General features: G+C 41.2%; 7 protein-coding genes across 14 annotated transcripts; 2 read left to right on the top strand and 5 right to left on the bottom strand.

Annotated features, from left to right (window-relative positions):
- Positions 1 to 21,568: 21,568 nt before the first annotated feature.
- On the bottom strand, positions 21,569 to 36,494 carry LOC111220788. The gene is given in 34 exon segments (XM_022744009.1): positions 21,569 to 21,974; positions 22,960 to 23,022; positions 23,208 to 23,309; positions 23,826 to 23,969; positions 24,057 to 24,261; positions 24,963 to 25,097; positions 25,201 to 25,326; positions 25,452 to 25,528; positions 25,619 to 25,661; positions 25,779 to 25,807; positions 26,128 to 26,218; positions 26,305 to 26,372; positions 26,906 to 27,005; positions 27,100 to 27,254; positions 27,400 to 27,532; positions 28,373 to 28,566; positions 29,823 to 29,945; positions 30,288 to 30,350; positions 30,691 to 30,792; positions 31,391 to 31,534; positions 31,844 to 32,237; positions 32,379 to 32,498; positions 32,648 to 32,685; positions 33,193 to 33,265; positions 33,356 to 33,420; positions 33,880 to 33,970; positions 34,077 to 34,141; positions 34,369 to 34,501; positions 34,597 to 34,746; positions 34,824 to 34,897; positions 35,035 to 35,158; positions 35,243 to 35,394; positions 35,503 to 35,641; positions 36,237 to 36,494. Coding segments are annotated over 34 exon segments (3,960 nt in total). The 5' UTR covers positions 36,344 to 36,494; the 3' UTR covers positions 21,569 to 21,836.
- A 1,582-nt stretch (positions 36,495 to 38,076) lies between these two features.
- Positions 38,077 to 57,487, bottom strand: LOC111220787. The gene is made up of 36 exons (XM_022744008.1): positions 57,078 to 57,487; positions 56,061 to 56,187; positions 55,789 to 55,943; positions 55,581 to 55,704; positions 55,357 to 55,430; positions 55,120 to 55,269; positions 54,892 to 55,024; positions 54,014 to 54,081; positions 53,838 to 53,928; positions 53,381 to 53,424; positions 53,260 to 53,302; positions 53,089 to 53,165; positions 52,849 to 52,968; positions 52,590 to 52,718; positions 52,295 to 52,511; positions 51,976 to 52,119; positions 50,073 to 50,174; positions 49,759 to 49,821; positions 49,251 to 49,382; positions 47,069 to 47,301; positions 45,834 to 45,972; positions 45,564 to 45,718; positions 45,259 to 45,477; positions 45,008 to 45,140; positions 44,643 to 44,710; positions 44,473 to 44,563; positions 44,066 to 44,130; positions 43,880 to 43,970; positions 43,426 to 43,484; positions 43,160 to 43,279; positions 42,928 to 43,056; positions 42,619 to 42,823; positions 41,147 to 41,290; positions 39,859 to 39,960; positions 39,469 to 39,531; positions 38,077 to 39,173 (listed from the first exon to the last, which is right to left on the bottom strand). Exons 1-36 carry the CDS (start codon positions 57,182 to 57,184, stop codon positions 39,069 to 39,071), a joined length of 4,221 nt encoding a protein of 1,406 aa, XP_022599729.1. The 5' UTR covers positions 57,185 to 57,487; the 3' UTR covers positions 38,077 to 39,068.
- A 643-nt stretch (positions 57,488 to 58,130) lies between these two features.
- On the bottom strand, positions 58,131 to 60,345 carry gpatch11 (G-patch domain containing 11). Of its 3 annotated transcripts, none has more exons than XM_022743872.1 (8): positions 60,206 to 60,345; positions 59,803 to 60,029; positions 59,675 to 59,716; positions 59,456 to 59,576; positions 59,277 to 59,367; positions 58,995 to 59,120; positions 58,624 to 58,705; positions 58,131 to 58,500 (listed from the first exon to the last, which is right to left on the bottom strand). In XM_022743872.1, the coding sequence occupies exons 1-8, from the start codon at positions 60,253 to 60,255 to the stop codon at positions 58,445 to 58,447; spliced, it is 795 nt and encodes a 264-aa protein (XP_022599593.1). In that variant the 5' UTR covers positions 60,256 to 60,345; the 3' UTR covers positions 58,131 to 58,444. The 3 variants fall into 3 exon arrangements, with proteins under 3 accessions (XP_022599593.1, XP_022599595.1, XP_022599596.1); XM_022743874.1 differs by having other exon boundaries at positions 58,131 to 58,497; XM_022743875.1 differs by having other exon boundaries at positions 59,803 to 60,024; positions 60,206 to 60,292.
- A 227-nt stretch (positions 60,346 to 60,572) lies between these two features.
- Positions 60,573 to 79,911, top strand: heatr5b (HEAT repeat containing 5B). 3 transcript variants are annotated; one of them, XM_022743709.1, is made up of 36 exons: positions 60,573 to 60,609; positions 61,128 to 61,292; positions 61,380 to 61,591; positions 62,148 to 62,256; positions 62,389 to 62,538; positions 63,254 to 63,425; positions 63,506 to 63,663; positions 63,754 to 64,003; positions 66,370 to 66,519; positions 66,800 to 67,050; positions 67,176 to 67,287; positions 67,388 to 67,540; positions 67,629 to 67,728; positions 67,917 to 68,026; positions 68,128 to 68,291; positions 68,499 to 68,674; positions 68,869 to 68,974; positions 69,084 to 69,274; positions 69,558 to 69,717; positions 69,983 to 70,172; positions 70,388 to 70,557; positions 70,649 to 70,796; positions 70,897 to 71,076; positions 71,221 to 71,475; positions 72,267 to 72,448; positions 72,557 to 72,625; positions 73,657 to 73,836; positions 73,930 to 74,170; positions 74,522 to 74,758; positions 74,943 to 75,070; positions 75,798 to 75,942; positions 76,165 to 76,437; positions 76,799 to 77,023; positions 77,151 to 77,302; positions 77,439 to 77,652; positions 78,630 to 79,911. In XM_022743709.1, exons 2-36 carry the CDS (start codon positions 61,167 to 61,169, stop codon positions 78,935 to 78,937), a joined length of 6,147 nt encoding a protein of 2,048 aa, XP_022599430.1. In that variant the 5' UTR covers positions 60,573 to 60,609; positions 61,128 to 61,166; the 3' UTR covers positions 78,938 to 79,911. The 3 variants fall into 3 exon arrangements, with proteins under 3 accessions (XP_022599430.1, XP_022599429.1, XP_022599428.1); XM_022743708.1 differs by having other exon boundaries at positions 66,364 to 66,519; XM_022743707.1 differs by having other exon boundaries at positions 63,754 to 64,048; positions 66,364 to 66,519.
- Positions 79,912 to 80,152: 241 nt separating this feature from the next.
- Positions 80,153 to 106,926, top strand: strn (striatin). 2 transcript variants are annotated; one of them, XM_022743817.1, is made up of 17 exons: positions 80,153 to 80,485; positions 92,343 to 92,446; positions 95,087 to 95,160; positions 97,366 to 97,444; positions 98,267 to 98,431; positions 99,002 to 99,137; positions 99,227 to 99,389; positions 100,279 to 100,389; positions 101,728 to 101,865; positions 101,973 to 102,109; positions 102,821 to 102,996; positions 103,604 to 103,651; positions 103,750 to 103,871; positions 103,962 to 104,129; positions 104,223 to 104,363; positions 104,962 to 105,150; positions 105,337 to 106,926. In XM_022743817.1, exons 1-17 carry the CDS (start codon positions 80,273 to 80,275, stop codon positions 105,504 to 105,506), a joined length of 2,334 nt encoding a protein of 777 aa, XP_022599538.1. In that variant the 5' UTR covers positions 80,153 to 80,272; the 3' UTR covers positions 105,507 to 106,926. The 2 variants fall into 2 exon arrangements, with proteins under 2 accessions (XP_022599538.1, XP_022599539.1); XM_022743818.1 differs by lacking the exon at positions 100,279 to 100,389.
- Positions 106,927 to 108,170: 1,244 nt separating this feature from the next.
- vit (vitrin) lies at positions 108,171 to 127,277 on the bottom strand. Of its 3 annotated transcripts, XM_022743760.1 has the most exons (23): positions 127,216 to 127,277; positions 122,730 to 122,812; positions 122,415 to 122,480; positions 121,583 to 121,739; positions 121,365 to 121,498; positions 121,202 to 121,279; positions 120,471 to 120,674; positions 119,755 to 119,793; positions 119,293 to 119,331; positions 119,145 to 119,195; positions 118,439 to 118,501; positions 117,852 to 117,914; positions 115,650 to 115,724; positions 115,254 to 115,319; positions 114,756 to 114,818; positions 113,139 to 113,201; positions 112,810 to 112,857; positions 112,171 to 112,236; positions 111,408 to 111,555; positions 111,220 to 111,323; positions 110,124 to 110,350; positions 109,530 to 110,043; positions 108,171 to 109,229 (listed from the first exon to the last, which is right to left on the bottom strand). In XM_022743760.1, the coding sequence occupies exons 2-23, from the start codon at positions 122,761 to 122,763 to the stop codon at positions 109,051 to 109,053; spliced, it is 2,481 nt and encodes an 826-aa protein (XP_022599481.1). In that variant the 5' UTR covers positions 122,764 to 122,812; positions 127,216 to 127,277; the 3' UTR covers positions 108,171 to 109,050. The 3 variants fall into 3 exon arrangements, with proteins under 3 accessions (XP_022599481.1, XP_022599482.1, XP_022599484.1); XM_022743761.1 differs by lacking the exons at positions 119,145 to 119,195; positions 119,293 to 119,331; XM_022743763.1 differs by lacking the exons at positions 117,852 to 117,914; positions 118,439 to 118,501; positions 119,145 to 119,195; positions 119,293 to 119,331; positions 119,755 to 119,793.
- A 1,641-nt stretch (positions 127,278 to 128,918) lies between these two features.
- Positions 128,919 to 134,701, bottom strand: LOC111220717 (opsin-5-like). Its single transcript, XM_022743917.1, has 6 exons — positions 134,514 to 134,701; positions 133,143 to 133,348; positions 131,007 to 131,106; positions 129,902 to 130,006; positions 129,592 to 129,815; positions 128,919 to 129,471 (listed from the first exon to the last, which is right to left on the bottom strand). The coding sequence occupies exons 1-6, from the start codon at positions 134,650 to 134,652 to the stop codon at positions 129,001 to 129,003; spliced, it is 1,245 nt and encodes a 414-aa protein (XP_022599638.1). The 5' UTR covers positions 134,653 to 134,701; the 3' UTR covers positions 128,919 to 129,000.
- Positions 134,702 to 141,993: the final 7,292 nt, after the last annotated feature.

Here is a 141,993-nt window from a genome sequence, read left to right as displayed (position 1 = left end):
GCTGGTGAAACTCAGGTCATCACAGGTGAGACATACATTGTCTGCCAGCAGCACTGTTTACTCTTCAAACACTGCGGTAAACAGGTGTGTCTGTGTGTAACTTCAGTTTTTGGGTCATTGTAGTTTGAAATGAAAGTTAATGTGGTTTGGGTGCAAGTTTGATTTCTGACAAATGGTATCACATCAAACAGTCCCACAAACCTCGTGGTCATCGCCTGGTCTATAGGAGAGGCATTTTAACATATGACACTCGAACCTGACAGCAGTGAAAGGTTGACGTGTGTGTGGGTTTGTGCGTGTGCACGTGTGCACATTTGCACTGCAACTAATCCGGCTCGCCTTACCTCGCTCCACCAGTAATCGTGGGAAAGAATGCAGCTCCTCTACTGTACTTGTTTTCCTTTGTGTCGGAGGTGTGGCCGGGTCATTATGTGGAGCGCTGCCACTGCTTCTCATGACAGTCGTGCCTCCCAGGTGTCACCTCTCCAGATTATCGTGTTGATACTGTAATGGGGAAAGACTCCATAACAACTCGGAGCTGGAGCTGACCTCATTTGCCTCAGGAGGTTCACAGCATACAGCTGTGGTTTCTCTTTACATTCATCATTGTGCTCTGAAACGATAATTAGCATGAAAGATGATTCAGATGGAGCTGGTCCAGCTTCCCTGTCAGTAACAGAAATTACTAGCATCTTATTGCTAGAACCTTTTTTGTTTGTTTAATGATGTAGATCATTAAACTGGAGCCAACCTGAACATACTGAGTGCATGAAATTGCTGATATTGATCCTGTTCATCAACAGCCCTTTTTTACACTGATTTCCTGCTGCTTTCATAAACATGACACAAAGTAAACCCATTTGAGGAGCGTGACACTACAATTCAAACACGTTTTTTAGTTTGTACAAGTGCTTTCGCAACTTGCTCTTCAGTTCTCTTCTGTACACATCAGCAAAAGGCCCCAGAAGGATAGATGCTGACCACTTGGCTGAAGTTTGGTAGGGCTCTGCCACATTTGGGCCCATTTAAAGCAATGTTTCCCAGTCCTCAGCAGCTGCTTTCCATCTAGTGGCATTTTCCTTGTCTCCCCCCCCCCCCACCCCAACGCCATCCACCCTCCACCACCACTATCCCCTCTTTCTTCACGTCAAACTTGGCAGGCAAGTTTACACTCTGATTTTCAAAGCCGCCCTGTTCTCTGTCAAATGTTGCGTGGCAACATCAAACGCTCTGCCGGACAGAGCCTTCCTGGGATTCCAGCGTGGTGGGCGGATAATTGGAGGCAGGCCTCAGCGGATCTGGCAGATGTGTGATGAGTTTTACTGGAGCGTTGTTTTTTTTTTTTTTTTTTTTTTTTTTTTGGTGTGTATGTGCGTGGGGTGTGTGTGTGTGTGTGTGTGGGGGGGGTGAGAGACGGGTTTTAGAGGGAAAACATAAGGGCTTTCTTTGTTGTTGTTCCCTGCTCCCCCCCCCACCCCCTTATGTTGGCCACAGGGCCATCTTATTGGCCCAGTGGCCAAGTGAGGGCTGAGTGTGGCAGTAAACATTGCATACAGACACGATATCTGAACCCAGCATGTGGAATTTGATGTCTTAGGTCTGACTCACAAAGCCTTTAAGCCTCCAAACATTTCCACATGTCCTGTGCTTTTTCTCTCTTTCACTTTTTTTGGAAGCTGCTTTTTTTCTGTTAGTTTTGCAAGAAACACCCAGATAATTACTGGGCACTCTTGTCTGGGGGTTGACCACAAGTTTGGATGAAGGTCACTGCAGTTGCCGTCAAACATATAGTGATTACAAAGACGCTCAGGAATTTCCCCCCTTTTCCCTCCACCCGCTCTCCTCACTGTAAAAGCAGGAATGCTGGACTTGGATTCTTAGCTTTCCCGTCCATCCATCATTGAGCAAGTATAACAGGGACCCAGACCAGCTCCTCCCAAGCCAAGGGTGGGCTTCCACTGAAAGTGCAAGAGGCCAGGGCTCAGTGGAGGGCTGCGGAGAGGGAAGAGAGGATGGGGGGGTTGCTGGGCTCGGGAAATTGTTAGACAGAGAGGGAAATGGACAAAGGGAAAAAAAGACATGCAGACAGAGTTCCAAGAAAAAAAAGAATGAAACGCAGCCCTCCCATGTTTTTGTTCAGTCCCTCGGGCTCATGCAGACAGTATTAAGTTTAATTTTTTTTCTTTTAACACAGGAAGGCGGTGCAGATGTTCCTAAGAGCAGGCCTGCGGTTTCCCTGTTTTCCTTTTTCTAGTCTGTTCCTGGCTCTCCAGTGTTGCCAAGGCGCTCCCTTACTCGGTGCTGGCGTTTTTGTTTTTCCTGAGAGTGGGGCTCCAACAGGAGGGTCATCTCCAGGCCAGCTCCAAATGAGAAATAGTTGGCCAGCTGCCCTGGCGGCCGCTCAAATCCGCCCTTTTGAAAAGATTACTGTGCTGCTGCTGCCGCCGCCTCCTGTGGGGCATGCCAGATCTGCTGAGGGGAGAGGAATGTGCAGGAGGGCTGGAGGAGGGAGGGAGCGGAGAGGAGAGGAGGGTACCGGGGGGCCACATTTCATTCGACCTCTTTCAGAAAGTTTTTCTCATTACTTTTCTTCTCCCTCTCCTCCTCAAATGTTTCAATTTCTGCTGTGCAGAACAGGCCGTGGACTGTTCCCAAATAAAACCTGACAGGGTTTTTCCACCCAGCCAAGAGCTGTGTGACACAGTCCAGTTCTGCTGCCCCCCTCCCCTGGTTGTCTTTTGGCTGCTTGTTTTTGTTTCTTAGGGACTAGTGATGAATGATCGATTGATAGCGTTAAGGCCCACTGTGGGACTGCCGCAGGCTATCTCTGCTAAGCTGCTTTGCCTGATAGGCTGCTGACTGTGGAGACTCCAAAGCCAGAGCAATAAAAGTTGATTTGTGGGGGCATTGTGAGAAGCCCCAGACACTTAAGAGAGGTGTGCATGTCTCCTCTGGCCTGTCACAATCAATACTACCCCACCACCGCTGGGCCTCTCTGTCTCCACCGTGTTTACTCTTAAATAATGCATCACACTCGCGCACAAATACCTTCCATTCACACTAGGGATGGAGGCCATTAGCCGTGGCCATGTGGAACAATGAAATACAGCCTCCGCGTCCTCTTTCTTTTTATACCACCAGCAGATAGAGCATTGAGTGCTTCTGCAAGGCATCATTTCAGTGCTGCCTGACCTAATTGAACAACCTCAACATCCAATCTTTTCAGGCTCAGATTACACACCCGCCTAGTTTCAGCTCGGATTAACCTCTGAAAAGAACTCTATAACAATTAGTGGAACAATGGAGATGAAAGGCCTAGCCTGAGCTAGGTTGTCTGAACCTGACATATTTTGCCCCTCTTAACAGTACGCCCTGAGAGGACACATGCTTCCATGTTGTATTTAGGAAAACAGTTATAACAGTATATAAAATGGTATGTTAACAAGCTGTCGAGCAAAAGGAAACACTTCTCTCCCATTATATATTACTGTTTATAATATTCTTAGCGATCATGTTTCTGGAGACTTTGATAAATGCTGAGTAATTACATCAGTGCTGCGCTATAAGAATGTTGGAGCCTCCCCAGGGATCATTAACTGCTGACGGATTTGGAGTGATGAGGCCTTGGTGGGTGGTCCTTATCTGAGAGTCAGGAAACTGGGCCAGACCCATAAACACCCCACTCACCACAGAGGAAGCACCCGTGTATGGAGACCACACCCTAAGTTGCTGTAAACCTTGGCTGTGCCCAAAATATAAGAAAAAAGGGCTTGAAGCTTCGTCCAAATCTCCGACTCTCACGGCGCTCCTGGGAGCAGCCGAGGCAGAGAAAACAACAACCCAGCTTGGTTTAATTTGCGAGACTGGTCTGTTCCAGTAAACATCAGCGCGCATGCAGGCAGAGTCAGAGCACTGCTATCAGTGTGTCTGCTCCACGCTGACACTATAAGAAGAGCAGTGTGTGTGTGTTCCTGAGTCACATCATCTGCTTAGCAACACGTACGCTGGGGAGAGCAGGACAGAGCGATGTGATTGGGGGAGACCAGGACCCTCAGGACACCGAGCGCTAATTGCAAAGCTGTTTTTCTCCTCCATTTTTAACAGATGCAATACGCCAGCCACAGAAAAGGGGTTGCATAACAGGATTTTACAGTAGATACCCCTCCTCCTCTGTGGCTCTCCCTCCATTTCCATCCTTTTCGCCTCCCCCCACCCACCCACTTCCTAGCAACTCCATCTCTTCCTCTCCATCCTCTCATAACAGCTAGAGCTGAGCCAGATGGTTCTGATGCCATTTTAAAGATTACAGACAAAAGAGGGAAATGTTCTGGTATTTTGTTTACACTGCAGCTGGTGTAGGAAATGCTTTCTTTTTGTGTGTGTGTATTTGTGACACAAATGAAAAATCCTTTGTTAATTGGTTTGGAGGCAGTGTTGTTGACCTGACTGGGGTCTTTGGCAGTCGTGACAAAGAGCTCAGTGTGGCCAGCCTTTGTGCTGCAGAGCTGGAAGAGCCGTTTCCATATTGGGACAATATGCGCCGCGACCTCTGACCCTGCTCAGAGGCGGCGGCTAGAGAGCACTTGGAGATTTGCTATCCAGAAAACACAAAGCATACCAGACTCACACACATCCACAAATAAGAGAAACAGAAAACATGTTGGCACAGGCAGACAAACGCACACATGCACACCAACTGTTACTTTTCGTTCGTCAACCCTCCGGGCCAAAAATGACACATGCAAGCGTTTTGCTGTCTGACGGGGGCAGGGCAGACTTGGCTGGGGGAGCTGAGAATATTTGCAACACATACACACACAGACTGGTGATCTCACTCTGTAAGGGAAGGCGAACATGAAATATTTGTTGCCACGGGGCCAAGAGAGAGAGAGAGCGTGTTTATGTGTGTGTGTGTGTGTGTGTGTGTGTGTGTGTGTTGGGGGGGGGCATCAGCATGAGGGGGTGGGATTTGTTGTGCTTTGTGGGAGATGGGAGTGGGAATTAGACATAGCTGTTGTATGACTTTTTGTTCAGTACAGTTTCCACATCGGTCCCAGAGAAAACAAAGAAGAATTACGCAATGCTGTTACTCAACCCTAATTTCATGTGAGCACCAGGAAAAGGACTGTACTGTGTTCCAGGGCGTGCGTACATGAACAATGAATATACGAGCTATAAAGGACGTCTGCTTTAGCACAAAACATTTCCCTCGCTCGATCTGATTGGTGTGCGCCTCTACTGTGCTACACTTTCACTTTGTGCACGCATGCATGTTCATGTGTGAGAGTAAGTGCATGTCCCCATATCAGAGGAACACTCTCTTATGCACTCTGCATGTTTGAATGACTACATCTGCCATCCACAATAACCCTTGCAGTGATGTCCAGTGCGCTGAGTTTGTTCTGATGTTTGTGTGCTTGCTGAGCGAGGGTGAGGGGAGGATAGTCCAGAAATAGAAACGTTTCATGAAAACATCAGAATGGAGAATCACTTTACTGTAAAGGCCAGTTTCATAAACGCCCCGGAGGAACTGAGGCTTGTCTGTTCCATTTGAGCTCCCTTTTTGCCCTAATTCATTTCTGCAACTCGAATGTATTTAACCCAATGTCAGTTTTGACTACCCTCGCTCTCTTATCCCAGCCTTTTCTCCTGTCAGGTCATGTTTGTTACAAAAGAATTGAGTGCTCTTTTTTTTTTTTTTTTTTTTGCCTGGGAAGTGCTGTTAACATCAGAGCTATGATGATGACTGAGTTACAGTAAGTGAGGCAGTAATCTTCTTGCCGCTGAGTGCCAGTCAGGAGAAGAGAGCACGGCCGTGAGTAAACAAGGTGTGGCTCTGTTGAGATGATTTTCCGAGGAAATTCATTTCCTCGTCCAATCAGTCTCTGACTCACTCTGTTTTTGAGGACTCTCCTAGGATTTGTGTGCAACACTGACAGCAGCCCGGTCTCAGAGCCTTTTCTGGCAGGATGCTTTGAAATAGACTTGTCAGGGCTCAGGGCACAACAGACAATGTTTATGTAAGTGGTCAAAAATAGGCAGCACATTTTGTCATGTCTAACGTTAGTCATGAGTTCACCAACGCTCTCAGCACAGCATCGAGCGACGTTTCAATGTGGCTGCTACTTTTTGTTTTCTGAATGACAAGACTAAGAGTTTACAGCCATGCTAGCAGCCCTGTGAGGCTGTGCTTAGGCATTCTGAGGCTATGAGCTAAATGCTAATATCAGCTTACTAACTTGCTCACAATGACAACGCTAACATGCTGATATTTAGCATGTTCACGGTCATATCAGCATTTGATAATTAGCACTAAACACAAAGTACACCAAAATATAGAGCACATCAGGATTCATCCTCAGGGGGCCACAGACATCTGTAATCTAGTGTGTGTCTGCACCAGATTTCATGGCAATGCATCAAACAGTTGCAGAGATATTTCATACAAGACCACAAAAGTCAGTGGTGCTGGATGAAAAGTCAGTGGTTCAATAGAGACAGTAGGATTCATCCTCTGGGGACCATGAATGTTTGTACCATATTTTACGGCAATCCATTCAATAGTTGTTGAGATATTTCAAATCGGTGGACCAGCAAACCAAGACAGCCCTCACAAGAGCCACATTTAGCCACGCTAGCATAGCTACAAATGCACAGCATCCACCATATCCACCATTCCCACCATTCCCTATATAATGTCCCATTTCACTTATTAAGCATTATGGCGCATACTGTGGTGAGTCAAGTGCAAAACTAGCACATATTTCATAACATGAATGAACAGCAGCTTCTGACAAACGAAGCATTTCACATGCAGCTTTATTATTGCAGAGCCAGCCAGTAAATTCCACAGGGATGTCTCTGCTGACCTAACATAATGCCCCTTTCATCATATACATATATTGAATATGTAAACTGTCCCACGCCTACAATGCTCTGCATCTTGAATAATGTGAAAGCCATACACTGAGAGCAGTTAATCATTGGGATGTCCTCACTGGCATACAGACAGTCAGGCACAACGACACAGATACAAGCCCTAACATATAAATGCACTGTCTGTGAGGTTTGGCATTGGCTGTGTACCTTATTGAGCCCATGTGTATTTGTTCCAAACTAGACACTAAACACTAGAGCTAAGCTAATCCTCATAGAGGACTCTGTGCTTTGTTAAATGGTGAATCCAAAACTGTCTCCACTCACCCTTTACCCACACAACCTGCTAACCCAGCTCGGCTCCAGCCTGAACACTGGATCAATGTATATACAGATCAATAGGCTTATTAGAGCTGCAGTTGAGTGGTGAACAAAGCCGATTAGCCAAGTCTCCACAGCTTGTCCCCCCAGGTTGGAGAGAAACAGAGAAAAGGTCACCAGTCACAAGGTCGTTGCGCCCTGAGGCTGCTGGTTGTACATACTAAGGCGACCCTCACTCACTCAGCACATATGATTAATAGAATTAGACTCTGGGAAACATTGATCAGCACTCTCTGTGCTCGCTCTGATCCATCTAAAACTCCCATTGATTTTTAATCATATTTAGCTCCCATTTGGAACAATGCTTGTACTGCTGCCAGCACTAATGTTTGAAGGAACCACTTGAACCCCAGATTTGCAGTTATATAAAAAGTAGTTAGAAAATAAGCCTACGTCTAGCTTTGTTCCTAGAGTTTCCCGTCAGTGTTTTAAAGGTCAATGAGTGCAATAAGCCTTCATTTGTGACTATTCCTGTAGACGCCTGAGGCTGAGCAGTGAGGTGCGAGTGGATGGCGTGTCTATGAAGAAAGTAATGTTCTCCAGTCAAAGGATATGACATGAATGGAGTTGCAGCTTGGCTCATTTTTGTTACCTTTTTTTACCAAAGAACATGTGTGAAAACCTGACTGCCAAAAAGACACTCAGGACTTTGTGAGTTCTGTCTCTATAGGTGGTGTAAGACTGCATACATGGAGGGAATGAAAGAGGTGTATTCATGCCTTCAGGGTAATTTCATGATGATGGGAACCAGGGGCCTTATAAATCTTTTCAATCAGCAAATGGGCTTTCAGTGACTAACATAATCATTCTTTGGGATGTACACTGGATTACTTAACAGCTTATTTGTTTAAATTCAAGTGTACTTATTGATTAGATTGAATCAGGTATAAAATAAATGTTAAATAAATAGTTTGTAAGGTGGTTAACGTTTGAAAATAGACAAAATAAACACTGTGGCTTTCATGTGAAAACAAAGATGACTGTGTTTAATTGGAAAAGTAACTTTCCCAAGACCTTCACATGTGTAACTACTGCCCTAAGACTGAAAATGAATGGGCTGCTCTCTCTTCTTTTCCACAGAGATATAGGACTTGTGTTTTGATCCCCCCGCCTTGTGAATGGAAGGCTCTCTGCAGTATACTCCGTATCCTGAAACCCAGTACTAATGGGGGGAGTAGAACTGTCTTGCTCGGCTCTGACCCCACGCACAAAGGCCAGCTTTGACTGGGAGGCTTGTAATGAGTTGGAGGTGGGAGTGGAGCAGAGGCCAGGGGAATATCTGATGACTAAGAGGCTGTGAACGCCACTGTACATGACTGTGTGATTAATGAATGCAGCATCATCACAGATTGGCTTTCACCCAACGCTCTGAGATCATCACCTCCACTCAAGTCTCTGTGTTACAGTGTGGAATAGACCAGATTTCTCTAAATAAGGAAATGTATACTTAAACATGTGGATTATTTCCTTCCAGTTAAGCAAACTTGCATGTTATCTGGGTAGTTTTTAAATCAGTGAGGGGTGCTGTAGTCTGCGGATATTGATCTGGAGCCTTATGTCTTGTGTGCTGGCTCAGGGTTTATTTGCAGCTGCTGTTACTGGAAATGGATCCCTGGAGCGATCTGGATTCAGCTGATCCAATTAAACACTGTGAATAATTGATCTGACAGTGAAACTGAGCCCTGTCACATGGGAGCTGTGACATCATCATTTAAGGGTTGAAGCCCTTACTCCTGTGCAGCTGGACTGCCCCGGGTCGTTTGTTCCACAATCAGTCCACTGTATCAGATTACTGCCTGTGAAGGACACAAAGCAGACCATGAGGACAGAAGGGGAGGTTACACTGGCATTATCACGCTCAGCAAGACTGTACAAAGACAACAGACTCACTGATAGCCGGGGCCCGGAAACTCACAAGATTGTCACATGTTGTCATCTGCAAATCTGAACCCACTAAACTGAGAGGAATTAAGTTTTGATTTCATCTGGTTATAATGCTGAAGTTGAAGTTATTTTGTATTTTTAAAAGATCTTTCTTTGTTTCTTTTTACACAGTCCTTATTTATCTCTCATTTAGGGTCTGTACAAGCTGGGCTGCATTGCGTGCTACAAAAGCCATTCCCAAACAAGACCTCCATGTGAACCAGATGGACTCTGCGTGGGTCGATTATCTTCCTGGCCATGAAATAAGGTGCAAATAGGAGCCATCTTTGACCCTGGCCTTGGAGGAAGCTTAGATTGTAATATCTAATGAAACCCCTCCAGAGAGCTCTGCTCCTGCCTCTCGCCACCTTTTCATCTAGATCTGCACCACAAATGAGAAAAGGAGGCTGTTGAACATCCAACATCTTGTCTGAATTAGACTCGAACCCTTGGGCAGGAACGGGGGGAGGCCCACTCTCCATGTCTCCCCTTAGTTTCTCACGGAGGGAGGAAAGGGTGTGGGGTCCCGTTTATAGCTGACTCTCATTCTGCAAACATTTTGCTGGGTTGGCACTTCTGATTTGGTCATAATGAACTCATAGGCCTGATGAAATCACCCGGAGTGTTTTCTCCACACATGGCCACACAGTCATTGTGCATCACTGTGTAATGTCCAGGTTTGTTAAGCGGCACTATTGTTGTAGGAAGTCTAGAGACTCATCAACTGAGTCTGATTAAGACAAAAGCATGACTAGTTTGTCCACAGCAGGTGTTTGGTTGATGGTTCCACTATTATTCATTCAACTTATTCCTCTGGCCAAAAAGGACAATATTTTACTACTAAAATCATACAAATGCTAGTGGCCCAACATGTTTGCATAAATATTAGTTTTGGGAAATATGCTTGTTCACTTCTGAGAGGAGTTAGATGAAAATATTGTTACATCTCTCTTGTCTTTGGCTGAAGTATGTAGCTAAAGTTAGCTAGCCTGATAATCAGACTGGAATGCCATTTCATTTCAGTTCTCTCATTCAGCATGGTATTGCATTCATGTTGGTCTTTTTCTTGTTTGGGATGAGGCGCTGGGATTTAGTTTTTTACTCTAACCAATCAATATCCATCTCACAGACCACAAACCAGTTATCTTCTTGATACCTAATCATAACCTCACACTAATCTAAACTCAGGAGCTGACCATCAGAGCCAGACACTTAAAATATTTGGGCTTAAACCAAACTTTAGGGGCCGAAAATGAAACCATTACGCCGAAAATAAAACCGTCACATTTTGTGTCAAGCCTGAAAGCTCCGCCGGTTGTTGGGCGACCTAACGGGTGGCAATATTTCTCCAGTAGCTAGAAGAGCTCCATTGGTTTTGCCAGTCCAGTCAGAGAGACTGAGGGGAAATGAAACCAAGTTGAAGTTATATAATAAAATTAATGAAAGATGGGTTTTGGGAAAACATCCAGGGCTGGAGCCCTATAGTTCGCCCCTTTGCTCTGCCTATGCTTCTAACACTGATTATATGCAAATTCACAGCAATAACTACTTAAGCTTAAGATACTAAATAAAAGCTAGCCAGCAGCAGTAGTTTGCTGTTAAAATCGTCCTGGGTTGTCTCCTCTCCAGTAAAACTGCCAATCTACCTCAAGAAAAGATAAACTCTATTCAAGTATGCTTAATTTTTCCTCTGTGGAGAAGATTGGAGATTGGCAAAAACAAATATGGACGTGCCCACACATTTCCCCATGAATTGAGTCATTGGAACTTCATGCGGGCAATGAGGGGACCCTGTCAGTTAATTAGAAGAGGGTGGTGACGGCTCCATCCATCACCTTACGTTTTCTTTCACCCCGAGACCAAGTCCAGTTGGAACATTTCCCTCATCTGTCAAACCGGAGAACATTTCCAACTGCAAAGACCACCGTTGAGTGGAGACCTGGAATGAAATCTTTTGAGCAACACACTGACATGAGCTCGACCTCCCAGGAAAGGTCATGCGGAGTTTCCATGGCAACAGGGAACACCACCGGTATGTTAAAAAGCTAGTCAGGAGGGGTGTAAGGGGCGTCTAAACTGAATCCATGGCTGCGGAATTTCAGTGGGTGGGTGCGGACGCAAGTTGAATATTAAAATATTCTCTCTAAATGAAGTCGGAGTAGCTGTGCCTCTATTCATTACACCACTCTGATGTTCCATAACCATTAACATCTGTTAAAGCTCAGTACGCACCACGACACATCCAGCTCTCTGGACAAGGAGTGTATTTTTAGACATGTACTCATTAGTGCTGAGAGATCATTTGTAATGAAGGACGGGAGGGGAGAAGGAGGCCAATAACACAGTGAAAGATGGTATCCATATTCAAATACCTGAGGAGCGAGTGGGTTTAACTGGTGGTGAAAAGAGCGGAGGTGAGATGTGAGGGGCAGGCCAATCAAAGATTTTGAGGAGAGCGATGCAATAAAATAGTCAGGGCAAGGTCAAGAAAATTATACAGCACATTACACATTATCTAAATGCTTCTAGCTCTGCTTCTAAAACATAGACAACATATGTAACCTCTAACTAATTACATATGCTAATAAAACTGCTATGTGCCCTGGACCGGGATCAGACCTATTGTTCTCGAAGGGATCAACATTCCTCCAGTAATTCAGCCATAATTCAAATGAGCTCGTCAGTTCTATTAGCAGAGCGGCTATCATTCAGAATCACGCATGGTATCGATTAATGGACTCTCCTTACTGAGAACCATTCAGTTATTCCTCTTTGAAATGATATATATCCTGCAGTCAACATGTACCGTGTTTCCTGTTTTGGTCATACAATGGAGGTATTGAATTGTGCAACTGTTATCTGTTTTTCTATAATGGGATTCTGATTTAATTCACTGCAGCAGCGAAAGTGCCATGCAATCCGTCTCCTTCTCCAGGTAGAGGTTAGATTGGATAAGAATATAGTGCCATTGTCTTACAAAGTGAGGACATAAACACAGATAGGGGTGGTAGACAGCCCTTCCACTTCCCTCCTCCTTTGGCTCTTAAAGTGGGGTGTAGCCTGATACAACAGTGCCCCCTAGAGGACACACTATAGATAGTCAATGTGTCTGTGTACTTGAAGCAAACCATGGGCAAATCCAGGTGTTTTTACAAACTGAAGATTATTTAGTAGACAATGTTTATGTAATGTCATTAGCATGGTGCACTTAATTCAACATTTGTCTAATTACCAGATGCTGTGCTGAATGCTAAAAGTGTCAAAGTGAAATATAACCGAGCCAATAAAAAAAAGCACAAAAGTGCAGGAAAAGCCATGCAGTCCAAATATGCTTCTGCGTGCCCCAGCCTTGTCCCACCAGGCTGGAGCTGTCAACGGCAAAACAGAAAAACACAATGGATTGATGGAGGAACTCATTTGCCAGAGCGGCCTTTGCTGCCACACAATTAGCAGCAGAACAGTGGGCACACCAAATATCCAAGTGCCACTCCACAGGGACGCCAACTTGGTCTATGGCTCGAAATGGGGGTGGCCAATTTGGCCGGTGACTTCACTGGAGTGTGAGCCCAGTCATTGTCCTCACAGGCAGCCAGCAGATGGGGGAGAAACATAGCCAGGTGCTAAGAAGGACAGTCGCTGATGGAGTAATAATAACATAATATCAGTATTAATATTTATTCATGATTGGAAATGATAACATCTGATGAAATCCAGCTCGATCACCAGTGTGCAGTCTTCACTCTGCCAGCTCATGTTTTGATGCAGACTGTGTTTTGCCTTGGAAATATACATTAATATACAATATATATGTGTAAATGTGTATATGTGTACATTGTATATTGCTCATCATCATTAGTATTTAACAACAAAAGTGAATGGTAGCAAAAAAGTGGACAGAATCTAGTTAGTCTGTTAAACTATTTTTTTTCTATATGTATATACAGTATATAAATACATACATATATATAAGATATATATATATAAGGTGTATATATATACACACATATATATATATATATATATATATATATATATATATATATATATATATATATAATGTATGTGTGTGTGTGCGTGTGTGTGTGTGTGTGTATATGTATGTATGTGTATATATATGTATATAAAGTATATAAATACATACATATATTTATAAGGTATATATATATATGGTGTATATATATTTCTTTTGGGGTTTTTTGGGGGTTTTTGTCTTCTTTTTTTTATGTACTGTATGTGTATTAGCCTTCAATGAGTAGTTTGTCATTTTGGGAAGTGTACTTATTTGTTTTCCTGCTGAGGTTGATTTTGTTACCTTTGGACAGAGCCAAGCGAGCTGTTTCATTCTTTCCAGTCTTAATGCTAAGCTAACTGGCTGCTGGCTCTAGTTATACAGATAGAGAGTGGTGTCCATCTTCATATCTACTTCTGAACTATTAAGCAGATATGCGTGCTTCCCAAAATGTTGAACTATAGATTTGAAAATCAACTATTGGTTGGGAAAGAGATGTCTTATGGTGAACTCATGTGTTAAAAGAAGGTACAGATGCATTGGTCCTTGAAATACTATAAAGAAATGGATGTGATGTCAGGAATCAATAAGCCACCATCGATTACTGCATCTCCCAGCCATGAGATAATGTACAGCACGGGGAAAGCTCTTAGGGACGACATTATCTGTAATGTTCTCCGCAGAATGACATGCTTGTAATGCCAAAGCAGAGCATGTGCTCATAGGGAAAAAGAGTTGATAGTGCCTACGGACCGCACTCAAAAAAACCCCAGAAAAAATGCAGATGACAGAATGGCAAGTGTGATTCAGACCTCAGGGTGTTGATTTCTGGGAAAGCGGCTCAGGAGGCTGGAAGTACGAAGACAGATGGCCACATGATGCACCGATTCCCCTATGAAGCTTCACACACAACATGAAATCCATTTATGAGATGGCTCTGTGAGCGTAATGCCACTAATTTGGGTCTGATGAAGAACACAGGAGCCGAGTGCCAGCAACTGGGACTTTAAACCATCCCTAAAAGGATTTTTGAGAGCCCAGATGTGCTGTGCATTGAATTTGATTCAACTGTGTTTATCCCTGCAGGGGCTTTTAAAAGGACATCTCATCAGGTTATATACAGTATACAGACAGTTTTTAGACAACAGAAATGTGAGTGATTGCACTATGTTAGTGCACCAGTAGCATGAAGCTTTGAAAATGGCCAAATATTCATTACATCAACCAAAAAGTACAGTATTGAGGTCCTTTGCTTGAGCATTTCCATTTCTGCTACTTTATACTAAATTATTGTACTTTATAAATAAAATATAATCAACAAATAAGTTGATATATTAACATAGGTTGAGACTTTATTAATCTTCGATTAGAAATTCACAAGCTACCCCACAGTATATAAAATAATAACATTAGGCTCCCCTTTACCCACTGCGACATTAAAGTGATGTACACATTTATGCATCCATAATTGTAGTTTCATAATATAGTAAAGCCTACGTTATTCTGAAATGGCCCATTCTGCACAACATCATAAGAAAACTTGCAATCAGGCACAACTGCCCTCTTGCTAACTGCTGACACACTGAGCTTTATCTTACAAAGGATTCACTGACTTTGACTGGTATTGATTTTGTGGCGGTACCAGACAGAACAGGCTTCTTTCCAATAAGGATCAATACAGGTGTCTAGAGGAGGCATTTTCTATTAATGGAGCCGTGATGAAGCCCAACTCCCCAACCTCTCTCCTTGTAATGAATTCATTATATTGTGTTTTTACTCATACTCAAATATCCAGACTCAAATATCTCAGCAAAGTTCTGTTAAATAAATGGCTAATGTTAGCATGCTAACAAGCTAAACTAAGATTGGTTTACTTAAACATTTCAGCTACTTAGCATCATCATGTTAGCATTGTCACTGTGAGCATGTTAGCATACTAATGCTACCATTTAGCTTAGAAGTGCTGCCAAACAGCTGCTAGCATGTCTGTAAACGCTTAGTCTTCTTTCAAAAAACAATTAGCTCCAATTTTTGAGAAACATCCACAAAGTAGAAGGATTAACTTTATTTGTAAAGGATGAAAAAGATGTTCATGGTAAAAAGAGGACAAAATGGTGAACTATGTGACTGATGGACATTGATGATGAAATGCTTACATGTTTAAACAGTCACATGTTTTCATGATACCCCACCAGGAAAGAGAAAATCCAGATTTAAAAAAAAAAAAAGACCATTTAAAATTCATCTTTGAAACATGTAGCCTGAAGTGACCTTTCACTTAAATGCGACCAAACTCACTCAGGCAGAAAAGAGGTTTAACAGCTCTCAAACACAAGACAGGCGGGCTGATTGCAGAGAAGGAGGCAGAGTGTGTCTGCTTTTAGAGGCTGTGTTGGCTCGAGTGAAGCCAAACTGGACACAAATCATCTGGAGCACCATCCAGAGGGGTGGGCGTGAGGGTGGGTGGGAAAGCAGAGCAGATAAAACGAATCCTAAAAAGCTCCTGGCAGCTGAATAAAACAGCCCCAAAGGCTGTCTGTCATGGCATGGTGTTCAAGCGTTGGCCTCCTCTTTCTGTTTCTGGCTTTGTTCATGTCCTGGTTTCACAGCACTTTCATCTCCCACCCTATCCTCTCCCATAGGTGCCTGTGTAATTACTACTGACACAAAGAGGAAGAGGCAAACATGAAACCGCAAACATTACAAAAGTAATTAATTCCTGTCAATTCATTCTATCTTTCAGTTCATTTGCTGGTTTGATGCGTTTGCCTTTTTCTGTCTTATTTCTCTGCAGCCTTGCTAAAAAAAAAAAACAGAGTGCTTTGGGCTCAGTTAATCACCACTGCCATCATACTGCATGAATTTACTGTCACTTATCATTTAAATTATGCAATGAAGTCACCTTGCTTGATCCTGCTGAATATTCTAATTTCTAGATTATAAACGCTCCACCATAGAACCTCTAATAGCACACAGAGCATGAATCGTCTCTCGTAGCTTCCGTCTGCAGGAGCAGGTGTAGAAGTAGATGCCTCCTCCTGAATCATTTAAAAGCAATAAAAATTGTTACTTCACAGTCTTTCAGAGAACCGCCTGTTGCTTAGTATTTACTGTAATTATGATAACAGCAATGATGAGGGTGTTCAGATGTCTCTGTCCTTGATTTGATGATTTGGGGGTTGCAGTGAGTACATATTGTAACCCTCAGCTCTAAATCCTGTCACAGATTACGACAAACTCTGACACCAAGTGTGCAGTTTATATTTCTCCACAGAGCACCATGGGACCTGTTTAAGTGAATCCTTTTTTCTCTCTTACGTCTTTGTATTGCCTCCTGAGAGATCCGCACTAACATCATGATTGCATCACATCACATCTTTCCTGTGGGCATGAAATCGGCACAACAGCTGGGCTGTCAGAAGGTGTCATTTTTGCAAAAGAAAATAGGGGAATAACTGGCTGCAGAGCATTTCAGAGGATCCTCCTGAAACACTGCCGGCTCCCCTGCTGCTCTGCAATGAACTGCTGAACTCCGGATGGGGCTGACTCTTTGACTTATTAAAGATTTAGCAGGTGGGTCTGCTGTCGTGCCCTTGACCTTCAAAGCTGCAGGGTGCGGCCGTGACTATACGAAGACAGTGAGCGTTTGGGGATTTGAAGGGACAGAAAGCTGACAAACAACTTTGCTGGCTTTGCCAGTCGACAGCGTTGGCAGACTGTCAACAGAGAGAATGCAATATCATTTGTAGTAAATTACCAGCCCACACAAAGTGACACAAGGCAGCGTAAGTCAAGTTGTTCTGACAGCTACTTCAGCTGCCACACAGAGCACACATCTGCCAAGAAAAGTGCTCACACCCTCACACACATACGTCTCGCTTACCCACATGTGCCAATATATGAAAGAAAACACACACACATCAACACAGAAATGTCAAATTTTCCCTCTTTTCTGTTGATGTAAGAAAACAACAATGCATTTGCATTGGACAAAATTTACACTTCATTTGAAAACAGAGTATTTCTTCATGGAATAATGGTTGGGAAATTTAATTTAAATTAATCATGTGGTTGCTACATTTGATCATATTTTAGCATGAGCTTATGTTTGTAAAATGTTTCTTGAATCAAGTTAGAAACTGTAGTTTTGGTGTGCAAATGTTTCATTTTATTTCTTTAAACAAATTATATTTTCTTGAATCAAATGGAGCATCCTCCCTACTTTAATGAAATATACAATACAAGATAGATTTAAGACGTATGAGATTAAACATAGTGCCTTATCATAGAGGGAAATGTGTTTACATCAACTACATCAGTCAGACTGACAAGACAAACCAGGAGTGTCAGGAGAAAAGTCTACCCGGCAGTGATAAACAACAGCAGCTAACCAAAGATCTTGTGATGTGAAAATATTATCTCTTCCATCTGACAAGCCTATTCTCAAGAGACAGTGTTTTTTTGTTTTTTTTTTAAGGGAGTAAATATAAGTGAGAAAGAATATTGTAATATATGAACAAATATTTGGCTGACGTGGAGTAAAGTTAGCCAAGTCTGTTGTCTCTGATGTACAGTGCTATTAATGTAGAGCAGCTGGGAGCGAAATGAGTTTTATGTAACTAGAGTACAGGAGCCTGGGGGAGGATGCACAGTGTTGTGGAGAGGACCTGATCTCCTCTGCTGACTGGAGCTGAATCAGGTGGATCTGAGGAAACACAGCTCAGATACACAGGCTGAATTAAATTACAATGCCTTGACAGGGAAAGTGACAGCAGGTCTTTTTTTTTCTTCCTCATAAGAAATTTGTTGCTGTTCATTTATATACAAAAAGTAACTTTCACAAGGCCACTCCATTTTAAACACTTAAACATTTTTTCAAAACATCTTGTTCGTCACCACTAACATGTTGCTTCACAACTTTTAATTGGGGTGACCTTGTCATCAGAATGCAAGAAAAATATCTGGGCTAACTGTAGATTCGACATCTGCACCACAACACACCACCAACCTCGGAAAATTGTGACAAGACACCAGATATAAAGTGTTTAATGGATTTGAATTTTTGTCATGTTTCATAAGGCTGCCTGGAAAGAAGAAAAGAAAATATCTGAAACTCTGAAATGGTGAGTCGTCATGTGTTTAAAAATAGTTTAAAACATGTAGAATCACTGGTATAGTGGTCCTTTAAACAACACTGTCAGTGTTCCTCAGGCGGAGTGGACTGTGGCAGGATGTGGTTCTGGAGAAGTGGAAAGTCCAGAGTAAAAGCCAAGTGAGGCCTGCAGCGAGGCGCAGCATGTGGTCATGCTCCAGTAAACCGGAGTTCACTGGAGGTTAAGTGGGCTATAGCTTAACAACAGAAACTTCTGAGATCTATGCACAGCCAGGGAAAATACTCTCTGACAACTGACGTGTATTGCTGTCATTTCGATTTTGATGTCTGCTGGTGGGCCATGGATTCAAGATTCAGGACCTTTTTTGTTACATGCAACATGCAACATAGTACAGGTGCAGTGAAATGTTTTGTCCCTGATAGCCTGGGCTAACTCTAAAAAGCTATAAGAAATAACAAACTATACAACCAGAAATGTGGAAGCAATAATAGAAGTAATATACTGTAACATGTATCTAACTGTCAGACAGAGTGATATCCCTGCGTGAACTGTAATAGATGGAGAGAGGAACATGTACCCTTTTCTGTTTAACAGTCTGATTGTGTGCGGACAGAAGCTCTTACAGAGTCTTTGATGCTGCAGAGTCGCCTGTCTGACTTCAGCAGCTAGAACAGTTTATTACTGGGGCGACCGGAGTCCCTGGGGACCCTGAGAGCCCTGACCAGACACTGCCTGGTGTAGATGTCTTGAAGGGCAGGGAGTATAGTTTTGTCTCTGCAGCAAGGCTGATTCCTAAAGCACACGGAGCAGAACAAACTCTGTCGCCGCTTCTGCAACGAGGCTACACACAGAGTAATCGTTTGCTCCGACCCCTGGGACGTCGGGGAGACACTCCACCGCTGTGCTCCTGACTGGCGAGTCCATTTTACCCTCGGCTACACGGTCCAGGCCACCGACTAAAGCATCGCTTCAGTGCCCACACTGCTCTCAGAGGAAGTGACCTCAATACATCCAATAACCCTGCTCGCACAAGCACGACAGCTGTGGTAGATTGGAAACACTCCCGGTTTCTTATCTTAGATGCTGCTAAAATGAGAGAGTACATTGTTTTGGTGGTGTAAATGTCAAGGGAAGAATGATTCAGAGTTTCTTCATGCAGTTTATATCTAGATGACATCTTCAAATAAAAAGCTGGCAAATGTTTGTAATTATTGAGGAAGTGAAATAATATTTAACCAAATTAAACTGAATTTTGACTATCACATAAATATAACCAAACTTGGCACACTTTGTCTCTGAAGAACTCTGAAAGAGCAGCAGGCTAAACCCACAAAATGTGTTCTCTATAGGGAGGATAAGGTTATCGTGGTAGTACAAGTGGTTTATTTCTGCAGCTTTTTCTCTCCTTACAGCTTCTGCCACCATCACATTTTTACAGGGTGTCTAAGAGGCAGGGCCATGACTGATGAGACAAAAATCAACCAGTTTAATCAGTCTACACGAAGACTGTCAGTCCACCTACAGCCTCTATTCATGGAAACTAGGCAAATGTTATGGCTCTTTGCAGTGATAGTTGAGTTAGCATACTGAGCCACAGGAGCTGATTTGTGCTGATTATCGGGGCCTATGTGACTGCGTGCGCCACTGCCAGGTGATTGTGTGGGATCCTGCATTTGGCACTTGTTACTGTTGTTTTCCACAGAGATGCTAATCATCCAGCATGCGCCGGAGGCATGATTAAATGTCACACGGCTCCCTCAGTTTTGGCCCTCTCACTGTGAATAAACCTCTCACCCACAGGCTGAGTCTGGAGGGCTGGAGTCTGCAGCCACGCTCTGAGCAGCCTGAGCCACGCAGAGCCACAGCTCCCCCTACAGGTCACTGTAGGGAAGACAACAACAGTCAGGTCAGTGGGCAAACTCCGATGTCTCTCAGCATTTCAAACTGAGCGATTTATACATGGATGATACATTTGTTCTTTTAGTTTTTTATTTAATGAGTGTTGAACAATTTGTTTGGGAAATGGCAGATGAATTGTTGTTTCACTTGTACCTAAACGCAACTGTTTTTACTACTAAATTACTACCGGTATTTTGTGTATTTCTCGTTTCTCTTACGATGTTACCATTATCAAATAAGTCATCAGACAGCAGTTTTGGGAAGCTGAATTGTGCCATAAACTGTACATAAAAAAATGAAAAGGCAAGACTGCCCTCATGTGGTGAATCCAACTGTAAATCATGGGGCCATCTTGATCATGGGAAAACTGCGGCCTCAAAAGAGCCAAATTCTGCCTTTCTTTGTACTTAAAGTGAAAATATGTACATTTGCATCAGTGTATCTGTGCAACAGTTGGCGAGTAGGCAGGCAGATTTCAAGCCGTGTGCAATATTTTTGAGAGATGCTCACAGGAAAGCACAGTGTATGAATTCTGGGAGTGTCAGAAAATGGACAGATTTGGAGACGAAGGCTGAATTGATATTATGATGAAGTGCCCAAGGTGTGCATTGTGCTGCATCTAAGTAACTTGACACAAGAAGCTATACAACATAGGCACTTATATCATTTTGACATCACATTTTAATCACAGTAACCAAGAAGGAGTCTCAAACAGAGGCTGGAAAATCCATTTCAAAACAAACAACACATAATGTAATAATAAGAAATCAGAAATTGCACATGTGGGCTGACAATACATGAGTTATATTACATAACTCATGTATTGCAAATGGCAAAGCAAAGCAAATGGCAGTGCACGTGTGTATGACAGATAAACATTTCATTTACTGATGGTAAGCCTTTAACAAATATAAACACTGTACAGACAGGGATGTATTCATTTTAAGGATATGCTCAACATGACTACAATAACCAAAATTAATTTAATTCCCAACCTCATCAAATCACACATTTCTCATATTTAATTATCCAGTAACAAGTTCTTAAAAAAACAAGAGCCAAGCAATCTCTATATACACAGACAGTAAAGTCAACAACATTCATTCTTCAAGCTCCCTTTCCCATCTTATTGGCAGGCATGATAATTAACATATTCCAGTCACAGCACGTAACCCTGCTCAACTCCCAGCTCATAATCAGCTATACTGTGAGTTTTCAGGGCTACTTTGTGCATGCACTTTGACTGGCAACACCCCCAGATCTTTGTAGTGTAATCCAAAAATCACAAATACATGTGGTTTTAAAAAATTACATGCAAGAACTGTAGCATTTCTTTTTTTTTTTTTAAAAAAACAAATGCTTCAATTCTTCAAAAGAGCCTCCAGAGCCCAACCAGCAGACTCATCATCAAGTATTAAAAGAAAACTAAGCCAGCATGAAACATTTAATTTTCTTCTGAAATTCATGACACAAGTTGTATCTTTATTTATCCTCAGTCCCAACAGCATTGCACAATACTCAGCGAACTGTGGAGATGCCTTTCAGACATTAAAACTGACCACCTACCAAGTACATGTATGGGACATGATGTAAAATAAATTGCCATGATTTTTTTTTTTTCATTCCTCTGTTGATCAGACAGTTCTGCTGCCGTGACGTGCTAAGGCTCGAGTGTTGAGTCTTTGAGTGCAGTGTTCCAGGTCTGTCTTGAGCCGATTTGCTTCAGGTCGGTCTTCTGGCTTCACACTCAGCATTAACCTTATGATGATGTACTGCAATAATAATAATAATAATAATAATAATAATAATAAATCATTATCATCATCAACATAGTAAAAATAAAGAACAGCTACAGAAAAAAACATCCAGATAGATAGATAGATAGATAGATAGATAGATAGATAGATAGATAGATAGATAGATAGATAGATAGATAGATAGATAGATAGATAGATAGATACTTTATTTTGACATTTTTAATAATTAAATTTTAACGGCTGATTGCGATATTCCTCAAATACTGTCATACAATACATATTTTTTTCATTATTAAAAGCAACATTCCTGTTTTTGGCTCAACAGATGGAGAACTGTGATAGCAGTTCAAACACCAGTATGTCCCACCTGCCCAGTTGTGAACATCGGCAGTAAACCAACACGCCCTTTACAAGCAGGTGAAGTAACCAGGTTACAGTCAGCTCTCTCCAGTAAGCTGATTTCTCAAACGTCATGTAAAAGACAAACCTGGTTTCTTTAAGTGGCGAAGGGGATTAGAGAAACAGTTTCCCCACTTTTAATATTTGTTGAACCCAGGAAGATTTGAGCTGCGAGTGCTACAGCTCATACATTAATCAATTATTTCATTTTCTGAACATGAGGTGTTGATGTGATGCGCAGTAAAATTGTAATGTATTTTGATTGGCTGTCAGCGTTTCCATACCATTTTCATCAAATCCCAAAAATATTGTTAGCCACTGTTGTTGTCGTTACAGTGTGGACTCCGCCATGAGTGTCCTTGAGTGATGATTTTTAAACGATATATTTATGGTTATTGTTCTTGGTGTGGACGGCCCTTTGCTCTACCTCTAACCATAACCACTACTTGCCTAAACCTAAGCTTAACCTAACCTTAAAACATGTCTTCATCTTAAAGACAATACACACATGATTAAGACGGAGCTGACACGCTCAGTAAACACACTCTCATTAGCATACTGATGGTTCTACTGCAAGTACATTGACAAAATGTTGACATACCTCTTCAGGAAAGCTGCTTGAAAACTCTTGGGGAAGTTTCTGTCTTCTGGCGTCACCCCAAATCTGGAATTCATGCAGCAACAAAAAGGGCTTGACACATCTGATACGTTGCTCAATTATTTCTTTAAATCATTTACAAAGATATCTGATGAAAATGCCTGGTACCATATAAATGAACTTAAACAATTAACAACATAGCCAGGTATTAATGACTCACTAAGCAAAATTTTGTATTGTAAACAACTCACCAGCTCTCTTTCATGACCAGTGTAGATTTTCCAAAGAAGTTCAAAGTATATCAGCCCCAAAGCAAAAATGTCAACCTTTCGGTCATAAGTCGTCTCACTCTTCTGTCGTAAAACCAGAACACAGCACATTAACAAAAGGCACGAGGCAGCTTAATGTTTCTCCTTATTCACCATATGTTAAAAATAAGCACTTATAGGTCCCTGTGTGCAAATAATCCAATACGATTAACTAGATCAATACGAGTAGTTGCTGTGTTTTTTTCCTTTAAATTGTAAAGCACTTTGAGCTGCATTGTTTGTATGAAAGGTGCTATATAAATTCATTCATTCAATACCTAATGAAGCCATTGCTGTATTTGTTTTTGTTTGTTGAAACGTCATTATATCACATTAAATCCAACCTAAAGACGGGCAAAAGTGATTAGAACCTTACTAAAAATTTATTTTTTTCCTTCAGTGAAGTTGCTATGAAAATGATAACACACTCCAAGGTGCGACATTTACTGCTGCCTGCTTTCACAAGGGGTTAAAATCTCCACAGGATACCTTTAATGTCCCCCTTTGACAACCAGTACTTAATAATACTGAGGAAACTAACGTCCATACAGATTATCTCACCTGCTCAGGAGCCATGTAAGACGGGGTTCCTTTGTACACTGTTCTCTCCATCACGTTGTCAGCATCGTCATCATTCTCTACAGTCACCAGACCAAAGTCTCCAATCTTCACTTTTCCATCTCGTCCAAACATGATGTTGGCAGGCTAACCAGAGGAAAGACATAGAAGAGACAATCATGTAGCTTCATGAGTGATGGGATGTAATAAATGATTTTATCCACTTCCTCTCACCTTCAGGTCTCTGTGGATGAACAACTTGGAGTGAATGTACTCGACTCCACGGACTATTTGCAGGGCAATGGTCAGGCTTTCCTGTCTTCTCTTTGAGTTTCGCTGAGACAGAGTGTTCCTCTCATTTATCCAGTCCTTAAGTGTTGTGGTCTCACACAACTCCATCTGAATATAGAGGAACTTTGTAGATGAATTACTGGAAGACCTAGAAAATTAAGAAAAGACATAAGTGCATTAACATACCTCATATAGTAAGTAAGAATTTTAAAGAGCAACTTAACACCTGTTGCAAATTTCATCTTGGTTTAACTTTTCACCTTGCTGTGGTGATGTACAGGTGTACCCCACGAGCCCGTGATACACTTATCAGTGATGCTGGGTGTAACTCTCTACCATAGGTTCCTATGGGCTGTTCTATAAATGCAGATCTGTGTGCACGTCCCATCAAATGGATCCGTGTAAATGAAGCGTTTCAGCGATGAAGAGAACTTGCTGTGCTTCTCCTGGACAGGTAACAGGCGCATACCACTTAGGCTCAGTCCTTACCTCAGTGGCCATGGGTTGGAAACGGCCCGTGGCCCTTTGCTGCATATCATCCCCTCTCTCTCTCCCTGACCATCCAGTCCCTCTCTGACTGCCCCCATCCAATTAAAAAGCAAAAACTGCCCAAAAAGTAAGTATGAAGATTGGAAGATGGGATCTTTTTTACAATTGTTGCATGCTGGATCTATGTCTGGGAATCTCTCCGACAACATATAGAGGAGGTGTGGACTTGTTTTAATATAGTATCCCAAATTTTGTCCGTTATGTTCTCACCCAGGTCCTGCTCCCATCTATGTCTAATGGTGGTGAGGGAAGAATTTCTTAAGGCTTTAAGTTACTCTTTAATAAGTAGATGAGACTTACTGTGATGTGCTGCAACTGTCATCTGAATTGTCCAATTGGTACCCCGAATCCTCCACCCAACACGAGTAGAATCGGACGATGTTGTGGTGATGGAGGTCAGACAGTGCCCTCACCTCTCGTAGAGCTTTCTTGTTCCTGAGGAGTGAAGAAAACAGCTGTTAAAACCTCTTAACTTATCTTGCACTGCATCGGAAATAGGTACATCACACGATAAACAAACGTTGTATACTTGACTTACTCTTTACAGGGGACGATCTTTACAGCATAAAACTTCCCCAACAGTTTCTGTTTTGCCTTGAAGACACAACCAAAGGCTCCTCTGCCGATCCGCTCTATGGAGTCAAATTCTGATGTAAATGTTTTACTGTTGAAGGAAAAGATGAGAAGATAAATATATGTCTTTCTGATTGTAGATCAATTTTTGGGATAGACTCAAAGTAAACATATTAACATGCTAATTTTAAAATCCAGTGTTTAAACTTTCCATACCTGGAGGTTTCTGATGGCGTTGATGTCCCCTCACTCAGACCAGTTCCTGTGTTCATTTCTTCAGGAATCATCACATCCTTCATCAACAAAACATGATTTAGAGCTTATACTGGAGAAAAAAAATACTATACTATTGAATTGATTCCAATCCCCAGTAGTCACTATACCTCTTTGCTGTTCTGACTGGCGTTTTGAAAATCTGCTGCATATCTAAGAAGATATAAAAAATTATTAGCAGCAATAATGTCATTTTGTGATCTTTGTGCCGCAATATTTGGTGAAATATTATGTACTGTAACTTTAAGGTGAGTCTGATGATGGACTTACTCTCTTTTGGGCTTCACATCAGGATGTTCCTTTGTAATTGGAAGAAACATGGTGCCAGTAAAAATTAAACAACATTTTAGAGACATACCAAGATAAATCAAAATGTCTTTATCATAAAAATGATCAAAAGTTTTGTTTGCTCTAAATAATCATTCCCATAATAATCCTCAACCACATGATATCACGTCCTCTTATACAGAGGAGAATAGTCTGAAGCATCAAATCATCATAATTACACATCAAGGGCTTACACAAAACCCAGTGTTTAGCCCTTTTAGGGGAATGTAATCGTAGTGTTTTAACCTCCAGTATCATGTAGAGTGAAGATTAGAAAGTGAAGTGAACAGACCTGAACCATGGAATGGTTTGATGAATCGCTGAAAGCAACAGAGTCACTTGTAGTTGTTGCCACACTTTTTGATTTTGCGTCACAGAACTCCCTTTTGACGATACAAAGAGACATTAGTAAAATATGTGACATATGTTTGTCAAACCTGTTTGACTCTAATATTATTCAGTGTCTTACAGTTTAGTTTGTGGTGTGGAGCGCTTGGTTGGGGCACCGTCATCACATACAGAGCGACAGAAGGACACCTGAAACACATGGAGTCTTAAACTTCTGCATTGTTTTATTTTTCATAGCAGTTTTCAGAATAATATCTTGGTTTGCATATGTTACAAAAAGGAATTTCAAAATAAAAAGCTGAAGTTGTTAGGGTGTAGTTCTCTACAGCAACAAATTTGGTGACCTTCTCAAATCTTCAGGAAAAAAAAATGCAATGCGGATGTTGACAGATTACTAATGTGACCATAAAGCTTATGTGAATATATTAAAAGTACAGGAAACACTCCAAGTCTAACTGTTCCTGTAGAACAGACTAGGCCAGCTGAGCTACATTTTGTTTGGCTTCGTACCCTCAGATTATTTTTTTTCCTTTTTATTCTTGATTACTAATTAGTAGACTAAACTGTGGCCTGTATATTTTTGGTTCACGTCTTTACTTTGTTACAGACACCTTCATCATTTAGAACATCATAATCCACACAAGCACCGCAATGTTTACAATTTCTGCAATTTTCTAGTGCTTCATATATGCCAGGAGAGACTGGTGTGTATTACAACTCACCTCTGTACCATATACATCATATACAAGGGGTGCTGCCTCCTCCTTGGCTTCCTTCTTGGTTTTCCCAGAGGCAGCCGGGTACTCATCACCAGCCACAAAGCTACAGCATTTAAAATTAGACAATCTTTTTTCAATACATTTTTGAGCGCAGACAAAACAAGTACAAAGTAATTAGGATGCATGGTGACACTTACGGAGTAGCATTATTTGGTCCTGGTCTTGATTTCGCAGACTTTATAGGCACCCTGCTCCTCTGACCATATTCATTGAGACAGTAAGGTTTAGCGATACTTTTCTGATAAACTTGTTCCGTAGGATTTTTTGCCACATTTTCTGATGCATTTTCACACTGAAAGAAAAAATAAAGTTTGCTCTATTTATCAACTACTGCAATCTTTCAGGATAAACAAACCAATTAATCAAACATGCTTCCGTTTATGGTTTTCCACATGTGACCATACAATTCAAAAAGAAGAATAGAAGAATATTCATACCATCGGCCTCTGATTTTCTTTCTCACTCAAACCTCTCAGTGCACTTTTAGCTGCATTCTGCTTGGCTTTCTTTTTGTTCTCCCCCACACCATTAGGAAAGTCTTGGCCATTGACCACGGCCCTCAGGACGAACCTGGTGAAGAGTTGTTAAAATCTGTAGTTACTGATGATGATGGTGACATGTACATACACACACACACACACACACACACCACACCTGTGTGCTACAGCTCTCTTCAGTGTTATTGCTTTTCTATTTGTGGATTTTGTTTATTTTCCCGCATATTTACTTATCTCACTTTACATTTTATTGTTTGGATGTACTTTTATCTCTTTGTGTAACTGTAACATTACACAAAACTCTGTGCAGTTAATTATCACTGAAAAAACAGATGAAACTCCTACTACACCTTACAATCAAAACATGACTTATACTTTCTGATGACCAAACCAATATCTATTTTAAAACTGAAAATAAAATTGTCAGCCTGTCAGACATTTCACAAACTTTTCAGTGGAGTTAATTGTATGGAGTAAATCTTATATCGTCGTGACAGTCTGGTGCACCCGGGCTCTCCCTGAGCCTGAAGCTCTTCACCGGATGAGGTGCATGCTGCACGCAAACTCGCATAGACAGCCACCTACAACGACCATGCAGGTATGTAGGAACCGTACTGTGCGGTAGGAACCGATAAGCAGAACCGAATTTCTTTTTCTTTTTTTTTTAGTCGGTTCCCGGTTCTTAGCATTTTGATACCGGTTTTAATTTGAAAACGGGTTTCCGTTCACAAAGTTACTGAAGTGTTTTTAAACAGTATGTTTCTGGGGTTGCAGGAAAGACAGGCTTAAAATATAACGAAGTAGTAGTTGGTTTAGCAGGTGCATGTCTGGTAAACATCCGCTGCGCCAGTAAGTGGACATACTTCTGCATGAGGGACCTACCGAGTGGGAACTTAAAATGGCCTCAACTCACCTTTTAGTGCATTCTGGTCCCTCAGAGGCAGCGGCCTCAAACTTCAGCTCTGAGCCTGTTCGTCGTGCATGCTCCTTTAGTTTAGCTACATAGTTTTTTCTTCCCATCCCGAATCGTAAAACACCCTGAGTGCACAAACTGGTGAACGAGGCACAAGCACTAGTTGTGGCACTGCTGCACTTCCCTCTGTCACAGATTTAAAGTTCGCTCTTCTTTCTCTTTCGCCTCCCCCTCCTCCTTTCGCTCATCATCTTCCTCTTCTTTAATTAGTGGTTAGCATTATCGCCCCCAACTGGTATGGAGTGTATGTGTGTATCGGACTGTTAAATCACATTAAAAAATAAAAACTCATATCTTTTCAATCAAATTAGTTACCATCGTCCTTTTCTTTCTTCATCCCATTCCTTTTGCCACCTTTCCTTCAATCTTTGCTTCATAATGCCCTTGATGTGTGTCAGACAGAAATCATTATGATTACGTTTTATGGCCTCGTTTGCAACCTTATCTGACATTTGATTTCCTTTGATGCGAATATGTACCGGTAACCACAAAAATATTACTGTAAACCCTCATTTGAATTCTGTATAATGTTTGCGGTATTGCCAGCTTTTATCCAGTGTACATTAAACTTCCTTATTCATACTTTTTCCTACTTTGATATGTAATTATGGAACAATAACTGCTACTCCTACTTTATTTATTAAACTCTGTGGTGCATCTGTATTGATCTGGATGTAACTATGGTAACTATTCATATAAGCCTGTATTGTATGTGAATATAAATAAACTCCTTACCTTTGTTCTTCCTTTCTAACGTAAAATCTACTGTGGTGTCTGGAAGTATCCAAGGTGGTATTGCTGGCCTGACCTTTAAAGTCACATATAATGACACTTAATGTTTTACTGATGAAGCTGTATGCTGCCTGTACAGAGCCAATGTGTCTACGTACAAACTAAAAACTGTAAATAAAATACCATTTTGCCCAGGATAATCATTATTTTATTTTCCAGCTTCACATAGTCAATACAAAGCAAAGGCTTTATTGTGACATCACTTAAAATACATTTACACAACAACAAATAAAAACATTTAATAAAAAGTCAACTGTTGACACTGAAATTACCCCCCACATGATTATTTAGAGCAAGGATGTTAATTAATGTAAAAGTCCCTTTTTAAAATCATGATACAATTGATTTTTATGTTTCATTGATGTTCCAGTCTACATATTGAAGTGTCCCCAAACTGCCAACCATTGCCATAGGTATGTGAGTATGTGTGAGTAACTGAACGTGAGGCCTTGTGAGGCGCTTTGTTCAGATCTCAGGTTAAAGTGCTATAAAGCATACATACATCATATCATTTCATGAAATCACAGACATCAGAAGCGACAGATTTTCATCATCTTCTATGATTTCTTACTTGATTTATCTTTTGTGATTATCAGACAGTGACATTTTGCTGATGCATAGTTTTTTGTGCATTGAGCCATTGATCCAGCTCTGCCTTCAGTTTTCTTGCTTCAGGTCGGCTTTCTGGCCTCAGACTAAGCATTGATTTAATCATTCGTTTCTGCAAAAAACAGCAACAACAAAATCATCTCCTGAGAGCTCTAAACCAAGAAAGATAAAATCAGTCATACTGCAACATTTCTGAAAATCACACACAGAATTCCCCACACATGAACATCTTTTTAAACTGAGATTGAAATCATCAACATCAACATCAGTGTGCAGCTTGATATTTGACATTATCCACATACACAGCAACAGTTCTGTTCTGACTCCTCATACTTTGAGGCTTTAGAGATGGGTGACTGTTGTAACAGTGCAAACGCCTGTACGCCGCCCTGTGGGTAATACTGTTTCATGTGGCATGGAAGACAGTTAGGATAAAAAGTATATGGTCACCTACCTCTTGGGAAAAAGTTATACCAAACTGTTTTGGGAACTTCTGACTCCTGGCATCCCTAAAAACCTGGTGTTTATGCAGTGATAAAAGGATGAAAGAACATGTTAGTTAGCTTGAGATACAGTAATGATACAAATCATGCTGTATTGAACATTGCAAATAAATACAAGAAAGATCAAATAAGACTTTAGATACACGCCAAAGTACCATCATATCTGATATGTACACAGATTTTTGTAAGTACTATATTGAAAAGAAATCAGCCTGTGGTGTAAAGTTAGCTGCTTTTGTATATAACAGACATAGGCCCGTGTAACATGGTAACTTTGTCGAGGAAAGTCATTTGTCACACTTATACATACATACTTATACACACAATGTTACGTTCAGATCCTGAACGACTCACCACTACTCTTTCATGGCCAGAGGAGAGTTTCCAAAGAAGTTCAAAGTAAATCAGCCCCAAAGCAAATATGTCCACTTTTCGGTTGTAGGTCGTCTCACTCTCCTGTGATAAAATAAAAATGCAGTATTGACAAGTGTCACTACAGCAGCCTAATATGTCCCCTTAATGATCTCACATTAACAGATTAAACTCAATAGTTACTCTTATAAGGTAAATAAAGCTAACTCAGTGTCTCTGTTTGCATTTACAGTAAAATTTTAAAATAAAGGCCTAAAGGCTGTAAACACTGCAACTAACACTGATATATAAAGTCAGTAAAGATAGGAATCACCTACAGTTATTTTATAAAAATACCAGCATATTTTACTAAAATGTGCTGTTGTAATACGATGTAATATCTCTCAGTGCCTACAGTGAAGACAGGTGATGGGGAGACACACGGCGAGTGTTGAATTTGTTGTACAACAGGATAAGAACAGGAGAAGTTATGACTGGAAAAGCAGTGAGAGAGAGGATTGGATGCTCTGGGTGGGAAACTGGGAGAACTGAAAAGTATGGTGGGCATAGATGGTAGTAGTAGGTTTGTAGACTACTAGTAGCAGATAACTTATCCGAGCCTGTAAAAGTAAGTGCAAGCACAAGCATTTAAAAACAATAATACAAAAGGATCAAATGCCAATGTCAACGTCGACCATCTCACTTGTTCAGGAGCCATGTAAGATAAGGTTCCTGTTTTGTATGTCCTCTCCATCAGGTTTTCATCATCGTCATCAGCCTCAGCAGTGACTAGACCAAAGTCCCCAATCTTCACTTCTCCATCCCGTCCAAACATGATGTTAGCAGGCTAACCAGAGAAAGCAAAAGGAACAATTAAAACTAATTGACACCAAGCTCCTTGAATGACGTAGAATAAGAAATGATCTGGTCAGCTTAGTAACTGTTGGAAAATCAAAAATTCACCACTCATAAACCTAACATGACGAGAATTTTGTCACAAAAATGGGACAAATTCATAAGTTCATTTAAATGACTTCAGGTGGGGTTTCTTTCCATCCTGACTGAATTTATCAACAGAAAATGTTGGTGCTGAGAATCAACATTCATTAATAAATGGCAGCACACAGCAACACATCTTAAGTCGACTTTGTCTCACCTTCAGATCCCTGTGGATGAGATTTTTGGAGTGGATGTACTCGACTCCACTGACTATTTGTAGAGCAATGGTTAGACTTTCTTCTCCTCTCTTGGAGTGTTCCAGCGTCATCTCATTCCTCTCATGTATCCAGCCTTTAAGTGTTTTGTTGTCACATAATTCCATCATAATGTATAGGAACTCTGGCGATGAATTACTGACAGACCTAAAAAAGAAAAAATTGGTGAGATATCACACTTTTATTTTTAATAAATAAGAATAGTAAGAGACTTACTGAGAACTGTCTGTTGAACTGTGGTCTTTGTACTCTGTATCCTGTGTCCAACAATGGTAGTATCGAACAATGTTCTGGTGTTCAAACTCTGATAATGCCTTCACCTCTCGCAGAGCTTTTCTGATCAAAGAATTACATGAAAATTAGTTAATAAAACTATCAAACTATCCTGCAATGCATCTACTGAAATGTTACTGTACTTGTACAAATAAATGCTGAAATGTACACTGAAAAGTTGCACTGCATCTTGCACAGACTTACTCGTTACTACGGACAACCTTGACGGCGTAATACTTGTCCGACAGTTTTTGTCTTACTTTGTAAACAGAACCAAAGCCTCCTTTGCCAAGACGCTCTATGCTATCAAAGTCTGATGCAAATCTGTAGAAGTTAACAAAATAGTTTAGACATGAAGGTAAAAAGAAGCAAGGAAAACACTAATGTCTTGTACAGAACCTGCAAAAGTGTACATATGTATGTACACTTTTGCAGGTTGTTATAAATAAGCTAGCATTGTAGTTTTTTCATACCTTGACTGGATTGATGTATTACCCATACTCTCAGCAGCCTTAGAGAATAAAATAAAAACATGACATGGATTTACTATGTTGAAAAAAACTCCATCTGAATTACTAAGAATAACTGGCCTGCAGTCTTGTGCCCTGCTCTGACTGTAAAGTTGGATGTAGACATTTCATCCACGTCAAGTTGCTACAGCGACTGTCTTTTAGAGCAACTCTCTCCATATTACAAGTAGTTGTTAGTATTGCATTTACAAGAACTTAAAGAAAGGTCCGCACTCTGTAACTACTTTATGCAGTTTTAATGAGATATCCACCAGTGATGTTTCAAGCTCCATACTCTTCTTCTTTCATTAGTCCAGCACCTGTTAATGTTTAACAGGATATTGGCATCTGCTACATTTTTGGATTTAAAGGAACTTGAGATCTTTCATTTCCTTGACTAGACAAACTAATACTCTTATAACACAACTATTTATATGCATAATATACTGTGCAAGGTGAACTTTTCTTTTAACTGTCAGTTTGTTATGATTTTTAGAGAAATAACAGACCTGATCCTCAGTTGAGTTTGATAAATCTGTGATTGCAGAGTCATTTCTACTCGTTGCCATGCTTGGTGACTCCCTTGAAGAAAACAATGAGAGACACAGTTTGCTTTGCTTTACTATAAACTCTAAAATCTGCTTAAATACTAGTGTCATTGAGGAGACTTACATTGAAGATGGTGTTGATGAACTGGTTGGTGCATCACTTCCAGACCCAGTTGACCATAAGGGCCCCTACAACGCACAAAATGTGTTTGGTTGTTACAATGTACATGCTCCAAAGATAATGGTGTACAGTACACTTTTTAATGTCAGACATAATTAATTAGTTAATACTATATTTCACCTTAATAGAAACATTTTAATTTTTCATCATGGTAAATGACAGATACAGTATGCAAAAGCAGCTGGTGATAGAATCTGCTGCACCACTATTAGTATGAGCCAGTATTATTAACTACACTCTTTCTCTCTCACAGCAAAAAAAGAACAAATGACCACTGACTGGTTTAAATGTTTTTTATGATAAGGGCTTTTAAAATATAAGCATGCATGCTGTGGTGACTGTGCTGAGACACCTGACTCAACAACTGCTGCAGAAAGCCAGTCTGAGCAACACAGACCCAAACCATACTTTCTCGCTTTATATATAGTGCTCGTTATGAGTGTAGGCTTAATCATGGGAGAACAAACCTGAGCCCTGGAAGGGTTCGATGATTCTCTGAATACTATTGATTCACTTGTACTGATTGGCTCGCTTAGTGATGATGATTCAGTGGAGCCCCTGGCAGAATACAATGGCAGACATAGAGACAGACTTCTCAGTATTTAGTACATTGATAGTACAGGTATACAGTTCTGCTCTCCTACCAATGTCACTGAGTGCTTACTGTGTAGTTGATGGGGCAGAGGCAGATGGTGCACCATCTTCGGACACTGTGGACCTGAAGGACACCTAAAATGCACAGGAAAGGTGTTTAACGTAATGTTAAAAATAATAATTTAATGTGAATTTCACTTCAGTGAAACCATTTCATTCAAAATGAAGCTGGTTTTGAGGTGGGCTGCTGCCATTGCTAATATGAGCCATTATCACTAAGTACAGTTTTCTGAAGAAAAATCTTCTATTATTCTGCCAAATTATATTTTGATGACACAGAGGGAGTAGAAAATATCAAATACCTGACTGTCCCAGTCAGACTGTTCTTGAAGAGCAGACCAGGCCAGCTCAGCTGCATTTTGTCTGGCTTCCTTGATACTCTTACCCTCAGCCAAAGGGTATTCCTTGTTGTCGATCACTAACTTGTAGAAAAATCTGTGCAGGCAGAGAGGAAATGTTTACATCATTTTGTTAAGATTTCTCGCTCACATCTATCAAGGGGTTTTCATACAGTGTACAGTCATACTCACTGGGGGTTATGTGGTGGACCACATCTTCTCTCTAAGATGTAATCATGGGAACGTTTTGTTTTCTGACAGTAGTGGTTCACAATTCCAATGAAATTTGTCTTTGTAAAGCTGTTGTCTCTGGAGGTCACACTCAGGTCTCTTGTCATGGTACTGTAATAAACGAGTAACATTTCACATTGATGGAGATATCAAAATGAAACCATGCATTGCCATTGTGATACACTCACCAGATATCAGAAACATCCTGAGTTAATGCCTCATGTTGCTGACCAGATGTACTGTTGTAATTCTCATCTGCAGTCTGGGGAAAAAAATGTGCAATTTTGAGATGGTTCACACAGTAGACTGTGGCCTGCTGAGTATGTCACACACTACAACACAATATGTTTTTACTGTAGGTCTATGATTCAGTTCTGGTGTGTATCAATATTAACTCACCTCTGTAGTTGTACTGCCATGTATCACATCATATACAAGCTTTGCTGCTTCCTCCTTGGCTTCCCTCTTTGTATTTCCAGAGACAGCTGGGTACTCCTTATCACCAACCACAAAGCTGCAACATCTAATATGACAAAAAACTTTTATTTAATGCATCTTTAAATGGTAACAAAATGCCTAAGAATTTGGATGTAGTTTGCATGCTTACTGAACAGTATTATTTGGTCCCGGTCTGGTTGACTCCACAGCCCTTATAGTCTTCCTGTTCTTCTGACCATATTCATTGAGCCAACATATATAGTTGATGTTACTGATACTCGTCTGAAGAACTGTTGAAGTGGAAGCTTCTGTTCCATTTGTCTGTCAACATAATAGCAAATATACATCAAGGAGACATATGCCACAAATTGGTCTTTTCCTTTTTAATATGTACAATTCAACATGCTCTAAGAGGAACAATAATCTTACTAAGTCAGCTGAGTCCTGGTGTTTGTTCTCCAACAAGCAGTTCAGGGCATTTTTAGCAGCATTTTGCTTTGCTTCTTTCTTGCTCTTCCCCACACCCTCTGGGTAGACTTTACCGTTTAAGACTGCCCTCTGGCTGAATCTGTGGAGCAATCGTCACATCAGCTGAGGAGTGGTTTAAATCACATAAATCAGCACATTGCCGGTTTCAGCCTGTAGGAGGTAACATTCGAACTCATCATCTTGGTATGTTGTGACAACTGTGGGATGTTCAAACAGCCTTGTTCAGTTATATCTATAGATTAACTATAACACTGCTTTTATTCAAACTTATGCTCAAGTCTTTCCATTTTGTGCAATTTTATACCTCTCCTCTGTCACCTGACAATTTACTATGCACATTACAAATAAACATTTTACAGAGCACATATTATCCCAGCCATGTTATCTGCTGCTATAAGAGACACATTAACGTACATGGAAAAAATCTCTTATTGCTGTGAGTACAAAGTTGTGAGAATCCTACATTACTTCATACATTTGTTGTATATTTAGTTTCAATTTATTTTATTTGTTTTCTAATGTACCAGGCCTCCTCCTGAAATGTAATGAAGATTAGCTGCTTTGCTGTGGGTATCATGCCACCCAGAGAGACTCACCATATTGGTGGAGCATGACTACGGCAGAATAATGTTCATAGATATGATAACACTGATACAGGCATGTATTCAACTTACGTTTTAACATGGTCAGGACCAAAAGAGCCAAGGTCGTCATAGTGCAGTTCATAGCCTCTTTTCTGTGCATGCTCGTTTAGTTCAGCTACGTAGTTTCCAGTTGCCATTATAAATGACGCAGCAGATTTTACGCTCAAATTACATTAAAAAAAAAAATAGACGAACAAAGTACAAAGCTCACTGTGCTCCCGTCCGACTCCTCGGTCTGCGCACATATACGGCTGCTCATTCGGTTCAGCTGTCTTCAGATACCTTTAAGTTTCGATTTCTTCATAATTTACGTAGATGCCTCAACTGTATCACAACTATCGAAACCGAAACTGGGAAAAATGGAGGAAATGTATCGGTATTTGTTATCAATAATGTCCCTACAATGATTTTATTATATGTTGAACAAAATTAAATGTCCAGTGGTGTGTACAGAATGTGTCATGGTCGGGGCAACGTTTTGAAGAGGGTTACCTCTTCAGGTTAGGTGAAGAAACACTTATATTTCATATTTTGACAGGTGTCATGTACGGAGTTATGTTAACCTACTTATAAATATATTTTATTATAACATTGCATTCTGCAGTTAGCTATATGTACTAGTGTGGTAATGGCAGTGTTTATTTTATTATGGTGGTTAACATTAGCCAATTTATTTGCCACTGTAGATTGAAATTGACAGTTATAATGTTGTGATGAGATGGGGGTTTAAAGTCTAATGGTTATTAAAGGTAATCCTGACTCTCTATGGTAGTAGTGGAGGCCAAATTCTCTGACCGACTATATGAACTAAAACCAGGGTTAAAAAGATATTGAGCTTGTAAAGTGATGCTCACAAATAATACCAAAGTTGTAAATCAGCCTTTGTAAACCTGTTAATTAAATATGCATGAGAAATGTAAGTTTGTTCATGTGTAGAAAAGTTTTTGTAAAAAAAAGAAAAGAAAAAAAGACTTAATATGTGAACAACTGCTGCTGATGCTGTGATTGTGACTGGTTGTAATTGTGATTAGACTATGGGCATGGCTGCAAATATGGGCACTGCTGTTGCTGAGAATGGGTGTGGTTGTTTTGATTAGCAAGGCTGTGACAGGTTTTTCATGTAATGAACCTACATGCCAGTATCCATTGATATAGTTGAGTAGGCTGAACATTATGGTAATGCTATTGCTGAACTCTTGTGAATTTTATCACATGTATCATATGTGATAGAAATACCAGGTTCAGATCCTGGGTGTACTGGATTTTACAATGCTGACTTGGCCAATGTTACTAAATGTAGTAAGAGTAACCAGCCAGTCACAGCCACAACTACCCTAGCAATTGCGATTAGCCACAACAATAGCTACAGCCACAGTTAGCCACAGCCACGACATTAACTACAACCATAACCACAGTAATAGCCGTGTGCCCACTTTTTCTGTGGTTGCAATCAGTGGCTGCAGTCATAGCACAGCTTTCCTCCCAGACTGGCACTTGGGCTAGCCACAAGAGAATGTTGACCAACCATGGGGCATGGCACTTAAACTGGACAAACAAAAGCACAGAAGTGTCCCATTAAGACACACACCTATTCTGGGTAAATAGATATGATGTCACCCTCTGCTCTTCTCTCATGGAGTAATTTCTGTTGACATTTCCTCTGCATTTGTAGCTGTTGCCAGAGGAGTACAAGTCGAGTTGCAAAGTCCTATGTGCAAGTCCTCATTTTTGTGACTGGAATCCAATTCAAGTCCAGGTCACAAGTCTACAGATTTGGAGCTCTGGTAATATACAGAGCTCAGCACATCTACTAACAGCTCACCCAAGGCCTGAGTTTTGTATACACATGTAAATCACATATACATAATAATGATAGGGTAATATGATTTATTTTTTTGAAAGACAACATTCATATTGTATTGGATGGTACATAAATGCTGCAGTGTCATCTCTGAACATTTTGGCGTACCGTGGAATTGTACACCTGCAGCAGAAACTCTCAAGCAGCTGTATGCCACCTGTAGAATGGGCTGCCAGGCTGTCTACATACAAAGTAATAACTGTAAATAAATTACCATTTTGCCCGGGGATAACTATTATTTCATTGTCCAACTTAACATATTCAATACAAAGCAAAGGCTGTAATGTGACATCAGTTTAAATACATTCAAACATTAATTTGACATTCTGATTACTTGTTTTTATAACCATGGATATTTGTATGTAGTTTTGATATCTATATTCTGTTTTGTGTTTGTTCCTGTGAAGTGTGTTATTTTGCCTATGCGTATGTGGGTCTGCGTATGTCTACGTGGTTATGAATTGGATGTGAGACGATTTGTAGTGGTGATGTTCTGTGTTATATCGGTTCCTTAACCTGCCCAGGGACTGCAGATGGATATAAGATAGTAGCTAAATCTGGTAAAAGCATCTTTCCTCTTTTTTGAGATTATTGTTTTTTGTACATCGCCCATGATATAAATAAATTTAATAAAAAAAATTGAAATCATCTTAGTGTTTGATTTCATGCTTCATTCCATGATTATAAAACCCATTACATTGGCATTTCTTTTGACATGGTCCATTATTCACAGGTTTAATGATACGACCCTCTGTCTGGAGTTTGAAGTGTCCTTTAGAAAAACACAGGATGCCAAGCTGCCATCCATGGCCATCGGTCAGGGTACAGCTTTATGTTAAGTGTAGTACATTAAAGATTTTATAAGGAAATGATATTAAAAACAGTTTATCACATAATTCCATGAAAATACAGACATCAGAAGAGACAGATTTCCAGAATTTCCTATGACGTATCACAAGCCTTGGTGATAATCAGACAATTACTTTTTCCTGACACATATGTTAAGCACTGAGCGTCTGAGCCCACTTTTCCAGGTCGGCCTTTAGTGCACCTGCTTCAGGTCGCTCCTCTGGCTTCACACACAACATTGACATGATTATTTGGTTCTGAAAAAAAAACATAAGAAGAACAGCTAATGAGAGCTCTTTACTATTAATAATAAATGCAACACACTGCAACATTTTTGAAGCTTTTGAAATTGAGACTGCTGTTTTCTCAAACCATTGTCATCTGTTCTACTTGACATTTGACCAACAATTGTAAAAGTGCAAACCCGTGCCTCAAACTCTCCACAGCCTTTTTTTAAATAAAGACTGGCACTGGGACTCAGTGGTAAATACTGCCTCATATGGCAAATAAATCAGTTATTATAATACAAATATCAGAAGAACATAATGGTACCTCTTGAGGAAACTTCAATGAAAATTCTTCAGGAAGCATCTGACTTCTGGCATTACTCAAAATCTAGTATGATAGAATGATAAAATGAAGAGATAAAGTATTAGTTGGCTTGAAAAAACAAACAAACAAACAAATAAAAACTAATAATTGCAACTATGGCTGTTGCAATTGAATACAAGAAATATTAAGAAAGACAGAAAAACAGTAAGTGCAATCTATCTTGCTTTTGATACTTACTAAAAAGACATTAAACACTAATAAATAGCAGGTTTCTTATTTGTATGCAACTGACAGAAGCCTACAGTATAATGCTAACATTGTAATGGCAGGTTGCAAGTGAACCTTTTATACAGTTTACAGCATATTGTTACATTCTGTAAAAACGCTCACCACTCCTCTTTCATGGCCAGTAGAGAGGTTCCAAAGTAGTTCAAAGTATATCAATCCCAAAGCAAATATGTCCACTTTCCGGTCATACATTGTATTGCTCCTCTGTCATAAAACAAGAGCACAGTATAAAAATAGGCACTTCAGAAACCTTACATATACCCTCAATCAGCATGATTGTTTAAATGAACTAGTTATACTGAGATTTCACAGTTAAACTAAAATGATGTCCTATTGGCCTAAAAGCTGTAAAGACAAGCACCATTTGGGATGGGGGGTTTATGCAACTTTCCAAGATTGTAGTATTATCATACCACTCCCCAGCTGATACACCACAACTTATTTTTCACACTGTATGGAAGCTCTTTCTTCCAGGGGTTGTATTCACAAAACATCCTAAGGCTAAAAGTAGCTCCTACCTGGGTGAGGTAGCAGAAACTCCCAAAACTGAGGGGCATGTCAGGCTGAAGGGACCACATATGCTGAATCACTAAGACCTGCTCACCATCAGTCAGCTGATGCAGGTGTGTCTTGTTGCACCAGTGTTTTGGAATAAAACAACGATGGATAGCTTTTAAAAGCATATTTGAAGATCAAGGTAATTAAGATCCAATCGGCTCACCAACAAATCAAAACAATCCATCAACACCTGAGACGATGGTTTGCTCAACTCTACACTGCTTCAATACTTGCTTGTTGCCCTGTGTATTAATAAATGGTAACTACACCGGTCACCTGTCAACCAATCACTGTAGACATAGTGATTAAGTTAATTCATTAAACATGATGTCATTTATAGCAACAGGGTCAGCCCCACACTTTCTCATAGGACTTCTCTCAGTCCTAAAGCAAAAGTGACACTGTAATTTAGTCTTAATATTTCTAAAGTTTAAACTCTTAAGAACTTATAACACCATTTAGGAGGACTCCTAGAGGTAAGATCAGGTCTTTTGTGAATACGGCCCCTTGCATTTAAGTGCCTACTTAAATTTAGAGGAAGCAGATGAGACAAAGTGTAATCAGCCAGATAGAAAAGTGGAACTATTGCAATCTGGCACCGTTTGAGATTGTGATGATGGAGAAAACATTTTTAAACATAGAGGAATGTGTTTTTTAACAGGAAAACAGGAGATTTTGTGACTTGAAAGAATGTCGGGAGAGGTTCGTGAACCTTGATATAATTAGGGAAAACCAGGACCACTGTTGGGCATAAGGTAGCACTGAGCCTATTAAAAGAAAAAAAAAATAATATAGAAGAATCAAAAGTGAATGCCAACAAAGACAATCTCACTTGTTCAGGAGCCATGTAAGATATGGTTCCTGTTTCATCTGTTCTCTCAGTCTGGTTTTCATCGTCGTCATCAGCCTCAGCAGTGACCAGACCAAAGTCTCCAATCTTCACTTTTCCATCTTGTCCAAACATGATGTTAGCAGGCTAACCATTGAAAAACAAAAGAAGCAATTTCAACATTAAGCATCTACCTCCACAGATGATAGTGCCATAGTCACAAATAATCTGATAAACTCACAACCTGAATTATAATTAAAATATATTTTAAAAATTAACCATTTGTGTGAAATTTTGTATAATTGCTGTGTGAAGTTGTGGCTAAAAATAGTTTTGTGCGGTCACACTGACCTTTGACCACCAAAATCTAATCCGTTCATCCTTGAGTCCCAGTGGACATTTGTGCCAAATGTGAAGGGATTCCCTAAAAGAGCTCCCGGGATATTGTGTTAACAAGGACAAACCGTGTTTTGTGAGGTCACAGTGACATTGACCTTTGACCACCAAAATCTGATCAGTTCATCCTTGACTCCAAGTGAACGTTTGTGCCCAATTTGAAGAAATTCCCTCAAGGCGTTATTGAGATATTGCATTCACAAGAATGGGATGTACGTACGTACAGATAACCCTTCATCAGCGCGGAGGAATTAAAACCCTAACTCCTAATCCTGAAACTTAGTTTTTCATTCCAGTTATTCCAGTTGAGGTTAGTTCAGTCAACTGAGTATGTTCACTCTGAGTTAAGGGTGTGCACGGTGAATGAAGAGAAGCCATCATCCCTAGAGCTCCAATGACTCACCATGGCAACATGTAAATAAAGGGCAGAGCCTCCATTTTAATCTAGTGGATCTAGAAATATTAATGCTGCAGTGAAAGCGCCTGAGGTGGAGTGGTGAAAATAAAGTAACACTATTCAGTTTAATCAATTATAGTCCAATCAGCCATCGTTTACCACACTTTAATTTATTTATTGGATGGCAAAGTGGTAGAATCTTACTGTGTATTATATTAAAAAAAAAAAAAAAAGTTTAGGGTTAGGGTTTTTCGCATGTGGCCACAATTGAAAGATGAAATACAAAAATATAAATCAGATAAGTAACTTGTTTTATCTCTATCTTTAAACTAAGTGTAAACCCTCAGATGTCTATTTTACATATAAATCCAAGCTCAATAGTATGTGACCCACCCCACAATGAGGACTACTACTATAGTAATGTGTAATGAATGTGTCATTGTAGGGTTAAAGAGTGGGAGTTAAATTCGTCTCTGTTTTAGGAACTTAAATCTCAGTTTCCCTCAGCTCAAGGTTAACAAACTCAGTTTTAACTAAACCTGTGTTCTGGTAGACATGAACAAAAGTTTGAGCAGAAGTTACTACACGGTAAGATAAATATCTAAATTGTCAGTATATACCAGTGTGAACTAGCCCAATGCACTGGATCAACTTTGTCATGGCCTGTACTCTTGGGTCTCACCTTCAGGTCTCTGTGGATGAGCTTCTTGGAGTGAATGCATTTGACTCCACTGACAATTTGCTGGACAATGGGTAGACTTTCTTCTCTTCTCTTTGACTCTTGTACAGTTTCCTCATTCTTCTCATTTATCCAGTCTTTGAGTGTGTTGGTCTCACACAACTCCATCTTAATATAGAGGAACTTGTGTGATGAATTACTGCTAGACCTAGAAAAGTAAGATTAGAAATCTCGTAAAATCACATTAAATTCATACAATATTTAGTAAATAAATGCAGTAGAGCAAAGATTTAAACAAGCAGACAGACTTACTGAGTAGTGCTGCAACTGCCAACTGTACTGTCCCAATGATATTCTGAGTCCTCCAACCAACAATTGTAGTATCTAACAATATTACAGTGAAGGATGTCTTCTAATGCAGTCACCTCTCGTAGAGCTTTTCTGATCAAAATAAGTACAAAAAAATGGCTCAGTTATTGATGCATTACTTGCACAAAATTTGCTGGAGTGCACACTGAAAACTTACTGAGCATACATGACTTACTCTTTACTGCGGACAACCTTTACAGCATAACACCTATCCATCAGTTTTTCTCTTGCTTTGTAAACATGACCAAAGCCTCCTTTAGCAAGACACTCTATAGAGTCGAAGTCTGAAGACAACCTGTGAAGATTAACACATCTGTTTGGATAAAAATGTAAAACAAAAATGTCCTCCTGGTTGTACCTGAATTATTGTGAGAAACTACAATATGCAAAATTTTGACCATATAGATATAAGTATAAAAACATGTTAAAATTGTTCAATACCTTGACAGGGTTGTCGTCTCATTTGGTTTGTTTTCAATATTTTTGTTATCGACAGCATCCTGAAAAAATGAAATAAAAAGATGACTTCGTGCTCCACCTCACCCCCACACTTGTGTCCGCTGGAAACACTTCAGTTCTGTTGTAGGACTGAATTTACAGTGCGTTTGTGTATTTGCATATGTTGTTATTTTTTGAAGCACATATGTTGTCAAATTGATGAAGATGTTTTCTGAATTTGCAGCATGTTGAGCCCTAAGGGCCACCGTACATCTCAATGAAATAGCCAAATTGTAGATTTGCCTTTACAGCAATTTGCAATTTTATATATTTCTTGACTGCATGAACTTAAATTCTATGAGTCTCTCTACACACATAAAAAGCAGAATATACTGAAGAAGGTTGTTTATGTTTGAATTTTGTCAGAGTTGCTAGGATAATAAGCAAAATTACAGACCTGTTCTTTGGAAGGATTTGAAGAATCTGTAAAGATTACTGATTCACTTGTACCCGTTGGCATGCTTTGTGATGATGTTTCAAGAGACTCCCTTAGAGAATACAATGAGGGACATGAGTACAGCTTTCTTTGTAATGACCTCAACCACCTGCTTTAATAGGCTACTAGTATCAATAAGTGACTTACAGTGAAGATGGTGCCGACAACCTGGTTGGTGGACTGTCAACGGACACAGCTGACCTGAGGGGCACCTAAAATACAAAACAATGAAATAAAGTAAAATTCAACTTTTAGAATGTAGCATGTTCCAACGCATATTATTCACTCTGTAGCAGCCCTGCTTGACAATAACGTCACTTCAGAAAAACAAGTTTAATTTTTTTTCATGTCAAACCACAGATATGCAAAAGGAGCTGGTCTTAGGATCTGCTGCCACCACTATGGATACAGTTTTCTCTTATTAATATGGTGGCACAAGAACATAAAAGAAAAAAGCACTGCAAAAGTAGATACACCCTGATCCCTGATCATTCACTGCAAAAAGCCAGTGCCATGTTTTATTCTGAAAACAAAGAACATAAAAATGAAGAGACCTTAGCTTCAGGGGGGTTCGATGAATCTGTGACTATTGCTGATTCACTTGTACTCCTTGCCATGATTTGGGATGATGCGTTAGTGGACTCCCTTGGAATTACAAAGAAAGATGTTAGATCAGAACAGTATTAAACTACCATCTGCTCTGTGTGTGTCAGTGTGTGCTTACAGTGTCATTGTTGGTGATGGCATCATTGTTGCTGCACTATCTTCTGACACTGTTGACCTGAAGGACACCTAAAATGAACAAAATAAGTGCTACTATTAATGAGTTGAGATAATTTCAATCCTATGAAAAGAGAAAAGAGAAAGGAGCTGCTTGAAGGCCTTTCAAAATAAGATTAGGTACAGTAGTGAATATGTTTCAAACAAACATAGTTAACAGTCTACATTCTGCTTCAGTGACATATAAAGACTGTATTTAATGTTTAAAAACGAATACAACATTAATATTATGCATGTTGACAATGAACTTAAGTGATATATTAAAAACCATATTTTAACATTTAAAAAAGAACAGAAACTATGACGTACCTTGCCATCCCAGTCTGACTGTTCCTGAAGAGCAAACCAGGCCAGCTGAGCTGCAGTTTGTCTGGCCTCCGTGATAGTCTTTCCTTTACCCACAGGGTAATCCTTGCCATTGATCACTAATTTGTAAAAAAATCTGTGTAGGCAGGAAGGAAAATTAAGGATCTGAATAATGTACACTCTTATATCACTCAAAAGTCAGTGAAGTGTGCCTGTAGCTTATAATCAGGGTGCAGAAGTTCAATTATACTTACTCAGGGAGTTCTGGACCGCTTCTTTTCTCTTCAATAAAATTGTAGATTCGGCGTGTTTTCTGACAGTATTCGATGACTAATGAAATGAAATTTGTCCCTCTGTTTTTAGGCTTCACTCCTAAGCTCAGACACACAAGCTTGGCTGCTTTCTTCTTAGACTCCTTCTTGGTTTTCGCAGATGCAGGTGGGTACTCCTTATCACCAACCTTGAACCTACATCTAATATCATAAAAAACTTGATTAATCTTAAAATGGAAACAAAAATAGATGAAATAAATTATTTACAATGCAATGTAGAGACTTACAGAAAACAGATACTTGATTGCACTGCTATTGACTCCGTAGACTCTATAGTGACCTTGTTCTTAACCCCATAGTCATAGAGCAGGCCTATGTAGTCGGTATCAGAGATACTTGTCTGATAAAGTAATGAAGTAGTATTTTCAGCAGCATTTTCTGTCTGTCAAGAAAACAACAAAACCATCAATGAGATTTGCACTATAAACTGGCCTTTCACTCTTGATAACAGACAATCCAATATGTTGTAGTTCAGCAAAGAGAGATGATAATCTTACAGATTCAGCCGGGTCCTGTTGTTGTGTCTTCAACAAATATCTCAAGGTAATTTCAGCTGCATTCTTTTTGGCTTCCTTCTTACTCTTCCCTTCGCCATTCCCATAGACTTTACCATTCAGGACTGCTGTTATGATAAATCTGAAGAGGAATTGTCAAAAGGTTTGGTTATACATGGATATTGACTTGCAGTGATGTTGGCGGTGGTGCTACACTATATTACTTTATATTTCTCCTCTGCTATACACTGTATGGAAGCCTATAAGGGACTATATTCAAATGATAATATAAACTTGAAAATGAAAATGTAATTCCAAAATAGCATTATAATTTTCCACGCATGTATGTGGTATTTCAGTAAAAATGAAAATGCAAATTAGATTATTGCATTTTTATTTTGAATATAGTCCCTTATAGGCTTCCACACTACACAGAACAAACAAACAATGGAGATTTAAAAAACAAGGAGTCATGGAATCTTCTTGTTGAACTAAATGTAATGTAAATTTTTGACTCATCTAGCAGCTGAACATATTTGAGATGTTCTTTCAGCAATGGAAACCAAATATTGTTCACTAAGTTCGTCCCAACACTGTTGTAAAAATTCCCACAGATTATTGTGTAGCACTTGCAGGTTGCTTTGCATTCACCTTCTGTCCAGGTCATCCCGAACCAGCTCCATGGGGTTCAAGCCTGGAGACTGTGCTGTTCTTCCATCAACTTGAAGCAACTGTCTAGTTTTGGTCTTGTAATATTTTGGGTCATTATCATCATTGCATTTACTGTTACTCCTGCTATACTTTATGAACACACATGGTCACGAATGTGGCCTTATGGCACTTATGGCCTATGCTTAAACGTTCTTACTTTCGCTGGTTAGTATTATTTTGTGCAATTGTGAAAACCTGAAAATCTAGTGGATGGGTATGTGCGTGAGCTTGGCTATTAAATATATCATACAGTAACCTCTTTTTATCTATTGTGGTATAAAGTAATTCGATTTTAAAGCTATATCAACTTAACAGTGCAGCTGCATGGTTTTTGTTTATTTCCTCCTCATAGCCTACGTTTACTGTGCCTGTTATATTCAATCATCACCACCCGCAGTATCACCAAGCCAAGTTCAGAGACCTCTGACCCACTCACTTCTTAGCAGGTGAAGCACGATTATGGCAGGATAAGCGTCGTTTATGTGTAAAGCTTAGTGAAGGTAGTACCAAAACTGTATCCGACTTACGTTTTATCATGGTCAGGGCCATGAGAGCGAACCTCGTCAAATCTCAGCAACGAGCGTGTTCTCCGCGCATGATCGTGAAGTTCAGAAACGAAATCTCTCGTTTCCATCATAAATGGCGAAATGACGAAGTTCACAACTACATAAAAAATTACATATCTGAGTGAAAAGCTTACATTACTCCTCCCTTCCTGGTTTCTATCTAAACCTTGCGTCGAAGCCCGCGTCACTGCGCAATTTTTTCCGATTCAGCTGCCTCTACCAATCTTAAGTTTCGATTTCTCTGAATGACGGTCATGACCACACCTTCATTATTCATAAACCACGGACACGGAAACTGCACTGTCAAACTCAAACGTCTAACAAGTGGAAATGAAAAAAAAAAAAAAAAAAAGTGGAAATGACATTTGGTTAAATTAGTTATGAAAAAGGTGTTAAGCATTATGAAGGTATCAAAACAACATTGATTTTGGAGCAATTAATATGCTCCCCCTTCTGACAGCCTGAAAAACATATTATTTTGTTAGTCGTCCATTTCTGCTATGGCATGTACAGAATTTCTTTGGGGCAAGGAAAAACATTTTAAAAAGGTGGCATCTCAAATGTTAGGGAGGGTTCACTTTCACACCAAGGTGCTGTCCTTTGGGCCAAAGTTGCACTGGCATTTGACTTCAGGCAGCAAAAATTAACCACAGGGATGTCCCATTCATGCTTTTGTTAAGAAATGTGGATAACAAGATGGCACATCATTGATTCATTAAACGCTGCCTACCATGTGAATATACCTGGGTTTCCTGCTCTGGGGCCCATCGAAGACTCAAGTCCTTGTTTGGCTGAGCTGACTTCCTGCTGACACCCCACAAGATTTGACTCAAGCCAAGTGGCCCCATCAGAGTCTCAAACCTAATTGTTATGGAAGTAGACCAATTTTTTCTTTCTGTTTAGTAAAGTACATGCACAGCACAGGACACAGACTACCTGAATTCCAGCAATGTCTCCCACAGTGTCTTCTTACTCCAAGTGTCACTGGTCTGTTGTCAACTATTTACTGAAAGCTCACAGCTTTGTCCTGGTGTTTAATTCACATATAAATACGGACAAATGTGCAGCACACCAACTTCCTTGCTTTCAGGTTTCACTTCCATCGCAGGCATTGGCCCCTAACACTAATAACCATGGTTTTGGACTTACTCGATTATACCAATAAATAGTGTTAAACAGTAAAATAACAAAGGTCGTCAGTTTTCAGTTACTGTATGCCGAGCCTATTGAACTCGGTGTATTTACTGTTTCAATCATAACAATTGGAGAAGAAAAAGGGAAAACTTCAGTGTCATTTAATATTTAATGAGAAACCAGCCTGATCAAATACAAAGTAGCCCAACTGGGTGGACACCCGACACAACGCACCCTGTACACATGAATGGCACAAAAATAATTTACTCAAGTGGCTGGTCAAGAATTTTGATTGGACATAATGGCTCACATTGTGACAAAGGCCCTGTTCACACATGGCAGTAACAGGTGTCTTAGGTGATCCGATCACAAGTGGACAGCTTGTGTGTGAGTGTGAATGAACCCGACACATTGAGATCCGAGTGCAAATGGCTACATTCTTTTAGTAGTGTGTACTTGAATGTGTCTTGGGCCACATTGAAGGACCACCTGCTCAAATGACATCTCATTTGTCTTGCTATAGTTTCATAATGAAACAAAAATATTTTTACATTTCTGTGTTTCCCATACATTGATTTCTATGTGGCGCCCATTTGTTTTTTACTATTTCAAATGGCTAAAACCTCATTTCATTGTAGAGCTGTGCAGAGCACATTGATTTGCTCAGACCCTCCTTGCCCTGCTCTTGCTCACAAACACACTGACAACTGACCAATCAGTCATAGTACTAACCCAAGACATGGGATTTTATTAAAACTGAATGTGGAGCAAATTTAAGTTGTTTCATTCACTGATTATAAAATGAACTACTTTATGTGCCTTTCCCCATCAAGTGTTCCATAATCATGATTAATAATGTCCCATTAAATCATGAAAACACAATTCTTAAAAGAGACGGATACAAATTAATGTATGAATTATTATGTATTATGGAACATAACACTAAATAAATAGTCAAGCTTGAGACAACTGATGTGTTTGTTTCTAACCCTCCCTGTAACAATCAGACAGTCTTACTGTCTCGTTGCATATTTTTTAACTCGTGGAGTACATGAGCGTACTCTTCCAGGTCTGACTTTAGTTTACTTGCTTCAGGTCGTTCTTCTGGCTTCACATGCAGCATTGACTTTATAATTTGGTTCTGCAATGAAACAAAAACAAAATCTACATAAGAGATCTTCATAATATCAATACATGCTTTTGTTGTTTAGTAAAGATCCAATCTACAGTATTTCCTGCATTTGGACAACTAAGCAATGCATATCTTTTAAACTGAGATTACCCCTTTCCCCCAAAACTATCAACAGTCCTGCTTGATATTTTACATGATTGACATACAACATTAAACAGTCCTGTTTTTCCCCTTTGAGGTTCTACAGATGGGTGACTGACAATAATAGTGTAAATCCCTGCTCCTCAATCTCAGTTCTGTCCGGTTAGGTTCAATTACAAGTGACCTCCACCCTACGGGAAATACTGTTTCATGTTTCAAGTAAATTAAAAAAATATTGATGTACCTCTTTGGGAAAATTGTGTGAAAACCCTTGAGGAAGTTTCTGGCTTCTGGCATCGTCCCAAATCTGGTAATTATGAAATGATAAAAAATGAGGAAGAACATGTAATAGGCCTTACAAAAACTGATAAGATGTCCAGTAGTTTTCTTTTGAAATTTACAATTTAATAAATAATATTAACCAACAAGATAAACACTCCCCTGGTATCTGATAAAATGCCTGGTGTTGTACCAACGTTTGACACAACAACAATTATTAACATAGCAATTTATTGACATTTACAGCAGAACTTTGGATTGTGTCTGGGAAAAACTCACCACTTTCCTCTCATGGCCAGTAAAGAGGTTCCAGAGAAGTTCAAAATATATCAGCCCCAAAGCAAATATGTCCACTTTTCGGTCATAGGTGGTCTTGCTCTTCTGTCATAAAACAAGAACACAATATCTGTGCAGTGAAACCTGCATCCTTTACATTCTCTTCTTCCATTAACTATGGCAATCAAAGAGAATTCATGGAGCCATGGTTAAGTTTGTAAGTACACTTTGTTTCAATCTTCATGACTGCCAGAAATTGTATAAATTTGTTTTACAGAATGGGTAGATTTTCATCCAAGTTACGATACACAACAAACACAATCTGTTTAAACTAATAACGCACAAATCTTTGTACTGTTCTTGTCCATATTGAAATTGTAATTCAAACATTCACAGTGGAGGTTGGAAAAAGTATGTGAAACCGTCGGCGAATGGCATTAACAAAAGCTAATTGGAGTCAGGAGTTATCAAACTTGGAGTCTAACCAAACAAACGAGATTGGAGGTGTGGGTTAGAGCTACTTTAATTTGTAAAAAAACACTTAAGCATTTTGAGTTGGCTATTTACAAGAAACATCGGTTGAAATGAAATATGCCTCGCAAATGAGAGATCTCAGAAGACTTATGATTAAGAACTGTTGATTTGCATAAAGTTGAGAGGGTAACAAAGTCATCTCAAAGAGCTTAGATATTCATCAGTCCACAGTTAAACACAAACTGTATATAAATGGAGATGATGTAGTTCTCTGGACACTCCGCCTAGAAGTGGGCAAGTAGTAATCTGGGAAAACTGGGAAAAAGAGTAGACTTTGAGGGACAGAAGTTCATCATGTGTCTCTCTTTTGTTTTTTTTTGTTTTTTTGTTTTTTGTTTTTTTTACACAGGAAAACACCTTGTGTTACCTTAGGGCATCTAATACCTGAAGGAGAGCTAATTGAAGGCATCCCCAAAAGGTGCAAAAGCTGCCTCAGAACTGTTATTTCTATTCTGATGAAACCAACCAAGTGGTCTTCTTTGAAAGTGGCTTTGAGCTGCAGTCAGTACAAGCATTATCAGACAGTCCCTGGCACAGGTGTTCAATTCCAGGGCAAGTGGGACATTCATCGCAAATACCATCTAGTCGATTGTGACTTTTTTCATCAAGGTTGCGTACCTGTGGCCCTTTTCAGATCGGGTATTAATATGTTAATATGTTCATACCTGCCTTTAAAATGCGTCTCCACATGCGTCTCGATTGACCACTTGTGATCGGATTTCACTTCCCTGCTTTATATGCAAATAAAAACTTATGTGTTGCTGTTTTTAGCTAATTGACAGACGGGTCTATTATTAATGTGCTTGCATGTATGTGTATGTGAGTGAGAAAGAGTGAGAGAAAGCGCTTGTGAGTGAGAGAGACAGAGAGCGGGGCATGTAGGGGTTGAGCGAATGAATGCGCTGTACACAGGTCTAATAATGAAATAAAGTTTTAGCAATTTGAAACACAAAAATATTTTCTGTTCATTATGAAACTTTGACGGGACTAAACTGTGGCAGAGGACGTCAGTACAGTAGGTGGTCCTTCAATGTGGCCAGGACACATTTGCGTTCACACTGCTAAAAGTTTGTGGACATGTGGCCCGGACCATCTCTGAATGTGTTCTGAGTGATGGGATCTCAAATGCGTCCTCAATGCAGCTTGGGCGCGTTCACACCTGTACTTAGAGCTGTCCACTTGCAATTGAATCACCCGAGACAAATTTTAATGCCAGGTCTGAACAGGGCCTCTGACAGTCAGGAAGACTGAAACAAAAACCAGCTTAATAAAGCAGTGCTGTACATCACCATGAGTGCTCAGGAAGGGGTACCTTACCAACCAATATTTGATAGGACAGAAGAAACTAAAATTTACACCGGTTTAGACTCACCTGCTCAGGAGCCATGTAAGACGGGGTTCCTTTGTACACTGTTCTCTCCATCACGTTCTCAGCATCGTCATCATTCTCTGCAGTGACCAGACCAAAGTCTCCAATCTTCACTTCTCCACCTCGCCCAAACATGATGTTGGCAGGCTAACCAGAGGAAAGACATATTTATTCATTTATTCATTTGGATCCCCATTAGCCACTACCAAGGTAGCAACTACTACTACTCTTCCTGGGGTCCACTCAAATAAACATTACACCATAACGCTAAACAATAATGTAATTAAAGTAATAAATTATGATTTTATCCACTTCCTCTCACCTTCAGGTCTCTATGGATTAACATCCGGGAGTGAATGTAGTCGACTCCACAGACTATTTGCTGAGCAATGGTCAGACTGTCTTCTCTTCTTTTGGAGTCTCGCCGAGATTTTTTCACATTCTGAATGTTCCTCTCATCTATCCACACTCTGAGTGTTCTGAGGTCACACAACTCCATCTGAATATAGAGGAACTTTGCAGATGAATTACTGGTTGACCTAGAAAAGAAAATAAGAATGATGTACCTCCAGTAAAGTAAACAGAAAAACAGAGCACAGTAGAGAAAAGAGACTTACTGTGAAGTACTGCTACTGTCAGCTGTATCGTCCCATTGGTACTCTGACTCTTCCATCCAACATGTGAAGTATCGAACAATATTGCAGTGATGGAGGTCAGATAATGCTCCCACCTCTCGTAGAGCTTTTCTGATCCAATGAAAAACAAGAACTTGGCTCACTTAATAATACTTTATACTTATATTGCACCGCATTTGAAATTATTTTTTCATAAAAACACTATGGAATGCTCATCAAAAAAGATAAATACTGGACTTACTCTTTGCAGCGGACAATCTTTACAGCATAAAACTTCCCCAGCAGTTTTTGTTTTGCCTTGAAAACACGACCAAAGGCTCCTTTGCCGAGGCGCTCTATGGAGTCAAATTCTGATGTAAATCTGAGATAAAGATAAAGTGTTGTTGGGGCAAGAAGTTGAAAATATAATAATGCCTTTCTGACTGTATATAGACAACACACAAACTAAAAGCAACAAAAGCATTGAAAACATTTTCCATACCTTGAGATTACTGACTGGGTGGTTGTTTTCTCACTCAGACTATTTCCTGCATTCTGGCCACTGAAATTGACTATTTCCTTAATGAATAAAATAAAGTCATGAGATAGAGATTAAAAGGACAAACAAAAACCAACAAAATGAACTGGCATCATTAGGATCTTCTTACTTTACCTCTTTGCTGTGTTTGCGGGCATTTAGGAAATTTGCTGCGAGTCTAACAAGACAACAACGATTATAATGAGCAATAACATCAGGTAAAATGTATACTGCAGCTTTACGGTGGATGGCTTACCTTATTTTGGGCTTCACATCAGGACTTTGATCCTTCCTTTGATCCTGATAGAGTCAGTTATACAGTATTTAAGCATACGTGCTTTCAGAATCCATTATATGAGGCACACAGTCCTCCTCAATGATTTAAAAAGCTCAGAGTGCAATGCAAAAAAAGTGATTTGTTTTAGAGGTGCGCAGAGAACTAGAGTAACTTGGCTGACATTACTGATACACTCTAGGTCTTTTTGTCTCTCATCCAATACATGTATAATCCTCAAGTTACTGAGGGTTACTTTTTTCTGGTAATCTATTAATCAATTTATGGCATTGGAATAAACAAGGCCAGATAAGTAAAACTGATTTGACTTTAAGAGTGAATTAAAGCAACTTGATATACAATGACTTCTGCACTAACCTGAGCATTACACACTGACCAACCAGGAGGGGATTAGAGGATTACAAAAGGAATAACAGACCTTATCCTTGAGAAGATTCAATGGACTGGTGAAAACAGCTGAGTCACTTGTAGTTGGCGGTATGCCTTTTGATTGTGCATCACGAGACTCCCTTGGAGAATACAGTAAGACACATTAGTAGAATATTCTCTACATTAAACGTTACCATGTGTTGTACTCTTCAGGCAGTGCCTTACGGTGTGCTTGGTAGTGTGGGCGGCCTGGCTGGTCCACCGTCATCAGACACAGCTGACCAGAAAGTTATCTGAAAGCAGAAAGGAAGTGTTCAGCTGTTACACAGTGCCATGTTTTATAGTAATTGATGCTCCCGGGAATGAGGTGCAACAGTGGTGTAGCATTAATGGGATATTATGAACAATCTTTATTTTTTTATGAAGTCAAACCACAGATATCTTAAAGAACCTCACTGCATGACTGAATCTAGGAACCGCCTCTTTAAAAGTTTTTTTTTATTTTTATGTGTTGGTCATTATTTCTTTCATCACACGGTAACATTGAATTCTTTTATACAAAGCAGTAGTTCCAATACTAAAAATAAATCCACAGCACCCATTCATAAAGAATTTTTTCATGGCCAGCTCATCTCAGCTTCTGTTGGGGACGCTTCTTAAAAATTCACAATAAAAGAATGGAAGTATACAAATCCTGCTGCACCCTTGGCTCATCCTTACGGTACCTCAGAGAGATTATGATAAACACCTGCATTGTGAAACTATGGTACATGTAGTTTGCAAATGACAGTTACAACAGACAGCATAGGTAAGTGATTTAAATGGTCACACAGCTTTAAACGTTTCACCAGACCACAACAATCATGCTGACGTATGTGACACATATTGTAAAAATTTTTGAATTTGGTGGAAGGGTTAGATAATAGAAAACAGAAAAACACTGGACTTGCATGTTTTATATGTTGCTATGGTTTTGTGGAGCAGAAAACCGATGGTAAAAGTAGGTAAAAGCCTCTGGAGAAACATGACACAAAGAAACATACTAGGTGGCATATTAAAAACCATAATTCATCATACCAAAAACAACAAAAAATATCAAATACCTTGCTGTCCCAGTCGGACTGTTCTTGAAGAGCAGACCAGGCCAGCTGAGCTGCATTTTGTCTGGCTTCCTTGATACTCTTACCCTCAGCCAAAGGGTATTCCTTGTCGTTGATCACTAATTTGTAGAAAAATCTGTGCAGGCAGAGAGGAAATGTTTACACCATTTTGTTAAGATTTCTCTCTCACATCTATCAAGGGGTTTTCATACAGTGTACAGTCATACTCACTGGGGGCTATGTGGTGGACCACATCTTCTGTCTAAGATGTAATCATGGGAGCGCTTTGTTTTCTGACAGTAGTGGTTCACAATTCCAATGAAATTAGTCTCTGAAAAGCTTCCACCTTCTGTCTTTACACTCAAGCCTTTTGTCTTATCACTGTAATACCAAGACAAATCAGACATTAATTAAAAATTGTAAGAACCAAACAAAATGAAATCATACATTGCCACTGTTTGTTCTCACCAGATTTCTGACACATTTTGTTTCAAATCCTCCCTTTGCTGACTTGACGTGGCACTGCATTTCTCATCTTCAGTCTTCAAAACAAAAAAATATGGTTTTATTATGATTCAGTGATTGGAGTGTGGCCAACATTGGAAAAATCTACTGGAACAATTATTACAATTATCTGAGCTTTTCCAGTGCTTTGATGAGGGTGGGAGAAACTAGCATGTATTACAACTTACCTCTGTAGTTTTACTGCCATGTATCACATCAAATACAAGCTTTGCTGCTTCCTCCTTGGCTTCCCTCTTTGTATTTCCAGAGACAGCTGGGTACTCCTTATCACCAACCACAAAGCTGCAACATCTAATATGACAAAAAACTTTTATTTAATGCATCTTTAAATGGTAACAAAATGCCTAAGAATTTGGATGTAGTTTGGATGCTTACTGAATAGCATTACTGGGTCCCAGTCTGGTTGACTCCACAGCCCTTATAGTCAGCCTGTTCTTCTGACCATATTCATTGAGCCAACATATATAGTTGGTGTTACTGATACTCGTCTGAAGAACTGTTGAAGTGGCCGTTTCTGCTGCATTTTCTGTCTGTCGAGAAAACAACAAACGTATCAAGGAGACATGTGATGTGAGTTTGTCTTCTATACTGTAGAATACAAAAATTGACACATGCAGCAGATAAATAAAGCGGTACATTAATCTTACACAGTCAGATGGTTCCTCCAGCAGGCCTCTGAGGGCATTTTTAGCTGCGTTCTGTTTGGCTTCCTTCTTGTTCTTCCCCACGCCATCAGGATACACCTTCCCATTCAAGACTGCTCTCACGGTGAATCTGTGGAGAAATTATAAGATGTTATATGATGCTAGAACGTAGTGTGATGGAGGATACATTACAAAGACATAAAGCTGCACACTTAGTTCATATGTCCAAAGGTAAAGTTATAAACTTTACATAGTTCTCGTCTCCCTTAGGCTCTCATTGGGAAACCAGAGAGGCAGCAATGCTGGTATGAAGTCATTTTTTAATTTTATGTGAACAATACATGTGTGTATTACTATTGAATGCATTTCCATTCAGCAAAGGACCTGGTTACCGTCTGAACATTTTAACTACTGGTGTCAATACAATGCCTGAGCCCTTTTTTAATATTTAAGTTCAGTCAATACTCAAAAAATACTGAGGCTCACAACCCTTGCATCTATTACAGCCTGTTTTTGAAGTGGTGTTACACTCAAACCCTATTCCTCAACTTTTTCCTATTGCTTTTTATTCCACAGAGATTTTCAATGTGCAGAAAACAATAACTATGGTCTCAGTGCAATTTTGATGAAATATAATGTAACTTGGTGTGACATCAACTGCATGAGTGCTTTAAATGTGGTAACAGGTTCGTGGGAACACACTGAGAAAGTATAAACATACTGTATCTGGGTAAAATGAATTACCTGAAAGCAACATATAGAAAACACCTATGATATGATAATCACATATATATGCACACATATGTCAGTATGTGCGTGACATTGTGCATCGAAATGTTAAGATGCTATCCATTTATTCAACAGGGGTCTGTTCTATTCAAGCCCCTGCCGATCTTTTCTATAGACCCCCCATGAGCTGTGTCCTTAATAAAGATTGAACTGAATTGAAATAATAGGTTTGTGCCGTTCATACATGAATTTGCAGGTCGTGAATCCCAGCAGACAATTGATTAAACTCACGTTTTAATGTGATCAGGGCCAACAGCTCCAACGTCCTCAAAAATCAGCAGCGAGCGTTTTCTCTGTGCAAACTCGTTTAGTTTGGCTACGCAGTTTTCCGTTGCCATTATGAACAGACAAACTCAAATTACATAATGTATGGAAATGTCAGAATAGTACATCTTTTCCGCTTTCGTCTCACTCTACCTCCATGTTTTCGTAAGGCTGGGCCCACTGTAGATGAAGTCTACGCCAGCAGTTAAGTTTCGTTTTCAGGGTAAACGTCACAAAACATGGTGCCTTCAAATGATGTCTGAAATATCCAAACTGGTTCAGCAAACGTGAATGCCGCCGCCATAGATAAAATATAACACTACAACATAACACTAAAATGTGTGTCGTAAGGAAATGGAGACGTGTTAGTATAACGTTAGCTTCTGGCTAGTAGCCATTAACTCACTATATAGCAATTTGGCAAGCAACTAATTCTGTCAATAATTATTTTTGATTTATATTTTAAATAACGTTTAACTAACGTCTTATTCAAATGTATGTCTGGCTGCTTGAAATGTCTGTAGGTTGAATAAAATATGCGCCTACCTGTTCACCTTGTCAATACGCTTATTTTGATGGTATTCAACAACTACATTTCCCAGAAAGCTTAATTATTGCGCCTACCAGTAAGACTCATGGGAGGTGTAGTTAATAATACAAAACGCTTGTTTCATGTTTTAGCACTTCAGAGACGCAAATGAAAGAAACAAACTAATTTAAGTGCTATCTAATGTTTGACGAAGAAACTTTCAAACTAACTAAAAGGCAGCCATAGTGCATTTACTGGTACAGTGCATTTATCATATACAAGATATTCTCATTTTCTGCTATGAACAATGTTACTGAAATCCAGTGATGACACCAGAGGATATTGACATTTGTAATAATTGTAAGACTCACAACTATGTTGGAGTTAAAACGTATAATGGCATCTTGTATTTGGTTAGTAATTCAAACCCAGTGTGTTTTACTGTATAATAAGTTGCTAAAATAAAACATTACATAAAGGTAACAAGGTAGAAGTCTTAAAACATTTAATGAAAACACAGCTTTTAGAAATATAAATACTAAAAAGGTATCATGAATTTCCCACAGGATTTCTTAATGAATAAAATGAAGACAACACACCCACAAAAAGCATACACAGTGATGTTCTTCCAGAGATAGACAGCAGATTCAAATGGGATGATTAATCAATCTTCCTCCAATTCTGATCACTTTATTGCCTTTGCTGCTTTTTATAGTATAATGAGCCTGTTTCATGTTGTAAAATGCTGTCTGCACATTTGTAACTGCATTTTCACTAGTTGGTACTACATATGTTTTTATCAAGTTCAGTCATGATCTGCTGCTGTATCCCCGGGACAGTTAGAGCATAGGTCCTCTTCATCTGTAAAAAAACAAACAAAAAAAAACAACCAAAAAACAAAACTAAATGCAAAATTATACAAAATATACCAGCAAAGGCAATAAAACAACAATAAAACTATGGCCATGTTGTTGTCACTCTTACCATTATAGGTGGTCCCACACCATATGCAGTAAAAATGGATTCCTCTCAAATACGATGTCAAAATTTGCAGTTTATCAAAGGACTGTAACAGAGAGGAACATATTATACTGGATTAATCATCACATTCATCTACTAGATGAATTTCTTGCATGATATGCCAGTATACTGCATATTCTATACTGGCAGAATCTGCTATTATACACAACCCCCCCCCCCCCCCCTTTTAAAAAAAATTTAAAATTCATATTACACAAAATGTAAATGAAATTAGATATTATAAGATGATATACTTATTTCCTATACTTGCCAATATGAAAACACGATAAAAAGATACAATAAATCATTAAAGACAAACAAAACTTAATACTCACGGTTAATTCCACAATCTCCTTTTCTTCTTCTTCTTCTTCCTCCTCCTCATCCTCCTCGTGACTAGCTTCTTCATCATCAGCATCTTCTTTTGGCCAGTACCAGTCTTCTCTGGGGACAGTGATGCCCTGAAATATAAAGAGAAAACCAAGATCTTGATCTCTCTTCTGTGATATTGCTTCTGTATTAATCTATGGTAATTTTCCTGGCATGTTTTTGTTAATTCCCATTGCAGAGCACTGTGATGTCCTGATGAGCCTGTGCTATGTCAAAATCCTTCGAACCTTCTGACTGTCAAGCTGCTCACAGGCTCGCTGACTCCTTCTGAGATCTCCTTCAATCTTACGCTCCTCTCTCTCTGTCCTTACTCTTGACCTGGAATTAAAAAAAAAACCTGAAGATTACACACACCGACTATGAAACATTTGGTACAGTGCATCTCACAGACAGTTGCAAACTTCACCTAAAGTCTTCCAGAGATTGGGTCTCATTCTGTTGTTTGACTCGTACTTTCTGTCGATAGTGTTCAAGTTCCTCCTCTGCCTTTCTTTTCTTCACCTCTTCCATTCCAATGCCACCTCTGTCTGATTCAGCATACACAGAAAAGTACATGGTAAGCCATTGGTTGGATTGCATGTTCTTACCAAACACTTTAAATAAAAAAAGCAAATATATTTCCCACCAGTTTTGATGTTTAGAGGAATGGGATCCACCCTCCCAGCTCCTGAAGAGGTAGCACAGATTAACATTAATAAACGCAAGTAATGCAAAACATGAAAAATAAGACACATCAGTAAGCCAGAAACTTGCCCTTCTTCCCGAGTCCTTGGCCAGCTTTGTAGCCCATTTTCTGCAGAAGTGCAAATCCCTTGTTCTCATTGCTGATTGAGCTCTGTAAAGCTGCTTCTCGACTTTCCGTCTCTTGCTCCTTGTAGGTTTTCTGTCGGTTTTTAATGTTCTTCTCCTTTGCCTGCGTCTCCCTCTTCATTGCTGCTTTTACCCGCCTCACCATGCTGACTCCTGGTTTCACGTCTTGTCTGACAGACAGAGGAACATTGGGAGAGTAACTGGGATAAGAATACAGTGATACCTATTCTGAAAGTAAACTTCTACTCTTATATTTTCATAGCTGACACCACAGGACTATACACTCCATCACAATTTCGACATCCCCGGGTTTTAATACAGAACTGTAGAAACATTAAACACTTACATTTTACTGAGAAAAGCATCAGACATATAGTCCTCTTCCTCATCAGACATTATGGACGCGTCAAAAGAGGTGAAAGTATAGAAAACACCTGCAGCTAATACTTAACTATCCGGTCGAGCCGTTTTATTTGCTTCTCTTATGTTTGGTTCGTTCAAAGATACATTCCGTGTAGCTACAAGGTACACATAAAGCCTGAAGTTCCGGGAAGTAATTCAGAAGAAAGTATGTAATTTGAGTGCACATAGACAAGTAGAAAAAAATGTTACCCATAATGTGGCACAGTTTTTGTTTGTTATATTAAAGCTGCATTTTCTGCGTATTATTTAATTGGTTTCACATCGGAATGACTTTAATGCGACACCGCCGATACTCGTCGTCATTCATCCTGGGTTATCGAGACACAGGTAGGATGAACAGTTTGGCTACATATATCCCGTAATTCAGGAAGGTGTTGTTGTGGAGGTGGTTTTGAACATTTGAATGTTTTAAAATATGATGATAGATGGCTGACGTTCAGTCTGGATGAGAGTGTGTAGCCGGAGTTTAGCTTGTTCCTCGTAGGAACTAGCTAGCTTAGTTTGCTAACTCGCTCGCCTATCAACAGCTGGAAGGAGGCAGCTGTCAACACAGAACAGCAAGGTGTTAACGCTACCCAGCTTTAACGTTTCAGTTTGTGACATTTTAAAAGACAAATTAGTCTGGGGCTAATAACGTTTAAACCACTGACAGCTGCTGTAACTGTGTAACTATTTGTGTCTTTGCACAAACCTTATAAAGTCATTGTAAGGACGGCAAATGTCCACAGAGCTTTAGTAACTCAAATATTGATACAATTCTTTCTAGGTGATAGCTAATCTCATAGGAAGGGGCGAATATTAGAGACATGTACTGACAAGGCACATCCCCTAATGTAACATTACAGAGGCGAGGTTGTACAGCACTGTGTCAAAAGGTCTTCGCCATGGAGCTGGCTCACAGTCTGCTGCTCAATGAAGATGCCTTGGCCCAGATCACTGAAGCAAAGAGGCCTGTCTTCATCTTTGAGTGGCTCCGCTTCTTGGATAAAGTGCTTGTGGCTGCAAATAAGGTGACTGTTCTGACTTTTAGCTTAGTTTTTCTGAGTGAGTTTCATGGGAAGTAGTTTGTAACTTTATTTTGTGTGTGTGGCTGGCAGGTGGATGTGAAAGAGAAGCAGAAGAAGCTGGTTGAGCAGCTGACAGGACTTATCAGCAGTGCCCCTGGACCACCAACAAGAAAACTGTTGGCCAAAAATCTTGCCACCCTTTACAGCATCGGCGATACCTTCACAGTTTTCCAGACTCTGGACAAATGCAATGACATCATCAAAAGCAAAGATGACACACCTGCATACTTGCCAACAAAACTGTAAGATCCCATAATCACAGCTGTATGTTTTTCCATTGGCTTTTTAAAATATTCAGTATATTTAAGATTATACACATTTGCGTATATATAAGCTGATCACCACTGCTTTCAGAGTTACAGGCATACACTGTAGGCCCACCTTCAAGGTTATCAGGGTTAAACCAAAGGTTAATCTGCAGAATGACATTTCATATTTAAAGGGGGGGATTAAGTGTACATGAGCAGATATTATGCTGTTTTTCATTGGCTGAAGCAGCATAAGTGTTGTCCTGCAGGGTTTTATCCATCATTCATTTATACCTGCTTGTTTCTACACAGACAGAGGTAGACTGTGAGGCAATATGGGGTACATACAGGTGTCAGTACCTCTTTGCTAAACCCTAAGACACAGTGTTTTAGTATAGATGATAATGTGTTTGAAGCTTTGACGTTAAATCTAACTCATGATGCAGATGGTTGATTTTGAGTTCTCATTTGGTTATTTCATTGCATTTTTTATCAAATAATTTGAAGTGATCTGTAATTGTTTTAAAGCATACAGTAACTTTTCTTACAGTGCTGCAGTGGCATGTGTTGGAGCTTTTTATGAGAAGATGGGCAGGATGCTGGGAAGCTCCTTTCCGGACACAATTAATAATCTTTTGAAGGCATTAAAGAGTGCAGAGGTAAGACTTGTGCAAAATTGGGAAATTGAACTGATATAGGAAGAGTAAAGGATAACAAGAGATTTATTATTCAGAAACTGGTGTGACATCTATTTTAATACTCTTATTTTCATCTTTACTTTGTTGATCTAGTCTCAAGGCAGAGGAGAGATCCTCCTCAGCCTGCAGAAGGTGCTCAGTGGTCTGGGCGGGGCTGCAGCTTCATGTCACAGAGATATCTACAAGAATGCCCGCTCTCTACTCACAGACAGGTCCATGGCTGTACGCTGTATGGTAGCAAAGGTTGGTCTCAGAAAAATGTCTAAATGGAGATTTAAAGGATTTAACAATTTAACAACAAGTACAGTAGAATTAGTAGGTGTGGTCATTATTATGTTCCATACTGTGAAGGTTCCTTGCACTGGTGGAGGATTCTTACAAAGCCTAGAAGCAAGCTCAGACCTTTTCTCTCAAAAACAAACGTTACTCCAAAAATGAGGATCTTTTATGTTCTTAATGTGTTGAGACCCTTTTAGGGGATTGTACTGCAATATCCAAGACTCCACTTCATGCTCCTCTCATAAAGATGAAGGGACCAGGTGATATCTTGAGCTCATTGTTTAGGCAACCTTTAGGTTAATTCCTGTAGGAGATAAGTAAAGCTATGTCATTCTGAGCACAAAAATACCTTTGACTTGAACTGTAGGTTTGTGCTATGTCATTCGTGTTGACCAAACTCAGATGTGTTGCACAAAGACAATTTCCTGTTTAGAAAACATGACACCAATCGTACCGTATATGGTACTGTGCCCTGTATATGTAATGATATGTAGAGTGTGAACTGAGCATCTACATTGTTTGTATGCATCATCGGTATATGTATATTATGTAAAATCAGTCAATCTTTTTATTTGCTCTTAAAGGACAGTTGGTTGTGCAGCAGTGAAACAAAAAAGATGTTTCCTGTACACACGCAATGTAGATGTTAATGAAAGGACTTTATTCTCCTCTTGGTTAGTGCCTGTTGGAGCTGCAGAATGAGGCAGTATTCATGTGGACCACAGAACTGGAGAACATGGCCACGTTGTGTTTTAAGGCCTTGGAAGGATCCAACTATGGCGTTCGGGTAGCAGTGGCCAAACTGCTGGGGACGGTCATGGCTACTGCTTTGATGCCCAAACAAGCAGCTGGTAGGTTAAAGAGTTGATTTGTGTCTTTCATGTCAGGTTGTCACTTTTGTTCTTCACTATCTCAATTCTGTTTTCCTCAGTGATGCGTCAGAATGTGAAGCGGGCCACTCTGGAGGAGGTGCTGGAGCTAATGGCCACTGGATTTCTGCGTGGTGGATCTGGCTTCCTCAAGAGTGGAGGGGAGATGTTGAAGGGGGGAGGCTCCGTCAGCAGGGAGGTGCGGGTGGGCGTCACACAGGTGAGCGGATTTCTCAAAAATGAATGAAAACCTGATCCCGCATTGTCTGACTCAACCACTTCACACAAAATCTTTCTTCATCCTCCTCAGGCCTACGTTGTGTTTGTGACCACACTTGGTGGTCAGTGGCTGGAGCGCAACTTTGCCACATTCCTGTCCCATGTTTTGGACCTGGTCTCTCACCCGCGGGCCACGCAGACACACGTTGAGGCTGTGTACTCACGCCGCTGTGTCTCCTTCATGCTTCGTGCCACCCTGGGGGGCTTACTTGGAGAGAAAGCACAAATTGCAGCCGGCAAAGAAATCTGCCAAGCAATCAGCAAGCAAATGAGGGCTGTGGGTAAGGAGGATGGGGGGGAAATATCACGGTTCAGAGCATTGCAGAGTAAGTACTCATCCATTATTATCACTTTTAATTCACCCTTCATTCAGTTTCTAAAATTCTTGCATGGTTTTGCGCTTGTGCTGTATATGGAGATGGGTTTTATTTCCTGTCTTGTGTTGTGTGAGGAGATGGCTTCTCCTTTTTCTGCTTTCTATCTTTCTTTCTTTCTTTCTCTCTTTCTTTCTTTCTTTCTTTCTTTCTTTCTTTCTGCTCTTGCTTCTTTCTTCAAATCTCTTTTTAACCACAGGCGGCATCATAATGTCAGTAACATTTCCATCGCCAGCTCAGCATTTGAGTTACCCATGCTTGCATTATTGCATAGCCTTCATAGCTGTTTGCCTGTGAATTTATATTTTGTTATTGCATTACAATCCCTAAGGAGCAGATAACATAACTCTTTCTGACTGCTGACATGTGGCTGACACCAGCAGAAAAACTGCATGTGCCACTATACTCACAGACACATAGTAGGAAGAAGCCATTTCCCCCCTTACAGCAATAACAAATAATATTTACTCCTTATGTTTGTCTATCATTTATTTTAGTTCCAGTTTTTCTGCTCCACAACAACGCATCAATCATTTTATAATCACCTTTATCTCATTCATAAGGGATGATTCTTACTCTGATTTGCTTTGCAACCTTTAAACTATCGTAAATTTTGTTAAAACTACATTCTTTTGTTCTCATTGATGTTAACACTGAATTTGAAATAGATGTTGAATGTTGGTGTCTCTCAAGACATGGTCCTGGGCACTTCATCGTTCACTCTGTACTTACTGCACTTCGTAGCTTTTCCAACCAGCTGGATCTATGAGACTTCTTGAAATGAGAAATGTCTGATTTCCAAGTCACTAAAAGTGACTTGGTCACTTGGTAAAAGTGTCAATAAAAGTGACTTGGAAAATGTTTTCCTGGTGCCACAATGGAAGTGGGACGTCCTAGTGTACGTTCCCCTCTGTATTCTACAGTCGGATCCCTGTATGCCAAGTTGTGTGGAAAAAAAACATGACTGCCACAGTTCAAGAAGCAGCTTTAAATCTCTTCCTAAAGTCATTTAATCCACGTTTTCCTTATGTGTGATCTCTCTTGACTGTTTAGAGCTCTGAGGATTTCAGTTCTTCAAAAACAGTCTCATCAGCAATTTTATTAACTTTCGTACATTTTTTTTATAAAAAATCCTCAGAGCTCTGAGTTTTTGGTGCATACACTACCAGGCGAAAGTTTAAGAACACCCCCATTTTTCAAGTCCAGTGAATGTAAACTTCATAGAAAAGAGGCCTTTTCAGGGATTAACAAATTGGTTAACATACAGCAAACAAATCCTACAGGTGCCCAAATGTTTGCATTACAAACCCTCTGTCTGGAACAAACTGTGTTACTACATCCTCAGGACAATACACTACTGCTTGAAGTAGTTTCTATAACTTTGTATTAGTGATGAGAAAAGGACGAGTAACAAAGGAAGACAGACTGGTTGGTCAGGGGTTGATCCTACAGCAAGATAATGACCCCAAACAATAGAATAAAAGAACCAGATTGTGGCTTCAAATGATGGAAGACCAGCAAAGTGTCCAGACTTAAAAACCCCATGGAGATGGTTTGGGATGAACTGGACAGAAGTCGAAAACTAAGCAACCTACAAGTGCAAGACATTTGTGGGAACTATTGCGACTTCTAGGATGAACTTCCTGAACAATGTTTGGACGCCACAAATGTTTTCGGCTGCTAGATGTGTCAAAAAAATCAGATTGAATTTAGAAGATTCTATGATTTTTTGCTTTTAAAATCTTCAATTATTTATTTGTTCTACGCTTTAATTTCAGGAACACTGAGACATTGAATTATGTAAATTCAAAGAACAGCTGGGAAAATGAAGGTGTTCTGAAACTTTTCACTGACAGTGTAAAGCAGCTTCTGTATTGTGACGTAGTTCTGTAGTTGATGATGATGATGTGTGACAGCAATGCATGGCCTAGTGTGGTCAGTCAGTTATGTAATTACAAGCCACAGTTTATTATTAAACTAATAGATCCTGAAGATAATAGTTGTTACCTTCCTTCCTATGTTTTTGAGAAAATATCAGTCTGAGTTACTATTGACTGCTGCCTACCTTATCCATCAATGCTGCACACATTCTGAATCATGAGTTAAGTAACAAATTATTATACTTCCAAAGTGTGAAACTTAGTAATGACTTGGAAAACATTTGAAGCTTATTAATACCTTATCAGTAAATTGTTGCCAGGATTTTTGATCTTGTTCAACTGCATTTTATTCTTGCATGTTTCTCTCTTTGTGCCTCGTTCTTCCAGAGGCAGTTGTGAATGACATCAGTGGAGAGAACAAGGCAGGGGCAGCTGACGTCTCTGCCAGTCAGCATGTTATGGTGTGCGCATTGAAAGAACTGGGCAGTCTAGTTCAGAGTTTGAGTGCCACAGCTTCACCGCTCATCCAGGAGCCTTCTATAGGTGAGACACATAAGATATGAAATAGGTGAAAATAGGACATGCTTTTCATTGCTCTTAAGTTTCTATACACACAAGCTGGGTTTACACAGATGAAAATACTTCTAATTTGCTCACTTAGTCAACATAATTGACATTCGAACATCTTCTGTAACTTCGGTAATGTGTAAATCTAACATCCACCTCTTTTACCAACTGAAATGATAAAGTACTCACTGCAGTTGGAAGCTGGAAGACTGAATTCATTCATAACTTAAAACATATTTTAAATTCTTTCCCCCAGGACTTCTTGAGACTGTGACTTCAGTGCTGCTGCACCCAAGCATGGCAGCTCGTTTGGCGGCTGCATGGTGCCTGCGCTGCGTTGCCGTGGCCCTGCCCTATCAGTTGACCCCGCTGCTGGACCGCTGCGCAGAGAGAATCAACAACCTGAAGAGTTCACCTGAAGCTGTGAGCGGCTACAGCTTTGCGATGGCCGCTCTGCTGGGAGGCGTACACCAGTGCCCGCTCGGTATCCCCCACTCCAAGGGCAAGGTGTGTAGCCTCTAATGAGACACTGATCAATAACTGATTCACTTCTCTGTTTAGTTTCTGTTGATCACCCTTTGCCTGACTTCCTGTACCAGCCTCACTGATTTCCTTGTGTTGTTTTCTTGTAGTTGGTGGTGAGTATAGCTGAAGACCTCCTGCGGACAGCAGCTCAGAACAGTCGACTATCCCTGCAGCGCACTCAGGCTGGATGGCTTCTGTTAGGGGCCCTCATGACTCTGGGTGAGCCTCCCAGACATTGCTTATCTCTTGGCTTTGATTTGTCAGCATTTCTGTCTCCCTCTCGCCACCAACATGGTCGCTACATTGTGTTTGTGCCTAGGTCCCGCCCTCGTTCGCTATCACCTCCCCAAGATGCTGCTGCTGTGGAGGAACGTGTTTCCTCGCTCCCAGAAGGAGCTGGAGGCAGAAAAGGCCAGAGGAGACTCCTTCACCTGGCAGGTCACCCTGGAGGGCCGAGCTGGAGCGCTGTGCGGTACGTAAACGCCTTCCTGTTTACCTTCACGCTCTGTAATGTCAGCAGACACAATTCTGACCAACTCTCCTGTTCCTTTGGTCTGTAGCCATGCGCAGCTTTGTGGCCCACTGTCCCGAGCTTCTCACAGAAGATGTGATCCGTAGACTGATGACTCCCATTGAATGTGCCATGACCATGATGTCTCAGTGAGTGTGATGCTTTTAATCATGACGGTCTGTTACAGATATGAAAACAGAGGTATTTTGTGTTTGTTGCAGGATTTCACAATTTTCATAGACAGTTCATCAATCTTGTCATGTGAGTATTTTCTGCTTTTCTTTCATTGTTGTGTGATTATATATCTAATGATTGTTATTATTTCATCCTCTGTCAGTGTCCCTGCCATCATTAAGGTCCATGGTGCTCATCTGAAAGCAAGTGCGGCGATGGTGAGGCTTAGGTTGTACGACATTTTGGCTCTACTGCCTCCCAAGACCTATGAAGGTAACAGAGTAACTTTTTTTCAACTTTTTTAACATTTTTTTTCCACACATGTTCAGAACATTTATAAAAGGTGTTTGAAACCCTGTAATCTTCTTGTGTAGGCAGTTTCAATGCCCTCCTGAGGGAGCTGGTGGCTGAGTTCACTTTGACTGACAACTCGGCAAACACCACCACCTCTTTGCTGCGCTCTCTCTGTCACTATGACGACAGTGTGCTCATGGGCTCCTGGCTACAGGAAACTGACCACAAGTCCATAGAGGATCAAGTAAGTAAAAACTTCTAAATAAATGTAGATTATATTTGTGTGTGGTTGTGTTTGTACAAAGGATATTTGTACATAAATCCTGATTATCTTGTTTTAATTGGTTAACAACAACGATATACACTATTATTATCTGATTTTCTTGGGCACTGTACAATGTTTGGTCTTTGCTATTGTTGTTAATATTACTACATTACTGTTCCCAAACAGCTGCAGCCCAACAGTGCGTCTGGCAGCGGAGCTCTGGAACACGATCCCTCCTCCATCTACCTGCGTGTCCCTGTAGGCGAGGCCATCCCAGGGCCTCTTCCTTTGGGTGTGTCTGTCATCGACGCCTCTGTGGCTCTGTTCGGTGTGGTTTTCCCCCATGTCTCCTTCAAACACAGGTGAGAAGTTTAGTTGAAATTTTAAAAAGTAGTTTATCTTTATATTTGCAACATGTCAAACATTTCGCAGTATTTCATTGTGATTTATTTGTTCTCATGTTGGTTTATTGTTTATTTATAGTCCCTGCTGCACTATGAATCTTTGTGCCATGCTTGTTTGTAATAAATTCTTCCTGACTTTGTGTGTGACTCAGGCTGCAGATGCTCGACCACTTTGCAGAGTGTATAAAGCAGGCTAAAGGTGTTCGACAGCAGGCGGTCCAACTGAACATCTTTACTGCAGTGCTTAGTGCCCTCAAGGTGAGAAAAGTTACTTTACACCCTCTTAGGACAGGAATTTCACATTTTATGGTTCAGTTAATATATACAATGAGAAATAATTTATCTCTTTCTTTCTGCCTGACTGAAGGGTTTGGCCGAGAACAAGAGTACTCTGGGGCCAGAGGAGGTGCGTAAGTCGGCCCTAGCCCTGGTGATGGGAGCTTTGGACAATCCTAACCCCATCCTGCGCTGTGCTGCTGGGGAGGCCCTGGGCAGGATGGCTCAGGTGGTGGGAGAGGCTACCTTCATCGCCAGAATGGCACAGACCAGCTTTGACAAGTAGGCATTTCATATTTGCATTATGTGTTTGTTTGGTTTTTTTTTTTATCTCTGTTTTTTCTGTTACTTCTTCTGTTAAGATCAAGGAAGACTTGGTCAACTCACCCTCATTTTAATCAGTTACAGACAAAAAACTGTTTTTTAAATGTTTTATTGGAGGTCAAATATGTTTTCAGGAAGATAATAGTTTCAGTCGTTGATTGTTATTACTCTATATTGAACTATCTCTCTGTCCTTGACTTTAACCATATGATCCATATCTCTCCTCCTCCTCTATTTCCAGACTGAAGTCGGCCCGTGATGTAGTTTCAAGGACAGGCCATTCACTGGCTCTCGGCTGCCTGCATCGATATGTTGGAGGAATTGGCTCAGGCCAGCACTTAAAGACCAGTGTCAGCATCCTATTGGCTCTGGCTCAGGATGGGTCCTCTCATGAAGTCCAGGTACAGTGAATTACTCGGGAGAAATGTTAGAATCCACTCACAGTTATAAAAATAGAGTTGAGTTGTAGCGGTTTGAATGATCTTTTTGTCCCTTAGCTTCCTCTGTCAAAACTGGATTATAGTTTGGTTAACTTGGATGTGGTTTTTTTTGTATTGTATTTAATTTCTAAGCATCATTACATAAAAAAAAAACATCAGGCTTTGTTTCATCATTCATACTTTACATGTTACTAATTCAGATATTGTCTACACTTTGTTTTGTCAGACATGGGCTTTGCACTCTCTGGCTCTGATCGTGGACTCCAGTGGTCCCATGTACAGAGGCTACGTGGAGCCCACACTGTCCCTGGTGCTCACTCTCCTCCTCACTGTGCCCCCATCTCACACAGAGGTGCACCAGTGTTTGGGCCGCTGCCTGGGAGCTCTCATCACCACTGTGGGACCAGAATTACAGGGTAACTGTGGCAGAAACAACATCACTGTATCACTGACTCTCTCATTTGACTCCTATGTGCCATGTAAATGTACCCTATCCTGGCCAGCAGATGGCAATGTAACACACTACAGGCAACTGAAGCAGAATTAGAAACATACTGTGTATCCCCTAACTGCTAAAAAATGCTGTTTCATTTTTGTCTCTCCTGCTAATCTGTGTTCCTGGCATGGCTAGGAAATGGAGCCACTATCTCCACCATCCGCTCGTCCTGCCTGGTTGGTTGTGCCATAATGCAGGACCACTCTGACTCCCTTGTGCAGGCAGCTGCCATCTCATGTCTGCAACAGCTGCACATGTTTGCTCCACGCCACGTCAACCTGTCCAGCCTGGTGCCCTGTCTCTGTGTAAGAGATGAGTTTCAAACTACAAGCATGGTACTTATAGTATGTCTTAATCTTTATCATAATTTCCTACTGTGCTATGGGATCCCTGCAGGTGCACCTGTGCAGCTCTCACCTGTTGCTGCGTCGTGCTGCCGTGGCCTGTCTGAGACAGCTCGCCCAGAGAGAGGCTGCGGAGGTCTGTGAGTACGCCATGAGCCTGGCGAAGAGAGCAGGAGACAGCAAAGACAACACTGCAATCAGTGAGTACAAATTGTGAACCAGACAATAGCATTGTGTTTAGTTCTTATACCTCAATGAGACACGGTCACTCTTCCGTTGTTGTCTTTGTCCCTGGTTCAGATCTGAACATCACAGAGACGGGGCTGGAGGGTGTTCTGTTTGGCATGCTGGATCGGGAGACCGACAGGAAGCTGTGTTCTGATATCCATGACACACTGGGCCACATGTTGTCATCTCTTGCTGTGGAAAAGCTTTCTCATTGGCTGAAACTCTGCAAGGATGTGCTGGCAGCAACTACAGGTAAATCTACAAAGCAACAAAATATGATGCATTACCATTTTCTATCTCTGAGGAAATTAAGACTGGAACAGAAAACAAAGTTAAGTAGAAGATGAGTCAAGTCAGTGACAGCCCATCCAAACAACAGTCCATCTTCTCATTCAGATGTAGGCGGAGCTGTTGCATTTGAGGTGGAAAAGGATGAGGAAGACTCCGAGAAGAAAGACGAGATGGACGATGACACCATGTTCACAGGCCTGGGTGAAGACGACAAGTCCAAGCCTTCGGTGGCTCCACGCTGGGTGACACGGGTGTTTGCCGCCGACTGCTTGTGCCGCATCATCCTGCTGTGTGAGAATGCAGACAAAACCCACTTCGACCTGGCAGCTGCCCGCTCTGCACAAGCCAAGAACCCCAAAGGTACCACTCACCATGCTGCCAGAACAGAGTAGTTTTGAGTTCACTTAAGGATTTGTGATTGATTTATGCCACCTGTGATCTTTTGTTGGTCCAACAAAATGAGGTTTATTTTTTGGGTTGAGTTTATACAGTGTATCTTTTTGCAATCCCCAGGCAGTTCTAGTGTCAGCTGCTGAAGAAGCTCATTCATGTGCTTTTATGTAAAGAAAGAACCAAGCTAGAGATGAATCAGCAATAGAGGGAGGGATTTTTTTCACAGTGACAGATAAAGGAGCCAGTATTTATATAAGCTCTTTGGAAATAAGGAAGCATTTTACAGGCTAGACAGTAAGAGCACAGTGTAGTGATTTTGCAGCTCTGAAAGGAGCTAAGCCAAATTTAGTGACTGGGATTGAGTGGATGGTTGGTCTGCAGGTTGGTGTGTCCAACTAATCCCCTGAAAGGTGCACTTCAGCTAAAACTCAATTAAAACTCAGCCTCAAGGTCGATATCCAGTTTCTTTTGAATCACTGCAAGCACACTCTGGAAACTGAGTTGGCGTGTCCATCTGTATTTAATCTTCAATTCATCATTCTCACTAAGAGGAAGCAAACACAAAGACCTTGGAGGCAATAATTGTACCTTCTTGTAAGGATTACTAAAACAAATATTAAACAATGAATGTCAAATGTTGAACACAATTTCTATTTTCTGATTGCGTAATGTGGCCGCTCACCCAGGTCACAATCCTTATAATGATTAGATATGTTTTTCTATTTCTCACACAATGTGTTTTTTTCCCGCCCATCCAGGAGATCTGTTGGTGATCCATTTGTCTGACCTCATCCGCATGGCCTTCATGGCGGCGACAGACCACAGTAACCAGCTGAGGATGGCTGGCCTGCAGGCCCTGGAGGACATCATTAAAAAGTTTGCATCCGTACCAGAGCCTGAGTTCCCGGGGCACGTTATCCTGGAACAATACCAGGCTAATGTGAGTCAAGAACACATCAAATTGCATTATGGTGCAAAACTGATAGTGACAGAGCAAGTGTGAAACAAACTGAAGAAGTGAACTTTTGCCAATCATGTATGCATTTAGGTCGGAGCTGCCCTCAGACCTGCATTTTCACCTGATACACCGTCTGACATAACAGCTAAGGCGTGCCAGGTAAGACAAAAATATTAAGAGGAAAATTTTACAACTAAATTTGTTTACACTTCTCCTTTGATGTTCATTGAAAAAACTCTGTCTGAAGTGTGCACTACAGAAATGCAAAGACGCCATTAGCACCCAGCAACTAGATGTTTGTGCAGTAACATTCATGCATTAGAACAGCTGCCTTTGCATATTATCCATATATTCTGATGATGTTGGAGGCCTTTTGTAGCAGCAAGACTACAATAGCAGTTAATTACCACTGTACAGTGAGTCATCACCCCCTTAGAACCCAGCAGTGTCAAATGTTCTGCCTTAACACTCTTTGACTTATCTGACTGATATGAAGAATGAGTGACAGGGGGAAATAACAAACATGCCTGTCAGCAGTATTATTAAAAACCGTTCTCTCTTTGACATTCCCCTTTGTGTCTCTGGCTGGGAGTTTGTGCCCCTTGAAACTATTTCTGGTCTTTCTGAAGGCCGAAAGCGTGATCTCAGAGTTACAATGATTAACTCAAGAGAAAAACAAAATAAATATCCATAACACCTTGTATCCTCAAGGTGTTAAAAGCAGATATACACAACTAAAACACTATTTTACATGTACCGATGGAACTGTAGAGTTATATGACATTAGGTACTGAGAGATGTGAATATAATTTGAATAAGCAAATAGGTAGTAAGGTGTCTAAGTATATTTCCATCATCACACATTTGTAACTCTCCTGAAAGACTCAGACTCCTGCCCTTGGCCATCTGTCACTCTAGTAGCAGCTCTCCTCAAATGCATGTAATTTTATAAATGTGTGCTCCATTTGTGCAGCCCTAACATGTCAGTCCTCTTTATTAATAACTGTTCCTTGACACCGCCACCTCTTTTAATGGCATGTGTGATGGCTAATCAACCTTGAGTGCTCTGTTATATAATGTAGATTTTTTAATGTTTCTCAAGAGCTGGAAGAGAGGTAATCACTAAAAGGTCTGAAAGTCAATTAGTTACATAATTATGTATTACCTTGACCCTTTTTTTGTGACTACAGGTGTGTAGTACGTGGATTGGTAGTGGCGTAGTCAGTGACCTCAATGACCTGCGGCGGGTCCACAACCTGCTTGTGTCATCGCTGGACAAGGTGCAGGCTGGGAAAGGTTCATCCAGTCAGCTGTACAGTGAGAGTGCCACCACGATGGAGAAACTGGCTGTGCTGAAGGCGTGGGCTGAGGTGAGACTGAAGACCCTGATCAGAGCACTGTCCCACATTTGTTACACTGCATATGATGTACACTATTTTACACACACTGGCTTCCTTTCTCAGGTGTACGTGGTGGCGATGAAGATCAAGAAAGAGGCCGAGTCTAAGCCTGCCAAGCCACTGCGAAGCGGGGACGACGATGAGGATGAGGAGGATCTGGGCGCTGGCGTGCTTCCACCCGACAGTCTCATTACATTGGTGCAGCCAGAGCTGCCCTCACTGAGCCGCCTGTGGCTGGCCATGCTGCGAGACTACGCTCTGCTCACTCTGCCTGCTGAGTTCTCCAGTCAGCTGCCTGCCGACGGTACAAGACAGATTTTCGCCTACCAAATACTGAATATAACTTAGAAATGTTTAATTTTAAACTAGACATTTTCTACTTTTCTATGTTTTATTTAATATCTGAATCAAATCTTTTTATATGCGTGGACACGTGTAGATCACATGATGTAGGCTTGCATTATTTCTAATAGAACATGGCTCACACAAGCAGAGTTCTTTGCTCTACTTTTGGTCCTATAAAATTTGAGATTATATTCTCTAGAAAACTACTACTACTCCTGGAGTATTGTCAAGTAGACATTTGGATTACATGTAGATTATATATTTGTACAAATGTAAAAGTATTTTCCTGCTATTGTGTGTCTGTGTTCAGGTGGAGCTTTTTATACTCCTGAGACTATAGACACAGCAAGGCTCCACTACCGCAGCTCTTGGGCCCCTGTCCTGCATGCCGTGGCCCTTTGGCTGAGCAGCACCGGGTTTGGAGTTGGTGAAGAGAAGGAACAGGTCCCATCAGCTCTCTCCAAGGCTCCTGCCCTCGCTCAAGGAGCCCCCTCCACCACAAAGAACTTTGAGGAGTCGGTCAAAGACAGGATGCATCTAATGTTGGGTAAAGAGACACACAGCCATCATTTGTGGTGTAGAGCAGTAACAGTATTTTGCTGTGCTCAGGAGGAGCACCTAATATACACAGACTTAAAACAAGCAAAGAGGAACTGAGTGTGTAAGCAGATGAGAGCAATGAAGAAAATAGCATGAACACACCCAAAGTGTTTTTGTGTTCTGTCTCTCAGGTGTCAGTATAGAGTTTCTTTGCTTCCCCCGACCCGAGGAGCCCATGGAACACGTGATGTCCTGCCTGCAGGCGCTGTACACTTTGCTAGAATCTCCTTGTGCTAAGACCCATATCGCAGAGGACCAGGTAAGGACAAGTCAGAGTGCAGAAATTACAGATGTAAAGAAGAGAGATTTGAATTTTGTTTTAAAATGTATACTACATTACACATTTAATATTCAATTTTAAATAACATTTATATAAAAATATTAAAGGTCTGTGATACAATTTGTGTCTGTATTTTAGGAAATACAATTTGTATTTGCTTATTTCGATTTTGGAATCTGTTTTTTCAAACCTGTTAGTTTAGTTTAGTTTACTATTAAGAACAGTATTACTGTCATATATTGACCAAAGTTCAAACACTGCATAAACCAAAATGACAAATTCAGCTGACAGAGCACACATTTCAAGCATTGTTGATTGCAGATTTGCTTTTACAAAATATCAAATAAGACACAGCAGATTTTATGTATGTCCTCGGTTATTTACACCTTGCAGTAGTTATTTCATCTAGTCTAGTTCAAGTGAATGGGAAAGTGGTCTCTGACTTTTGGACACTGTATTTACCAGCAACTGATCACCATCCCAATGCAAATATCTGGTGAATATGACAAACACATTTACTTTGTTTGATTAAATTATTGACGGCTGCATAGAGGATAATGGGATACTGAGGGCTTCAAAGGACACATGTGGTTGCGCTCTACAAATTTGTAAAAAAAAAAAAGAAGGTTGTATTTCTCGGCTGCATTTGAATATCAGTGTTCACATTCTCACAGTGACATTGCTGTAATTATTATTTCTGTTGTAGCTGTTGGCAGTGGAGCTCCTGAACGTACTCCACAGGCTGCTGTTGACCCGGGACCCTCCTGCTGTCCAGCTCCAGGTCACTGCTGTTGTACAGGAGACCATCAGGGCTGCACAGGACCATCTGCAGCAACAGAGGACCAGCAAGGGTCAGCAACTTACACATCCTACATGATACTGCATTACATTACAGTTAAATACTATTATATTCTGAAAACACAAACTCACCATGGTGTTTTGCGTCATCTAAAAGATGACCTAATAAAAGAGTGTCAATATAAATATAAAGTGATTTAAATATTTTATTCATAGTACAGTTGTTTCAGTTATTTGGCTGTTGGAGTGAACTGGGTCACTGATATTTTGCCCAGGCAAAGAGGAAGAAGGCGAGAAAGACTCAAAGTCCAGTCTAGGGGAAGGAGGAGACACAGGAGAGCTCGTCCCTGGCAAGTCTCTAGTGTTTGCAGCGATGGAGCTGCTCGTGTTCATCCTGGTCCGGCACTTACCACAGCTTAATACACGTGTGAAGGAGTCACCCAGCCATGTGCCGCTAAGGCCTCAACGACTACCCGACGAAAGCGCACGCCTGGTGGCAAACACAGTTTCCATCTTGGCAGAACTGCCCTCGCTCTGCTCTCCTGCTGGTGAGGCCCGAGGCAAACTGCAGCCACACACTCACACCATGCAAAATATGCAACAAAAGACACATAGAAGAGATTATCCTCTTTTCATCTTTTCTGTACAATCACAGTACATAATAATACCAAGTCTGCCCCAGCTTTGATCAATTTTAGAGCAATTTGACTTCCTGTTTAGTGTGTGTCACTAAAAAGCCTTGTTCTACTGTGGTTTCTTTGTGCCTTTCAATTCTCAGATGGTATTATAAACTGCTATATGCATTTGTATGAGATTAAGATTAAGTATGGATATTATTAGCATAGCAATGTGGTCTTCACTGAAATGATAGCCCAATTCTCACAGTTTTTTTTTTTTTCATCTTTACAGGAAGCATGACTATCTTACCTACGGTGCTCTTCCTAATCACCGGGGTGCTGAGGGAAACTGCAGTTAAGACATCTGACAACTCGGTGCCTTTGCCTGTGTCAGCTGCCCTGCAGGGCATCAAGACCATCATCACCTCCCCACTGGCACGGGTTGAGAGCATGCAGACACAGTGGACTGGCCTTGTGAGGAGCAGCCTGGCATCTGTGCTGGAGTACTCGCAGCCAGGTAAGCAAAAACAAGCGGATATTTGACCGTGACCTCTGGCCTTTCTGTGGAGCAGACGAGAAACAGAAAAAAAGTATTGTTTCATTACTCACTCACATTATGCTTGCGTGTTTGTGTATTTCTGCAGATGAGTCCAGGCCTGACATGGATGAGGTCAGTATGTTGACAGCGATTACACTCTTCCTGCTGTCTGCTGGCAGTGAACTTGTAGGAGTGACGGTCCTGCAGAAGGGCTGCATGGACCGCTTCCGAAACGGCCTGAACTCTAGTGATCCAGGGGTAAGCACCTATGTGTACAAATGAGAGTGAGAGAGACTGAGAATCTCAATCTGGGCAAATTTTAATTGCCTAAAAAAGGTGTACTAAGATGTGTGTTGGCAATGTAAATGAGTGATTTCATTTTTTTTTGCCACAGGTTCAGGCCCGGTGTTACCAGCTGCTGTTGTCAGTATTTCAGCACTCCAGCCGTGCCCTGTCTACCCCGTACATCCACGCTCTGGCTCCACTCATGGTGGAGAAGCTCAAGGCAGTGGAGCGCTGTCGGCCAGGGACTGCTGCCGAGCTGCAGGCTGTGCAGGAGGGCATCAGGGTCCTGGAGAATCTGGTGGGCATGGGTGAAGAGCAGAACCGTAAGTATGCCTCTGCCTAATGGACCACTAAAGCACCGTATGTGTTCCATCAAAGTGTTTTGCTCCATTAAAGTAGGTCTCTTAAAGTATATAGCTCAGTGCCTTTGATTGCGTGCTGTCAAAGATCAGAACAATTGTGCATTAAATGCTAAATTTAGAATCCCTGTACTGGTTTACTGTTAATATTGATCACATTATGCTATCTTATATATGCAATATTATGTACTGACATTTAAAAAAAAAAAAAAAAAAATTTGTTTCCCCAGTTACCTTGTTGTTGCTTTTTCATGTTTTCTCGTTTTTATAATAAAGCAGGTAGCACTGCATACTTACACAAACTGTAGTTAATATTTGTGTTCCATTAAGTTGAGGTGGATTGTAGTTCATTCTAGGTTTGTTATTCAAACAATTTTGTGGTTATTTGAGGTGCAGCTGGTGGTTAGGAATTCATGTATTTACATATTCATGATATTTAGGGCTACAACTACCAATGATTTTCATTACAAATTAATCTGCTGAATTTTTTCTCGATTCACCGATTAACCACTTGGCCATAAAATATCAGTGAAGAGTAAAACATATCCATCCAATCTTCACAAACACCAGAGAATGTTTGATAATTTTGCTTGAAAAATTAGTTGCCATTGTATTGATCAGCTCATCGATTAACAATTAAAGATCTAATTTTATTTATTATGAAACTTATGATTAAGCTCTGATGAGTTTCAGAGAAGTACTCTCACATACTGTAGCTGTGTTGCTTTGTTGTTACCTTGACTTATTCTGAGAAATGACATGACATTGAGATGAAATTTGAAAATGTGTTGAATTGATCTGCCAGAGCCTTTAGCTGACCACTGTCTCATTTAGAGTGGTGCCTCATGCATCTGGTGTAGGAGTATTGGGTTAGATATGAGGCCCCCGTTCAGTTCAGCTCAGTCTTTTCTAACGTCTCATTGTCTTTATGTGTGTAATAGGGGTGCAGTTGCTGGCTCTTCTTGTACCAACTCTCGTCTCTTACCTTTTGGATGAAAACGCCATCTCCTCTGCGCCCCAAGTCTCCAAAGGTCTGCATGATTTTGCCCTTCAGAACTTAATGCGGATTGGCCCCCTCTATCCAGCTGCCTTCAAGATAGTAATTGGTGCAGCACCTGAGCTTAAAACCCGTCTGGAATCTGCTATACGGGCCAACCAGGCCAGCAGCAAAGCCAAAGCTGCAGCCAGGCAAGCTCAGCCAACTGTGCAAGCCGCACCAACCATCAAACTCAAGACGAGTTTCTTCTGAACACTCCAAAAATGCACTGTACACTCTCACAGCCTAATTTAAAGTTGTCTTTTATTGGTTTATTGTGCTTTCTGTCAACAGAATTCCACATGCCACATCTGTAACAACTGCATTTTCATAAATGTATTTATTTATTCTACATCTCATCTTTGTGTTTGATGAATGGGAACTCTTTCTGAAGTCAAGGAGGCAATTATGTAAATATCATTGAAAAGCCTTTGAATGTTCACTATAAAAAAACCTCACTTTAAAATCCGTAGGAATTACTGATTGTGCGAATGTATCATTTAAAGACTTGATGCACATTTATAAAGGGACACAATTTACATTTTTGTTTTTCCCGTAGGCTCTTTTCTTTTTCCTGATCTTGTTTTTTTTTTGTCTGGTCATCATCCCTCACTATCCAAAAGTTGATGTTTATTGTGCCATTTTCCTCTTTGTGTCACCGTGAGCATAACAGTTATTTTATTCCAATCATGGTGTTTGTGTAATGGAGCTGGTTTAGTATATGGCCTTAGGGTCTGCTAATTGTTACTTATGGGTGTTTCTTTCTTTCTTTTTGTTTGTTTTGAAAAGGTGTTTTGCTCTTAAATTATGTTGTAAACATTCCCACTACGTTATCTAAAACAAAACTGGAAATTAGTTTTGATCATTATTTTTGAGCCCAAAATGAGATTTTATTAAAACCAATGAAATATTAAAATCATCAGGCTTTTCAAATTGCTTTTAAGCAGAAATCTTCTCCCAGAGACAGTTAATTTGTCTACTGATAAATGGAGGAATACTACATCATTTAATGTATGAGCTGCATATCATACAGTTAGTTGTTTTGCTTTTAAGTGATTATGATCCATAGATATGTGTAATAGCTTGAACATCAACCGCCACCACAAATTGGAAGATTTGTTGAAATGGCCCAATGTCATATTCCACTCTCATTTCTTTGACATGTGAATAAAGTTACTTTGAACTCACTCTGCTGTTGCTTGTAATTGGTTGCACATTTTTAGCCGATGGTTGAACCCATTTTCTGGAATAAATACCGATGCAGCATCTGCAACAGAATGCTCAGCTGATGTTTCCTGTCTGGGTAAAATAAACAAGGAGAGTGTTCCTCCGGCGAGTCTGGGTGCCTGAATCGAGCGCCCCCAGCAAACATGCTGTGGGCGTGGCCGTTGATACTGACGTCATTCAATGACAGCTAGCTGTCAGAAAGTGAGTTCATTCCCCTGAGCCGAGCAGACGGAACGCCGTCGATAGGTTTTTGCCCTTCCGTTGATATCTAGCACCCCGGCTCAGCGAGACAACGGACAGACCTTTCCACCGAGCCCGGCCATGGACGAACAGGCGGGGCCCGGTGTGTTCTTCAACAACAATAACAACTCCGTTTTACCCGGCGGTGGGAAAGGACCGCTGCCCGATGGCGACGCTGGGGAGGCGGCTAGGGCGCAGTACAGTATCCCGGGGATCTTGCACTTCCTGCAGCACGAATGGGCCCGCTTCGAAGTCGAGAGAGCACAATGGGAGGTGGAGCGGGCCGAATTACAGGTAAAAACCACCACATTTAATGTATACAGGACCACATATTAATGGCACTACCGGGGCTTTTCTAGTAACTCGCGTTGAGTTTCTGTGTTTGATTGTTCGGGTTACCAGGCTAGCTTGTTAGCTTTAGCTCAGGAGCTAAAGCAGCTGCAGCGCCCCCGACCCGACTGCACGACGACTGTTTGAGACCTCTTTACTGTGACTGAAACCACTAAACTTGCTTGCTGCCTTGAGCAGTTTAAAGAAAGACTATTTTAGCATGTTTACACAATAACGGGTGTAATTAAACGTCCAACCGATAGCTACAATTATTAGCAGAGTAGTTTAAGTGCAGTGCAACAGCGTTGTGTGAAAAAACACAAAACGGCTAACCTTACCTGCCTACTTATAGCTAAATGTATAGCACCCCGCCTTGATTTTTTTTAGTGCACTTTATCTCTAAATCCAGAAAAAATGTGGTGGAGGAAAAGTAGTAGTTTTCTTAAAAGCTTTGGCCTCTTGAGAGCTCTCGTTGCTGACAAACAGCATACATCACAAACGAGACCGTGGACTCATTATGTCTTGTTTATGAATCTGATCATAAGCTAGCTGCTATGTCACTGCCACTCCTGGATAAAAGAAAATGAAAAATGCTGTCGTGTCTGTTTTGGTAAAGGTCACAGTGCTTTACTTTGTCTTATTAATTGGTCCACTTTTGATAGTATATCTGACCCTTTCCTGATTGCCAAACAACTCAAATATTCAGCTATTAATACGCTTTAAGAGGGCAACAGGTTTAACTGCTGCCAACTACAATTTTCTAAAGGCTGACAAAAACTGGAGCCAAAAACATTAAACTGGAAAGCTTAATGCATGTTTAGTTTGCTTAACTAGGAGTTCATGTCTGTTCACTTTGAAATCCTTGTTTTGTTGTGGTTACTAGTCCTTCAAGATTTGCAGCTTTCTCTCCATCAAGTTTTAATTTGATCTGACCTTTATTCTTACCCCCTGTTTGATTGTAATCTTGTACTGATCATATTGTAGGTGAATATGTTATCCCCTGGTGGCTTTTCTTTTGGCTCAATGTTTACAATATTTGAAGCCCTGTGATTTTTATGTTTGTGGATGTAGCTGATCCTAAGCTGAGAAAGAAACTGTCATCAATAGCCTACATAACAGATTCTTCGTACTCTAAATATCTACGGTACAGTTTTTTTTTTTTGTTCCATCATTTTAACCCAGTTGTAGGGCCACTGTTGTTGGATCACAGACAAGAGCCAACACTGACTTTCGGGGTTTGATAACAGGCAGCTCCATTGACAGACTGACCTCAGCTAACAAAGAGACGGGAGGGAGACACTGCATTGTTTTTGGATTGGTCATGTATACCCTGATCAGTGTAGTAGGGTTTTGACTCATCACTCTCATGCAGCACTTTCAGTCTGGCCTGTGTATTAAGCTTCCTGTCTGCTGTCATGAAGCAAGCTTATCAGCGAAGCAGCAGCAACTGCGGCAAAGCACAGTGAGGTTGCCAAATGGCTTATTGGGTGGTTTGTTTGTGGCGGCAAAATGGTGCGCGCTCAATTTGTGTTCTCATTTTTATTGCATCTAATCCTAAACGTGATGCTGGTTGATGTTTTGAAAATCCTTTGACCTCCAGTAGACTCTTTACTCATAATTGTACTCTCATCACTGGGGCACAGGAGTAGAACATCTTTCGGTGCTGTGCTACACTGTGCCAGAGCAATAATGATGAATTAAGTGTTGAAAAGCTCTGAAAATGTACATGGGATTTAACCTTGTTATGTCCTTGTGGGATGTGTACATATGGCAGACATATCCAGTACTTTTACCTGTAGAGGGTATTGGATTAATGTACAGTAAAGAGACCACAATGAGGAAGAAGGGGAGTCACTGAAATGAACATAAATAGACATAAATGAAATACTGTATGGGGCATAGAGCTTTAGTAGTGTTCATCATCATGTCCACACATGTGTTTTAATCACAGAATCAAAACTGACACATCTATATTGCTTATTTTAAGGAGGTGAAATATATGCTTTCATTTAAAAGCCCTTTAAGAATGTACACAAAGCGATTTCACAACCCAGTGAATACTTAGTCTCCTCCCAGGATTTTTTTCTCGTTAGTTGTACAGACATTGAATGGAAAACAGTTGAAGCTGTGTTTTATGTTGCTGTTTGGGAGGAAGGAGAACTCCAGGGCTTGTAGGAATGTCGTCCAGCCAGCCTGTTAGGTCATGCTCAGAGCCACTCCTCTCTACTGGAGCAGTACAGAAACTGTACTGTACATTCCCGACTTGTCCTGCTGATGTGCTGTGTCTGTGTAATGCATAGGCTGCTGTCATTCATGATTAGACTCCAGTGGAGTAGTCATTGACAATCAATTGATTGACTTAATCAAGCTGATTTGCTTAGCGAGTGATAGGTTACAGCTCTAGTCATTCTGTCACATGTTATCTCGGTAATGAAAGTGACTAGGGCTCCAACTAACGATTATTTTATTAGCGCTTATTCAGTTCATTCTTAATTCTTGAAAGAAAGAAAGAAAGAAAGAAAATAGTGGAAATGGCTTTTACACATCTTCACTTTGTTAGTTTTGTCTGACAGTCTAAAACCAAAAGATATTCAGTTTACAATTATAAAACGAAACAACTGAAGCTAGAACAAGTGAATTTCTGGCATTTTTGCTTGATAAATGACTCATTCATTATTGATTAATTGAGTGATAATTTATTCTATAAAAAATGTCCATCACAGTTTCAGAGAAAACCAGCAAATATTCACATTTCCGAAGCTAAAAGCAGAAAGAGTCATTTTTGCTTAAGGAAAGACTTAATCAATGAGAAGAAGGTATGATTACTTGTCAAAATAGCTGTTGATTACTTTTCTGTCAATCTACTGTTTCAATTAATCATCATTTCAGCTTTAATTAATTGATTAACAATATGGTTGTTGATTAATTTCCCATTGAACCCTTGAACAATTATTTTACTAATTAGTAACTGTATTTAGACGATAAAACTACATGATGGGTCAGTCCAATTTGTTGGAGTTTCAGGTTTGATTTGGACGAGTGTATTTATTTAATTAGCAGTATATGCACAGCATGCTGCAGTTAACTTTAGTGCACCGTTCAGTTGGACAGGGCAAAAATTCAGTATAATCATGTAGCAGTTATCATTGTAATTGCATTGTGTCCCTGTTGTTGTTTTACAATATTCTGTTGTCCAAGTGATTTCAAGCAGATTGTAATCAAAGAACAGTATGTGTTTTTGCTTTACACGTCTGCAGAGATTTATGACTTAATATGTAACAGTGGAAGTCGATACATTGTACCTAAGCGAAATTTGATTTTGTATACCTTTTGCCTTTTTGCAATGTATATCTATCAGAAGCACTCCTCATATGAATATTGTGATATTGATCTATTGATGTCACCCTGCCATTCTGATTAGCACATATCTTTTCTGGGCCTGATGACTGAGGTTGAGTCGAGTTACGCCCTGTACAGGCCAGGCAGTGCTCCAGTGTGCTTCATCAACCCTCCAGTTATGGGGAAATCCCTGCTCCATAGGGTATCTCCTTGCCAGAAGTATCTGTCAGCAGCCATAATTTGACACCGGGAGAAGGTTGAAGGTGACTCAGGGTGTAAGGTGGCTTCATGTTGGTGCACACTGAAACCTGGACCCAGTTATCTTCATGGGCTAGAAGCGTCCCTTGTATTTCTAAAGGAAAAGCTTTTAACAGGAACAAGATTATGTGGCCCATGTTATTCGATTACTTCTCTCCATGTCCAACTGTGGAACAGCCTAGAATCATTCTGCCTCAGTTAGATGACTTATTACTGTGATCTCATGTTTACTTTCACGAATGGCAAAGCCTGAGGCATATTTAGCTCAATGGTGCAGCGAAAAGAAGGACGGAACCACGCACAAACATACACATACCGTGGCATTCAGCAATTCAGAAGTGGGAGTCACCGCCATTCTTCAGTCGATACTACATCAACCCCCATGCTGCAGTTATTTTTGCCTTCTCAGTGTGCGCCTCAGAGTGGGAAAGTACAAAAAAGCTGAGCATACGCTTCCTCACCAAAAACTATAAGATCTGGTTACTCACTTATCGTTGCTCTCAGGTAGTGACAAAGACATCAAGGGTCTAGAAATCTTTAAAAAATACCAATTCACATAGAGACTAATTGTACACAACAGCTCACATCCTTCCTCACGTAACCAGTGTGTACAGCACACCACAAAGAATCAGCCCCGTCCTCAGTCAGTGGTTTAAGACAGGCTGTATTAATGTTCAACAGAAACTCGACAAAGACAATTACTGCAGCTCAATCAAATATTCATTGTGTACAGATAATAGTAAGTAGTTGAAATGGGATGTTGTTTTTCCTCTTAGAAAGCCTGGAGGGAGCCATGTTTATTAACTAAAGCCTGGTCCTCTGAGCTTTGCTCCACTGTCCCCGTTGGACTCGCACCAGAGCCTCTCTGTGCTCTAGAGCTGCCTTGTCCGCCTGTTAATTCCCCTTTCCTTCCTCCATTCACACTTACAGCCTTCGTCTGTCTACGTGGGTGTGCGGGACAGCTGCCTGGTCGTGCCACAAAGTTGCCTGCCTCCCCCAGTTTTACAGTAAATCTGAGGTCGCCGGTCTGTCAGAGTTGTAAATTGGAGTACTCATCAGATCAAACTGCTGTTGTCTCACTGTGATGTAATCTGGTTTGCTGGTATTCACACTTTGTGATGGCACAGCAGTGTTTTTTTGTTTGTTTTTTTTGCTTTAAAATAAATAGATACTCCCATACTCCTACATATTCTATCCATCAACATGTCTACATGTTGTATTTAATTACACTGTGCAACTTTTCCTTTTTGGATATGACTGGATCATTTGGAAAAAATATATATCAGAATCATACTATGTTTTTTCATTTCTAGTAATACAGTGTCTGCACAAATTATTTAATTTCATTCTGCACCATTATCAACATCTATAAAAATCAAAAAATGTGATGAAAGAGGGTTAATGGTTACAGGACATGCCGCATGACAACGTCCATGGTTGGAATCCAGCCATGGACCATTTTCTTGTCATACCATTCTCTCTCTCCCCCACATTTCCTGTCCCTCTCTTCACTCATAATTGTCCAATAAAGGCAAAACCATGACAAATAAATAATTAAATGAAAAGAGTCCAAAAATGTTAAGAATGATCTTTCTTGTCTAGAGTTATCAGAATCAACACAAGGCCTCTTAATGCTGAAGATTTGATGCTTAGTTCTGCTCCTCTGTGGATGTGTTAAAAAAAGTGAAATTATTCATTAAGACAGTCTGTGAGAAGAATTGATATGGTCACCTGAAGCCAAAAAGTGAAGTCAGAGTCCTGTTTGACAGGCCTGCCATGCCAGAGAGACAGGACAGGCCAAAGGGCGCCAGCTGCCTCCTTGCTGCCTCTCTTGGTGGTTGACCGCCTTTTATTGGAAGAAAATGTCTCTGTCTGCGCCTGTTCTCTTTCTCTGAATTCATATTCTGAAATAGAGCATTTTACTAGCTCTGTCTGAGATGCTTGCCCACATCAATATAAATTCAGTCTCTTAATAAACTACACAAATGCACATTTTTGCAGATGCTGGCTCGATACTGGGAGGATTTGATTTTGCACCAAACAGAAACAAACCTACCACTTTTTTACAACATCAGAGTTGTCATCTTTATAAATTATATTTCTCCCTTCTCCAGTAAAACTTTACTCTAGATTGTTAAGATGTTGTTTCATCATGGTTCTGCCAGGACCACACCTTACAGTCACACTAGCCGTTTGTCAGAGAAAATGCTGATGTTGAAAAATGTAGCTCTTTGCCTGCATGTGTGAGTGTGTGCATGTGCGCCATGAGCCTTATGTAATATTAATGCAGCAACATGGGATGCAGCACCCTTGTCCTCAAGAAGCCCAACATAGTGCCTTTGTTTGCACCCCCTGTGAGGTAGCACCGCAGTGTCAACTTGATGCGAGCTGTGTGACGGCAGAGTGTAAAATGAAGCTCATGTGGAAACTCGTGATGAGATGAAAACAACAAATCTGTGTCTGTTAAAATTCAGGAAGAGAGAGATGATGTATTTTTGACTGGGAGGAATTTCTGGCCGTATAAGGGTTTTCTTTTGTTTTCTGTGTACTGTACAAGACGCAGCTTGGCTCAGTCCAGATAACCGAGCAGTAATCTTTACCAAATCACAGTTTGAGCAAATCACTGTTTCACCCTGACCCTCTGAGCAATCCTGAATCTGTGCCCGCGGACATGAGCTGCGTGGATGTGCAGCGTCTGCATTTGAAGGAATAAGCTCCAGCCATGATCACAGGTCTTCAGTATTTCACACTGTAACTCACTGCCTCTGTGGCTCTGCAGGAGCAAAATGGAACAATGGACTAAACTTAGCAGCTTGTGTGATACCCAGACCCGACAGTCAGATGATTGTGTAGTATGTGAACATACAATCAGTATGGAGCCTTTTTTTCAGATGCTCTCCAAGACAGAATGTGGTTGTGGAAAGAAGACCAGTTGTATTTAAGTGTAAACGCTTAAATTAGCCCCACCATCTTGAGCAGGGGAGGAGGTGAAGAGACAGCTGGGTGTGAAACCAGAGTAGCTACTGAAGTTCCTCAAGGAGGGGGAAAAAGATAAAACACCTAAACTCAACCTTTTATTTACAAATCAGTCATCATAGTCACAATCAGCTGGGTGCAACTAAAGGTGGGCAGAATTATGTTTCATGTTACTGTGAGACAGTATAAATATGTGTACCATCAGAAATATTGCCCTACCATTGTTACTGTGGTTGCTGTTCCTTTAATATCTCTTGATGTGTTTGACCATTGCTGGCAATGTTGCAAATCAGTGAGTGGGTTTGCTATATGGCAGTATTGGATTTTATGGGGTTTTTTTTGCATCAGTGCAATGATGAACTGTGATTCGTCATGTATTTTATTTGCTGGATTTGCCTCAATAAAGGCCCTAGAAGGTGTTAAAATTTACAAATTTCTAATGTACAGTTCCAGTCAAAAGTCTGGACACACTTTGCCATTCGCTTGAATGGGAAAGTTTTGACCTTCATACTTTTACACTTTGTGAAAAAGTATCAAAAAGTGAAGACCAGAAGTTCAGAAAATGTATTATATCAGGACATATACCAATGTTGTGATATAAAATTACATTAATTGGGATTGAGGATTTTATTCATACCACCCAACCCTCAAATAATGTTTTCAGGCAGGTTCAAGCAGATTGAACAGAAAAGCAACAATCTCTTGAGACTGCTTGAATGCCTTAATTAAATTTATTTCATTGTATGTATAAAAAAAAAAACTAATGAAATTGAACCAGTTTTCAAAACAACATATTATATAAAGTTTAAGGAAACCCATATGTTTCCCTTCCCAATATTATTATTATTATTATTAGAATGATGATTACATACATTTATCAATGGTAATGTTGTTGTTTTGTAAGTGGCTTTGTAAGTGGCCATATATATTCATGGTGAAACCTACCTGAAGTCAGCTTTTTTTTGCCAGAAAGAGGTTATATTGATCTGCTGTGATGTTTTCTATCAACAAATACACTGCTGTGTCTGTGTTACAGCAGTCTCCAGCACCTCAGCCTTGCTTCTGTTGTTTTGCTGCATTTTTTTCTGTTGCTTCTAGTGTAATGGCATGCGTGGAATGTACTTGGCTAGTTATCAGGTTGGCCATCATGGTGCTCATTGGTTTGCGGTAACTGTGAGAGTAAACCCGGTGTTCGCTGAAAGAAAGGTTGTTTGCATTGTAAATGTGGGATTTACACCAGTTCTTTCCCCACTTCGGCTCTGGCCACGGTCGAAGGCCCGGCGTGTGTGACCATTTTGTTTGTGTGTAGGCCCTGAGGTTGTATGAGTATCCGCTGAATTTCTTTTTCAAATGGAGTGAGCTCAGTCTTGCCGTTGAGACGTATTGGATTTTTCACAGTGTTCACTCTGTCTAGATTAAATGGCCTCATTGTGTTGTAGATGTCTTTGGCGATGATGCAGAACAAGTCTGGAAGAAAACATGTCTGGAATTCACAAATCTCAGACTGTAATGCCTTCTCTATGTATAAATAGCTGGGATATCGTTGATAGTCATCATACATTCATTGACTGGAAATTTGAATTGACAAGTTCCTGTGTAGTAATCCACTGCCAACAATGTGTGGTTAAATAGTCTGCATGTTAACTAAAAGATGAAAAAATAAACCTTTTCTCCTGCTTAGATTGAAACCCGGCAAACTTAAATGACATCAACCTAAATGGTGCGGAAAAGGACATAAAACTTTTAGCAGTTTTATGTGGTTGTCTGTGTTTCAGATTGTGGTTTAGTATCACTGGAAGCTGCTGTTTGTCCATTTTTCCGTTTACTAATTTAAATAAGAGTAGAAAATCGAATCCTAAACTAGAATTGACTATATGCCAAAGCAGAAGGTACTGTGAACAACTTTCTTACCTGATCTTACCAGAATTTAGCCAGCGGCTGGAGTTTGTTTTCCTCCATAGCCTGTCTGTTCTGCCTCCTTTTCCTGTCTCTGAAAGGTCCTGCGCTCTGAGATGGATGCCCCATTCTACATGTCTCTTACTCAGGCGGACTAAGGAGCCCTTATCCAGCAGCCCAATAATGCAGTCAGTGTGAGGCTGGGAATTAAATGCTTCCTGTGTCTCTTTATGGCCCAAGTTGACTCACTGCATTCCTCCCAAGGTTAATGTTTGATGGAGGAGAGATGGTGAGCCAGAGATTCACAGAGCAGCACTCTTCTCTATCTCTGGCACCACAGGACGCCGGGGCTCCCTGGGCCAGTGCTTCATGTGGATAAGGAAGTGAATGGGCGCTCACTATCTCAATCAACACAGATGTACAGTTTTCATCTACAGTGAAAAATGAGCCAGTGTGCAATCTCTGTTTTTGAAATGTGAGGTGCTAGACCGAGTGAGTCCAAAATAACAACCTATCAAGCTGTTCTTACACTTTGTCATTGTTGTGGATATGACATTCTTGAGGTAGGGCTTTAATGTGTGACCAGGCCTTCGCTCTCACCGTGGAAATAAGTGAGATGTTTTCCCTGTTGAAGAAATCGTGGCACTTTTCTGCTTAGCGATGTTTCAACATTCGATTCCAAAAGATCAACTGTGTTCAGCTTGACATAGAGAGACATTTAATGGAAAATAGCCCTGCAATTAGCCTAATGAGGTATCTTTAGGTTTTGTGGCCCAATTGCATGCAATACTGTGGCAGTGCCCCAAGGCAGTGGTCCTCACTGATATTTGGATTGGAGCCACTTTAGCCAGAGTAAGTTATTTTGGGAGCCGCACAGTCTGGCCCAATCCAAACAGTGATAATTTTCCATATGCAATATTTTCCTTAATGCCTTATTTGTGCCTCTCTATGTGCCTCCTCTGAGATCCTCCAAAGACAGCACAACGTTAATTATTACTCAGTTGTCATCTACACCACTTTTTTCCTCCTTTCATGTCTAAAAACATTCTTTTTAATCCAGGACACATCATCATTTTCTTCAGGTAAAAAGATTAATGGCTGACTCACTCACATGACGACTGGGGCTTTTGCCCTGCTCCATGTTACTGTAACTGAGCTTATAAATGCACCGAAGGCCTTTTCCTGAAGTTCAGCCTGTTTTGGGTTTCTGTGTTAACGCTCAATGACACAGGTTCTAGGATGTGGGAAGTCAGATGCATACTAAATGTTGTTAACAATGTTGTCAATCCTTAATGCATTAGTATAGATCCAGCTCAGGGTAGATGCACATTAAGCAGGATAAATAAGGAATTGGAGAATATGTAGATGTAATAGGTAGAGTGATGTATGTGCTGTGCTGACCCACCGTTCAAGAGCATCAATAGCTGGCATCTACGCAGACTGTTAGCATATGACTGGTGCCAACTAAACTTGGTGATGGACCAGTACTCTAAATCCTAAGGGCACTTGAGCTATAGCAGGAAAGTTTCTCTGCGGAGAACTGTGTATGGTAAGAAATGCTGTTATTAATACGAGGCAGATTGAAGTACTGTTGTGACTCATAGTTGCAGGCACCAGCAGCGCTACTTGCTATCCGTGTGAAACTGTGATCCAGCCCACTCAAACTCGCACCATCCTTTGCATGTAGAGTGAAAGGCAGGGAATCAAGTCAATATTCATTCCCCTTTTAAGATTTTAACTCATGGTTTTAGACCTTGACTCATACCCAAGAGAAATTTTCTTTTTCAAGTTAGACAGGAGCAGTTTGGCTTATCCTTATTTGAAATGAGTCTACCATCTCTCCACTGCTCTTCTGTGGTTCATAGCTTCAGTTTGTTTGCCATTTGTTTTAATCCAATCTATCCAGTTACTCTGTCATCTTCTACTAACGAACTACAGAGTGGCACATAGATTCACCTCTTATGCTCACTGTCTTGGTGGTAAATTTCAACAACTAAGATGGTCTCTAAGAGAGTGTAATTTTGATCAAGTGTTGAAATAGAAACAACAGCATGCTTATCCTCCTTTCTGTAAACAACACAGCCTTTAGAGACTTTAGCAGCTTCTGCAGCCAGTCTTCACCTCGCTGTAACCCTTAAAACACTGGATGGACTGTGGACAGATTTTGTTGTGTTGTGTTGATCTTGGTTTCTCTCCAACCTTTCAGACTACATGTAGTGGATGACAACTTCATAAGCATGCAGTACACTCCAAGGACAAATGTAAAGCTTCAAGCAAAACAAAAGTTATTTCATTTTTATTGTGCAACATGAAATATATATGAAAACTGATAATTACTCGTTTGTTATTAGGTGATTTTTCTTTAGCACCACCTAAATTTAACCAGGATTTTACAGTACAAAGCCCCACAAAGCCAAAAGGTAGTAAATACATATTTGTTAATAATAGAGTTAAGACCAGAATCTGTTTTACCATACAAAAATTATTATGCCATAGAAATGTATAATTTTCAAAAACAAAAAAGAGCAAAAAAACATGTACAATTTGCAGGAATTGCAAGACAGAGGTAACTTCACTCAAGGCTAACACTAGCTTGAGTGCAGTTACAGCAAGCCATACCTAAAGCTATTTCACAGACTTTTTCTTTTACCTTTTTCCTGAAATTAGAAATTTACTAATAATGCTTGAAATTAAGTTTGTTATATCACACATACAAAGGGCAGAGAAAATATTAAGACCAGATAAAGATTGTTTTTTTTTTGTTTGTTTTTTTTTCATTTGTAACATATAATACTTTTAATGCATGATCAATTTTTGCTCAATGTGTGATCCTCTCTGCACTATATACTACACAGTGAGCTAGCCTCTACCACTCTCATTACAAGCGAGCATATGCATGCACACGCGCATGTATATGTATACGTGTGTGTGGTACTCAGCAATGTAATGTAATGCTGACTCAGACTGAATGCGTCAACAGCTGCTGCCTGTTACTGAGGAGAGACAGTGCTGTGCAGAGGGAAGGGATTTTGGAGGAGGGAGGGGCAGGGGACAGTTGATGTGTGGGAGAGTGAGTAGGTTAGATTAAAATAGAATAGTACAGATTGCCTTTTTATTTCCCATCATGCCACGCATATTGATTTGACATCATCCTATTTCAGTCTGAACAGAAGCACTTGTTCTTAGATGTTGCCTCATTGAGGTTGTCTTTTAAGTCAAGTCTTTGTTGCTAGCTAGTTCAAATCTAAGATGCCAAAACACCGGAAACGCTGACTCTATTTATAAAAGCAACTACTGTAAGTCTCTTACTACTTTAAAATGTGACCTGACAATCCTATTTTTGTGATTTCAGGCCCAAATCGCCTTCCTGCAGGGGGAGAGGAAAGGCCAGGAGAACTTGAAGAAAGACCTTGTGAGGAGGATCAAAATGCTGGAGTATGCGCTGAAGCAAGAGAGGTGAGTGCCTTTACTGCCCTCTGCTGCTGCAGCCCACCCACAGAGGACACAAAGACGCCACCTAGTCTGCAACATCTGTAGTGATTGCTCCTAAAAATAAATTCCTGCCTCTGAGAAATACAGAAATGGAGAATGTGGCAGTGTTAGATTCTTGCAGGTCAACAAATCAACATCTGCAGCAGCTACAAAGAGCTAGCACACTTCAGAGTGCAGCTCTCTGCACATCTCTACTATAATAAAGTTGCTAGCGTCGTTGCCCCGTCTTGTTTATGCTCTATGCGTACGAGTCAGATGTCTCAGCTGGTGTCAGCAGAGGCAGTAATGGAGTGAGAGTACCAGAGAGATTCCCCCGAGTCCAGCTGGTATGATGTCTCCGGACGAGAGCATGTGCTGGCAGGAAGGCTTTGTCTGCTGTGAGATGCTGATGACTCTGCAACCTCTTCAGTAGAAGGATGGGACAGGAAAGGAGGAGAGAGGAATCCTCCCTCCACCCGAGACGAGGTCACCGTCGCAGTTTGCTTTCTCCAGCAAACCATAAGAATGACACTGTTCTCATACTCATGTTCACCGGCCCATCACCATCACACAAAATGTCCCAGTGGTAGTGGTGGTGATACATTTTGCCTTCCTCCTTGACGCATGGCTGCACCCTAGAACAGAGATATATTGGTGATCTAAACATGTCTCTGTTAATGTATCTCTAAGCCACTGAGCGTATCGTTCAAACAGACTCTGACACATTGGCCCTCTGCAAAACTGAGCAAATGATCATTTATTTTAGACACGTGAAGTATTTATGACAAGTGTTTCTATCAGCGTAGCTCAGGATGAATTATTAAAGGGTAATTCCAGATTATGGCACCTTGGGTCTTAATTATGTTGTGTACACAGTTTTCCTATGTAATGAGGGATAATTATTAACATTTCCGGTGTGATCACTGTCAGTTTTATCTCTAAATGAAGCTTGTTTATCTGATCGTCTGGCAACTTGTGTTTCTTGCCAAGTCGGCGTTAACTTGTGATGAAACAGAATTATCCTTCTAATGTTAGTCAAATGTAGATGTTAGATGTAGCTCACATTTTGACCGCTCCCTTGTGTGATTTTAATGGTGTCTGTTTGTAACCGAGCTATCCAGTCACTGTCTCCTCCCTCAACACCAACCACAGAGGATACTTAAGATACTTAACTGCTCTGCGGCCGACAGGAGAAGAGTCTGGTTGTGTTAGACAACTACAAGCTGGGAATGTGTGGAATTCTATGAATACAAAGCAAAGCATTGCTCAAATTAGCTCCAGCAATCAGCAGAGTCCTCCATGGATAAGTGAAGGTTAAAAATAGAAAAACGAATACTGGGATGAGTAAGAAATGAAAATGACTGGCTGCAGGTATTTAATTTGAGCTGGGAGATTGACTAGGATAATGAGAGCTTTAACACAACTGAGTTAGACAGGTGTCAAAATAGGTTAGTGCTCTGTCGTTCCTCCAGTCAGCTCAGCGGTTAGTTAAATTTTTCCCTCCTGTTCTCTGTGAGGAGCATCTTCATTAGGTTTGTTAAGTATGGAATCTTCCTCTGGCTGTTTGTAGTGAATATTTTTCTACTTTTCTCCACTGAGGTCACTGCAGACTCTGCCTCAGGAGCAACACTTAACCCAGAATTACTACCACTTTCCCCGGTTGCTAAGCAACAGGTCATGTCTCCGAGGGTATCTGAAAGCAATATCAGAAATGGCTTTCTGTATGTAGGATGTACCCAATTTAAAATGAATTTGGTTTTGATGGTGGTTGCTTCCTCTGGATCATGAGGGGAGTAGTGTGGTGGGGGGTGTAGTGTGAGGAAGGTGTGTAAGCTCTCCTGGTGCCGTATTGACTTAATCACTCATATGGATCTGTGTGCAGCCGTTGAGAGAAACAGCATCTCAGTGTTGCAAAGGCTGAAACAGACAAAAGCCACACATTACTATTTTCTATATGTTGTATGTCATTTATATCAGTCTTTAAAATGCTGGTGAATTTTCTTTTTTAGAGAATCACCTTTAAATTGAAACATATTGTGACTGCATGTGTAATCACACATTTCTTGTCTGAATTCATAATTCATGATTAAGCAAAATTTAAGTTTTTGTTTTTCATGTGTGATGAGTCTGATGATAAGTTTATTGCATGAGCATCAATTTGATGATCTTGTATGTGATGTTTCATACATTTGCTGCTACAGCTACAATGATCAACAGAAAATTAACAATTTTTTTGTGCAAAAAAGACAAAAAATAACTGGTTCCAGCAGCTTAAATGTGAATATTTGCCAATTTTCTTAGATTTCTATGACAGTAAATGTAATATCTTATCTGAATATCAAAAAATGATGAAAATAATTGCTAGTTGCAGTTCTGTTTTCTTTATAATGATGCATACTGCTATCTAGAAAATATTCCTTTTAATGTTGTGATTTCAACCCTGAATCTGTCCAACAAGCTAGTGTTTTGAAGTAGAAGTAGAGCAAGTTGCAGTTGTGATGACTTTCAACTCCTAAACAGATGCTGCTTATAATGAGTCTTTAAAATAGCTTCTTCTTGGACCTTTTTGATCAGCCCTGTTTGCTTATTTGTCGGCCTCCATCTTTTTTTTTTCTTTACTTCCAGAGCAAAGTACCACAAGTTAAAATATGGGACAGAGTTAAATCAAGGCGACATGAAGCCTCCGAGCTACGACTCTGGTAAGTCTATGGAGGCTCGAGCAGCCTCCTCCACCTCTTCATACTAAATCACTGTGATTGTTGAGTTCACATACCTCAAGTGACAGGACTGTTACACATGTGAAGGCTGCATTCATGTTGAATCTTGTTTGCTTCGATAGATTCTTCACAGTGTCCTTTCTTAAATGCTGAAAGAATACCATGGATGTTATGGATACACTGTACAAATATTGAGCTACTTGAAGAGTCAGTGAATAACAAATGTGATCAAAGTGCTTTAAAATATTCAAGCATGCGTGACAGTAGATGTGAGACACAAAAGTATGGTACAGTCGTACCTTTCACTTTAATTACTGATGAAGATACCCACAATAAAGGGTTGGTTCACCCAAAATACAAATTTGTTTAACATGCTACTAGTTGTATCTATCCACGGAGCCATGCAGGTAGTTATGCTGTATTTATCCACGTCCTGGATATTTCTGTCTTCACCCAAATACAATGGAGATGAATTGAATTTAAGAGAGTTCAACACAGCTGTTTCCAGAAAAGGTGTCCTTATTATTCCGTATAATCCACAGAGTTGTCAACACTTTTTAAAGGGACTGTCTATTTTGTAGAAAGTAGTTCCAAAGAAAGCCATTGATCCAAGCAACAGGAGAGAAATATTATAGATTTTTATGTTAGTCAACCAACAGAGAATGAATGAATTAACTGAGTGAAATTGCTGGTTTTCTTTTAGGTTTGAGGTAGTAAACTGAATCTCTTCGGGTTTCTGACAATTTAAGGACATCATTGGACTGTAGGAACACAATTTCACCATTTTCTGTTCTACAAACAAAATCCCATTCTGAACAATCAGAATCACGCTCTGAAAGCTCTAGGTGGAAAGCAAATAAATGGATGTTGTGGTGGGAGTGTTTTGTCAAAAACTCTCTGCATGGCTATATACCACAAGTGGTAAAGTAGAGGTCAGACAGACACAAAGTCTGCTTAAATGCAGCTTAAACTACTTTATCCATTCAAATTTTAACGATGTAAACCATTGCTCTCACTTTTTAGTTTTCACCCTTTCCATTACAGTACCCTGTCTTACCCCAGTATCACTCCTGCATCAGTGCACTACATGTTCTTGGTTATATTATTGTAGTTTAATTGGCCTCTCATGTTCAAGTCCTCTGCCATCATTAAGTCAGATTGCGATATTTCCTCTCCTCTCTCCTCATCTCTATTCATGAAGGCTGTTCAAAGCACCCCAGCCCTTGAAGTGTTGATGAATGAGGGGAGGTGAGGGGGAGAGGTGTTAGGTGGAGGCGTTGGAAGAGGGGAAGACGTGGAGTGGGAGGTGTTGCTCCTGTGGTGGCGCACCTGCCCGCTCCTCACCCTTTTGAATTAGGCATGACCCACTTTTTGAGGCGCCCACGTCTCTCTGCCCCTCCAAATCAACCCCTCAACACACACACGCACACACACACTCTCACCCCATCTAAATCTTATTAACACGTCTCTCTGCCCCGTGCAAAATTCCCAGCTGAATCGCGAGTGGGGTGCTGACGTTGTTGGATATCAAAGTGAGCTTTGAATCCCATCATTGTTTGTTTTGTCAGAGCTGTAGACAGTCATAAAAAGTATGCGTTGTTCTGGATGCTGCAGGCACAGATGCACGTCCTTGCTCTTTTTAGTATGTCATGGGACACGGTCAGAGCAGAATCCAGCCATTTTGAAGGTGTTGGAATGCATCATTAAACATCAGATGTCTAGTTTTAGTATCAAGAACAAGCTGTTGCTAATGAGCTTTGAATCTCCTTTCTGTTTCTGCTGCTAGTGCTGTTGTTTACACAGTTTTATTGGGGTAAGAATTACCCATCGGGATGTACATACTTGGATTGAGGCTATTTATTAACGTTGCACATGTTGACAAGTAAAAACTCGTCTCAAAATGCAACCATGAACAACAGTAAAAGGTGACTGGAGTGAATGTACTATTAGTACCCGTGGACGCAGCTGTTGCAAAAATGTCACTGTCACAATTTAAAGAGAAGTAGTATGCTCCTCTATTTAACTCTAATCCACTGTTGACTTACTGGTAGCAACTAAGCGCTGGTGTGTGGAGTTGCCGGGATGCTGTAATGCAGGAATGTTCTGGTCGTGTTTACAGAGTGGAAATAATGTCAGAGGCTTTGCTGTCTGTGGAGCCCTGATTTGTGTCCTTCTCTTCTCCTCCAGATGAGGCCAATGAGAATGAGACTTCTGGGTCACTCAACAATCAGCTGTCCTGGAAACAAGGCCGTCAGCTCCTCAGACAGTAAGTGGACATGTTTTTATCCTTGTGTGACAGTCTTCAACCCAGAAATCGAAACCGCTGCACTAAAAAGAGCTGTATGAAATTACCAGTATGTTGACTTGCCCCTGGTTACATTCCTCTGCAGTAGTATTGTCACTTGTGTCAGAGTAACGGGTTTTATGAACTGTGGCCCAAAAAAACAGTGGGAAAGAGCTCCCTCACATGGGCGGTAGCAGTTATTACCTGCTCTCTGTTTTTTGCTTTGTCTTTTTTTCTGGTGTACCCAGAAGGCTCAGGAAAGTTTGGTAATCATATCATCCTAGTCTTTAGTCAGTCTGCGTAAATAAACCAGGCTCCAACCTTTATCGCAGACACCATCAGACAGCCTCACACATCATCTGCCTCAACATGCCGGCTGATGAGGCTGCCAGTTTATTCTTGATTCTCTGTCAGGGGACAGATCAATAAAGTGCTAAGAAACCCCTCCCTTTCAGTCAGTCACCCACTCAGTTTGCTAGAGCTTCTTCTTGCATTCCTACAGGGTAGGTGTAATATTTGATGAGTAGCTCCTCTTGCCTCAGCAGAGCTGATACTGTTAACTAGACCACTGCCAGAGGACATGACACAATTCACACTAACAAGTAATTGACTCCCCCTCATCTTTGATTCTATCAAAGTCTTGACAATAAATTTAATGCAGTAACTTAATTGTCTTTTTGCAACATCATTAAACTCCTCTACAATGCCTCTGCACTTTTTTGGCACATTTCACCACACAAATTAGACTTTAAATTTTTGATTAAGCCAATACAAGCTGGTTTGAGTTCATTTACCTTGTTCCAGGTACCTGCAGGAAGTGGGCTACACAGACACCATCTTAGATGTAAAGTCACAGCGTGTCCGAGCACTGCTAGGACTAGCCGGAGATGGAGGTGGGCGGACAGGTGAACGGACCAGTACTGAACCTTTGGTCAATGGGACAGACTCAAAGGGCATGGGCACCAGAGGGTGAGTACGCTCTTCTGTGGGTGCCTGTAGACTGCAAAATTTCAAGGTTACAGTCTGTGAGAGACTGTTTCAGGTTTTTCCTTTAATTGTGTGTCATCTAATGTCTTATTCTGATTGGTTGTTTTGTAAACATGAATCGTGGCAACGGTTACTCTGGGATTTTGGTCCTATAGTTCTAACAATATCGCACCTTGTCACAGCTTGTCTCTGATTCCTGAAGCTCTAAATCAGCTTTTGGTGGATGTGTATAACAGTCCAGTCTACGACCACCATTTGTGATTGACATCCAAAACTTTCACCACCCAAAATTCCACAAAGTGGCCTTAAAACACAAGCACACCAACTTTTGCAAATGTGTGTTGCATTTAAGCGTGATGGATGAATCAGTTAGGATACCATATGTTTTTTTTATTTTGTTTTTTTAATTGATGCTGTAACATAACACACCGATGTGATGGTGGAAAGAAAAAGCCTGAATTTGAAAAGTTGAAATCAAGCATTGTAACAGCAGTTACATATTGTTAGTTATTGTTATTCTTGTATGTCAATGCCTTTGTCATTCCTCAACAGGAAAGCTGAGCTCTCTGACACGAGCGCCGTTCTTGAGGCCTTCAAGTTTATTGAGAATGCAGCTGCTGAGTTCAGTGATGAAGATGAGGAAGAGGATAGCGAGGGGAAAGACAGGACTCATGTGGAGTCCAGGACAGTAAGAAAACCTTGCCTTCTGCGTTCACACAAAGTCCATTAAAAGTTGTTCCTGTACTATTAATAATGGCCTTCAATATTTTCCCCCAGATCTTGAGAAAGAAGACGCCGTCATCATCGTCGCCGGCCAGTATGGACACCACTGAGGACCCTGACACAGAGGAGGCACTGAAGGGCTTTGACTTCCTGTCCAGCCCTGACGAGATGGACACTTCGCCAGAGTCCAGAGGCACTGGGGATGGCACAGACTGGGGTGAGTCACAGATCAGTCAAGAACAGTGTTGGAATTCAACTAAAAGTACTATCTAGACACTACAGATACAGTTATAGCACCTACAATATCAAACTGTTAATTTATTTTCTCTTGCACAATGATGAGCCTGTTTTTTTCTACAAATACAATATGTAACTGTTAGAGCAGTGTAAGAACACTGAAAAGCTTGCTAATTATTTGTCGCTGTAATGTTCCTGTTTCTCTAAATTTGGCTTCTCATAGTTTGGTGACTGTTCATGGAGTACTCGTCATTCATATATCATGCTGTGGTCATAAATCATGATGTTTGGAGTTTCTCTGTTTAACCCATAGTGTGTTATCTCTTCCACTGTGTGTTCCCATAGCCAGCCCGTGACCACAATGTCTCTTCCACTCCTGTGTGTCGTCAAATCAACCTGATTCCCTTTGAGTCTTAGACTAAAGCGAGAAAAAAATGGGTTTAATATCATGCTGAGGCTTGTTTTTGTATTTGAACGTGGGTTTGAGGGTCTGAGTCATGTGTATACAAAAAATTTGACGATCACAAAGATTTCATGGTGAGGATTTTATGATTGGATTTTTCATGCCTCAGAATCCAAATGTTCAAATGAAAGAACTCCCCACATGGTATTAACTTCCCTCCCACCACTCTTCCAGTAGAAAAGAAATCTTGTACAGATTAAATGAGATGGCTGTGATTGCTGCTCCCAATAATAATGAGTCTAATATCACTGAGGTGGTGATAGAAGCCTACAGCTCTCCTTGAGGCTTGAGAAACCTCCAGGAGAGTAGGAGTCTGAGAGAGGTCTCCACCCTGCCAGGCCACTCAGGCCTCGACCAGGGCAGTTCCTCAACAGCCTCTCGGTCTGGTTTTGTTCCCCCTGTGTAGAGAAGGACGAGCAAGGTCCCATTTCTGAGGCCTGGGACGTGGACCCGGGCCTGATAACCAAACTCAAGGAGCAGTACAGAAAGGAGCGCAAGGGGAAAAAGGGGGTGAAGAGTAAGTCCTGTCAGGCGCTGCTGCCTCCCTCCCTCCTCCTCCTCCTCCTCTCTCTGTAGAGCCTGACTTTCAGCCAAAAGGCCTCAAATCAAAAACAAAACATTTTCACTGTGTTTCTCATCTCCTTCTCTAGCTGCTCCTTATTATGCCTGTCCTCTTGTCTATCACTTCATACTCAGTGTGTCTTGTTTTCTGCTGCAATGTACTGCACAGACAAAATCTGTCACCATTATCGTCGCTTGATGCATGTTTTTCTTGTCATGTTTAAATGTTTTCATTTATATTCACTCCATCTTGTCCACACTGTCAAAAGATTAATGTGAAAGTTAGTCACGATGACTCGTCCATCTGTGTCCCATCTGGGCTAGCTCTGGTCTACACAGTCATCTGTTTCCTACATCAATATCTTCTCCAGTCACAATGAGATAATTATCATTATCTCCATCCTCATCTGTCAACCATGTTGATACTACAGTAATAAGTATTTTTCTGCAGTTGTAAAGTGATTGCAATTAAAAGCTTTTACAGTGACTCAGTGAAGTGACTCAGCTGAATACTACTGCTCTCAGAATAACAGCCCACTTCAGACTCATTCAGTGGCTGAGGGCTCTTAGATTCCACATTTACGAGGCCCAAGCTCTGCGTTACTGCTGCTTTTTTTATTCTTACTGTGATTGAGTCAGTCTCATCTCACTTTCTTCTTTTTACACCTCACTTCCTCCTCCTTCTCTGGTTTTATCTATTTTGGTTCTTCACGCTGGATTGGTGGTTTATCGCTGTTGTGGGTGTGTGGAGGAGATCATCAGGAGATCTGTTTGGGATTTTATTTATTTATTTATTTATTTTTCAGGCTTTGTGCCTTTCGTGTACTGTATTTCTTTGCACTGGGGTTAAGGTTTTATTCGAAGGGCCCACATGTTAAAATGCTCGGAATAAAAAGATAAACATCCACAGTCACATCGTATGCTGGTTAAGTAAATGATTCTGCCTGGGCTGAGAAAATCAGAAAATCAGAAAATCCAGCTCCAGCTGTTGAATTGCTCTCTCCACGCAGCCCACACCAAGAGATAAACCTTTTCTGCCTCTTGAACTCACCTAACAAGGATTCTGCTGCTGACCTCCCTTAATTTTCTTTTCTTTTACATCTATAATTTATTAATTTACTTTCTTCCCTTTCAGTGCTGCTTTCCGTCCATATGCTTTCTGTTTTCTCTTTTTCAGCTCGTACTCAGTTAATAAAATATTATATTATTTCAATACTTTTTGCTTCTTTTTTTTTCCCTCCACTCTCCATCGCTGTATGCCTGTTTGGTAACACTTTTGACCTGACTTAAATAGGGCCAAACCGGTCCAAGCTGCAGGACATGCTGGCTAACCTGAGAGATGCAGAGGACTTGTCCCACATGCAGCCTCCATCCACCCCCCAATCCCGGCCCAACGTGGTCCGCGAGCACGACGGGAACCGACCAGATGAAGGTGCTCGCGCGAAAATACCAGCAGATTGAAACAATGACATGAACTCTTTGTTAGACTGTCGACAGTGGTTGTGTATTTAGTTATTTACATACTTGTTCTGTCCCCAGTTGAGGCGCTGACCTTCCCACCCACCTCAGGGAAGTCTTTCATCATGGGCACAGATGAGGCCATGGAGAGCGAGCTGGGCCTGGGGGAGCTGGCTGGACTCACCGTGGCCAACGAGGCTGACAGCCTGGCGTACGATGTGAGTAGGGAAAGGCGGAATGTATTTTAAAAGCCACGGGACCATTTCTCTAAAGGAAAACTGTTTTTGTTCATGTTATCATTGAAGCCTTATGAGAAGCAACCATCCCACCTCCCTCCTCTAATCCACAACAATTTTACCACAGTCACATCATATGCTGGAAACTTGCCATTTGTGTCTCAAACAGCTATTTTTATAGTCGTGTCACAGGAAGCTGCTTTGAAAGGGTAGCACAGGGAGATATCAGTTATTTTTTGACATCATATTAACAACAGTAATGTCACATGGCTACAGAAATACACCTGACTAGGTTGTGGCGTGCTTTTTTTAAACAAGGCTTATTTTGGTGTGATGGCAGGCTTTTACAGAAAAGTAGTTAAAGGGTCGAAGGAATTAGCACTGATGAAGAAGTGAAGTCATAAAAAATCCTTCCTTTTTAATCACTAAAAGACTGCACCCCATCATTACAGAAAAATTTTAATCTCACTTTTCCCATTAAAAGTGTTGATTAATGTATTATGTTAATTAATGTAAAGTGTTAATTAATGTATTATGTTGTACTATTTTGTTACTAGTGAAAATTAACACCAACTCACTAAGTACTAAACCTGGTACCTGAGTTTAGCTGTAGCTCAGTTCAGAACTACTGATCACATGTATTAAAGCTGCTGAAGCTGGATGTTGAGCTCTGATGAGGTGCCCTGTCCCCAGATTGGCAACAATAAAGATGCCATGAGAAAAACGTGGAACCCCAAATTCACTCTGCGGAGCCATTTTGATGGGATTCGTGCTCTGGTCTTCCACCCAGTGGAGCCCGTCCTGGTCACCGCCTCGGAGGACCACACGCTTAAGATGTGGAACCTGCAAAAGACCGCTCCTGCCAAAAAGTAAGAATATCTTCACACTCAATGAACACCTCCAAGGATGTTTTCAAAACACACTACTCCTGATCCCTTATTGATTTCTACTGTCAGTTTCATTTTTGTTTTTCGAAAGCAAAACGACAATTTTAGATTTACTACTGTATCGACTAGCTGTCCAATCCTCCGTCATCTTCTCTGTTAGAGACACTAACAGACAGCAGGGTAGTGTGTGTAGTGTGTGTAGTGTAGAGTGAGCATCATTGGAAAGAAAATCTCTGTCGTTTGATTACACCCGTAAGTATTATAGCTCATTTTGTTTCTGCGCTGTCACACGATTCAGCTACAGGAAACTGTCCCCATGTTACAAAGAACTGAGAAAACTGCTTCACAAGACTCATTATGTCACGTCACAACTCTGCAGCCTGCACACCGTCTGTAGTGATGGGTTTATTTTTAGAGCCTGGAGTCAAGTCAAGGGTATTGTGAATAAATTGGCAATTAATGGAACAGTGGTCAACAAATTGTCCATCCATTTATAGCTTTATTCAGTTTAATTACTTTGAAACACAAGAATTAGGTTCTGCTTTTTGGTTTTGTATGTTAGATTAATGAACATGCTCTTTGCCCACAGGAGTACATCATTAGATGTGGAGCCCATCTACACTTTCAGGGCCCACAGGTAAAAACATTGCACATATATTTTTATATTTAGTTTTTTCTGTTTTACTTTTGGTTTAATAGACGAGATATTTTGATAATTCATTATTTAAACCACAGGGGGGCTGTACTGAGCGTGGTGATGAGCAGTACAGGGGAGCAGTGTTTCAGTGGAGGGGTTGACGGAACTATTCAGTGCTGGAACACCCCCAATCCCAACATCGACCCCTACGACTCCTACGGTAACAGTTTAACGTCATGTGTTTTGTCTACATCTGGGGATTTTCAAATCGAGCCGACTGACTTGAGTCGTCTTGTGTTTTCTGTGACAGACCCATCAGTGCTGCGTGGAGCGCTGAGTGGACACACTGACTCCGTTTGGGGTTTGGTGTACAGCAGCGCCCACCAGCGCCTCCTCTCCTGCTCTGCAGACGGGACTGTGAGACTGTGGGACGCCAACACCACCTCCCCCGCCCTCGCAGTATTCAACGAAAACAAAAGTACTGACTTGAGTCATGTGTCCTGATTTTTCATTTTTCAAAATGGTAAATGATTCGTGGATTATAAATTTCTCTGTTTTTTCTCTGCAATAGAACTAGGAGTTCCCTCCTCTGTAGACCTGGTGTGCAGTGAACCAGCCCACCTGGTCACATCCTTCACAAACGGGCAGATCGGCCTCTTCAACATGGAGACCCGCCAGCTGGTCCTCAGTCTGGAGTCCAATTTAGAGCCAGGTAGGTTGATCAGTGGATCACTAACAGTGGCTAAACTGGGTTAAACCTAATGCTTTTTGGTGAAATGCAGTGCTGCTTGAACTGAAAAACTGAAAGAACTGAAAAACACCCGGAAGCAGCCGTCAGACATCTGATCAGCGGAATTCTCCTTTGATTTCCAGACTAACAATCGTAAAACACGTTCAACACTTGTTGAATTCAGTCATAACGCTGAGGTAGAGTTAGTTAGGTGCTGTCAGAAGACTTGAGTAAAATGTAGCGGCAGCTGTGGTAAAGAAAATTAATCATTAGCTGACACATTCTCTTAACCAAAGTTTCCATTTTCCATTTGTTTGGAGATTCGATTCACAAATTCCAGGTCAGGTCACTGATGCAGTTCTCAAGTTTTAAGACCTAATGCTGCGTGTCATAACAATGTTTAGCTTATCTGTCCATTGTTAGTAACTTGTTTACCAGAACATACTCATCATCAGGGGTTGCCACAAAGCTATCATGCCTGACATCCACACATGGAATATAATATTTCCACAGATGAGATATTTGGTGATAGTCACTACCCGTTATGTGAAGGCTTATGTGCTTGTCTGTTTTTCACCAGGCACTCCCTGTCAGATCAATAAGGTCCTCAGCCACCCGACTCTTCCCATCACCATCACAGCTCAGGAGGACAGACACATCAAGTTCTTTGACAACAACAGCGGGAAGCTCATTCACTCCATGGTGGCTCACCTGGATGCTGTCACCAGCTTAGCTGTAGATCCCAATGGTCTTTATCTCATGTCGGGCAGTAAGTATCTCTTTTAACCAGCTTAACAGCAGTTCATTGATAGATGTCCCCATCTTAATCTTCCATGCTGGTTTTTATATCCACTTGGGCATTGTTCTTCTGAATACTACGAACTATCTCTTTCTTCCATGTTCCATGAATTGCAGTTCTCCTTGTGCCACTTATAACTGCCCATCTCCTCCACAGGTCATGACTGCTCTATCCGCCTGTGGAACCTGGAGAGTAAAACCTGCATCCAGGAGTTCACAGCTCACAGAAAGAAGTTTGAGGAGTCGATCCATGATGTTGCGTTTCATCCGTCTAAATGCTACATCGCTAGCGCCGGCGCAGACGCTCTCGCCAAGGTGTTTGTATGACGCGGAGCTGCGTCTCTCCCTGCAGCCCCGCTCTCTGACTCAGCCTCCCATGATCAGGGACCAATAGAGACACAGCAGGGGAAGGGCCTTCAGGCATGGGTCCAGTCCCACCTCACACAGCCCACTGGTTTCCTGTCGGACTGGCAGACTATGTAGCCGCTAGCCTCAAACAGGACATGACTCTCCATAGAAAGGGTCGGCAGGGAGGCCAGTCAGGAGGAGAACTGTTCTCTAGTCCCCCATCTACCATCCAGGCAGGCCTGGGTGTGACTGGCTACAGCGCTCCCTGCAGACAGACTAAAACTTAACCTCCATAGCTAGGAGGCTCAGGACAAGTGTTAAAGAGTGTGGAGTGGAGAAATGAGGTTTCAAGCCGGTCTTCTGCCCCTGTGACTTCACGCTCACCCCAAATCCCTCGGGCCCTCGACCTTCCCTCTCAGACAAACCAAGGTGCGGGCCCTTAACTCCAAGTCAGGTTTTGTGTTGTGTTGTTCCAGAAACGTGGGGTACTGAAGGCTTCCTGGAGCTGTCGTGGAAGCCTCTCACTTCTTCTTCTCTGCTTCCCAGACTGACTCTGCTTGCTGGCCTGCCTTTATTTTCCTTTTTAAAACACGTATTGACAAATGTGCCTTTGCTTTAAAAGGTCTTGAAATTGTTATTTTAACAAGCTTGTTTTGGGGAACAGGGAGGGAGGGGACAGCGGAGAAATGGAGCTGGTTGTCACAATGTTGTCAATTTTAACATTGGATGTAAAATTACAAATGCTTATAATAAACAAAATATATATTCAGTCTTAAAAAATTACTGTGCAGCGTGAGTTTGAGTGCTCCTTTTTCATAAGTGTGGTTGGGGAATCAATTTTGTGCATATCAAGGCAAAGCTGGTAGATACAGACCATTAACTATAATGCCTGTTTGTTAGATTCAAGTAATTGTACACTTCAGAAGTAAGATTACAAACATATGTGTCCAAAGTAAACCATCTTGGTTATATAATTACAATTCAGACTTGGTTCTAGATGTCCATTTTAGGAATAACTAATTGATTTTGGCCAGTTTGCTCTTGTTTGAATTGAATGGCTTGTACTGTATGTAGTTTTCCCCAATTGTGTGGACATGCTTGACTACAGTGTGATGTATCATGTCCAGATATTTACAGTAGTCCAGTGTTTAGCAGGAAATTAGTGCAGTACTGTAAGACTGTTTGAAACAATGAGTTAAGCATCCAACACGGAGGGAAGAGAAATGTCCTGCAGATTCCAGTTTATTGTAAACTGTGTGAGGAGGAAACGATCCTGGGTGAAAAAAACAAATCAATCAAGATATTGTACATGTAGAGTACAGCTTCAAATGAGCCATTTTCTCAGTCACTGGTTTGTATATGAAAGTATGTTCAAAATAAAACCTGCTGTAAAATATTACCTGGGCTCTGAGGTTGGTCATTTGACAATTGTGGCAGCTGTTTGCAACTTTGCAGAAAACAAACGTGATCATCAATCATGGATTCAGTGAGTTACGCTGTGGGCTATAACCTGACACCCATATTTTAACGCTTCCGCACCGCCGGCAGTCAGGGCCGGAGGCATTATTTTTTCGGGTTGTACGTCCATACGCCCATCTCATTCTTGTGTGTGATATCTCAGTAACGCCTCAAGGATGAACTGATTAGAATTTGGTGGTCAAAGGTCAAAGGGTCAATGTCCCTGTGACATCGTAATGTTCTGCAAAAACACTTCTGGTCATTATTCAACACTAACTCAGAGCGGAGAAATTGTGGCCACATTTCCTGAGTCGTGGCCGGCTGTTAGAGGCGTACAACTGTGACGTGGTAATTCTAGTTTAGCCTTTATTTGTTTACATTTTAGCACGCTTGTATTAAAGGTATGCTGAATTAGCTATTAGCAGCTCCTGTTTGCACTGTACCCAAAGATAAACAGGCATTGCATTGCATTACTTTGACACTGAAGATAACCTTTGACACTATGGACAACTATTCGCAATGGACATAATATAATGAAATCCTCTGTCACTCTGAATCTAAAAGATGTGCATCATGTCTCTTTGTTCAGATTGAACTGATTTTGACGCAAATTGTAGCAACTGGATGAACAAAATATTCAGGAGAAAACAGACACTTTAAGTTCTCTTCATTTTCTTTATTTTATTAAAAATTGCAAAAAAAAAAAATATTGATCAATTATCTGAACATTATTAGCGAAAGGCTTTTAATATGCATATGTACAAACAGGACATAACAGAGAAAATCATAAATACTCTTTAAACAAAACAGAAATGCCTGCAATGTTAGAAGCAACCACTCAATTAGAAAACCAGAGCGACAAGATGAATTGCTTTCATTGCTGAGAAGCAAGTTTAACATCTGCCATCACTCTGTACAAAGATATCCAAGCTCCTCTTTCCTCACTTCTCACACAAGTCCACTTCCTTGTTGCTGACTTGAGCTTCGTTTTTACCTTCCACTAACATACAGCTCCATTGTCATAGAGAGGAACTTTAACAATGTCCCTACTAACAAATCTCTCCTATTAGGAAGATCAAAATGCACTGTTTCTAAGAAAGTATATCCTCTTGACAGAGAATTGTATATAAAGCACCGTATTATTAAGTTTATGAAGTATGTTAAGTTTGGAAGTATTCCAAAAGAGGAAGTGCTAGGCATGCTTTAAATCTACATCTCTCTGCAAGCACCATATCCCAGTAAGGCAGCTTTATATTTGTTAATCAGTCTGGTCCCACGTCCTAGTAAGGCACCCTTTATGAAGTCTCTATAAGTTGCACATAAGGGATTTATTAATGCAAATAAATCATTTACTTTAACTAAGTTTTGAGTTGCCAAGTTGTGAGAAATTTCCCTTTGGCTCCTCCAGCATGTCTCTTGCTTTTACCAGCTTCTAGATACAAATTCAATCAATCAAATATGTAGTTAGTGAACACTGACAAGTTGTTAACAGATTAATTTTGGTCCAGATGTTCTGCAGTTCCTTTCCAGAAGGTCAGAGGTCAAACAGTCCATTGGACATTTGCATGATAAAAAAGAAATTCAAAATGAGGATTAACACCATATAAATGACCTTTATATAAATGACTTAAAACTGATCTTCAAAGCAATAGTAAATTATTTTTAAAACTCTTATTTACAACTTGCATTATAAAAGGTGACTTAATAGAAAGTGGTACCATCATTTTAAATGACTAGGAATACTCTGTTCTCTTTATGGCACCAACAGAGAACAACTGGCGCCACATGAGATGTCAGTATGTCACTGTGTTATGCAAACCCTTTACTACTAGCACCATTTGTATATTTGGGACCAGATGCTGATTGACTTAAAGATTTGATTTGTCCAAACCCACAATCCTCATGTAAATTCAGAACCCCTCCCTGCTCAAATACGGGGGGGCTGCAGCCAATCCAGCACCACCATCTGTTTCAACAGAGTGAGTAAATTTACAATCAGCGCTCTGTTGAGACGGCCCTCGATCAAGATGTCCCTCTTTACACCTCCCCCTCCACACGTCCGTCCTCAGTTTCTGGGCTGGGAATTGAACTCCTGGCAGATGTTGTGGATGATCTTGGGTACAAATTTGTAGAGGTTGTCAAACTCGTCCACAAAGAAGGAGTGCTCCTTGTCGGGGTCTGTGGCGATGTACTCCAGCTCGTCCTGGGCTGCCCAGGCAATGCCAATGGAGTAGGCGATCACACCTGGATCACAGGGAGGGACAGCAGATTACACACACACACACACACACAGGCTTCACATGTGTTTGTCACATCAAACAAACACTGCATGACACCTCACTGTGGACTGACAAAATCAAGACGTAACTTCAAAGTGTTAAGGGGCTAAAAAACAAGTTTTTAGATTATTATCATGGATTATTTTACTTTGTTCAGTGAGGTTTGAAAATGATTTTTAGATGTAGGACAGAGTCAGTGCTTGACTTGACCATATCTGCCTAAAATCCCCTTGTTTTTCAGATTGTGTTGTGGTTGACCTCTTACCTTGGCTGTGGACAGCCAGAGCAGGTGCCCTGACGTCATCATAGGAGCGGCCGTCTGTAATGACAATCATGATCTTGCGTTTGTTGGGTTTGGATTTGCTGAAGAGCTGCTCTGCGGCGTAGGTGATGGCAGCACCAGTGCTGGTCCCGCCGCTCCAGTAGTTGATGCGTTTGATGGCGTTCAGCAGCTCGGCCTTGTTGTTGTACTGGCCGAAGGCAAACTCCAGCCTCTGCTCGTAGGTGTACTGCACAGCTCCCACCCGCGTGTCCGTGTCAGAGATCTCAAACTCCCGTGTGACGTTGGCCACAAACTGCAGCACGGTGCGGAAGTTGCCGGTTCCCACACTGCTGGAGCCATCGATGACAAAGGCGATGTCGTTGGCGTTGAGGCAGGTTTTGCTGCACATCAGGCGGTCTGTGTCGCACACTCTCTTCACCAGGGGCTGCACGGTCTTCCTCAGGGCAAACCAGCTGGTCACAGGCAGGGAATAGAAGCCGTTTGTCCGACACACAGCCTGTGGGATGAAAGACACACTGTGTTTCACACTGGCATGTTTTAATGAAGCACTCACACATCTCTGTGATAATACTCCACCTTGTCAACAAAGTTGGCCTCAACCAGGTTCTGTTTCTCATTGTCGTCAGGGCCCTCGATGGTGACAAAGAATATGTTGATGCCAGACTCCCGAGCGAGCCGAGACGCCTCCTCCACCTTGTCTGTGGGCCAGCCGTCCACCAGCACCACAGCCACGTTAGGAGCTCCCCCTCGGTTTCCATTGGCATCGCTGAAGTACTGCTTATTGATGTAGGAGAGGGCCTTTCCTGTCAGGACACCAGAGGGCAGCAGGGAGACGGTTAAACTCCATGAACAGGTCAGTGGTTGAAACACAGACATGAGAGGTGAGGCAAGTAGAGCCAGTCTGTTATTCACAAAGTTGTTACTGAACATATGAATAAAAATACACATGGACTGCAGAATATCAAATTTAACAAAAAGGCATTTGAAAAATGTATACTTTTAGTGATCGTATGATCGTTACATACATTCAGTGGACTGAGATGTTTTTCCTGACCAACATACATAATGTGTCATTCTAAAAAAAAACTACTGTATGAAACACAAAACTTGACATTGTAGCCTGTGTTTCTATGTAAAGTGCAATGTTTTATTTGTATACTGTCACAGAAATAGTGCATTCCTATCATTTAGCCCGTCATAGTTTTGTTGGTGGTCTAAACAATGGCAGAACAGTAGAGACTCTGTTGGGGACTATAGAAGATTTTGCAACCACTCACACTGTCGTATGATTAGAAAGCGCTTCAAGGAAAACACAAATAACACATATTTGTATCAGTATGCAAAATTTAGCAGGTCATAAAGACACATGTGGCAGTGGGTGCATGCTGACGCACTAACCAACGCAGAAAAACAGCACTTGTCCTCTGAAAGTTGGCCCCCGTGGGCTGGTAAAACCAAGAGCTATTTGGTCAGAGCAGAGGAAAAACATGGCTTACAGAAGCAGGACTGTAATTTAGCTAGCAGTGTCTCGCGGCAAATTTAGATTTAATTCTATCCTAGCATGTGAAAATGTGCCTGGTTAGTAAACCATGCGATAATTGCACCCCTTTCCCTTTCACACTTGTGTTTGTAGGCATTTACAGTAGCTGGCAGCTAACAGCGGGTCACTCACCCACATTGGAAAGGCCTCCCTTCTGCACAATCTTATCTATGGCTGACTTCAGCTCTCTGGAGTTGGAGTGACTCCTCAGACTGATCTCTGTCACAGGGTCATCCCTTCAGACAAAACAAGAGGCAATTACATTATGTTTTCATATCTAAAAATGGTACATAATAACACAACAAGAAAATTGAGGTTACCCATATTGGATGATGCCCATCATGGGTCCGGCCATGCCCACGTTGATGGTCTGAGCCACTTCAGCCAGGAAGTCCTTCTGAATCTTAAAACGCCGCTTCCCAATGCTCCAGCTCCCGTCCATCAGGAAGGCCAGGTCCACCTTACAATCTGCAGAAACACGACACACCACAAGGTTACTGCAGTTTCAGTCATGTGTTTGGTATTGCATCTGTCATCACTTGAATACCTAATACGTGAAATCTGAACATTTTCAACTTTGACACTCTGCAGCAGTGGTAGCAAAAAAGTAAATGCAAAGATTGAAGGTACCATGTAGAGTTTTTGTAGCAGTTCTTGCCAATGGGCCACATTTTGTTTATGTTGTACAAACACATGATACATTTCTGCCAGAGGCATCATGCTCCTCCACTGATTGACTTATGTAAAATGTAAACGATGAAATTTAATGCAATTCAAAAAAAGCGTCTTTTCAAATGTTTTATGAGGGATGAAATCTATTTAACACAATATGTAAGCCTCAGTGATACATACAATGTGTTTCAGTGAGAAAGAAAGAAACTAAATTTAATGTTTTTGTTTACAGAAAAAAATTTACAGGGTACCTTTAATGCATGCCAGAGATCTTGTCGTGGGGACACTGAAATGAATACTCCACCTTCCACCAGGTTTGTCAAAATCTTGCAATAATTCATCATTTAAAAGCTGCAATAATGAAATATAAATTCTACACATAGTAGCTCTAAATTTGTATGTGGGACATACTTGTGTTTCCCTGTGACACAGGCTCAGGTGATCTGGGTATAGGTTCTTGCTCCTTCAAACTGAAGCCTGAAAAGTGAGAAACACATAAATCTTTAAAGCAGAAATCAGCTGAAATGTATGTCTTTAGGTTTCATACTGTAAAGAAAAAATTGAATAAATTTTACTGGACATTTTGTGTCCTTTAATATTCTCACCAACAGTTTTTATATGCAATGGTGGACAGAAAGTTCAATTGTTATTGCCTTTTCACCATCTAAGGCACTTTAATCATTATTGTCATGGAAATATATCCTGCAACATTTTCTACTGTCTTACTACAAATGAGGAAAAAAGGTCGACGTTGGCAGAAGCAAATTGAAAGAAATTTGCGGCTGCCCACTTTGCAAGGATCCCAAACGTCAGCCAGTATTTGTTGTGGCAAAAATTATGGCGAACAGGAACTGATTTTACCCTCAAGCAACCATGCCATTTGGTTTTAACTTCAAATCCCTTCAATTACAGGCTGGGCAGAAACCCACATGCTTTTCCTTGGATAGCCTTGGTTTGGTTTGTACTTACAGTCAGAAATGAAGAGTTACTGGCAAAGTGTCTGTTTTGGGGGCCAGAAAGAGTAGCATATTGCAGCGCAAGCTATCTTACCTGATTCATAAAGGTTTGCCTCTGGCTTCCAGGCATCCACTGGCTCCACTGCATAGATAATATCATACAAGCTCAGCATTAGCACATTCCTACCACAAAGCAGCAAGTAGCTACCGACACTCACCATGGTAGCTACGCAAAAAGTTTGATTTATTTGTCATAAATTGAAAATACTGCAACTTTTTTTGTAAGCTCTACTCTACTCTACTAGGCAGCTGAAGAGAATTAAAAAAAAAAAAGGATTGCTTTAAAGATGCTGTATGGCGTGTCCAAGCTGACGCCTTCCTGGATACAAACAGGTGTTAGTAGCCATAGTAACCACTGCTCACCTCGAGTATGGGTTGTGTCCAGTGGCGTCTTACGGTTGACATCTGAGTCAGTGGATCGGGGCGCTAAAAGTGAAGACACTATCAACACACACTGACACACGACACATGTGAAACAAATGTAAACATAAGCCATCATGGGATTACAACCTGCTCCCATTGACTGCAAGTTTCATTTGGGTGGGTGTGTGGTGGTATTTTTGTGGTGCAGGGGTGAAATGGTGCAACCACTTAGTTTTTCAAACCATGTCCTTCTGCTTGGATTTGGATTCTCTGTCGTGTCATCAAACACATGGCACCATGGCCTATAATCTGCTTTTTTGCATGGCCTTTTGTGTCTTGTCAGTGGGCCATATTGTAGTGGTTTGTATTTTTTCAGTGTGGAGGCTGTGAGAAGATAAATCAAATGCCTTTATTTCCAGAGTAGGCTATTTAGATGAATAGTTTTGGGAAATACAGTTGTTTGCTGTTTTGCAGAGAGTTAGATGATAGCACTCTCAAGCCCGTGTATTGAGTAAGGAGCGAGAACTAGGATCTGATTAGCCTAGCTTAGCATAGAGACTTAAACCAGGAGGAAAGCGCTACTGTGGCTTTGTCCAGCAACCTCTACTCAGTCTAGACGCCCCATATTGACTTGCGTTACAGTCGCTTTGGACTGACCCAAAGCACATTTTTACATTTCAACTGTTGAACACCGGTAACTGCAGTGATTGAGCTGACACAAAAGCATGACCTCTACTCCAGTAGTGTGCCTGGAAACATCCCGTGAAGTCATAAACAGAGCAATTAGCTAAAGCTGCTGCCGCTCTGCTGTTTGTGTAGACATTGAGTAAAGCTCACTGATAAACTCTTTGTATCTCTTAATCTGTACAGAAACCAAAGTGTAAAAACAATAAGTAATGGGCAGCTGTGGCTCAGGAAGTAGAGCGGGTTGTCCACTAATTAGAAGGTCTGTGGTTCGATCCCCGGCTCCTCCAGGCTGCATGTCGAAGTGTCCTTGGGCAAGATACTGAAACCCACATTGCCCCTGATGGCTGTTCCAACAGTGTATGAATGTAAGTGAATGGGTGAATGTGGCAAGTATTTGAGTGGCCAGTAAGACTAGAAAAGCGCTGTATAAGTGCAAGTCCATTTACCAAAAATAGGCAGACCTTTGGACCGAGCCATGCTAGCTGTTTCCCCCTGATTCCAGTCTTGGTGCTGGCTGTAACTCATTTAACTCTTGGCAATCAGATAAGCAAATTTACCATACTGCCAAACTATTCCTTTAATCGTCATGGCCCAATTCTCAACTAGCTAGAATAGATAGATTCCTTCTTATTAGTGTTAGGGCATATTCTCCATATCTAACAGCATTAGACAATGTACAGGAAAGAAGTCAAATCAAAAGTCAAAATGGCACAATTTGTGTTTTTAATTTAATTTAAACACTAAATGAAACAGGAAAAACAAATAAAACTAGTCCTGTGTCAGAAAACATAAGGGTGTGGTCATGTCTGGGAAGTGTTGCATCACTGGAAAAAAAAAACAGTTTTACATCTACAATCCACACATATGACACATAAAGCCTGGACCCCAGGACCTGTTAGTTCCCAGTAAAGAGAATAGGAAAACACTTACGGTACGGTCCAAAGTTATAATACCAGCGCTCATACTCTGACATATCAGGCCTGTGATCGGGAGCTAGAGGAGGATGTTTTGAAACCTGTTAGTATTCCCACAATGAACTTGAGAGAGAAAAGCACACGTTTCCATGGTTGTGATTGGTCACATGTGTTTCCCAACCAATCCCACACCAGTGAAAACAACGGCTTTTGTGCAGAATTATCAGAGTCTCTCTCACATGCCACCTACATTACGCTCATTTCTTCCACACTTCACAGCAATTTCTCATATGGCAGGCAGATGCCATGTAAACACATTGTCCTGAGAGACGGTGCATGTACTTACATATGGCACCAATTCAACACATATACAGTACATGTTCAGCAGATACCAAACTGTATCAACCATGCACATGCAACTTGAATGGATACAAGGTGTAGTAACCTTCCACAGTGAATGGGGGCAGTACACACCAAACTGTCATGTGCTTGTCCTGGAGGGAGTTTGACTTACCTGTGATCTCAGGAGTGTCTGTCTCGCTCCACGTGTATCCTGAGTCTGGAACTGCATAACTAATATCTGGATGTACAGCAGAGAAGGTGGAGGCATCAGCAACTACAAGGGTTAAATTTAGGGTGCTGAAATGCAATGTTTTCAAAGTAGCTCTTCTCCAGTTCACTCTTATTGATCCCCATAGGCAAAGCAAACTCTATTCATAAGGCCACATTGTTGGCATCGGATTAATAAATTAAAGGCTTAGATTGAGTGACACCTGGAAAGCTTTTAGAAAAGAAAACCTTTCATCACAAATCTTGCAGCCATATCAGATTTACCTTAGTTCATCTGAGCATTAATCAAATACCTTGCGTTTAAGATTTGCTAAAAGAATGATGAGCGATTCTTTGATACCTGCTGGTCGTCGAGCTCCAGGGAACCAATCAGGTCGAGGAAAGGAGGGGGGCGCCCAATCCCTTCTGGGAAAAGCTGTGCAGGGGAAGATTAGAAAGCTGCGTTCAGGACAAGCACCAAGGAGAATCATACTTGTGACCTCCACTCAACCTGCCACGTTGTTAGTGGGGTATGCACAAGATGTTCGGCCTTGAGTCAGACACTAAACATACAGTCGACTAAAGGTTGTTTTAGTGAAGCCTTTCTCTTTCTACCTGAATGGTAGAGAGACAGAGGAAGGAGGTCAACTCTCTGGGTAAATGTAAATGCGTTTCTCACTTTACTGATTTCTACCTGCTGCAGTCAAATTCCATCAGGCAGTTTAATCGACCAGACTCTTGCACGGCAAGAGGTTAATTGAAATGTGATTGAACTGTAGAAGCTCAAACAGCTGAGCAAAACCATAACAGTGCATTGCATCTGTCTAAACTGACTGAGCCATGACAACACACTTCTGTTAACCCCTCCCTGCGGTGGATGGGTAGTTACACAAACACACAGCCTGTGCTCTGAGGTTCCCATCGAGTGGCAGCTAGTGAGCAGGGCCTTTGTTGACTGGGACGGGCTGGAAGAGCGCAGCCAGCCGCCCAGTCAAGCGTGGGAGTATTATTCTAAAGTTGGTGTCAAACCAGGGACAGTGTAGATAGTAGGACGCAGAGATTAGTCTAATCTGCTGCTGGTCAAAGGCGCAGCGCCATAGAGCAGACAGCAGTGTTGTTTTTTTTCTGATGAAACAGGTGCTTTAAAAGGATTGAGTTTAACTCTCCCAATCATAGCCACTTCAGTGATCACTGCGGGCACAAGGTCAGACTGGGAATGGGGACACTGATCCTCACCTTGGGTTGGAGCTCACGCTACAATACGTCTGCAGGAGTGTATGCAGTCTCTCTGAAGTTTACATAAAACCAAATTTGTACTCTTACACCAACACAGAGACCCAACGATCCGAATCTGGACACTTTTTACATAGGCTTTGTGGTTGTCAAGTAAGCATATCCCATCACAAATGCGAGGCTAAACGGGATCGTAACATTTCCAAAAAGCTGAGCAATAACTTTGAACATCTGTTTGGGGCAGCCGGGTGGCAAAGCAACAGGGGATAAAACCCCTCATCTCATAAATCAGAGTTCAGGACACTGACGTTTCCAAGCATCTACTCTGCTGGAGTGTCCTTGAGAGAGACACTGAATCGCTGCCGGCTCCAGGGGCGCTGCTGTGTAGCTGATCCTGACCTGTAACCTGTGACCTCAAGCATAAAGAATTTCCCTGAGGGCATCAATAAAAGAAAAATCACATTATCATCCACAAGCTGCAGATCTGAGTGGCTGTTCTCAGCACCGATCAGACATTACTATGACACATGTCTCGACAGTAACTGGTCAGTCAGATAAATGATGCACTGGCTTAAACAGCTCACACTGTATTTTAGGAATCATATCATACAATCAAGCATCATTGAAACGGATATGTTTCTGTCTTATTTTAGGGATCCATGGTTTTGCATTCCACAGAAGCAAAAACAGAAGCGCATTCCTCAGTGAGCCAAACCTCGCCTGGTTTGAATGGCTACAGCTTTCTATTCCTGACAGGACCCAGATCCTGCAGCACTGTGGACTGGATCATACGTCTCTCTGGGAGCAACACAAGGGCCACTTGGTGCTGCTGCTTTCATCTCATTCTCTGCAAGCATTTACAAGGGAGGGGAAGAGGCCAGACCAGATGGGATCTGTCATAAGATGTTATTACAGTACTGACAGAGCGCCTTTCTCATCGTGGCCTTATCTAAAAGAGAAAGTTGAGAGCCCTTTGCTGTCTCAGACATAATGGAGATGTGGCACAAGATGAATTCTGGATAATAATATCACATCGTCCCTCGTCTTTGAGGCATATCGACATACTTACTACTCATTTTATCATGTCGGCTACAGTGAAAGTTGAGTATCTTCTTGTATTTCCGCCTGTCGTTTATAGAGGGCCGACTATGCATTGAACCAAAGCATCCCACAGAAGGTAAACATTAGTGCGGCTTTATAAAACATTTCAACCAGGGTTTTATTGCCCTAGTCGTTCCCCTGTTTGATCAGACCCGTCTACTTCTCTACGTCAGTGAGTGTGGCTGCTTGTGCAGTGTGAGGACTCCCACCAGGATCTGGAGATACTTACCGGGGTTGGACTGGCTCATGGTTGGAGTCCGCTCGGGCGGGGCCGGCTGAACCCTGTTAAAAGCTGTTTGTAGCAATGAGAAACAGGCAGATAGGAATAGAGGGGAAAAAGAAGAGAGAAGGGGGGCAAAAGAGAGCTTCAGGTCCGGGGCTCCATCCGCAAATGCAGCCCAGCTGTTTTGCTTTGAGAGGAGCTGAAGGCATTTTCTCCGCAGCATGATATCAAAAACAAACGGATATATGCTGGGCGTATTTGCAGGCCTTAACTCGGCTTCATTTGCCTCTTTTCATCTCGGAAAATGAAAACATGAATAAGAGGATGTGCCTGATGACAGAGAACAGCGATCATCGTGAAAGGAATGTGAAATGGATTAGTGGTGACCCTGGGGTGACGATCACAGGGGCTTATGGGTGTGGACACGAGGGGTCAGACTTACAGCGGCTACGTCTCCTGGATTCTTGTTCCAACAAAGACTAAAAACAAAAATCTGTCCCCCCTTCTGCCCTTGACCCGCATTCCCTCTCAGTCCCACCTCATCTACCTGTTAGTTACTCTCTTTGCGTGTGTGTGTTAATGATGAGGCTGACCTGGGCCTACTGGAGAGGATAGCTGTCTCCTCATAGCCGACCCTGCCTCTGGTCTGCGCAGACCTGGGACCAAAGTTTGGGAAACAGTGATATTATGAGATATTATGAAATAACATTCATCAGTTTATTTTCACTGACATATGAAAAACGAATATATTATCTATTGTGTGATGCCCATAACACAGTGCACAGTGATATAATGTGTACGTTTTATAACGGCAGACAGCCGACACACTTGAGTATTGATGAACATATGACGTATAGGACAAAACTATAAAATCAGATCTGTGCATCAAATAAGATCAGTGACGACGTTAGGATTAACAAGCTTCTAACAGTTAGTGTAGACAGATTAAAGGACCACACAGGCAGCGTTATCAGTGTGGCCACCTCTTCGGTCCAGACTGAATCTCTACAGGTAATAAATGCTCGACAATACAGAGCGAACACAGTTGAATCCTGTATTTCAGTGATGTTATACTCTAAACAGAACTTGGGCTTCTCCAGAACATTCTGGTCTGGCCCTGTGTTAGCAGACTAGCAACATGTTGTTTAAAGCAGCTGCGCACAAACAGAACAGAGATGCCATGCAGAGTTTATGTACATGAGTAGAGGGAAGAAAAAAAAAAGAAAGGAACAGTAGACAATTTCTGGCAATCAAAAGTTAGAATGGAAAAGGACACATGAAGATGAAAGCTTGGTTTACCTGCACTGGTTCGATGTGGGAATCTATTCGGAAAGGCACTTCCTCTGAATACTTTGAAGAAATGCCATGGTTTAGTTCAACGTGAATTGTTATATTTGGTGTAAAGGACTTTCCAAGAGCTGCAGAATCAGTGAGAGTGTTGACATACCTTGGCTGGGACTCTTTCCTTGACCATTTTGTGACTGTCCTATACCAATAACACAATGTGGGCAAATTTAGACAAAAATCTTTGTTTACATGTAAAGTTGCTACAAAAAAATAGCAAATTCAACATAAGTTTTGGTTTAAGCATAAACCAATAGCCCAGCCGGCCTTACTGTTTTAAGTTTTTTTTTTTTTGCTTAAAACAAGTGAGCTGAACTGATTTCACTTACTAAAATACACAAGTTGTGTCGGTAATAATGACAAACTTGCTTTGAAAACAGGACCAGCGATACCTTTAATACAGAATACATGCTGAATCCTGATGCACACTATTCCCAAAGGACCGATGTGAAGCAAAACACCCCACATATTCCTGCACACCCCGAGTGTTAAGCAACACCACGGCACCCCTTCATGCCACCAAGAAAACCCCAGTGTTGACCCCTGTTTGCATCGCTTCACTTACTTGCAGCTGCCACAGAGGCAAGGTACGGGTGACTGCTGCCTAGATAGAAGAAAGAGAAATGGAGTGCCAATATGGAGAGGAGAGAGATAATGTTACAGAGACAGAATGGTTGGGCGGTTGTCCGGCACACAGCCCATCTCATTTACACACATACCTTAAGATACTGCAGCATTGTCTACTCCCTGTAGCTGCATTTCATCCAAAACGGGACAGATGATTACAGTCTGATAATGTCCTCATTTAATAAGAGTGATGAAAGGTCTGGTGATCACGCATACAAGTTAAATCAGTCAGTCGAGCAACACTAACGTACCGTCACTTCATCACAGAGCGGCTGTAATTTGTTATAATTGCAGCTCTGACTTGTAATTACCAGCCACAATTTACCGGCCACAATCATTCATCTTCATCACTCTTCATCAAGCGTTCATTTTCACACAAATGAACGCTTGTCCTGGCAACAAAAAAAAACAGTGATTCAAGTTACGAGATCCCAATGTTGTTAGTTCGACATCAGCGAGGCGGCACACTGGCTGCAGTGGATCTTCTGTGTGGATTGGTTTTACTGGATCATTAACAGCAGCTAGCATCCAAGTAAACACACAATCCTCTACATAACATACATGGATCCACTGGCTTAGAAGAAAGACTCAGCTGTACGTACATGTATGTATGTATGTATGTATGTATGTATGCGAAAAGGATGTTTAAATCACCTGCATCCCTGACTTTGTGCAGAGCAGCTCGAGCTTTGGCAGTGGTGGGTGGTGGTGGAGGTGTGTTGGTGGTGGTGGTGGGAGCTGGTGTGGTGGCAGAAGTGGTGGTGGTGGTGGGTTCAGTTGTTGCAGTTGTGGTGGGTTCAGGTGCAGTTGTCGTTGGCAGCACCGTGGTAACCACGGGGGATTTGGCCTCCTTTTGACCTGTAAGGAGACGACAGGTGAAGGCGGACGTACAGAAGATGAATGGGCGAGGAGGAAGAGCGTCTTCAGTTACCGCTCTGTCGTAATGCATTCTTCACATTCTTCACTAGACTACAGTGCACCGACTCCTCATTCAACCTGAGCGAAGTTCAACATGCAGGAGTCAAGCACAGGGACGTCTATCTAGTAACCTTTTGTCCTCAGAAAGCTAGTAGTGTCTAGATGTGTAGGTCTGGATCGCCTTTCACTGAATATATTTCAGTTTGAAATAGAAGTCCTAAATACATGTTGACATATAGTGATTGAAATGCTGTTAAAATAACAATTATACAGCCTAGACATCCAAAGGTTTTGCTCAGTTTGAACCAAGAATCAACAAATCAGTGCGTATTGGGCCGTAATCAGAAAGGTCTTATCATCGTGAAACACCGGGCATCTGCGGACCCACTCCATGACAAAGTGATGCACCAAAATCCATATTCACATAAAAGACAAATGTGGGAGTGTAAGAACAACCATCATCTCACTTGTCTTCACGTAGGTTGGTCTTGAAGGGACGTAGTCCAGGGTAGATGGGTAGATGACTCCTTTCTTGGGCTTCCCCACTGAAACACAACAGAGCCATGTGTTGGGTTGGAAGGCTACTTCTGAAGAACTGTGCTTCACATTGTTCTGGTCATCATTTAATACCTGAGACGACAAACGACTCCCTCCACTTCGGCAGAGACAGAGAGCGCACCCCGTTGGAGTTACTGCCTTTGTAGATGTTCTGCCCGGCCATCTTCCTCACGATCACCTTTCCGCCCGTGTTGGTGATGACGCCACTACGGACACAAGACTTTTCATCAGATACATCCCTGAAGAGACTCACACAAGCTCTATTTCATGTCCACCTCTCCACTGTTTACCTGTGGATGGCTGCATTGCAGATGCTGGAGATGGAGGCGAACACTCCTGTCCCGTAAACCTGCTGTTTTGTCTCTTTACAGTGTGCAGGACATCTGACTATGAACTCTGGGAGGTTGATCTTTCCCGCTCTGACATCGCACTCTATGTCTGGAACAGCTGTGGAGGGAGGGGGAGGAAGAGCAATGTGGTTCAAGACAGGTCAAGAAACTACAACCACAACTATGGTGATAATCAAATAATTGTTTAAGTTATTTTCCAAGCAAAAATGTTGAACATGCTCAAGGTCCAATCAGTGGACAGTCTCCGAATGTGTCTAGTTATAAATATATCAATAGTCAGGCGGATAAAACAAGCAATTCAGTTATATCACTTTGGGCTTTGGGAAATAATTAAAAGCCTTAATGGGGTTTCAGCATGTTGTTATGAACTTCTTCGGCCTGCCAATCAATTATAATCTTGTAAAATAAATAAATATATATATATATATATATATATATATATACACTGTTGCTCATAAAGTTGGAATAAAATATTTTTTGATTGTGACAATGTGATTTATTCTTGACAGATAAAGTGTATATCTTCTCAAAACTTTTGTAGTCAATCTCTTCCAAAGTGATTACTGATGCATTTAAATAGGAATAAACAGAGGATTGTGTCTGAAAACAAAATAATTCCAACTTCATGGGCAACAGTGTATATATATATTTTGTTTTTTGTAAGCTTTTGCATTGTGGTTTTAGAGAGAGTCGCCTGCAGTGGAGAGAGCCGGTGGAGACAATAATACTGGGACTGTCGGAGATTACAGGCTTGCATGTTGATGTTGTCTACCTTGCTTTGGTTTCTTGTTCTTTGATCCGTTAGGCTTGGCCCAGCAAGCACAGGACAGGAGGAGCGCTGCGGGTGAGGCAGAGGGAGTTTCACATAATAGCAGACAAAGTAACATAATCATCAGAGTGTTTACTGTACACACAGGACTTTTACGCTGCTGTTTGATGGTGTGAATGTAGAGAAAATTGATTCTGAAGGAGACGGCACCCAGTAGTAGTAGAGTAGTAGAGTATTTTGGAAATATAACACATTGTAGTCAGGGGTCATATATTTAAAAGCAGCGTACTCCTGCAGTGACACAGACGGGCTGCTCACCGAGGCAGATGGCAGTGACTGATGCTCTGATCATGATGGGTGGTGCGCTGGTTCAGCAGGTCGGCCAGATGTCCTTGTACAACCTCAGATAGAGAGAGAGAGAGGGAGAGAGAGAGAGAGAGAGCAGAATTTCATCTCATGAAACCAATTTCCTGCTTCCTGCTTACTCGCTGAAAGTAACGCTGGACATTTTTGTCAACATTTCTGAGAGTGACAAGTGTTGTTGAGTCAGCTGGAAACAAGACAGAGTAAACTTGTGCCACTGGGATACACTTTCCAGAGATTTTGGGATAAACAGCAGGCAGGCAGTGAACAGGGAACCACACAAAGGGCTGCATGACTCATCTGGTGAATGTGGCCAATTAAATACATAGAAAATATTTTCAGCGGCACACATTGTTGTGTTGATTGTTTGGGTCAATGTGTCTTGTTCCACTTGAGTTACAAAAGGGTGAAAGAGTTTGCCAAAAGCTCAACAGTGAACATCTGGACTCCGAGGCAAAACTGTATGTCAAAGTCCTCCCACTAATATCTGTGGATCTGTGGAGTCAGACTCAATTAGAGAGCACACACAGACATAATTTAATGTGTAAGGAATGGGGAACTGGGTCAGATGGTCCCTTTGTTTGACACCAACAACCACATCAAGCTGGATCCGAGTTGAAATACAGTCTGTTTACAGTAGACAGAACATTTCTTTCTTTGCCTGTCATTCAGAGTCAAAAGTTGTACCCATGTAAAGATATAAATCAAAGTGGAACCCTGTGTTAACAAGAGCGCAAGTGGATCGCGAGATGTCATTCCAGATGCCGCAGGTCTGTCCTGGTAATGAGAGCGCTGGTGAGAACTAGAACAGCACAGTCTGAATTAAAAGTCTTATTACACAGGCTGGAGGATGAACTACTCATGTGTGAGCCACCCCAGTCCCTGCTGAGGGACGGAGCTCCTTACCGGGGAGGTGATGACTGAGGCCTCCCTGTTAATAGAGGAATGCTGCACCTCCCACGACGGCGGCGTCATGTCGCTGTCACTGCCGCCACACGCCAGCAGGTTTAATGTGATCAAGTGGGAACATGTGATCATACAGTGACCTCTGATCTCTGACTGACATTTACCTCTTCACTTCCAGTACCACTCTCATGTCTGTGCAGTAAATATGAAGCCAATTGAAGCTACAGCCGCCAGCCAGTTTGATTATTATATTATTATGGATATTATGAGTTTTTATGACCCGGCCAAATTCACTCAATTAATGAAAGAGGGAGAGGCTGTTTAGGAAAGAAAAAAAGTCATATTAAAAGAAAACAACAACAGCTAGCCTGGCTCTGTCCATGGGTAACACAATCCGCCTGAGCTGTGCTTCAGTCATGAGAGAGGTGTCAATCTTCTCATCCAACTTTTGCAAGAAAACGAGAGATATTTCCCAAAATGTGAAAACTGTTCTTTAAAAATCAAGAGTGAATCACCAACTGTTTCCTGAACAATAACATCCTGTGCGGCATCTCCTTTGTATTGGTATAAAGTGCCACAGCTCTGCTGGTAAACATTAGTGTGTGGTTTAATGATGTAACTTAAGAGGATTTGGGGGGATCACTTATTTCCCTGCACAGTTCTCTATTGTAACTTCCAACTTCATGAAAACACAGTGCAAACCCAACATATCATGTTAAGGTAAAAAAAAAAAGAAATACAACAGCAGTTGGTGGTGATAGGACTTTCCCCGCTGCAGCTCTACATTTTTATCTGACATTCATGAGCACTGACATGATTTTTCCACAGTGTTGTGCTTTGACAGGCAGGTAGATCACTGCTGCACAGTCAGGACTACAATTTGTCCTCGCGGGGGAAGAAAGCTGAGGTTGGGAACAAGCCGGGACAGATATGTACATCTACAGTAGAAGAGACAGACCTGCAGCATAGGAGAGGTGAGTCAGCATGCTTCACCGGATAAAGCAAACTACAAAGCTGATCTGTCATTCACCTGCGAGGAAACCTTAACTGTTAACACCATGTTCTCCGGTGTAGAGCTACTTTCAGCAGGCAAATACTGCAAAAGAAGTCTTTGTTTATAGCGACCACTGAGGCCTTTAAGAGAGGTATGACATCACTGTAGGAAAAATTGAAATGTGCAAAAAAAAAAAAAATGACAATAATTTAAGACCTCTTAATTTGTGTTCTCAGCTTGAGCCTCTAAATGCCTCTTTCTCCAAGAAATGAAACGCAGGGCAAATGATATCCTTTGACAAACACTGTGGGGAGTTTCCTGTACAGTAGATAATAGATCCTGAGGGGACTTGCAGAAAACAGCACACACACACACACACACACACACACACACACACACACACCAAACATCCAACCAAAGTAACCAAAAATAAACAGAGATCTGGGATAACTTATCACATGCTCAGATAGCTTTGGAGAATGCCTCGGTATGTGAGGGCTTTCAGACTCACCACTTACCACCCCCATGAATCACAGACGGGGGCGGGTTACTTGCTGTGTAGGTGTTGTATATTTTGCATACACCTGTGTTAAACTTTAGATAAGGCGTGGGTTGTACCTATAGCACAGCTCCGGCTCGCCTCTGTGATGATATCTGCTATATTTTCCATCGTACTGAGCATCTCAAACATCTAATTTACAGCAGGGTGGGGTCACAAATCAAACAAACCGACAACATGCTGAGAGTTAACTGTGAGAAACCGTATATAAAAAAATGAGCCAAGTGATTTCACAGCCACTGCAAAAGATGAAAGGTTTTTTTGCAGGGACCTCAGTCACTTTGTGGAGACCCCAGCAGCTCAGACAGGTCACATAGTTTTAGGAATTAAAACACAACTCAATTCAGGATAACATTCTCACTACAACGTGGATTACATACACAAAACAATGTTAACTACAATTACACAAGGCCAAGCTGTCTTGCACAAAGGAGCCTACAGCGACATGAACATTTTCAGCCCCTGCGGGCAAATTGTTTCTGATGCATAAGCACCAGAAATCTGATAATGGAGGATGAGAATCCCACCTGGAAGGAGTGTCGCAGGTATAGAGTGGCTATAATGCAAACAGGATGTACAGTGGCTGCCTGTGCCTATTTCAAAGGCCAGAACACTGTGGGTTCTCAAAGCATGGGCAGACCACACACACTTGTGACTGCTGCACCATAGTCTGAGAGGTTCTTAAGAGCAGTCTCAAATAAGCACTGATAATACGCTGAAGTATAACATTATTTCACATTTTTACCCCTAAAATGTTTTGCTTCCATCACTTATGGTGAACAGCTTCACACACTGTATTTCAAGCTCCCTGCATTTCAGCAGCACACACACACATTCCTTGTCTGGGGTGGCCACTGTAAATGCAATGAGGCAAAGAACTGAAGGGGACTGAGGCTTTATTTGAGTATCATAACCAGCTGTGAGCTTTGTTTCGCCGTGGTCCAGAGAGATGGCGTGCCTGAAGCGAGACAGTGTTTACACACACCCTGTGCCAGGGAGTGTTAAATCCCAGCTTTCACAGGTGTCAGAGGCATACTGTAAGCACGGTAGATGTGCCAAATGTTATAACAAGCCAACTAAAGAACCACTGGAGAGATCAGACACAGGAGAGCCAACATGTCTCTACAAGGTCAGTCCCATAACCTTTTTGCTGCTGCTGGGACACTATTTGTTTATCAAGCACAGAACAGGCTGAATTGCTTTAATTCTTGGCACCGGCTTCAGCGCAAGCCAGAGCCTGTAGTCTGCTGCTGGACATATTGTATGTACACCACCTGTGCTTAATTAGGCTCTTTCAAACCATACAGTAATGTCAGGGAGAATACACAGAAAATGTCAAACATAATGTACAAGAAATTCAAGCCAAAGTGGAGGAATTCAACTCTAGGGCTTCCTGCTTAGTACACTGGGAAAATGAGACATTTCAAAATAAAGGCTTAGGCAACCTGATGGAAAAGCTGGCTCACTGTCCACGGATCTTTTTTTTTTTTTTTTAATCAGAAGTACCCTACAGTATGAATGAGTATGACAAGACCAAATTCACTCAGAGAAAACCCTCACTTAAGGAAAGAGGAAGGCGCTGTTTACTAAAAAGGAAAAAAAAAAGTTAAATAAACAGAAAGTTAAACAAACACTGAATATAAGCAACAGTGCGCTTGTTTGGGCAACCTGTCACATCTCACAAGCTCAGCTGAAATGAACCAGAGCCATAAATTTTTAAAAGAAAAAAGTGAACTAAAAGTAAAAACGCAAAATCCTAATGTGGCGTTGATTAAAATTCCCCACAACCCTGGCCATTAAAACTAAAATGCGCTTATACGCCATGGACACCAATTACGCGCAATTACGCATAATTTAAAAAGTGAATAATTCATTCACGCCACGCAGCAGCAAACACAAAATCCTCCAGTTCACGTGAGGAGCTGCGTGGTTGTTCTCTGCTCAGAACCATCATCTCCGTGAGGCAGTGAAGGTGAACTTACCTGAGAAGGGAAAATAATCCTCCAGGCGTTAGAAAAAGTAATTCCCTGCGCAGTTTCTCCTCACTCTTTCATTGAAATCAGCACGGACCAGCGGGCGTGTGTGCGAGCGCTGAGCTGTTCCACCTGGACTTTTACTCCTGCATGATCGGAGCGCTCATTAAAAGTGGAGAACGGGACGGGGCCAGAGTTTCCCCTCTTTGCCCGTCCCACTTCAGACTCTCAGCTCTTCACCCAGGCAGAAGAAGATCAGTACCCCGGGGCCATCAGGAGAGGATGCAAGGAGCTGGCACACTGTAGCAGAGCAGTGCAAACATATTTGTGTGTTTTTTTAGGATAGAAAAAGTCAACACACACTTTCATATTGTTTAGTATGCCCAAAAGGAAGATTTGCTTCACATTGGTCCTTTAAGCTGCATCTTTTCTGTTATGTAAGGGAGGAAAAGCAAGCTATGGTTCTGTTTATCTGCTCTGCAACTCACTCATCCCATCCTCTGACTGAGGAATAAAACAACCAAGTCTCTCAAGTCAGCTCTCTTCACAGCAATCACTCCTCCTCCACCAAATAAACCAATAAACACCTGTTTGGGAAACAGACACTGCAAGTCACATCCACTGTCACTTTGGGGTTTGTGGCTTTTGTCTGCTGCTGCTGTGGTCTACAGTACATGTGCACCCCCCCCAGCCTCTCCTAATACACACACACACACACACACACACACACACACGCACACACACACACACACACACACACACACACGCACACACACACACACACACACACACACACACCCACACACACGCACACACACATGCACACAACCACAACCACAATCCTACTTCCACCTCTGCTACTCTTACAGGGAGAGCCTGTTGGTTTATGCAGATTGGCACCCAAGCTGCTGCTATTATCCACTATGTGGATGGTTCTGCTGAAGCTGCCTGCCATTTTGATTTAAAGGTCTTAAGGGCTGCTGTAAAAGGAGCTCATTGTGTGTGCGATTATGGTCTTTGTAGAAAAGCGAAAAAAAAAACTCACCTCAGGAACTTTTTTAAAGCTTAAACCTTCATGGCTGAAGTAGATAATTGCCTATTGATGTTGCTTGAAAAAAAAAGATCAGGTGCTATTTCAGGGTTGCTCATTTTTCTTTCAACAGTGCCATTAGCCTGAAAGCTTGTCGAGAGAGAAAAGTTGCCCTGATTTAGCACACCCATGAACTGATGGAAGAGTTTTCACAGTTTTCAGTAAAAAAAAAACATATAGCTGCCTCGCTGCTGCTGCTCCTGCCTGCTTTTCACTGACCAGCCTGATGGATGAAGATGTAAAATGACTCATTTTTACAGACTGATGGTGCTTGAGAGTGCACAGTCTGGCAATGTGGGATATGCGGGAGATCTGACGGCATGAGCGCTCTCATGGGCGGCAGGGGAAATGGCAGAAATCTGTGCCATCACAAGCCTCAGCTGAGTCAAGGACATTTCAGCATTTCCAGATGTTATTGTGAATCTCTAGTCTCGCTACATCACTGACTGCACATTTCATCAGCTGGATACACTCTGAGAAGATTCAGACATCGCACTGCTCCACACTATACAGTATGTTGCCGTTACTAATTCGGATTGTATGAGACTTTGTAAGAGTTGGAAATGAAAACTCTTTTCAACATGTGTGAAACAGAAAATAATTTATTAACACAGGTCACACGTAAAATTCATTAACATGGGTAAGACCAAAAAATACAAAAATACTCTCAATCTCCCCTTGTAATTCCAGTATTGGAACAGTCCTCATAGCCTGTCACACCAGTACTCTGATGTCTCGATGTGTGAGGGCACATTGATGTGGAAGACCCCCTGTGTGTTGGATGGAGGAGTCTGAGGGGGGCTGTTGACCCCTGAGTCACTGTCAGGATTCGATTGGTTCAGCTCTCCCACTGCGTATTTCGCCTCCAGCTTCTTCATCGGAAGTGCTGCGGGTGAGGGCGTGGCCTCAGCCTTGGGTTTGATGTTTTTAAAGTGCTGCAGACGCACCACCTCCCTGCGCTCTCTCGTGCACGGCAGCAGCACAGAGACGTCCTGGCGGAATTTGGAGCTCATGCCGAAGTAGATGAGCGGGTTGTAGAAGCTGGCAGACTTGGCGAAGAGACGGGTGATGATGCTGGTTGTGCTTGGCACATGGAAGCCCCAGGCCGACCACATAGACACCACTGCATATGGCGACCAGGCCATGATGAAAGCAGTGCAGATTACAATGGAAATCTAGACAGGAACATGAGGGAACACTTGTTAGGAGTGGCATTACGTCTCATTTTACTTTTACAATCAAGTCTTTCCAATAAAAACCTCAGAAATCAACTTTTTTCTCTCCTAGTCGCCTACCCTTGTGACATCTCTCTCCACCTTCCTTTGGCGGGTGGTGAGGAAACCGTCAGCTGACATGGCATTAGTGCTTTTCACTGTCTTGATGATGGAGACGTAGGAGAAGAGCATGATCATCACAGGGATGAAAAAGCAAAAGATGAGGATGGAGATGATGTAGGACTTGTAGATGGTGGAGTAATTGGCTTTGGACCAGTCCACCTCACAGGTGCCGTAACCTCGATCTAGGGAAGAGAGGACACAGAGGTCAGACCAAAAGCTTTAAGTCTTCTACTTCTGTCCTCTATTTGGTCAGTGTTTGAGAACAGACCTGTGAAGCTGCCCCAGCCCAGCAGTGGAGCAGCAGACCAAAACATCGCTCCAGTCCAAATGCAGATGAGTGACACAGCGATGGTGTTTATGCTGATGCAGAAAGCTGCATGAACACACAACAAGGAACATGAATACAATATAATATTCCCATATTCCTGAAACAGCTGTTTGATTGTGTTCACTTTAAAAAGGTTAAGTGTTCTGACTTTGGCAAACACGGGACAGAAAAAGTGAGAGGCACTTAAAGATCCAGCATTCTTGACTTGTTATGAATGTCAAGACTGTGACATTCATTGAACAATGAGGTCTTTTCTTATATTGACAGCCTTTGCAAACTTCTGTGACTGAAAAGAACCTCTATTGACAAAGTACACATAGCTTTGTGTTCACGGCAAGAAAAAAAAATCAGTCAGTCTGCTCTATTTCCAAGGACTGCTTGCATATCTTATGTCAATATAACATATGATACGTGCAGTACAAGGATGACAGCCAGTATACAATACCTTTGTTGCTATGGGTTACTAGCTGCTTTACCTTAAATTGCTACTTACCTGCATTGGTTTACCTGAAAGTTTTACTGGCCTTAATTAATTTAATTTGGACCTAAAACCAACACAGCAATTTTTTCTGCATGTAAATCAATATCTGTTGCCATCTGCAGTAGTTGCAACAGTTAATGATACCCCACGTACCACCGATGTTCATAGTTTAACTGCCAATGTAAAAAAAAAACAACCTACACAGCTTTATATAGTTTGTGTTTTATGAAAAACCACAAACATGGTAAACATTCTTCTCACACACTGACAACAGACACAGTTGCTCAACCTAATTTCCATATAATTAAGACATTCCTGTTGCACCCAAAATAGAAAATGTCACCTCAAATTAACTTAATGACATGTTGGTGAAATGTAAATGAAATTGCTGGAGACAAGTGGTAGTTATTTCCACAGCTGAAGTCAGTAATAAGGTTTCATTAGCACTGAAAAACACACTTTTTTCTGTCAGATAAGAGCTGCTGGAATGTGAGGAAGGCAGAAACGCTGGTCTGACGTTTGCTTTATGTTCTCTCACTTGAATTCACGGGGGTTCGATCTGACCTTTGCTTGGGTGGCATCCCTTTATGTATCTGGTGACGCTGATAACGGTCAAGGTGTTGATGCTCGCAAGGCCGAAGAGCAGCGTGAAGAAGCCGTCTACCTGGAAGCAGACAGAGAGACAGAAGGAGAAAGAGAGAGAGAGTGGTGAATCATGACGTGACATCTTTAAAATGTCAATCAAGCCTCAGGGTGTGTATTGATTGCCTGCCTAATTGTTCCAGACCTTTGTCTGTTCAGTTTGTTTTGCCTTGGACTTTATCAGATAGAGACAAGATGGAGAGCTCTTCCTGCCTTCTGGCCAATATGTTCCTGCCCCAAAGCATTTCCCTTTATTTAAAAAACAAAACTTGCAGGATCAGCATTGGGACATTAAAATGGAAACTCACTAAAGCTGTTGATAGATTTTACTTTGAATGACTGCCTAATACGTTAAACCAGGAAGCCTTTTAGCATTCAGTTCATTATTTGGGAAGACAAGCTTTTAATACCAGCTCTCCTTAAAGGGAATTATACTGCTTTGTTTCATTCTGGCTCCAACTGTGCGACACCCAGCTCCCTGCTGTGCCGTTTCCAGGTGACATGCATCACTTAAGGTCTGTCACTGATTACTTTCTTGAGCTTCCTTAGTCCTTAATCCTATTACTGTCACTCATCACGTTTTTTCGCCCTCACATTTGGCAGATTACTGGACTGCCAATGTCTAGACCGATATGATTTTGAATTCAGCGCTCGTCTATTGTACATTTTCTGTTCTCATAAGAATTTAGGACTAGGCACAAAAAGACGACGGCTTTTTTGAAATGATGTGATTTGATCCTCGCGGCTCATCTTGCAGAATAGTGTTTCACCTCTAGCTCTGGCTTGGCTCACAGAAAAGGACGTGGATTTTGAACAAGTGTCAGAAAAGAAGAAGAGTATATTTATACACCTTGTACACTGGTTTGGCACTTCTCCCTCTGTATTCCCCTTTGCAACATCAAAGGGTTGCATAAGGCTCTATCATATTCAATAATATCCTGTCCCATAGGGTGCAAAACACCAGGATCTGGCCCAACTTGCAACTGTTCATGTCCCATCATGCTCTGTGCAGTAATCTGCTAATGCTTCTCACATGCCTGTCTCCTTCACCTTTCTGTTCCTTCCCTCCTCTATTTCTGTCACTTCTCACTTTTCCCTCATTTACTTCCCTCCCTCTCTCAGAAGAAGGTGAAATGAGAGGGACGTACTGCTATCCCAATATTTCTCCTTCACCTGAGATTGGATGTCTGAGAGATGAGATCACCTCAGTTGGTGTACTGAAGTCTAAGAGCGGCAGAGCTCCGTTTACAGTGTCTCGACCGCTCAGATTTTGGGGTTTCGCTTCTGAGACTGAAAGTGTTTTGGTTTCACCAGCTTGTTTTCGCATGATTCCTCAGAGAGTTCACTGACTGCAGCACGGATATCACGGTTCCCACCACAGCTAGCCTTGAGCAAGAAAAATACCCTGGATGAATTCCAAGCTCAAGTATGACAACTATTTCATTTCAAGCTGAGACTGCAGGAGGAGGAAAACAGAAATGAACAGTACATCTTAGGAATTACACACACAATAGCTCATCTTTGAATTTAATGCAAATTATATGTCATAAATCAGCAACATATGAGCATGTGATTAAATAATGCAACAAATTTCTGACCTGCAGCTCTTATTTGATTCCTGTTTGGAGGTTGACAGGTGCCACGCTGCTAGTTTCTCCCATTTAAAGGCCTCCACAGTGGTAATCTTATTATAGATTTAACCTCCAGCCCACATGGCTTCCAGCATAATCCCTTGCAGATACACATTCACACGCATACTCACTTTACTGTGAGACTTCCACAGATTCTTTTAATGTACTTCAGTAATTGGGATTGGCCAAAGAGAGCAGATGCATAGCTACATGCATGTTTTTTGCAACTCTGCACAGTCATCACTTTCAAACCTTTTCAAACCAACATTACTGGGATTTGATTAATGATTAATGCTGCGAATTGTACCACAGTTTAAGATTTGGTGGGAAATGTGATAGGATATATATAATATTATTAAAAAGTAAACAAATGACTCTTTTAAATGAAATTCTTTTACATCAAGTATTGTCTTGGTGTGGCTTTTACCTGGCAGGTCCAGATCCAGGTGATCAAATATCCATCATCCTTGAAGATATTGAATATTTCTAGGATCCCTCTGGAGTAGCCGAATACTGAGATACTGGCATCAGAGATGGCAAGATTTAAAGTGAGGAAGTCTGTTGGCTGAAGTGAGGCCCGCTGTCTGTACAGCACAAACATTACCAAACTGTTTCCAAACCAGGACAGCCATCCTATGGAGAGACATACACACAGACCACACATTTCATATCAGCAGAGATGTCATCTTATGTTATGTTATGTTAGTAATAGTAGTGCTATAAGAGTAAGTATAGTATAGTATAGTATAGTAGAAAATACTATCGTAGATTGTAGCAGTGTGAACAACATCATTTTAAAGTTTAGTATTCACGAGTGGAATCTATCATATAGTGTCATTTAGTATAGTATAGTATAGTATAGTATAGTATAGTATAGTATAGTAGTACAGAGCAGATAGTATTGTGGATGGTATAGTAAAGTCAACAGAGTGAAGTGCAGTAGAGGAGAGTGCAGCACAGTTCAGCAGTAGAGAAGATTAGAGTAGCACAGTAGAGCAGAGGTGAGCAGTACAGGTGAGTAGTAGAGAAGAGAAAAGCATATTAAATTACAGAGTGTTATAAGGTGTTGGGTTGTACTGTTGCCGGTTCCTGATCTTGATCATTGTGCTAGCTGCTAAAGTACTGGGCAAAATGTAATAATAATAGTACAGAGACTAGAATAAAGTGAGCTCAGAGTTAAATCATTTTTCACTGGAGTTAGATAGCTCAGAGTTAAATCATTTTTCTCTGGAGTTAGATAACAGTGGCAATAAGCCAAGAGAATACCTTCCCCTTTTATAGCTCAGTCTGTGTTACTGACCGATTCCCACGACTGCATTGGGCCGACAGAGAAACAGTGTCACCAACACAAACCAAACTGTCTGAGTGAGCAGTGGACTGGCCTTTGGAAACAGGAGGAACAACAGCTGTTTTTGTTGACAAGACTTAAACAATGTGTGACTTTTTCCTGCTACTATTTGACCTTAGGGATTTAAAGGACAAATTCATTTCCGAGGGTGTATTGTTATTTTGCACTACAGAGTTTTGGAAGTCAGAACAATTTTGAGGGGAAATATTTCAAGTATTTTGTCAGTAGTCTATGTATAGTATGGCATTCCACAGTTTGCAGTAGTATAAATGGATGTTATAATGTTTTTGACATGGGCATTCTCAAGGAGAATTCAGACATTATTCCTTATATTCCCATGCTGTGCACTACAATATTTCTCCTCCAAAGTATAGTAAAAGTATGAAAATGCAACACTCCAACCCTACAATTCAAGTTTTACTGCAGTCCAGTATATGATGGTCGACTTACCCAACACTAACAGGTAGACTCCAATGATAGTCTCTCCTTGTTCGGACAGAGGAGGGTCTGTATGCAGAGTACTGAGGTTATTATTCCTCCATGGAATATTCACAACCTTCAGAGGAAAACTCTTCAATGTTATTTCCATGGCCTGAGTTTCGATGCATGAATCCTTGCTGTCGTCTACAGTAGCTCTGCTCTCTTCGGCTCTCAACAGACACTCCTGTTACACCAGTAGGGATGACCGGTCACTTCATGTTAAATCCAGCTTAGACACAGTCACTAATACCCCACAACTCACTGTCCAAATGATTGCAGCTGTAATCCTATCTATTTCTTAACAACTAAGCAGATAGAGATTTTGGGTGGAAATCCTAACCAACAGGGAAATGTCCAGTCAGCTAATGGAAATCATTTTTGAAGGGGTTTCATTTAGCTCAAATTAATTAATGTCCTATACGACTCATCTCATATGAAGACACCATAGGGCTCTTGGCAGAGTCCAAAACAACTACTATACTACTAAATATGTCACTAAGTTTCATTTTCTTATTTCACTGGAACATTTTAAAAGGTTGTACTTATGTATTAGCAATCACACTTGCAAACACTTTTCTTAATGTGAAAACATATAATCTATGTCTGTGAATTATCACAAAAATTATGGAAGCATGTGTGTAGTGTTGCTGTACTGTATATGGTCTGGCAACAATTTACATCATCCTAGCCGTTCAAAAAATATCCCTTTGTACTTTGAACATAACTCCTGCACCAATGACAGTGAGCCGGCACCTCCTCTCCAGAGACATGTTCTAGTTTTCACTAATCACTTCCATTAAGAAAAGGTCATGCAGGTGATTACTTCAGTCCTGACTGCACTTAGCTTCAATGCAAAGCTCATTCCTCTAAATGCAGACTGAGGCCAGAGGTATCATATTAAGTATAATTAAGTGAGTGACCTAATGTGTGCACTGACAATTTCACTGTGCTCTGATGCCAGTGTGAGAGCATCTGGCACTTTTACATTGTCCCATATGATTTACAGTAGAACACGCAGGAACAAAGAAGGCCAACTAAGAAATAGGAGGGTTTATGGGAATTGTGGCAACGCATGTTGATACAATTTTATTAATTAAAATCCTTTTGTTCTATGTAAATGTACACTAGCACAACATCCCCCTTCCTCCATCCCTCTCCTCTTCACAGTGAGCTTTTCTGTGGCAACACACCTACTGAAGGGGTAACCCGAACCGCCCCCCTCAGTCTGTGTTTAGATCACAGTGTGCACCTTGTTTCTCTCCTCTGGCTGCCACAGAGCCGCTCTGCTGGCCCTCAGGATGTGGAGGGAAGGGTTGCTCCTGCTGCCAGATGCCTCGGTGCTTCCGAGTCCTCCTCATCAAGCCCTTTCTTTCAGCCTCTGAAAGCCAGTCCGGAGAGAGAGAGAGAGAGAGAGAGAGAGAGAGACGAAGCTGAGGGAAAAGTGAACCCCTGACCTCAACTGTCACCCGTCCAGCAGCAAACACTGAACCCAGTCATCGCTCACCCCCACCTTCATCCCAGAGACGCCACATAACGCAGGTTCGGCTCAGCAGTGAGCCCTGTGTGTGCTGCCCACAGTGACACAGAGGTTTTCTGATGCCTCTGTGGTATGAGTCTTCTGGTTAAAACAAAATAATGTGATAATGGTTGTGGGAGGCATCATGCAGAAACGTCACGGTACAATGACGCTGCTCACAGGCGATAGTGCCAGATGTTGAGGTGTTAGTCTTCACTGCATGACAGGTTTTATTGTTTGTAATGCAAAGTCTTGAAATTGTTGTTAATGTAATTTTCATGAATGGTCTTCATACCTACAGGAATCTGGCATGCCATCATCTCACAGAGAAAGTTAGGAGATTAGACTGTTTGGCAGCACGCGAGCAGCGTTTGTCGTGCTGTCAGTGTTGAGGACAGCTGCTACTGAGATTACACTGCGGCTAAGCTAACTGGTCGAAGGCCAAATAAGAACCTGCATTCAGCAGGTCTGTGACGAGCCGACATGAGAAAATGCAGCCTTACACATTTTTACATTATGAGGTTTGCTCAGCTAAGTGTAAAGCAGTGACGTGTACTGCACGTACAACGCTCAGGTGTCAACACATTACAGGAAGACATCAAGATTGGCTTAATTCTTGCTCGTATGCTTTGGCATGTATGTGTGTGAAGCTTGGCGATCACAGTGCAGCCACAGTAGGCCACTGTATCATTAGGCTTATGATGATTACACTCTCTCCCTCTCTCTCTCTCTCTCTCTCTCTCTCTCTCTCGCACTCTCTCTCTGTGTCAAGTGAAGTCTGGGATGTGAGGTCAAAAGCTCACAATTTTCCAAATGGAAAATCACAGACACAGATACTATTATGGAGGTGTGTGTTAAAGGCTACGAGCTGTCTGAGGGCAACAAAGCCTCTCTTCACAGAGGACATACACCAGGTCAAGAGACCAATACAGAATCTGCTTTAAAAAAGGTCTACACACTTTCTCTCTCCCTGTCACTGAGCGAGAGGCACAGGGACCACTTGTATGAACGCTCCACACAGTGTGGAGGTAAATGGCTTGCCTGTCATTTTTTGGGTCAATCTGTGCATGATTTTGGTAAAGGACGTCTCTCATAGCAATGCATTTTTCTATGCTTCCTTGTAACCATTACAGCTATTGAAAGACACAGACTGTCAGCCAACTTAGTCCACAGTTGTCTACAGGAAATTTGACATAAATCTGGGTTTTAGTATGCCGTCCCGAAAATGGCTGGTGGACGTTAACAATACGCTCATCTACTTTTTGCTCATTTTTATAAACAGGGAAGCTAATTTCAACAAGGATCGTCCAGCTGGCCGACAGGTGAACATGGCAAAGGTCCAGTAACAAAACTCTATAAACCACCTCTGCCTGCCTACAACATGTTCACACCTCCTTCTCAAAGGGTTTGAAGCTCTTTGGGCTATCAGTTCACAATAGTGAGGAATTCATTGTTATTCACCACAGGACAACCTTTCATGTTACTGTGTAAGCTTGAAGATACATCATAGCACAGAGGAGGTCCACAGGAAAACTCCACATTCCTGTGAGCTGATGGGTCTGCGGATATAATTTGAATGAGGTGGATATTAAACATCAACATTGTCAAGTAAGACCAGGACAGTGTGATAACTCCACTCCACAGATTCGTGGTACAACTCTTGGACTTGTGAAATGTTCCTCGTGAGGCAAAGTTTTCTGAAATCCCTCAGTGAAGCCCACAGTTCATGCAGCGACTTTACCACAGGTACAAAGACTGGACTGTTTTTCCTCTTCCCTCTTCCACCAAAACAGTTCCGTGCCTTGACAAGGAAAGCTTGCAGTCACAGAGATTGTTGCTTAAATATAATTATTTAAAAGCAAGTGTGCGGTGTTACAGAGCTTTAGTTTTTCTGTCCAGTTGAGCTTTATGAAATTGCTCACAGGAAAAGAGCACTTTATATTACTGGTCTTATCTGCAACTATTATATTCAGGAGAAAGGGGCTGCACTGTTGTTTGAAATGCTTTTTGGATAATACCTTATAATAAACCCCATAGGAACAGAAGATGAATGGTTCAGTATGCATTTAAAAGCAAGTGAACACAGCCTCTGTGTCGAGCAATGTGGATTGGTTTTGTGGCTCAAGATCTTTGGCTCAGAACCACATGCAAACATTTTTTTGGGCACTGGGTCCACTTTGCAATTTCTCCTCCAGAGTGTGTTTGTTTAAGCGGGTAACTTATGTAAGTAGGTCTCATTTAGGGTTGAATACACACCTTTCCCGCAGGGGTCTGCACATCAGTCTTGACATGAGGAGATATTTTGCCAAAATATAGATGCGGAAATGTAAAATCCGCAAATAAAACTCTACATCCTGTTGGGATATGGACACAATCGGATGCAGAAAAAATTGATCGTTTGCAAGGGCAAACTAAAGCACACTCATACCTTCCAAGGATTTCCAAGGATCTTTAAATTGACACCCTTTCTGCCTGGCCAACTGTCTGATGTCGTGTCTGTGGCTTTTGCTTCCAATGGAGCTTACCTGAAGTAGCTGGCAGCCTTAAAGCACTGTTTGGCACAGTGGGGAGAGTATGGATAGCTCTTTGCTCCGGCCTCCTTGGTTTGAGTGAAAGGTTTGTGCTCTGACACTGGACCCTGGATATACTCCTCAGGCCTTCTGGGGACTGAGGAGATTAGTGACCTTGCTCCTCTGAGAAGCTACAGCTGCAGGAGCCTGACAAACTGACAACCTATCAAACTGCAGCTCTCTTTGGACATCTCGAGGGAAGTCCACCTGTCCCCCAACCTGATGTGTTGCAACACATGGGGGCGTCTCTGTCGATGGTGGAAAGGAGTAAACAAGCTTGAAACTGTCAGTCAGGATCAAAGTCACATCAAACGAGCATTTCAAATCCCCTTAAAAAAGCGTGACCCCATTAACAGCAAAGATGTTATGTGCTGTCCTGACACACTATCAGGGTCGGTGAGGTGACCCGAGTGTGACAGGAGGTTAGTGGGCTGCGCCATCATCCTCTCCCTTGGCAAAAACTTGTTATCCTTAACGATAACACTCTCTCACTACTCCTGATGACCCATGACACATGCTCGTTTGGGCCTCATTAAGAAGGAAGAAGGCAACTTTTAAAATGACCTGCTGCCCGCTGGCTGAATGTGGCCCCTTCAAGGCCCCTTTAAAGCCCTTGGTTATCAGTTATTGAATTTCAGATGTAGTTTTAAATGTTTCAGGGATGTAGAACATTATGAAATGTGAATGCACTGGACCAGCTGAATCCCCTCACTCATGCTACTGGAAAGTCCATTAAATTATGCATTGCACTTATCATGTACATATCACTGCATGCTTTAGATGTCAGGCAGCAAATCTCTGATTAACTAAGGTTATAACAACAGGTGATTTAAAGCAATAGTCCAACATTTTGGGACACATACTAATACATTTTCTTTCTGAGAACTTTTATATCTGGTAAATATGAATCTATTGCCAGCAGCTGGTTAGCTTATTGGCTTAGCATAAAGAGTGGAAACAGTCATCTTAGCACTGTCCTAAGATAAACAGTTGCCAGACAATCAGTGGACACAAAGTTATTATTACACAAAACCCCCTCATATGTTGATGATTTTGCACTTTTTGTACAGATTAAATAAATGACATATAATGTGTTAATTTGTGAATTTAAGAGGTGCTGGTAGGCCGATTTTATTTTGTCCTCGGAGCAACTCAGGCTAGCTGTTTCCCTCTGTTTCCAGTCTTTATCCTAAGCTAAGATAGCTTCATATTTACACAGGCATGAGAGAAATATCTTCTCATGTAACCTTCACCAAGGAAATGAATGAGCATATATCCCAAAATGTCAGACTTTTCTATGTTTTAAACGTCTAGCAAATGAAAATCAGGACATGCAAATCATGAGGCCATTGTGCCGCATCATGGAAAACCCAATACATGTTGCCTTCTGTTTATTGATTTTACAAAGCTCTACTGATCCCCCTGGAGAAAATAGGTCATTGCAGTGACAGAGATAGATAGAAGAGGGATACAGACCAGTGCAGAAAAAGTGCATTCAAGGTTGCAGCACTAGCTGTTCACATTGTGACTGGCTTTATGGAGTATCATATAGTATATACAGTACTTACTAGATCTCTTAAAGCATTAGTCATGAAAATGTGTTTAAACATGGATGTAAGATTACTTTTCAGTATGTATGTTCATTCATGTTCATTCATGTTGTATGTCCTTAAAAACAAGTTAAAAATGCACATGATGCACAGAGATGGACAGATGCCCAGAGTCAAAGTCTTTTCTCCCCAACTCAGCTCTATGTGTGGGAGTTCAACCTTCTGAGGCCTGCTCTCACTTAAATTGAAGGGCTTCCCTGACCACCTGGACAACATACCAGACAGTCCGTATAGTGACTCACTCAGCCGTTCAACGTCCAGCTGCAGAACACCTGGCAAGATCTGGGCTTCCACTTAAAATACCAGTCACATGGTAGTGTATGTTAACAGTGTGTGTGCTTCATACAACAGCTGAGCCAATAGATCAAACAGACACTGTGCTGATCCCCCCTATCTCAATTAAAATCTGTCTAACCGTCTCTCATTACAGTCTGTCTTGAAATGCAGCAAAAATTTACCTGTCTCATTAATCAGGGAAGCAACACCACATAAAAACCTGGACTGTCATAAATCTGAGTGATAAAAGGAGAGTGAGGAATGAAACAATAAATTTACTCATCCTTTGAGGATGCCGGTGACATGTCCCATAAATAACGCTTCCTGATATTACATCACACTAATCTGATCACAGGTTAGCAACTTATTCTCTTTGTTTCTCCTAGCATTGCACATGTGAAAGAGTGATAGCAGCATGCTAACAGCTTGAGCCTGGGTGCAATAGAGGGCAAGTAGCTGCTGCAGCTTCTTAAACCTGCATAACTGAATTTAGGCCACTTACTGAGTAACATTATCATCCATTTGGAGTCATGCTTCTGGACACATAGTGAATATTAGCTCTCTTATAGCTCTTTTTTTTTGTCTCTTGCCACTCCTGAGGGAAATATCTGGCTCTTTAGCTGCTAAATGCTCCACTATGTTCACCAGCTACATGCAAACTGTGTCTGCTGTTTCGTGCTGAGCAGGTGATGCAGAATGGGTTTTGGAGCTTTTTCGCTATTTGCAACACTGTGAGAGCAGTGAGAGAGAACGAAAGTTGGGGTTCAGACAATGAGCTGAAAGACTCTATGTAGCTCCATGAAGCCAGCTGCAGATTCTGGGGATGAATCTCAGGTTGTTCATCACTACAAGCGACGCTTATTCAAACTGTCACATTGTTAAATGTGTTAAAAATATCCTCATTATCACAGAAAATAGCCACACATGACACAAGCGTTCCCTCTTCCATGTTTTTTAATGCTCTAATAACACGTTTTGTGGCTTCCAAGCTTGGATGGCTGTGCAATATGATGTCAGTTATCAGTAGCACCGCCGGTTGCATTGCAGCGGTTAATTAATAACACTCTACTGTAATTATACAGTGATTTACACAGGATGCTGCAATGGTGCACATTAAACTTTATAACCCTTGGTGCTGCGCTACCCTATGATATCTCAAAATCTCCATCTGAAGCATCTAATAATCACTGCAGTCATTTACTGGCCCAGGTTTTCTTCCTGCTCTGTATGAGGTAGTTTCTCAAATGGCATCAATTTGAAAGTAATTTCCAGATGCAGCTTTTCCTGTGAGTCAGTGCTCGTACATTTCTGTTCAGTGACATACAGTATGTGTTCAGTTTTCTCCCTGACATATGCAGTGCAGGAGAAGTTCAGTGTTTCTCAGAAAATCACCATGTAAGTTGATGTGATGGATTTCCAAAAAACCATCCTCAAAGTGACACCCCATACCCCCAGCAGACTCGTCATGGTCGTGTGCT

Source organism: Seriola dumerili, unplaced genomic scaffold (genome assembly GCF_002260705.1).
Source record: "Seriola dumerili isolate Sdu_G_001 unplaced genomic scaffold, Sdu_1.0 BDQW01000073.1, whole genome shotgun sequence".
NCBI classification, from domain to species: domain Eukaryota; kingdom Metazoa; phylum Chordata; class Actinopteri; order Carangiformes; family Carangidae; genus Seriola; species Seriola dumerili.
The sequence above is the reverse complement of the archived record's forward strand: the minus strand, read 5'-3'. Positions and strand labels throughout refer to the sequence as shown.

What these genes read in the sequence shown, in the direction of transcription:
- LOC111220787 (XM_022744008.1), bottom strand. Translation starts at nt 57,184, where the DNA reads ATGGCAACGGAAAACTGCGTAGCCAAACTAAACGAGTTTGCACAGAGA. An exon ending in CTTACATGGCTCCTGAGCAG is followed by an intron (nt 50,175 to 51,975) that starts GTGAGTCTAAAC and finishes GTTTTATGACAG; the next exon opens with AAGAGCAAGACCACCTATGA. An exon ending in TCATCCACAGAGACCTGAAG is followed by an intron (nt 41,291 to 42,618) that starts GTGAGACCCAAG and finishes TTCAATGGTTAG; the next exon opens with CCTGCTAACATCATGTTTGG.
- gpatch11 (XM_022743872.1), bottom strand. Translation starts at nt 60,255, where the DNA reads ATGTCTGATGAGGAAGAGGACTATATGTCTGATGCTTTTCTCAGTAAA. An exon ending in CCAAGGACTCGGGAAGAAGG is followed by an intron (nt 59,717 to 59,802) that starts GCAAGTTTCTGG and finishes CTACCTCTTCAG; the next exon opens with GAGCTGGGAGGGTGGATCCC. An exon ending in GTGTGGGACCACCTATAATG is followed by an intron (nt 58,501 to 58,623) that starts GTAAGAGTGACA and finishes GTTTTTTTACAG; the next exon opens with ATGAAGAGGACCTATGCTCT.
- heatr5b (XM_022743707.1), top strand. Translation starts at nt 61,167, where the DNA reads ATGGAGCTGGCTCACAGTCTGCTGCTCAATGAAGATGCCTTGGCCCAG. An exon ending in CATGTCTCCTTCAAACACAG is followed by an intron (nt 68,675 to 68,868) that starts GTGAGAAGTTTA and finishes TGTGTGACTCAG; the next exon opens with GCTGCAGATGCTCGACCACT. An exon ending in CAGGATGCATCTAATGTTGG is followed by an intron (nt 74,759 to 74,942) that starts GTAAAGAGACAC and finishes TCTGTCTCTCAG; the next exon opens with GTGTCAGTATAGAGTTTCTT.
- strn (XM_022743817.1), top strand. Translation starts at nt 80,273, where the DNA reads ATGGACGAACAGGCGGGGCCCGGTGTGTTCTTCAACAACAATAACAAC. An exon ending in AAGGGCATGGGCACCAGAGG is followed by an intron (nt 98,432 to 99,001) that starts GTGAGTACGCTC and finishes ATTCCTCAACAG; the next exon opens with GAAAGCTGAGCTCTCTGACA. An exon ending in AAGACCGCTCCTGCCAAAAA is followed by an intron (nt 102,997 to 103,603) that starts GTAAGAATATCT and finishes CTTTGCCCACAG; the next exon opens with GAGTACATCATTAGATGTGG.
- vit (XM_022743760.1), bottom strand. Translation starts at nt 122,763, where the DNA reads ATGATCAGAGCATCAGTCACTGCCATCTGCCTCG. An exon ending in TGCCTCTGTGGCAGCTGCAA is followed by an intron (nt 119,332 to 119,754) that starts GTAAGTGAAGCG and finishes TTATTGGTATAG; the next exon opens with GACAGTCACAAAATGGTCAA. An exon ending in CATGAGCCAGTCCAACCCCG is followed by an intron (nt 115,725 to 117,851) that starts GTAAGTATCTCC and finishes TCCCCTGCACAG; the next exon opens with CTTTTCCCAGAAGGGATTGG.
- LOC111220717 (XM_022743917.1), bottom strand. Translation starts at nt 134,652, where the DNA reads ATGGAAATAACATTGAAGAGTTTTCCTCTGAAGGTTGTGAATATTCCA. An exon ending in AGTCTACCTGTTAGTGTTGG is followed by an intron (nt 133,349 to 134,513) that starts GTAAGTCGACCA and finishes GTCTCTCCATAG; the next exon opens with GATGGCTGTCCTGGTTTGGA. An exon ending in TGGAGAGAGATGTCACAAGG is followed by an intron (nt 129,472 to 129,591) that starts GTAGGCGACTAG and finishes GTTCCTGTCTAG; the next exon opens with ATTTCCATTGTAATCTGCAC.